Source organism: Ranitomeya variabilis, chromosome 1, assembly GCF_051348905.1.
Source record: "Ranitomeya variabilis isolate aRanVar5 chromosome 1, aRanVar5.hap1, whole genome shotgun sequence".
Taxonomy (NCBI): Eukaryota; Metazoa; Chordata; class Amphibia; order Anura; family Dendrobatidae; genus Ranitomeya; species Ranitomeya variabilis.
The window spans coordinates 752,678,959-752,823,137 of record NC_135232.1 but is presented as its reverse complement, the minus strand read 5'-3'; the positions used below and the strand labels follow the sequence as shown (position 1 = coordinate 752,823,137).

The 144,179-nt window shown below is 44.9% G+C and overlaps 1 protein-coding gene across 2 annotated transcripts; it reads left to right on the top strand.

Moving 5' to 3' along the window:
* Window positions 1–32,863: 32,863 nt before the first annotated feature.
* On the top strand, window positions 32,864–139,524 carry GNA15 (G protein subunit alpha 15). 2 transcript variants are annotated; one of them, XM_077270768.1, is made up of 7 exons: window positions 32,869–33,562; window positions 74,307–74,491; window positions 93,585–93,739; window positions 95,067–95,195; window positions 117,985–118,114; window positions 134,916–135,069; window positions 138,230–139,517. In XM_077270768.1, the coding sequence occupies exons 1-7, from the start codon at window positions 33,418–33,420 to the stop codon at window positions 138,451–138,453; spliced, it is 1,122 nt and encodes a 373-aa protein (XP_077126883.1). In that variant the 5' UTR covers window positions 32,869–33,417; the 3' UTR covers window positions 138,454–139,517. The 2 variants fall into 2 exon arrangements, with proteins under 2 accessions (XP_077126891.1, XP_077126883.1); XM_077270776.1 differs by lacking the exon at window positions 134,916–135,069 and having other exon boundaries at window positions 32,864–33,562; window positions 138,230–139,524.
* Window positions 139,525–144,179: the final 4,655 nt, after the last annotated feature.

Below are 144,179 nucleotides of genomic sequence, written 5' to 3'. Positions count from 1 at the left end.
CCGGCCAGATGGCCGGAAGCGCTTGTTAAATGCCGCTGTCAGAGTTTGACAGCGGCATTTAACTAGTTAATAGGTGCGGGCGGATCGCCATTCCACTCGTGCTTACTGCGGGCACGTCAGCTGTTCAAAACAGCTGACATATCCTGGCTTTGATGCGGGATCACCGCCGGAGCTCGCATCAAAGCAGAGGTTCTGACATCGGACGTACTATTCCGTGCGATGGCAGAAAGGGGTTATAATGGTTTTTAGCATCTAGTGTGTTATAGAGGCCTGATCCAGAGGCCACAAAAAATTCTTCTGTTCCTAGTGTCACACAGTAGGAAACCTGACTTTCAAGTGCAGCGCCCCAGAGTCCTGGTCGTTGCAGTACTGATGCTCCGCCGCTAATGGGGGCTATGGTATGTCTGATGGCACTGAAGGAGTTCACCTGACCAGGTATCACAGACACCAATACACTTCACAGTCTGGCCTCCAGGGGGAGCTAAGGGTGCTATGTATTAGGCCACTCCTCACAATCTGGTAAAACTGGGGGTTAGATAGGAAGTGAGAGAGAAGCTGACTGAGTTGGAACCAGGCAACATCCTGTGGCAGAGGGTGTTGCAGGGGAAGATTCAGGGGGGGCCCTGTCAGGGGTGGGATCCTGACAGAGGCCTAGCGAACAGAAAGAACGTTACGGGACTGCGCCTGCACTTCATCGCGGCGGTACCCCAAGAAAGGACAAGAAGCGAGGTTTATTGTGCTGAGTGAGAAACGAGATCAACGCAACAAGGAGAAACACCAGTAGGAGTCGTGCTGTAAGACGAGGCAACATCCTACTGAGGCGCGTAGCCGGTGGCCGGAATCGCCAAGGAAGTATTGAGCTCCAGGCCTTACTTCAAACCTACGGCAGGACAGTCAGTTCTAGGCGGGCTGTCTCACCCAAAATCCCCTAAGCAGACACAGGGGGCAACATTTGGAGAGGGGCGACTCTAGGGTCCCGGAAGACCTCCGAGCCTACCCGTCATACAGGTGCGTCCTAGCCATATCATCTGGGGGGACGAAGAAGAACATCATAATCGAGTTGTGAGGGAACTTCAGAAACAGACACAACAGCTGTGAGGACTATCCCGTAAGCACAGCAGGGAAGGACTACAACACACAAGTGCAGCGCCCCAGAGTCCTGGTCGTTGCAGTACTGTGGCTCCGCCACTAAGGGGAGCTGTGGTACGTCTGATTGCACTAAAGGAGTTTCTCTGATCAGGTAACACCTCACTACACTTCACACTCCGGCCACCAGGGGGGTGGTCCTATCTAGTAGGCCACTCCTCACACTCTGGTAAAACTGGGGGTTGGACAGGAAGACAGAGAGAAGTAGCTGGGAAGAGCTAGTGAGAGGACCTGTCAGGGATGGGATCCTGACAGACTCCTCAGAGCAGAACTAACCAGTGCACAACGGGAATACAGTAAAGAGGAATTGGGACCAGAAGGAGTCGTGCTGTTAGACCGAGGCAACATCCTTCTGAGGCGCAAACAGTCGGTGGCCGGAACGCCGAGCAAGTAAGAGACTTTAAGTACTACTTCAAACCACGGCAGGACAGCCAATTACAGGTTGGCTGTCTCACTTAACACCTAAGCAGACAACGGAGGCAGCTGTGGGAGAGGGGCGACTCTAGGGTCCCGGAAGAACTCCAGGCCTACCCCGTCATACGGGTGCGTCCTACCATATCACCTGGAGGACGGAGAGAATGAACATCAGAGATAGACAGAACCAGTTGTGAGGACTATCCCGGGAGCTCAGCAGGGAAGGACTACAACACCCAGCGCTAGAAGGTAGACACTGATTCCCACCTGTAAAGAGAACTCCTGATGTGTCTTTAGACCGGCCGGTCTCTGACAGCCCTGGTAACAGCGCTCTGGACTGAGGACTTTAAAACCTTCAGTAAAGAGGTAAAGAGACTGCAACTTGGTGTCCTCGTTATTTACTGCACCGCACCACCACCGCTATCCACATCTATTACTGTACGCCCCTCAGCAGGGTCACGGACCGGGTCTAGCCACCGTGACAACCCCAGAGCAGAGACTCACAGGCCCGGTATCGGGTACCCCTCGGCCCTGCGGCAGTGGGGGCGCTACAACTTGGCGTCACGAACAGGATCTACTTAAGCCTGAAGAATCAGGTCATGTGTGCCTTAGAACTGTGATTTATTGTGCTTGGACTGTACTTTATTGCAAAGGCTGTGCTGTGCCATTTATCGCCAAAATTCGCCATTGCCGCGCACGGAGGGAGGAGCCTTAACTTCGTGGGCGGAACCAGCCAAAAGAAGCGCGGAACGGAAAGCGCAGTAAGGCGCCAATCCCGGAAGAGGAACTCCGACCTCCAGCAGGTTAGTGGGAGGAAGGGACAGCCATGTCCGAGTCGGGAGGAGAGGAGGTGGCGGACGCAGCCGCGGACGCAGGGGCAGCTCCGGTCCCCGCAGCGAGTGAAGCCGCGGCCCTAGTACCACCACCGGTTGCCACAGAACCCGCTGTTCCCCTCAGCCAGTCGGACACTGCCGCTAACACAAAAGCCATAATGCCCTTCTCCATGCCGTACCTGCCCGGAGCGGCCTGGCTCCCACGATACTCTGGGGAGTCGCATACATTCACTGACTTTAAAGAAGGGCTCTGCAGCCTGCTCGAGTTCTATCCCCTGACAGAGCCTCAGAAGGTTCATATGATAACCGGCCAACTCTTTGGGGCGGCTCTGAGAGAATTGAAGTCCTGGCCCGCCGAGGATAAGGGAACTGCACAAGAGATTTTTGCAAAGCTTAAAGCCACCTTCGATACTCGCACTGCTACAGAAATTAAACTGACTTTCTATGGATGTAAACAAAGGCCGCAGGATAGCTTACGGGACTATGCCCTTAATCTCCAAGAGGCGATGCGGGCCATTAAGCAGAGTGACCCCGGCAGCATGCAAGATGAGGATAAACTTCTGAAGGAGCGATTCATTGAGGGGCTCCAGTGCAGTCACCAGCGGGGCCAATTGCACTTCCTGGCCATGCAAAATCCAGACTTAACTTTTGCGCAATTCAAAGATAAGGCTATCCAGGCATTGCAGGAGCGACAGCCCAGCCGCGCAATACCACCCAGGCGCCCCGCTCTCACATACCACCAGGAGGTGGCATCGGATACCCCAGTTGCCGCGGAGGCCGACGCCCAGAGCTTCGAGGACGACTCCCCTGCAGGACTTCGCCTCCAGATGCAAGAGCTAACTAAGAGCATCGCTGCCCTAGCCCGGACGGTGCAGTCCCTACAGGAGGCCCCCAAAGAAAAGATCCAGCTAGCCTCCGGACCAGAAGATGTCCCCTGGACGCGACAGAAGAGGACCCCACCGACCAGAGGCCGGGACAGCGATCGCTTCCATCAGGACGGACGACCCATCTGCCGCCGATGTCACCAGGTGGGCCACCTTGCAAGGTACTGTCCTTTAAACGAGCAACCCCTGGGGCAAAGGGCCAACCCCCAGGAGTAGGACGGTCAGGCCCGCAGCATTGGAGAACCAAGTATATTGGAGGACGACCAGTTCTCCCTATAGTGATTGATGGAATCCCCTTGAACGCTTTGCTGGACACCGGTTCTCAGGTGACAACTATACCTTACGTGCTTTATAAACGGTATTGGGAGGACGCTGATATTACTCGTGGCCCTGACGATGATTTCACCATAATAGCCAGTAATGGTCAGCCGTTGCCACAAGTGGGGTATAAGGAGGTCACCATCAAGGTGGGGCGGGTGGAATTGAAAGCCCAAGGGATTGTGATTGTTGATATTGATCGTCGAGAATGTAATCCCATGATGACTCTTGGTACTAATGTTATAGAAAATTGTCTTGCAGAAGTTATTGTTTTGTTGCAACAGGTGGCAGAAACCGCTGGCCACAGTGAGCAACGTGCCCTGCAGAAGGAAATCAGAGCTCTGATGCAGAGACAGCAGGTAGAGCTGACTGGTGGTGAGATTGGTCGTGTCACTGTGAGTGATTCAAACCCCATCGCGATACCCCCCAGGAGTGAGATGTTAATATGGTGTCGGGCAGCCATAGGCCTCAGGGGTAAGGACTACCAGGCCTTGGTAGAACCCGTATATTCAGACAATAGGCCTACTGTTCTGACAGCCCGGGGGGTGGTCGACGTCCGCCAGGGGAGAGTGCCCGTACGTGTCCTCAATTGTGGGGAGGAAGAGGTTCACCTCACCAAGTATACCACGCACGCCAAACTGTTCACTGTCAATAATAGTGTGATACAGACACCTGAACCCTTGGTCCCGTCAAACGTGGCGGAGAACAAAGGTTCTGCGGAGCACTTGAAAGACTGGTGTCGGGAATTGCATGTGGGCACTGACTCTACCCCATCCCATCAAAAACAGGGGGCCTACAGGGTGGTACACGAGTACGAGCAGGTATTCAGCAAACACCCCTTAGATTTTGGGCAGGTGAAAGGGATCCAACATCACATCCCCACGGGAGATCACCGACCCATAAAAGAGAGATATCGCCCTGTACCCCCAGCTCATTACCAGTGTGCCAAGGACATGTTGCGGGAAATGAAGGAGGCTGGGGTGGTGAGAGACAGCTGTAGCCCCTGGGCAGCTCCGTTAGTCCTTGTTAAAAAGAAAGATGGTACAATGAGGATGTGTGTTGATTACAGGCAGTTGAATCGCATTACACATAAGGACGCATACCCACTGCCCAGGATAGAGGAGTCTCTGGCTGCCTTAAAATCTGCTAACTACTTCTCTACCTTAGATCTCACCAGTGGGTACTGGCAGGTTCCTGTGGCGGAGGCGGACAAAGAGAAGACGGCCTTCACGACACCAATGGGTCTCTGCGAGTTCAACTACATGCCCTTCGGATTGTGCAATGCTCCCGGGACATTCCAGAGGATGATGGAGTGCTGCCTAGGACACATGAACTTTGAAACTGTGCTGCTGTATTTGGATGATGTCATTGTCTTCTCTAAGACCTACGAAGGCCATCTGAAGCACCTGGCCGAGGTGTTTGAAGCCCTGTCCAACTTCGGCTTAAAGGTGAAACCGTCCAAGTGTCATCTGCTGAAACCTAAAGTGCAGTACCTGGGCCATGTGGTGAGCGCTGAAGGAGTGGCCCCAGACCCCGACAAGATCACAGTGATCAAGGACTGGCCAAAGCCCAGTGACCTCCACGAAGTCCAGCAGTTCCTCGGGCTGGTAGGCTATTACCGGAGGTTCATTAAGGACTTCACCAAGAAGGCCGCACCCTTGCAAAACCTGTTGGTGGGCCAACCAAAGAAGACCAAGGGGAGGAACACCCCCTTTGATTGGAACGAGGAGCTGGAGGAATCCTTCACCTGTTTGAAGTCGGCACTAACGGGAGAAGAGGTACTGGCTTACCCCGAATACGACCAACTGTTTGTGCTGTACACAGATGCCAGCAATGTGGGATTAGGAGCCGTGCTGTCTCAGGTCCAGAAAGGCAAAGAAAGGGTGATCGCTTACGCCAGCAGGAAACTCCGTCCCACGGAAAGGAACCCTGACAACTACAGTTCCTTTAAGCTGGAATTCCTTGCCATTGTCTGGGCAGTGACAGAGAGGTTCAAACACTACCTGGCCTCCGCGAAATTCACCATCTTCACGGACAACAATCCGCTAACGCATCTGGATATTGCCAAACTCGGGGCCTTGGAACAGCGATGGATGGCCCAGCTGTCCAACTACGATTTCTGTTATGGTTCTCAATGGCAAGAGAACATAGCCCCAGCAAACATAAGAACTAGCTCTTGGAAGGATGGAAACTAAACTGACCATGAACTAAACCTGCCGCACAACTAACAGTAGCCGGGTAGCGTAGCCTGCGTATTATCCCTAGACGCCCAGCGCCGGCCGGAGGACTAACTAATCCTGGCAGAGGAAAATATAGTCCTGGCTCACCTCTAGAGAAATTTCCCCGAAAGGCAGACAGAGGCCCCCACAAATATTGGCGGTGATTTTAGATGAAATGACAAACGTAGTATGAAAATAGGTTTAGCAAAATTGAGGTCCGCTTACTAGATAGCAGGAAGACAGAAAGGGCACTTTCATGGTCAGCTGAAAACCCTATCAAAACACCATCCTGAAATTACTTTAAGACTCTAGTATTAACTCATAACATCAGAGTGGCAATTTCAGATCACAAGAGCTTTCCAGACACAGAAACAAAACTACAGCTGTGAACTGGAACAAAATGCAAAAACAAACAAGGACTAAAGTCCAACTTAGCTGAGAGTTGTCTAGCAGCAGGAACATGCACAGAAAGGCTTCTGATTACAATGTTGACCGGCATGGAAGTGACAGAGGAGCAAGGCTAAATAGCGACTCCCACATCCTGATGGAAACAGGTGAACAGAGAGGATGATGCACACCAGTTCAATTCCACCAGTGGCCACAGGGGGAGCCCAAAATCCAATTTCACAACAGTACCCCCCCCTCAAGGAGGGGTCACCGAACCCTCACCAGAACCACCAGGGCGATCAGGATGAGCCCTATGAAAGGCACGGACCAAATCGGAGGCATGAACATCAGAGGCAGTCACCCAAGAATTATCCTCCTGACCGTATCCCTTCCATTTGACCAGATACTGGAGTTTCCGTCTGGAAACACGGGAGTCCAAGATTTTTTCCACAACGTACTCCAACTCGCCCTCAACCAACACCGGAGCAGGAGGCTCAACGGAAGGCACAACCGGTACCTCATACCTGCGCAATAATGACCGATGAAAAACATTATGAATAGAAAAAGATGCAGGGAGGTCCAAACGGAAGGACACAGGGTTAAGAATCTCCAATATCTTGTACGGGCCGATGAACCGAGGCTTAAACTTGGGAGAAGAAACCCTCATAGGGACAAAACGAGAAGACAACCACACCAAGTCCCCAACACAAAGCCGAGGACCAACCCGACGCCGGCGGTTGGCAAAAAGCTGAGTCTTCTCCTGGGACAACTTCAAATTGTCCACTACCTGCCCCCAAATCTGATGCAACCTCTCCACCACAGCATCCACTCCAGGACAATCCGAAGATTCCACCTGACCAGAAGAAAATCGAGGATGAAACCCCGAATTACAGAAAAAGGGAGACACCAAGGTGGCAGAGCTGGCCCGATTATTGAGGGCAAACTCCGCTAAAGGCAAAAAAGCAACCCAATCATCCTGATCTGCAGACACAAAACACCTCAAATATGTCTCCAAGGTCTGATTCGTCCGCTCGGTCTGGCCATTAGTCTGAGGATGGAAAGCAGACGAGAAAGACAAATCTATGCCCATCCTAGCACAGAATGCTCGCCAAAATCTAGACACGAATTGGGTACCTCTGTCAGAAACGATATTCTCCGGAATACCATGCAAACGGACCACATTTTGAAAAAACAGAGGAACCAACTCGGAAGAAGAAGGCAACTTAGGCAGGGGAACCAAATGGACCATCTTAGAGAAACGATCACACACCACCCAGATGACAGACATCTTCTGAGAAACAGGAAGATCCGAAATAAAATCCATCGAGATGTGCGTCCAGGGCCTCTTCAGGATAGGCAAGGGCAACAACAATCCACTAGCCCGAGAACAACAAGGCTTGGCCCGAGCGCAAACGTCACAAGACTGCACGAAGCCTCGCACATCTCGAGACAGGGAAGGCCACCAGAAGGACCTTGCCACCAAATCCCTGGTACCAAAGATTCCAGGATGACCTGCCAATGCAGAAGAATGAACCTCAGAAATGACTTTACTGGTCCAATCATCAGGAACAAACAGTCTACCAGGTGGGCAACGATCAGGTCTATCCGCCTGAAACTCCTGCAAGGCCCGCCGCAGGTCTGGAGAAACGGCAGACAATATCACTCCATCCTTAAGGATACCTGTAGGTTCAGAATTACCAGGGGAGTCAGGCTCAAAACTCCTAGAAAGGGCATCCGCCTTAACATTCTTAGAACCCGGCAGGTAGGACACCACAAAATTAAACCGAGAGAAAAACAACGACCAGCGCGCCTGTCTAGGATTCAGGCGTCTGGCGGACTCAAGATAAATTAGATTTTTGTGGTCAGTCAATACCACCACCTGATGTCTAGCCCCCTCAAGCCAATGACGCCACTCCTCAAAAGCCCACTTCATGGCCAAAAGCTCCCGATTCCCAACATCATAATTCCGCTCGGCGGGCGAAAATTTACGTGAGAAAAAAGCACAAGGTCTCATCACGGAGCAATCGGAACTTCTCTGCGACAAAACCGCCCCAGCTCCGATTTCAGAAGCGTCGACCTCAACCTGAAAAGGAAGAGCAACATCAGGCTGACGCAACACAGGGGCGGAAGAAAAGCGGCGCTTAAGCTCCCGAAAGGCCTCCACAGCAGCAGGGGACCAATCAGCAACATCAGCACCCTTCTTAGTCAAATCAGTCAATGGCTTAACAACATCAGAAAAACCAGCAATAAATCGACGATAAAAGTTAGCAAAGCCCAAAAATTTCTGAAGACTCTTAAGAGAAGAGGGTTGCGTCCAATCACAAATAGCCTGAACCTTGACAGGATCCATCTCGATGGAAGAGGGGGAAAAAATATATCCCAAAAAGGAAATCTTTTGAACCCCAAAAACACACTTAGAACCCTTCACACACAAGGAATTAGACCGCAAAACCTGAAAAACCCTCCTGACCTGCTGGACATGAGAGTCCCAGTCATCCGAAAAAATCAAAATATCATCCAGATACACAATCATAAATTTATCCAAATAATCACGGAAAATGTCATGCATAAAGGACTGAAAGACTGAAGGGGCATTTGAAAGACCAAAAGGCATCACCAAATACTCAAAGTGGCCCTCGGGCGTATTAAATGCGGTTTTCCACTCATCCCCCTGCTTAATTCGCACCAAATTATACGCCCCACGGAGATCTATCTTAGAGAACCACTTGGCCCCCTTTATGCGAGCAAACAAATCAGTCAGCAGTGGCAACGGATATTGATATTTAACCGTTATTTTATTCAAAAGCCGATAATCAATGCACGGCCTCAAAGAGCCATCTTTCTTAGCCACAAAGAAAAAACCGGCTCCTAAGGGAGATGACGAAGGACGAATATGTCCCTTTTCCAAGGACTCCTTTATATATTCTCGCATAGCAGCATGCTCAGGCACAGACAGATTAAATAAACGACCCTTAGGGTATTTACTACCCGGAATCAAATCTATGGCACAATCGCACTCCCGGTGCGGAGGTAATGAACCAAGCTTAGGTTCTTCAAAAACGTCACGATATTCAGTCAAGAATTCAGGAATCTCAGAGGGAATAGATGATGAAATGGAAACCACAGGTACGTCCCCATGCGTCCCCTTACATCCCCAGCTTAACACAGACATAGCTTTCCAGTCAAGGACTGGGTTATGAGATTGCAGCCATGGCAATCCAAGCACCAACACATCATGTAGGTTATACAGCACAAGAAAGCGAATAATCTCCTGGTGATCCGGATTAATCCGCATAGTTACTTGTGTCCAGTATTGTGGTTTATTGCTAGCCAATGGGGTGGAGTCAATCCCCTTCAGGGGTATAGGAGTTTCAAGAGGCTCCAAATCATACCCACAGCGTTTGGCAAAGGACCAATCCATAAGACTCAAAGCGGCGCCAGAGTCGACATAGGCGTCCGCGGTAATAGATGATAAAGAACAAATCAGGGTCACAGAAAGAATAAACTTAGACTGTAAAGTGCCAATTGAAACAGACTTATCAAGCTTCTTAGTACGCTTAGAGCATGCTGATATAACATGAGTTGAATCACCGCAATAGAAGCACAACCCATTTTTTCGTCTAAAATTCTGCCGTTCACTTCTGGACAGAATTCTATCACATTGCATATTCTCTGGCGTCTTCTCAGTAGATACCGCCAAATGGTGCACAGGTTTGCGCTCCCGCAGACGCCTATCGATCTGGATAGCCATTGTCATGGACTCATTCAGACCCGCAGGCACAGGGAACCCCACCATAACATCCTTAATGGCATCAGAGAGACCCTCTCTGAAATTCGCCGCCAGGGCGCACTCATTCCACTGAGTAAGCACAGCCCATTTACGGAATTTCTGGCAGTATACTTCAGCTTCGTCTTGCCCCTGAGATAGGGACATCAAGGCCTTTTCCGCCTGAAGTTCTAACTGAGGTTCCTCATAAAGCAACCCCAAGGCCAGAAAAAACGCATCCACATTGAGCAACGCAGGATCCCCTGGAGCCAATGCAAAAGCCCAATCCTGAGGGTCGCCCCGGAGCAAGGAAATCACAATCCTGACCTGCTGAGCAGGATCTCCAGCAGAGCGAGATTTCAGGGACAAAAACAACTTGCAATTATTTTTGAAATTTTGAAAGCAAGATCTATTCCCCGAGAAAAATTCAGGCAAAGGAATTCTAGGTTCAGATATAGGAACATGAACAACAAAATCTTGTAAATTTTGAACTTTCGTGGTGAGATTATTCAAACCTGCAGCTAAACTCTGAATATCCATTTTAAACAGGTGAACACAGAGCCATTCCAGGATAAGAAGGAGAGAGAGAGAGAAAGGCTGCAATATAGGCAGACTAGCAAGAGATTCAATTACAAGCACACTCAGAACTGAGGAAAAAAAAAAAAAAAAAAATCTTCAGCAGACTCTCTTTTCTCTCCTTTCTCTGTTAATTAATTTAACCCTTTTCTGGCCGGTCAAACTGTTATGGTTCTCAATGGCAAGAGAACATAGCCCCAGCAAACATAAGAACTAGCTCTTGGAAGGATGGAAACTAAACTGACCATGAACTAAACCTGCCGCACAACTAACAGTAGCCGGGTAGCGTAGCCTGCGTATTATCCCTAGACGCCCAGCGCCGGCCGGAGGACTAACTAATCCTGGCAGAGGAAAATATAGTCCTGGCTCACCTCTAGAGAAATTTCCCCGAAAGGCAGACAGAGGCCCCCACAAATATTGGCGGTGATTTTAGATGAAATGACAAACGTAGTATGAAAATAGGTTTAGCAAAATTGAGGTCCGCTTACTAGATAGCAGGAAGACAGAAAGGGCACTTTCATGGTCAGCTGAAAACCCTATCAAAACACCATCCTGAAATTACTTTAAGACTCTAGTATTAACTCATAACATCAGAGTGGCAATTTCAGATCACAAGAGCTTTCCAGACACAGAAACAAAACTACAGCTGTGAACTGGAACAAAATGCAAAAACAAACAAGGACTAAAGTCCAACTTAGCTGAGAGTTGTCTAGCAGCAGGAACATGCACAGAAAGGCTTCTGATTACAATGTTGACCGGCATGGAAGTGACAGAGGAGCAAGGCTAAATAGCGACTCCCACATCCTGATGGAAACAGGTGAACAGAGAGGATGATGCACACCAGTTCAATTCCACCAGTGGCCACAGGGGGAGCCCAAAATCCAATTTCACAACAGATTTCACCATCAAGTACCGGGCAGGGCACGAGAATGCCAATGCCGATGCCTTGTCCCGAATGCCCAATTTGCCAGAAGCGGGAGAAGACCCGGAGGCACTTGAAGAGGTGGAGCTGCCTGCATTCCATCGCCCCAAAGCCACTCAGAACTCTCATCATGTGAAGAACAGGCACAAGAACCAACCGGATGCCACGCTGAATCCCCTGCCCCATCACAGGTGGGCGGAAACCCAGGATGGTGACCCCGCGGTCCGTCGGGTGAAAGAGCTCTTGACGCAGGCAGGGTTGCACCCTGGCCCAGATGACCCACAAGAAACCCAACAGCTGTGGAAGGGGAGAAGCAAACTGTTTATCCATGATGGCAAGTTGTGCAGGAGGAGCATCGACCCACGTACTCATGAATTGGTGTGGCAGATAGTGGTGCCAAGGCGAGATGCGCCCATGGTTCTGGGAGCCTACCATGATGGAGCCGAACACTTCGGATGGAGGAAGCTAGAAAGGCTACTCCAAGGGAGGTTCTATTGGATTGGCATGAAGAGAACCATTGAGAAGTAGTGTCGGGAGTGTGGTCCATGTAGTCTGCGCAGGAAGGACCGTGACAGTCAACGGGCTCCCCTGCGGCCTATCATCACCAAACGGCCGCTCGAACTGGTCGCGCTGGATCATGTGAAGCTGACACCTAGCCGGTCGGGCTATATCTACGCCCTTACCATCGTGGACCACTACTCCAGGTTTTTGGTGGTTGTACCTGTCAAGGATCTAACGGCCAGGACTGCTGCCAGGGCCTTCCAGCAGCACTTTTGTAGGCCCCATGGCTACCCAGAGAAGGTACTGACTGATCAGGGACCTGCATTCGAAGCGGAAGTGTTCCAAGAATTCTGTCAACTGTACGGGTGTAAGAAGATCAGAACCACACCGTACCATCCTCAAACCAACGGGATGTGTGAGAAGATGAACCAAGTGGTAATCGATTTATTGAAGACCTTGCCTGTGGAGGAACGGAACCTGTGGCCGATAAAGTTGCCTGACTTGGTGGATATGTACAATCACATCCCAGTAAGTTCCACCAACTGTACTCCAGCGTACCTGATGCGAGGAAGATCTAGTCGGTTACCCGTTGATCTGGACATGGGGGTCCTAGTACCCGAAGATACCTCGCCGGATGCCGATTGGGATGCAGAAAGGCAGCGAAGGTACCGCGAGGTACAGGAGTGTGTAGAAAGAAGTCTCGCCCAGGCTAGGCAGAAACAAGGAAGGGACTACAACCAACACGCTCCTGCGATTCCCCTGTCCCCTGGTGAACAAGTACTTAAATGAAAGAGGAGATTACACAAGCTCGATGACCAATGGGAAGCGGAACCGTATACCATCCTGCCATCCGACTTCGATAACACGAAGATCTGTCTCATCAGCAAGGACAGAGGGGAGACTTCGACAGCGGTATCCAGGGATCACCTTAAGGTCTGCCCCGATAAGTTGAGAGAGAGGGACATGGCCCCAGAAATCTCCCCGCCGGTGGAAAAGGAGAAGATGATCCATACCGTCCTTGGTGACTTTCCCCAGTCCTGGACTCAGATAAATCAAGCCATCGTGGTACCTGTTCTAATGTTTCAACAGCCGGACCCACCAGAAACAATGGTGGTACCAGATCATCCGGTCCCGCAACCTCAACAAGCCTTACCTGAAGATGCCATGCCGACCGTTGAACCGGCAAATCCTCCCTCTGCTATCGGTGAACCTGCTGTACCCACTGTTGATAGCAGCAGCTCTGAGAGCCCCAACCTGCCAGTGCTACCCAGACTCACTAGAAGTGTAGCTAGAAGACAGTGCACTACACCAGCGGTAGCAAGCATAGCGGGCCCTGTTAGGCCAATAGCAACCCCTGCGCTGTGAAGGTCCACACGCAGCACTCAAAATCAAACTCCCCTCCGCTACAAAACTTGGAGGTATTAATAAGGGCTGCTATTCAGTTGAAATTGTTTGTGTGCATATCTTTTGTTACAGGTTTTAAAATGGACAATAGAGTAATGGACGGTGAATTGCTCAAAAACTTTCAAAAAGGGGGACCCCTTTGTTTACCCGGGGTCCCCGCTGTTTCAACCACTGAACTGAGAGTCATAAACTGTGCATGACCTAATTTTCGCAACGTTCAAGAGTTCTCACCTCCCATAAAGGGAAGCGCTGTTATGTTTAATTGTTTATGCTATTTCAAAATTTTGTGTGTTCCCTGCTAACATGTATTGTTGTTCTTGTTTTCCCAGTCCCGGAGTACTGGATTTAACCGGGGGGGAGTGCAGCGCCCCAGAGTCCTGGTCATTGCAGTACTGTGGCTCCGCCACTATGGGGAGCTATGGTACGTCTGATTGCACTAAAGGAGTTTCTCTGATCAGGTAACACCTCACTACACTTCACACTCCGGCCACCGGGGGGGTGGTCCTATCTAGTAGGCCACTCCTCACACTCTGGTAAAACTGGGGGTTGGACAGGAAGACAGGGAGAAGTAGCTGGGAAGAGCTAGTGAGAGGACCTGTCAGGGATGGGATCCTGGCAGACTCCTCGGAGCTGAACTAACCAGTGCACAACGGGAATACAGTAAAGAGGAATTGGGACCAGAAGGAGTCATGCTGTTAGACCGAGGCAACATCCTTCTGAGGCGCAAACAGTCGGTGGCCGGAACGCCGAGCAAGTAAGAGACTTTAAGTACTACTGCAAACCACGGCAGGACAGCCAATTATAGGTTGGCTGTCTCACTTAACACCTAAGCAGACAACGGAGGCAGCTGTGGGAGAGGGGCGACTCTAGGGTCCCGGAAGAACTCCAGGCCTACCCCGTCATATGGGTGCGTCCTACCATATCATCTGGAGGACGGAGAGAACAAACATCAGAGACAGACAGAACCAGTTGTGAGGACTATCCCGGGAGCTCAGCAGGGAAGAACTACAACACCCAGCGCTAGAAGGTAGACACTGATTCCCACCTGTAAAGAGAACTCCTGATGTGTCTTTGGACCGGCCGGTCTCTGACAGCCCTGGTAACAGCGCTCTGGACTGAGGACTTTAAAACCTTCAGTAAAGAGGTAAAGAGACTGCAACCTGGTGTCCTCGTTATTTACCACAGCCTGCACCCCACAAGTGCACCATTATCATCACTCATTGCACCGGACGTTCCCCACTGACCGGCAGGGCCACGGACCGGGTCTAGTCACCGTGACAACCCCCCAGAACAGAGACTCTGCGGCCCGGTACCGGGTACCCCTCGGCCCAGCGGCGGTGTGGGGGCGCTCCACAAGCATGGGTGCCAATCAGTGATGTGCCTCTGAGCAGTTCAGTAGCTGTAGGATGCACACACCTATGTGGTCAAAGGGGGAAGGAATTGAGAGAGACAAAAAAGTCCTGGAAAATAGCAAGCACAGGTGACGATAAGTGATTTGTGTCACTGATCAGCACTCAGCTGCTGCAGAACGCACACATAGAGGTGGTGCATGGGGAGATAGACAGGGACAAAAAAGTCCTGGAAAAACAGTGAGGACAAGTGCTGATCAGTGATTTGCATCACTGATCAGCACTCAGTGCACCTGCAGGACGCACAAAGAAAAAAGCTACCAAAATTGAGTGATCAAACACTGATCAACAATTAAGTACTGATTAGCTCTTAAAAGGGGAGGGAAGGGGATTAGGGAGAGGAGGAGAGGAGGAAGAAGGGGGAAAGGGGGTGAGAGGGGGATTGGGGACTATTAAGAAAAATCAGGGATCAGGATAATCTCCTTTCTTCTTTCAGAAATCGAAAAAACATCCTAAGCAGTGATGGCACTGGCTTCAAAAAGTCTGTAGCAACACAAGGGCCAGAACAGCACTATGACCTCTTTGTACACATCCTTAACTAGAATGATGAAGTAAAGAGCAGTCAGTGTGATACTGAGGTCAGATCGCGTTTGTCCACTCTGATTGGTGCGATCGATGTCATAATCCGATCACTCCAATTAGTGCTGGGCCAGGTGACGCTGGCACTGCTAGGCTCCAGCCTATGATCAGTGGTGTAACAGCACTGATCATAGGCTGGACATCAGTGTTTCAATCAACTGACTTGCCTGAAATACTGAAATCACTGTGATTGGCTGTTTAGAGTAGAACAGCCAATCACAGCAATCGTAGATGCGGGGAAGCATGATGATGACTCCTGGTGCCCTGCTGTAAGAATCAGCAGGCACCTTAATGAGATCATCATGGTGCCACATTAAAGATATCACGCATCCATACATCCAAGTACTTACCAAACTGGATATATGGATATTTCCAAGGTCATGAAGCGGTTAACAGCACTATGGATTTTGGCCCCCCCAGCCTAAAAATAGCAGCCTGCAGCCACCCCAGACAAGGTGCATCTATTAGATGCACCAATTCTAGCACTTTGCCCTGGTCTTCCCACTTACCCTGTGGCAGTGGCAAGTGGGGTTCATATTTGTTGGGTTGATGTCACATTTGTATTATCCGGTGACATCAAGCCCACAGGTTAGTAATGGAGAGGTGTCTATAAGCCAGGGCCGCCATCAGGGCAATACTGCCCTTACTACTGTTTTGGACCCGATGAACAGTAGCAAAAAGGGAGGCCCGGATACGCTGGCAGCCCGGACTCTCCTCCCTTGCTATTGCTGGTCGGGCCCCAGGTGCAATAGTTCATGGCCGCTGCAAGCTAGATACATAACAATACTGCGGTATTTAAAGATAAAACTACAGTGTGGTTAGTGCATCAGCGTCCAGAAATCGGTGCTGTACCTATAAACAGCAGCAGCAGGCCCAAGTGCATCATGGTCCTGGTCATGTGACACACTGTGTGCTCTTCATTCCGGAGCAGAGCAGCATGTCATGTTTGTGGGAGACAGGAAACACTGAAGTCAGAGGTGAGCCGGGAGAGGACTCAGAGGAAGCCACAGAGGGGAGTGAGGTGAGTGGAGAGATGAGAGTCTGCTGATGTGAGTGAGGAGAGGGGAGGCTGCTGAAGTGAGGAGATGTGAGGCTGCTGAAGTGAGGAGAGGGGAGGCTGCTGAGGTGAGGAGAGGCTGCTAGTGTTGAGCGATACCTTCCGATATTCAAAAGTATCGGTATCAGATTGGATCGGCCGATATCCAAAAAATAACGGATATCGCCGATACCGATACCCGATACCAATGCAAGTCAATGGGACACAAATATCAGAACGTAAATAAGCCCTTTCTGTCCTTCTATATGCTGTGCCGGAGGGGGGAAGAGTGTGGGCGGTGCATGGGCGGTGCGTGGGCGGACACTGAGTGTCTGTGTGTGCGGGCGGGATCTGTGCGGGCCTGCCAGGGATCTGTACGTGCCTTCCAGGGCTGTATGCGGCGTGCAGTGGATCTATGCGGCGTGCCGGGGCTGCCCGGGCTCTATACGGCGTGGGGGGTCTCTGTGCGGCGTGGGGGGGTCTCTGTGTGGCGTGTGGGGTGTCTCTGTGGCGTGCGGGGTCTCTATGCGGCGTGCGGGGTCTCTGTGCGGCGTGCGGGGTGTCTCTGTGCGGCGTGCGGGGTGTCTGCGGCGTGCGGGGTCTCTGCGGTGTGCGGGGTGTCTGTGCGGCGTGCAGGGTGTCTCTGTGCGGCGTGCGGGGTGTCTCAGTGCATCGGACGATGCCTGCTACACTGACAGTGATTGACACATTAGCCAATGATGGGACAGTAGTAGTCCCATCATTTGGCTAATGTGTTGAATGAAAAAAAAAAATACTCCATACATACATACATGCTACATACATGCTACATACATACATGCTACATACATACATGCTACATACATACTGCATACATACTACATCCATACATACATACTACATACATACATACTACATGCATACATACTACATACATGCTACATACATTCATACTGCATACATAGTACATACATGCTACATACATTCATACTGCATACATGCTACATACTGTACATACATACTACATACATGCTACATACATGCTACATACATGCTACATACATACTACATACATACATACTGCATACATACATACATACATACTACATACATACTGCATACATACATACATACTACATACAGTACATTCATACATTACATACATGACATACATATAGACATACAGTACATTAAACACATTTCTGCGCCAGAGGGGGAAAGCCGACAGCCGGGGGCCAATATTTGTAGCCTGCTATGAATATCCCGCAGCTGTCTGCGTAGCCTTTACTGGCTATTAAAATAGGGGGACCCCCCAAAAAAATGATGTTGGGTCCCCCTATATTTTATAACCAGAAAGGCTACGCAGACAGCTGTGGGCTGATAATCATAGCCTAGAGAGGGGCCATGGATATTGGCCCCCCGGCTACAAATACCAGTCCGCACCCACCCCGGAAATGGCACATCTGTAAGATGCGCCAATTCCGGCACTTAGCCCCTCTCTTCCCACTCCCGTGTAGCGGTGGGATATGGGGTAATAAGGGTTTAATAACGGAGAGGCGTCAATAAGACGCCTATCCGTTATTAATCCAATAGTAAGAAAGGGTTAATAAAACACGCACACATTAGGAAAAAGTATTTTAATATTCTTCATTTCACCATACTTACCATACTTCAGCGCCTGCAAAAAGCGTAAAATAATAAACCGCATACTACCTGTCCGCCGTAGTCCAATTAATAACGAGTGTCCCACGATGATCTCCCTTATAGAACAGTGACATCGGGTGATGTCACTGCTCTATAGGACCCTCAGTGACACACTGACAGGAGACAATGGCTCCTGCAGTGTATTACTGAGGTTACCTGAGTGTATGTATGTAGTGTGTATGTATATAGTGTGTATGTACTGAATGTAGTGTGTATGTATGTATGTAGTATGTATGTATGTATGTAGTATGTATGTAGTGTGTATGTAGTATGTATGTATGGAGTATGTATGTATGGAGTATGTATGCATGGAGTATGTATGGAGTATTTTACGAAGCCTGGTAAGGCGAAACGTACGTCGAGGTTCCTTCCTGCCCACACCACGCTGGTGCCCGGTTACTACCATGTCTCAAGGTAATGTCTCTTACCATCCTTAGCATGCATACATTTTCCCTTAGACGTGGAGGTACCGGTTCCAGTTACACCTTTATGCCCTGCTTTTGACCTGGCGTAGTGATTTTGTCATCTCATACTACATGTGTGATCTCACACTATGGTTAAGGGGTCTACTCCATGGCTTTATGAGTTATTTTAACTTTTACTTTTTCTACTTGGAGGTCCCAGTTATTTAGCTACATCACTGTGTGCCATGGGTCTCAATCTTGGGCACTCCCCAGCGTAGGTGTGGAGCTTGGTTGCCTGTATGTGTTGTGTCTGCCTCCAGCCATTCATCAACACCTGGTTTTTGCTGGTGGCACTAGTTGCACGTCCTCACTTTCACCAATTTTGTCCGTATGTAGTATTACATTATTATGTATAGGTTATCTCAATAAAATTACGTGTTTTGGTTACCTCTTCTGCTTGGTTGTGAACTTTTATCTATACTTGGTTCCTGATCTTGCAACTTAGCAGGTTTTTTGTAGGTTTACATGTCGTGGCTCAGAGGTAGGCCCTCTAGTGGCTAAGAGGGCATTTTTGGTTTAGATGTATGGAGTATGTATGCATGGAGTATGTATGGAGTATTTTTTTTTTCCATCATTCAACACATTAGCCGGATGATGGGACTACTACTGTCCCATCATTGGCTAATGTGTCAATCACTGTCAGTGTAGCAGGCATCGTCCGATGGGACTGCACGCCGCAGAGACCCCGCACGCCGCAGACACCCTGCACGCCGCAGACACCCTGCACGCCACACAGAGACACCCCGCACGCCGCACAGAGACCCCGCATGCCCCACAGAGACCCCGCATGCCGCAAAGAGACCCCGCACGCCGCACAGAGACACCACGTATGCCGCACAGAGACACACCGCACAGAGACCCCGCACGCCGCATAGAGCCCCAGCACACACGCAGAGAGCCCCACGGTCATGCACAGACACCTCCCGCACACGCGCACACGCACACACGCAGTCTCCGCCCACACACCGCCCACACACTGCCCACACTTCATTATATTGCATAATTTCACAATAGGAACTTCCAATTCCGATTTCCGATATAGCAAAAATATCGGAACTCGGTATTGGAATTCCAATACAGCGAATAACGGCCGATACCCGATATTTGCAGTATCGGAATGCTCAACACTAGAGGCTGCTGAAGTGAGGAGATGGGAGGCTGCTGAGGTGAGGGAATGTGAGGCTGCTGAAGTGAGGAGATGGGAGGCTGCTGAAGTGAGGAGATGGGAGGCTGCTGAAGTGATTAGATGGGAGGCTGCTGAAGTGAGGAGAGGGGAGGCTGCTGAGGTGAGGAGAGGCTGCTGAAGTGAGGAGATGGGAGGCTGCTGAGGTGAGGGAATGTGAGGCTGCTGAAGTGAGGAGATGGGAGGCTGCTGAAGCGAGGAGATGGGAGGCTGCTAAAGTGAGGAGATGGGAGGCTGCTGAGGCGTGGACATGGGAGACTGCTGAAGTGAGGAGATGGGAGGCTGCTGAAGGGAGTGAGGAGAGAGGAGGCAGCTGAAGGGAGTGACGAAATGAGAGGCTGCTGAGGTGAGGAGATGGGAGGCTGCTGAGGGGAGGAGATGGGAGACTGCTGAAGTGAGGAGATGGGAGACTGCTGAAGTGAGGAGATGGGAGGCTGCTGAAGTGAGGAGATGGGAGGCTGCTGAGGGGAGGAGATAGGAGACTGCTGAAGTGAGGCGATGGGAGGCTGCTGAAGGGAGTGAGGAGAGGGGAAGCTGCTGAAGGGAGTGAGGAGATGGGAGGCTGCTGAAGGGAGTGAAGAGAGGGAGGCTGCTGAGGTGGCTGCATCCAGCAGGGTGAGGCTGCTAAGGAAATTCTGCATCTGACAGGGGGAGGCTAGTGAGGGGAGGCTGCATCCAGCAGGAGGAGGCTGCTTACGGGAGTGAGGAGAGGCTGCTGAGGGAAGTCTGCGTCCAGCAGGGGTTAGCTGCTGAGGGGAGTCTGCGTACTGCATCCAACAGGGTGAGGCTGAGGAGGCGGCAGCAAGGACGGCCAGGGCTAGTCGACAAGGGGCGGCGGCACCAATTGCATTTTAAAAGGGTGCCAACCTCTGTGGACAGGTAGGAAAAAGAGTAGTTGATAAATAGGGTGATCACCCTTTATGCTTGACTACTTGCTATTTTTTCTATTATCATATCACTTTTTGAGTTCTCATATTTTGGGGTGTATTTACAGTATATTCTAGAATTCGTAGGTTTTTAATGAATGCCAATAAAGAGAATTTTTGGTACTTTTAATGTATATGCAATAATATTCACTGTTTACATTTATTAACCATTTAACACCCAATGACGTGCAGTGTCCATCATTGGATGCCTCCCCCTGTTTGGTGCAGGCTTCGGCGATGAGCCCGCATCTTTTTCGGCACATGACAGCTGATAGGGGCACATGAAAGCTGATCTGATCAGCTCTCATGTGCCCCTAACATATGCGGGTGGAATCACGATCCACCCGTGGCTATTAACATGTTAAATGCCACTGTCAATCTCTAACAGCGGCTTTTAACATGCACACGCCAGAAGCGCATAGCAAACCATAACCATCGGCGCCCGTGTCACATGACTGCGGGTCGCAGATAGGTTGGCACGACAACCCGGGGTCTACAGGAGAACCCTGTGGTTGTTATTACTGGATAGCTATGATCGCCGTCTGACACTGTCTGACAGCTGCACTTAACATGCGCACGTCGCAAACCACACCCATCGACGCACGTGTCACATGACTGTGGGTTGCCAATGAGATGGCATGACAACCCAGGGTCTTCAGCAGACCCATGTGGTTGTCATTGCGCTGCTATGAGCATCACCCAGTGGTCGGCACTCATAGCAAGTGAGCATTTCTGCTACATATATCAAGGCTGCAGCCCTACTATGTGTAGAAGAGGCGATCGGATGATCGCAGCTTCTAGTCTCCCATGGAGACTATTGAAGTTTGTAAAAAGTGAAAAAAAAGTTTTTTTTACAAAAATATAAAAGTTTAAATCGCCCCCCATTCAAAATAAAACAATAAAATAAAAAATACACATATTTGGCATTACCGTGTTCAGAATTGCCCGATCTAACAATACATAAAAAGAATTAATCTGATCGGTAAACGGCGAAACGTGAAAAAAAAAATCAAAAACGGCAGAATTACTTTTTTTGGTCGCTGCAACATTGCATTAAAATGCAATAATGGGCGATAAAAAGATCACATCTACACCAAGATGGTGTATATGTATGTAAAAATGCCAGACCAGCATGCAAAACATAAACCCTCACCCAGGCCCAGATCACAAAAAATGGAAACATTATGGGTCTCAGAAAATGACAACTTTTTTTTTTCTCTTTTGACAAACTTTGGATTTTTTTTTCACCACATAAATAAAAAAGTCCCTATACATGTTAGGTATCTACGAACTCATAATGACCTGGAGAATTATAATGGCAGGTCAGTTTTAGCATTTGGTGAACATGGTAATGAAAACGACCAAAAGCAATTGTAGAATTCCACTTTTTTTGCAATTTCACCGCACTTTGAATTTTTTTCCAATTTTCCAGTACACTATTTGGTAAAACCAGTCTTGTCAATCAAAAGTACAACTTGTCCCGCAAAAAAACAAGCCCTCACATGGCCATATTGATAGAAAAATAAAAAGTGGGTATATATGATTGGGAAACATCTTTATGTTGGGAAATTGGTCTACGCTCGCACTGCAGTGCATGGACTGGAGCCGATCTCCCGGGCCGCATCCTCATACATGCTATGAGGCTGCTGAGTTCTAGTCTGGAGACCCACGGCCCGTCCATGCACCAGGGTCCAAGTGCAGACCGATATCCACCAACAGCTTCCATAAATGTACAGAAAACCGAATACAATAATCTGCAATCAGAAATACAGATTATGAAAAAGTCACAATCTGGTTTCAATTATTTAAAAAAAAAATGTATGTGACTCATTCCCTTAAAGAAAAAGAAAAATATACCTGAAAAGAGTATTGGGTATTTTAACAAATATTTAATAGGCTAGAGTCTACCTTGTCGTGGTGGCAGCTTAACCCCTTTCTGAAATTAGACGTACTATCCTGTCAAGGTGGTATGGGCCTGTATGACCACCGACGGGATAGTACGTCTAACGCGATCAGCCGCACTCACGGAGTGTCAGCTGACTTCCGGCACTATTTGCCAGGAGCGGTCATGGACTGGCACATTAATCCCTGGAACACTGCGATCAAACATGATCGCAGCGTTCCGGCGGCATAGAGAAGCATCGCGCAGGGAGGGGGCTCCCTGCGTGCTTCCCTGAGACCCATCTCAGGGGGCTTTCCTCCGTCTTCCTCCCTGCAGGCCCCGGATCCAAGATGGCCGCGGGGCTCCTTCCAGGTCCTGCTCAGAGCAGGCGCCGGCAAGCCTCCTGCAGTGCCTGTCAGATCGCTGATCTGACACAGTGCATTGCAAAGCAACCTGACACTTTACCATGATGTCCCACACTGGGACAAAGTAAAAAAGTAAAAAAATATATATTTACATGTGTAAAAAAATAAATAAATAAAATCCTAAAAAAACTCCTTCAGTGAACACCGTAAAAAAAAAAACTAGGCAAAAAACAATGCTTTATCATCATAAAGAAAAAGTAAAACAGTGCTCCTTCCCTTCCGAGCTCTGCTGTGCACCCAAACAGTGGTTTGCCCGGGTATCAGCGTACTCAGGACAAATTGGACAACAACTTTTGGGGTCCAATTTCTCCTGTTACCCATGGAAAAATACAAAACTGGGGGCTAAGAATTCATTTTTGTGGAAAAAAAGAGATTTTTTATTTTCACGGCTCTGCGTTATAAACTTTAGTGAAACACTTGGGGGTTCAAAGTGCTCACCACAAATCTAGATTAGTTCCTTGGGGGGTCTAGTTTCCAAAATAGGGTCACTTGTGGGGGTTTCTACTGTTTAGGTACATGAGGGGTTCTGCAAACCCAACGTGACGCCCGCAGACCATTCCATCAAAGTCTGCAATCCAAAACGCCACTTCTTCCCTTCCGAGCTCTGCCATACAGTAGTTTTATCCCACATATGGGGTATCAGCGTACTCAGGACAAAGTGGACAACAACTTTTGGGGTCCAATTTCTCCACACACCCTTGGGAAAATAAAAAATTGGGGGCTAAAAGATCATTTTTGTGGAAAAAAAAGATTTTTTAATTTTCACGGCTCTACATTACAAACTTCTGTGAAGCTCTTGGGGGTTCAAAGTGCTCACCACACATCTAGATAAGTTCCTTAAGGGGTCTACTTTCCCAAATGGGGTTACTTTTGGGGGTTTCCACTGTTTAGGCACATCAGGGGCTCTCCAAACGAGACATGGCGTCCCATCTCAATTCCAGCCAATTTTGCATTGAAAAGTCAAATGGCGCTCCTTCCCTTCTGGTTTACCCCCACATCGGTGTACTCAGGACAAATTGTACAAGAACTTTTGGGGTCCAATTTCTCCTGTTACCCTTGGTAAAATAAAACAAATTGGAGCTGAAGTAAATTTTTTGTGAAAAAAAGTTAAATGTTCATTTTATTTTAAACATTCCAAAAATTCCTGTGAAACACCTGAAGGGTTCATAAACTTCTTGAATGTGGTTTTGAGCACCTTGAGGGGCGCAGTTTTTAGAATGGTGTCACACTTGGGTATTTTCTGTCATATAGACCCCTCAAAGTGACTTCAAATGTGATGTGGTCCCTAAAAAAAAAAAATGGTGTTGTAAAAATGAGAAATTGCTGGTCAACTTTTAACCTTTATAACTCCCTAACAAATTAACAATTATTAAGTATTTTGTGTGACATATCTGTGATTTAAGGGCACTAACATGAAGTACAATATGTCACGAGAAAACAATGTCAGAATCACCGGTATCCGTTGAAGTGTTCCAGAGTTATAACCTCATAAAGGGACAGTGGTCAGAATTGTAAAAATTGGCCCAGTCATTAACATGCAAACCACCCTTGGGGTAAAAGGGTTAAAATTCTTTTGTGATTGGTGAGGACGTGATGCAGAAGTAAAGTTTTCCAAGAATGGGCGGTGGAACTGTGAAAGATTCGAGGGGTGGAGGCGAAGCTGGGTGGAGGCAAAGCTAAGGTGGAGCCTGGGTGGCGTCTTAAGGTGGCCCAAAAATGTTTACAGTATGAGGCCCTGAAATTCCTAGTGGCAGCCCTGTTGTGAATTCCACTCTTGGGCTCCCTCCGGTGGTTGTAAGTGGCACTTTTGTGAGTTCTGCTTTTGGGCTCCCTCCGGTGGATTTAAGTGGAACTGCTGCTCCTTGGATTTAGCAGTCAGCAGCTGCTTCCACTGATCGTTTATTCTGGCTCGGCTATTTATCCTGGCTCTATCCTTCAGCCAGTGCCAGTTGTCAATGGTTCCTGGTTGGATTCACATCTCTGCTTGGATTTCCCTGATATTCTGACCAGTTCAGCAAAGATAAGTCCTTGCTTGTTCTTTTGCAGTCCACTTGTTGTGGATTTAGCTTTCTGCACTTTCTGTTTTTTCTAGTCCAGCTTGTCTCTATGGATTTATTCAGTTAAGCTGGAAGCTCTGGGAAGCAGATTTACCCTCCACACCTTTAGTCAGGTGTGGAGATTTTTGTAAACTCTGTGGTGGATTTTTCTAGTTTTTAATACTGACCGCACAGTATTCTGTCCTGTTCTATCTATCTAGCTAGACTGGCCTCCTTTGCTACACCCTGTTTTCATTCTGCGTATGTCATTTCCCTCTCCACTCACAGTCAATATTTGTGGGGGGCTGTCCTATCCTTTGGGGATTTTCTCTGAGGCAAGATCGCTTTCCTGTTTCTATCTTTAGGGGCAGTTAGTCCTCCGGCTGTGACGAGATGTCTAGGGAGTGACAGGATTCAGAACATCCCACGGCTACTTCTAGTGTTGTGTTAAGCTCAGGAACTGCGGTCAGTACAGGTACCACCTCCTCCAGAGCACGTCCCATGTTGCTCCTAAACCACCAGTTCATAACAGTACAACTGGCCAAAAATGAATTAAACGCATCTCAAAAGAAGGAAAAAAGGAAAATTTAGAGCCATTTTTTTTTCTGCAGTCTGTTTTGTCTTTTTTTTCCTCTTAATCTTTGGGTGGTTCAGGATTTTGGCACTGGCATGGATGTTCAGGGTTTGTTTTCTCGTGTGGATCAACTTGCTGCAAGAGTACAGAGTATCCAAAATTATGTTGTCCAGACTCCGGCTTTAGAGCCTAAAATTCCTACTCCTGATTTGTTTTTTGGGGACAGATCCAAGTTTCTGAACTTTAAAAATAACTGCAAATTGTTTTTTGCTTTGAAACCCCGTTCCTCTGGTGATCCCATTCAGCAGGTTAAAATCGTCATCTTTCTGCTGCGTGGTGACCCTCAGGACTGGGCATTCTCCCTTGAATCAGGGGATCCGGCATTGCTTAATGTAGACGCATTTTTTCAAGCGCTCGGATTATTGTATGACGAACCTAATTCTGTGGATCATGCAGAAAAAACCTTGTTGGCCCTATGTCAGGGTCAGGAAGCGGCAGAATTATACTGCCAGAAATTTAGAAAATGGTCTGTGCTCACTAAATGGAATGAGGATGCTCTGGCCGCAATTTTCAGAAAGGGTCTTTCTGAAGCCCTGAAAGATGTTATGGTGGGGTTCCCCACGCCTGCTGGTTTGAGCGAATCTATGTCTCTAGCCATTCAGATTGATCGGCGCCTGCGCGATCGCAAAGTTGTGCACCATATGTCCTCTGAGCGGAGTCCTGAGCCTATGCAATGTGATAGGATTTTGACTAGAGTAGAACGGCAGGGATTCAGACGTCAGAATGGGCTGTGTTTTTACTGTGGTGATTCTGGTCATGTTATTTCTGATTGCCCTAAGCGTACTAAGAGGGTCGCTAGGTCTGTTACCATCAGTACCGTACAGCCTAAATTTCTCTTATCTGTGACCCTGATTTGCTCATTATCGTCCTTTTCTGTCATGGCATTTGTGGATTCAGGCGCTGCCCTGAACTTAATGGACTTGGAATTCGCCAGGCGCTGTGGTTTTTCCTTGCAGCCTTTGCAGAGCCCTATTCCTTTGAGGGGGATTGATGCTACACCGTTGGCCAAGAATAAACCTCAGTATTGGACTCAGCTGACCATGTGCATGGCTCCAGCACATCAGGAAGATTGCCGTTTTCTGGTGTTGCATAACTTGCATGATGTTATTGTACTGGGTTTTCCATGGTTACAGGAACATAATCCGGTGCTGGATTGGAAATCTATGTCTGTGACTAGTTGGGGTTGTCAAGGGGTACATTGTGACATTGCTTTGATGTCAATTTCCTCTTCCCCCTCTTCTGAATTCCCTGAGTTTTTGTCGGATTTCCAGGATGTATTTGATGAGCCCAAGTCCAGTTCCCTTCCTCCACATAGGGACTGTGATTGTGCTATTAACTTGATTCCTGGCTGTAAGTTCCCTAAGGGCCGACTTTTCAATCTGTCTGTGCCAGAGCATGCCGCCATGCGGAGTTATGTCAAGGAGTCTTTGGAGAAGGGGCATATTCGGCCGTCTTCGTCACCATTGGGAGCGGGATTCTTTTTTGTTGCCAAGAAGGATGGCTCCTTGAGACCCTGTATTGATTATCGCCTTCTTAATAAGATCACGGTCAAATTCCAATACCCTTTACCTTTGCTTTCTGATTTGTTTGCTCGGATTAAGGGGGCTGGTTGGTTTACTAAGATTGACCTTCGAGGGGCATATAATCTTGTTCGTATTAAACAGGGTGACGAATGGAAAACTGCATTTAATACGCCCGAAGGCCATTTTGAATACCTTGTGAAGTTGTGATGCCTTTCGGGCTTTCTAATGCTCCTTCTGTATTTCAGTCCTTCATGCATGATATTTTCCGCAATTATCTTGATAAATTCATGATTGTGTATTTGGATGATATTTTGATTTTTTCCGATGATTGGGAGTCTCATGTGAAGCAGGTCAGGATGGTATTCCAGATCCTTCGTGATAATGCTTTATTTGTGAAGGGGTCTAAGTGCCTATTTGGAGTTCAGAAGGTCTCTTTTTTGGGTTTTATTTTTTCTCCCTCGTCTATAGAAATGGATCCTGTTAAGGTCCAAGCCATTCATGACTGGATTCAACCCACATCGGTGAAGAGCCTTCAGAAATTTTTGGGCTTTGCTAATTTTTATCGCCATTTCATTGCCAACTTTTCCAGTGTGGTTAAGCCCCTGACCGATTTGACGAAGAAAGGCGCTGATGTGACGAATTGGTCCTCTGCGGCTGTTGAGGCCTTTCAGGAGCTTAAACGCCGATTTACTTCTGCCCCTGTGTTGCGTCAGCCGGATGTTTCTCTTCCTTTTCAGGTTGAGGTTGACGCTTCTGAGATTGGGGCAGGGGCTGTTTTGTCTCAGAGGAATTCTGATGGTTCTCTGATGAAACCGTGTGCTTTTTTTCCAGAAAGTTTTCGCCTGCGGAGCGCAATTATGACGTTGGTAATCGGGAGTTGTTGGCTATGAAGTGGGCATTTGAGGAGTGGCGACATTGGCTTGAGGGAGCCAAGCACCGCGTTGTGGTCTTGACCGATCATAAGAATCTGATTTACCTCAAGTCGGCCAAGCGGCTGAACACTAGACAGGCTCGATGGTCCCTGTTTTTCTCCCGTGTTGATTTTGTGGTCTCGTATCTTCCGGGATCTAAGAATGTTAAGGCTGATGCCCTCTCTAGGAGTTTTTTCCCTGATTCTCCTGGAGTCCTTGAGCCGGTTGGCATTCTTAAAGAAGGGGTAATTCTTTCTGCCATCTCCCCTGATTTGCGGCGGGTGCTTCAGGAATTTCAGACTGATAAACCTGACCGCTGTCCTGTGGGGAAGCTGTTTGTTCCTGATAGATGGACTAGTAAGGTAATTTCTGAGGTTCATTGTTCAGTGTTGGCTGGTCATCCTGGGATCTTTGGTACCAGAGATTTGGTTGCCAGGTCCTTTTGGTGGCCTTCTTTGTCACGGGATGTGCGTTCCTTCGTGCAGTCCTGTGGGATCTGTGCCCGGGCTAAGCCCTGCTGTTCTCGTGCTAGTGGGTTGCTTTTGCCTTTGCCTATCCCTGAGAGGCCCTGGACGCATATTTCCATGGATTTTATTTCTGATCTTCCTGTTTCCCAGAAGATGTCTGTTATCTGGGTGGTTTGTGACCGGTTCTCTAAAATGGTCCATTTGGTACCTTTGCCTAAATTGCCTTCCTCCTCTGATTTGGTTCCATTGTTTTTTCAGCATGTGGTTCGTTTGCAAGGCATTCCGGAGAATATTGTGTCTGACAGAGGTTCCCAGTTTGTTTCTAGGTTTTGGCGGGCCTTTTGTGCTAGGATGGGCATTGATTTGTCTTTTTCTTCGGCGTTTCATCCTCAGACAAATGGCCAAACTGAGCGAACTAATCAGACCTTGGAAACCTATTTGAGATGCTTTGTGTCTGCTGATCAGGATGATTGGGTGGCTTTCTTGCCGTTGGCCGAGTTTGCCCTTAATAATCGGGCTAGTTCGGCTACTTTGGTTTCGCCTTTCTTTTGTAATTTTGGTTTTCATCCTCGTTTTTCTTCGGGGCAGGTTGAGCCTTCTGATTGTCCTGGTGTGGATTCTGTGGTGGACAGGTTACAGCAGATTTGGACTCATGTGGTAGACAATTTGACGTTGTCTCAGGAAAAGGCTCAACATTTTGCTAACCGCCGTCGGTGTGTTGGTCCCCGGCTTCGGGTGTGGGATTTAGTCTGGTTATCTTCTCGTCATGTTCCTATGAAGGTTTCTTCCCCTAAGTTCAAACCTCGGTTTATTGGTCCTTATAATATTCCTGAGATTATCAATCCGTTATCTTTTCGTTTGGCCCTTCCAGCCTCTTTTGCCATTCATAATGATTTCCATAGATCTTTGTTGCGGAGATATGTGGTGCCCGTTGTTCCCTCTGTTGATCCTCCTGCCCCGGTGTTGGTTGATGGGGAGTTGGAATATGTGGTGGAGAAAATTTTGGATTCTCGTTTTTCGAGGCGGAGGCTTCAGTATCTCGTCAAGTGGAAGGGTTATGGCCATGAGGATAATTCTTGGGTTGTTGCCTCCGATGTCCATGCCGCCGATTTGGTTCGTGCCTTTCACTTGGCTCGTCCTGATCGGCCTGGGGGCTCTGGTGAGGGTTCAGTGACCCCTCCTCAAGGGGGGGTACTGTTGTGAATTCCGCTCTTGGGCTCCCTCCGGTGGTTGTAAGTGGCACTTTTGTGAGTTCTGCTTTTGGGCTCCCTCCGGTGGATTTAAGTGGAACTGCTGCTCCTTGGATTTAGCAGTCAGCAGCTGCTTCCACTGATCGTTTATTCTGGCTCGGCTATTTATCCTGTCTCTATCCTTCAGCCAGTGCCAGTTGTCAATGGTTCCTGGTTGGATTCACATCTCTGCTTGGATTTCCCTGATATTCTGACCAGTTCAGCAAAGATAAGTCCTTGCTTGTTCTTTTGCAGTCCACTTGTTGTGGATTTAGCTTTCTGCACTTTCTATGTTTTTTCTAGTCCAGCTTGTCTCTATGGATTTATTCAGTTAAGCTGGAAGCTCTGGGAAGCAGATTTACCCTCCACACCTTTAGTCAGGTGTGGAGATTTTTGTAAACTCTGTGGTGAATTTTTCTAGTTTTTAATACTGACCGCACAGTATTCTGTCCTGTTCTATCTATCTAGCTAGACTGGCCTCCTTTGCTACACCCTGTTTTCATTCTGTGTATGTCATTTCCCTCTCCACTCACAGTCAATATTTGTGGGGGGCTGTCCTATCCTTTGGGGGTTTTCTCTGAGGCAAGATAGCTTTCCTGTTTCTATCTTTAGGGGCAGTTAGTCCTCCGGCTGTGACGAGATGTCTAGGGAGTGACAGGAACATCCCACGGCTACTTCTAGTGTTGTGTTAAGCTCAGGAACTGCGGTCAGTACAGGTACCACCTCCTCCAGAGCACGTCCCATGTTGCTCCTAAACCACCAGTTCATAACACAGCCCTGTCACTCCTACACTTGCTGCTGCCTGTGTAAGACTGATCCCTCTGTTCTCTGTGCCTGATCCAGCCTGACTTTATTCCCTTCCCGGTCTTAGACTCTTTGCTTGTGATCTGACTTCTCTTGCGCTTTCTCCCTTGCTCCCTGTAAACTCCCTGGCACATCAGAGGCTCTGCCAATGTGATATGGCACCCTCAAACCATTTCAGCAAAATATGAACTCCAATATGGTGCCACTTCCCTTTTGAGCTTTGCACTGTGCATCAAAAGTAGTATTCACCACATATGGGGTATTGACATACTCAGGAGAAATTGCACAACAAACTGTATGGTGCAATTTCTCTTGTTACCCTTATGAAAATATAATATTTTGTACTAAAAACATATGTGATTTCTTTTATCTTTATGTCTCAACGTTACAAAGTACTGTGAAGCACCTGGGGGTTCAAGGTGCTCACCATGCATCAAAATACATTCCTTGAGGGATCTAGTTTCACAAATGGGGTCACTTATGAGGGGTTTCCTCTGTTTAGGCACATCAGGGGCTCTCCAAATGGGATATGACGTCCGCTAATGATTCCAGGAAATTTTACATTCAAAAAGTCAAATGACACTCCTTCCTTTCCGAGCCCTGCCTTGCACCCAAACAGTAGTTTTCTCCCTCATATTGGGTATCGGCGTACTCAGGAGAAATTGCACCATACAATTTGTTGTACAATTTCTCTTGTTACCCTTATGAAAATGCAATATTTTGTGCTAAAAACATTTTTGTGGGGAATTTTTATTTATTTTTTTTATGTCTCAACGTTATAAACTTCTGTGAAGCACCTGAGGGTTCAATGTGCTCACCACACATCTAGATCAGTTCCCTGAAGGGTCTAGTTTCCAAAATGATGTCACTTTTGGGGGATTTTAATTGTTTTAGGCACATCAGGGGCTCTCAAAATGCGACATGGCATCCACCATTTGTTCCAGCAAATTTTGCATTCAAACAGTCAAATGGCGCTCCTTCCCTTCTGAGCTCTGCCTTGTGCCTAAACAGTGATTTTCTCCCTCATGTGGGGCATTGCCATGCTCAGGAGAAATTACACAACAAATTTTGGGGTCCATTTTTCTTGCTACCATGGTAAAAAAAAAATTGGATCTGAAGTAAATTTTTTGTGAAAAAAAGTTAAATGTTAATTTTTTCCCCAAAATTTTTGTGAAGCATCTAAAGAGTTAATAAACTTCTTGAATGTGGTTTAGAGCACCTTGAGGGGTGCAGTTTTTAGAATGTTGATAGTTTTGGGTATCTTCTATCATATAGACCCCTCAAAGTCACTTCAAGTGTGATGTGGTCCCTAAAAAAAATGGTTTTGTAAAATTTTGTTGGGAAAATGAAAAATCGCTGGTCAAATTTTAACTCTTATAAATTCCTAACAAAAAAAACATGGTTCCAAAATTGTGCTGATGTAAAGTAGACATGTGAGAAATGTTGTTTATTAGCTATTTTGTGTGACATATATCTGTGAGTTAAGGGCATGAAAATTCAAAGTTGGAAAATTGTGAAATTTTCCAAATTTTCACCAAATTTCTGTTTTTTTTTTTCACAAATAAAACCAAGTCGTACCGAAGAAATTTTACCACTATCATGAAGTACAGTATGTCACAAAAAAACAATCTCAGGAAGCATTCCAGAGTTATTACCTCATAAATTGACAGTGGTCAGAATTGTAAAAATTGGCCCGGTCATTAATGTGCAAACCACCTTCGGGGGAAAGGGGTTAAAAAGAAAAAAATATATGGCAATTGTTTTTTTTATAGAACAATCTTTATTAAAAAAAAATCTTGCAGTTTTCAACCTGGCCACTTGTCCTTTTTTAGACTCATACTTCCAATCCTAGTAGGAAGCATTTATTAGATGCTTCAATTCAAAAGATAGGGTCAGATTCTATTCATTAAGGCTAATGTACAAATGGATTTCGTACAAACAGCAGGAAGTTAGGGTCTAAATAAATGGCAGTGACCAGTCTGAAAATTATAAGACTCTTAAATTTTGTTAAATTTGCAATACAGATTGGGAGATGGACTTTTTAATACATATAACACAGTAACCTGCTTAGACAATAAGTCATCTTCTGATGACACATTCCTTTTATGTCAGATGTTTTGTGTTGAATGCAACACCTGCTTAAGCGAAACAAGCCACAGAATTATACTGTGTATTGTCATCAGTTTCACGTGTGTTGGAGGCGTAAACTCCCAAATCTTCTCACTATTCTTCGTTTTCACTCTATTGGTAATTATATCCTCAGCCTACCAGCAAGGAGGGAGGAAGATTTGTGCTCATAACCTGTTTGGCTGTCTTACGTGAAGAGGAGGAATACAGAGCACAGGTGCGGTCGAGAACTGTCAGCTCGAAAAACTTGTTTCCTTATCGAGTCTCCACTTGAGTCTGGCCACAGTCTCTGAAATACTTAGAGTATCTCTCGTGTAGGCGGCCAACGGGCCTGAAGAATGGGTATAAGTGGACTACTGGGTAAACAGTGACTGTACCTTTTCTGAACTATGCAACCATCCTTACTTAAGTCTCTGAACCTTTCTAAGAAAACATCATCTGTGGATTCATCCTTGCAACCTTCTTATATATTGATTATTTGAAACACAGGATTTATTCTCTATCTCATTAACAGAGAGAAGGTAGATCAGGGAATACCGGCTTCCGACTACAAATATGCCAGAAAAGGCTTGTTAATGCAAACCAATCAAAGAAAACTTGACCTCTTGAGGTTCAAATTGAGATATCAGACAATTAACTTTACCCTGATTGCTAAAATTGGACATGATGAGGCTGACTACGTTTTGACGTGGAGCTCTGCTATAGGAGTCTACAAGTGATATTACTGAAATGCCGTGGTGGTGCATCTGGTGCTTCTGTCCTCCTAGGTTAACCGAGGAAGATAAAATGTCATTGGCTATCAACAGAGAGATTAATAGAATGCTTAAAATACACAAAAAAGAGGACAACGGCGTGCTGAAACTCCTGCTTTTGGGTAAGTGTCACTGGTGGTGGTAATTAATAGCCATTAGCACTGTCAAATGAATATATTCTGTACATTGTTTATGTCTTTTTCAGTAAATTTCCACAGTAGCCAAAGAATAAATTAGAATTAGCCCTTTACAAAATCTCTAACATGCAAAGCCACACCAAAATAACATATTGTAGGACTTACACTTGGCACATGTTCAGAGGATATGTCAGGAGATTTACCAGTGTATATCCTGAACATGTATCATAACTGTGTTGTGACTAGAAGCAGAAATAAAAATTATTTACGGATCTTGGTAGATGATTGATTGGCATTGGTAATTCTGTAGGTTATCAGCAAAGTAAAGTTGCTAATATTGTCCTGCCATTTTTTTTTTTGGGGGGGGGGGTTCTCACCACCAATAGCATGTTGGTGACGTTGTGCTTTTGTCTTAAGCACTTAAATTAAAGGGTAAATAATAAATATTTTCTTTTAATTTGTTAGAGCCAAAGTTCAGTAATGTTTATCATTGGGGTCTAGGTCTTGACTCATCCACCAATTGCTTAAACTATGACGCAGAATGGTGCACATACTCAATAGAGGTTAATGGGTTTGCACATCTCTATGAAATGCTGTGAATGTAGAACCCATCAATCTGACCAATCACTGGAAGCTTGTTTTCCACATTGGACAACAATATCTTAAGGCCCATTTAAATGAGCTGATAATGGTAGATTGCGAATTCATAAGAATAAATAACAAATGGAGGCATGCTTACCTCCTGTCACTAGCATTGATTCAGCCAGCGCCAGCTCTGAAAGTGATGTGACTGCATGATTTAGATGTCTCAAGGCTGCTGAAGCCAGTGATTGTCTGCAGTGGTCTGGTCACTGTAAAAGCATGTCATCAAAGAGTCATCCATTGATGTGCTGTTCAAGTCAGCTAACCTTTGCAGGCAATCACAGGCTTCAGCAATTCTGTGACATCAAGATGACACTGTAATCTCTCTAGTGGAAAAAGCTTTTTCGGAGGCGCTTCCCTCTGGTAGCTGGAATCCCAAAAAGACCTTGATTCTGGAACAACCTCCAGGTGGTATTCCAGAGTAACAATATTACACTTGCGTGTTTAAAATTAAATTTATTCTAAAAATATGTATGTGCTCATGCACTAATACCATACATAAAAAAAACTTTTAAAAACTAGCGTTTCTGCTCTGAATGAGCTTTCTTCAGGTAAATATAAAGTGATCTGGCATATGGGGAGTTTTATATATAACCCTGCAGTGGCGTAACTTGAAACTCATGAGCCCCGATGCGAAAGCTCCAACGGGGCCCCCCAAATATTTCAAATCTTTAATAGCAATAGTCTTTTTCTATAGGCCAAAAAGGGACTTTTAGGGCCCCCTAATCTCCAGGGCCCAGGTGCGATTGCAACCCCTGCACCTGTTGTAGTTACATCCCTGTAACCCCGTCAGGTGTGGGTGTGGTTACAATCCTGGAAACTCTTATCTTTCCTGTGCTGTTGAAAACAGGTTGTGGATATACAGTATGTATATATATATATATAGAGAGAGAGAGAGAGAGAGAGCAATATATTTACATTGTAACATTCTAAGAAAATTGTCAAATTGATTTCTGTTCAAATATGCACATTTAACCTACTAGATAAAGAGAGACCTCCTCAAACACGTCATCTCCCTCTCTGTACAAATCCATTACGTCAAATAAATCCCAAATGGTCTCTTATGTAGCGCTCTCTTGTTTTCTCTCTCCCCCTCATCAGCTTCCTGCTATCATACAGTAATCTCTATAATCTCTATGATAGCCAGTGCTGACCACCAGATCAGCCTGCTGTGGATCTGCAGGGGTGTCAGAAAGTGAGTTTACCAACAAATGCTCTAAAACAAACATTTTTAATGATGGAAAACCCCTTCAAATATAATTTTGTCGCCATGACTGCATACACATGTGACAGGAGCCAGGGTAGTAGTCGTGGCTGAGGATGGTAGTACTTGCACACCCTGGCCCTCCATCACATAAATACATTGTCCCTTCTGTTTTGTGGGGGATGGCCTACTTACTTGCACATCCGAGTTCTCTCCAATCTGTTGGGGGTTTCTCAAATATCGTGCAAAGACAGGCAGAGTCCAAATTCATTTTCAAAAGAACAACTTTACTTATTTCTTGTCCCAGCTTGTCCAGGTCAATCACAGGTACAACACAGGATCCTTCAGACATTATAACCTTTCCTTTCCCTGTGCCGTCCCGTACACCCCCAGGAATATCGCAGGGTGGTACCGTCGTCTCCGATACCGCAGCATTCTGTCTGGCCAGCCTAACTACCTTCAGGAGTTCCCTGTCCGTTTCGCACCAGACATTTAGGCATCTTCCCACATAGCTTACTGCAACCATGCTGAAGCTGCCCTGTATTCCTTTGTCTCCCAAATGACCGTTGCTCCTAGGCTCTGGATGAGCTGAGCTCCTTTACTTGAACGTTGCGTGACACAACTGCCCTGTCGAGCTCCCAGGCCTTGCTGCCTCAATACAGGAATCCCTCTCTATCTTATGCAGTTGGCCCCTCCTAACTTAACTAGTTCCTATCTTATTCTGATTACTATCCTATAATGCCCCCCTCTAGTCAGCTAGCACTTGTTTGCTGGCGGAAATCAGTTCAGATAAATGCAGCTGTAATAAGTAGAGCTCAGATACAAATTTCAACATTCAACACTACAAAAGAGTTATAATATAGTGAGCCATGCCACATCTATAGTGTACTTTTTCTAGTCGTTATTTTGGTGGTGTTTAGTGGCATGAAAGTAGCACACATCATCCTGTCACAGTGCCTCCAAAAGGTTCTTTATTGGAATATAGCTTAAAGCTAGTCTTATATTTGTCCGAGGATAAGCATGAGGATAATTACCCAATCTGTTATTATTGTGAGTGGCCAATTCAGATTTAATCCAACCATTCTTATCCTCAGGGTGATTACTAGTTCCACAGTATTGAGCTCATGCTCTTTAAAGATAGCTTTATACTTGTCATACCTCAGTGAAAGAACCAGCCCACATCTGTGTGTAAGGAGGCCTGCTGGCTGCCCCAATGGCAGATGTTAGGGGGGAAGAAAAGTTAAACATGTTCGATTTTTTTTGTTCCTGTGGGAGATAAACCATTACTAGAGGTGTCTACCAGTGGTTTATCACCCTTTTCCCCATTAAAATAAATATTTACTTGCAGCTGAGCCAAGTGTGCATGCTCATTATGGATTCAGCAGAAATAGTTCATGTGTATGGCAAAGGTTTAACCCCAAAAAGTAATTTTTCACTTAAGAGTCCAGTGGTCCCACTTTTTTATAATGAGGAAAAAGCAATAAACCCATTATAACAAACATTTTAGCCAATATCTCCCTGTACATACTGTTTGGTTGCCTGCTCACTGCACAGATACGTTTTAGTACATTTTCAAAATACTGGTTTAAGATTAAATTCACATTTCTACGGTGCTCTATGCTGAGCAATCTGTTGGAATTTAGATGGAATTCTTGACAGGTCCATTTTCTATAAGAGAAATACACAGCTAAGTGAATCACTAAAACCATCACTTAATCTGGATGGGAAGCCTCGCTCTTCCCACTTGCCCTGATTCAGTGGCAAGTGGGGTAATAGTTGGGGGGGTTGATGTTACCTTTGTATTGTCAGGTGACATCAAGCCCAGAGGTTAGTAATGAAGAGGCATCTATAAGACGCCCCCATAACTAAACCAATAGTCATATTGTATAAACACACAAAGAAAAAAGTCCTTCAATTGAAAGATTGATACAGAAGCCTTTAATAAATCTTAATTAAACCATACTTACGACATCGCCCATTCCAGTGACGCCATTGTCACCTGTAAGAGAATTAAAATAATGACAAAATTCCTCACCTGTCCACTGAGAAGATGATAATCCATTTATCCCACGATGGGTTTAGCTCTGCTACATCTAGATGGCAGGCTGCATGGTTGCATGATGTGACTATACAGCCTGCCATCCAGCAGAGACACTGAGCAGCATTTGCTCAGTATCTCCCGGTAAACTCCTATTACCTAACTGACGTCACCACAAGCGTGAGAAAGTTCTTCCGCTCACAGTGCCATCAAAAAAGTCTAAGGAGTTCACAGCCAATGAGCTTGCTTCATCTAACTGACACGAGCGCCGTTAGAAATTGTCCCACAGCACTTGCACTAACATCAGTTAAGTAAACTGAGTTCATTGGCCGTGAAGTCCCATGACTTTTCTGATGGCACCGCGAGTAGGAGAACTTTTTCATGCTTGCGGTGATGTCAGCCAGGTAATAGGAGTTCACTGGGAAACACTGAGCAGTGGTAGGAGACACTGATCAGTGTCACTTTTTGATGGCAGGCTGTATTGTCGCATCATGCAACCATGCAGCCTGCCATCTAGATGTAGCAGAGCTAGACCCGTCATGGGACAAATGGATTATCATCTTTTCAGCGGACAGGTGAGGAATTTTGTTATTATTTTAGTTCTCTTACAGGGGACAATGGCATCACTGAAATGGGCAATGTTGTAAGTAGGGTTTAATTAAGATTGATTAAAGGAGTCAGTGTCATTCTTACAATTAAAGGACTTTATTCTGTGTGTGTGTTTTTATACATTATGACTATGAGGTTCGTAATGGGGGCTTCTTATAAACACCTTTCCATTCCTAATGTCTGGGCTTGATGTCACCTGACAATTTTTTGGAGGAGTCGCCCATTTTATTAGTAAGAAAAGGCAAAGTATACAGCTGTGACCTGATATTAATAGCCTGGGAAGCTCCATGGGTATTACTCCCTTCCCAGGCTATAAACATCTGTCTCCTGTTGTCAGCTTTCCCTTTGCTTGTTAAGAAAATTAAGCTGGAGACCACAAATTTTTTTTTAGATAAATGTTTTAATAATTAAATACATGTGCAGTAAGCTACACACACATTGTACTAATTGTCATTGACATCTATATGTCTATGGACGAGGTGCTACTGCGCAGACGCCAGTGGCGCCATTTTCAATAGAACTTTTTTTTCTTTAGTAATTTTAGGATTACATCAAACAAATGTGATATAATTACATATGCAGTCATCCTGCAGCGCAGGCACCACTGCTGGTACCCGCGTGCAGAAGGTTTTATTTTTTTCTCCTTGATATACAGTACAGACCAAATGTTTGGACACACCTTCTCATTTAAAGATTTTTCTGTATTTTCATGACTATGAAAATTGTACATTCACACTGAAGGCATCAAAACTATGAATTAACACATGTGGAATTATATACTTAACAAAAAAGTGTGAAACAACTGAAATTATGTCTTATATTCTAGGTTCTTCAAAGTAGAAACCTTTTGCTTTGATGACTGCTTTGCACACTCTTGTCATTCTCTTGATGAGCTTCAAGAGGTAGTTAGCGGGAATGGTCTTCCAACAATCTTGAAGGAGTTCTCAGAGATGCTTAGCACTTGTTGGCCCTTTTGCCTTCACTCTGCGGTCCAGCTCACCCCAAACCATCTCGATTGGGTTCATGTCTGGGTTCAGATTGTTAAGTAAATAAGGCAGCACACTGCAGCGCTGAAACATGCAAACATGAAACATGAAAACTGAACTGCATTACTGCACTAGAAATATGAAAAATGAGAGCGTTTAGCGCATAAAAATGGCCAATTTTATGTGTACCTGGTAGCCACTTTAGGGCATCTCTCGTATACCAGGTCCTACGCTTTCCTTTCCTCGCTTAGAATAAACGTCTCCATCTGAATGGGTACCTGTGAAACCTCTTCTTAGACTAACATTCTCTCTCTCTGTGGAGGGGTAATGGACCTGTTGCGAATAAAACATCTGTGGCTAAGAGGGGGAGTGCTCGGTCAGAAGGCTAAAGAATACATTTCAAAAAACTGACCGTCACATCCAAACAGATTCTTGAGCTTCCCTGGAGAGCCCTGAAAATGGCTGTCCACCACTGTTCACCATCCAACCTGACGGAACTGGAGAGCATCTGCAAGGAAGAGTGGCACAGGATCCCCAAATCCGGGTGTGAAAATTTGCTGCATCATTCCCAAGAAGACTCATGGCTGTACTAGCTCAAAAGGGTGCTTCTACTGATTATTGAGCAAAGGGTCTGAATACTTTTGACCATGTGATATTTCAGTTTTTCTTTTTTAATAAATTTGCAAAGATTTCTACATTTCTGTTTTTTTTTCAGTCAAGATGGAGCGCAGAGTGTACATTAATGAGAAAAATGAACTTTTAGAATTTACCAAATGGCTGCAATGGAACAAAGAGTGAAAAATTTAAAGGGGTCTGAATACTTTCCGCACCCATTGTACTGTATATAGAATTGTAAATGTGTGTGTGTTAGGGCTGGCGGAATGCACCGAGTAAATAGAGAGATGTTATTTGGTGCGTTCGCAGCCCGGGGTCCACCGTGCAGGAGAGAACCTGCTGCTGGCAAATGGCGGCCCTATATGGCGGTAGAAGCGAACTCTGTTACTTCACAGAGTCGCCTAAAGAAAGCACTGTATCCTGTTACACTCACAGGAGAACACAGCAACTGCCGAGCAGATAGCAGTTTGTGATTACGCAATCATACAATATCCTCACCGGAGGAGCCGGTATTCTAGGGGCTTATTTCAGCCGGGGCCCTGAATCCATACACTCAATCTCTTTACCGGAGGTGCCGGTATTCTAGGGGCTTATTTCTGCCGGGTCCCTGAACACATACACACGTAACCACACTGGCGCAAAGCACATGCTTGGATTGATGCTAGCGCATGGCCTTGCGGCCATGCAAACCTTTTATAGCTGCAGCAAGTACAGGACCTTCCCAGAAGGACCAATGAGAGGCTGCCACAGAGCCTGAGCACCTTCAGGACCTTCCTGGAGAACCAATGGGCTTTGCTGCAGTATCCAAGCATGTGACCCTCGATCTCCAATGAGAGATCTTACCCTGGGCATGCTCAGAAGGGGAAAAGCAGGACTTAGTGCCAAAAGCGTCTGCTCGCCGTTGCCCAGCACTGGCTTCAATGGCAGAAGCTGGAAAAGCAGCAGTAACCCTTTGCACAGAGTCAGACTGAGCAAGACACTGGGACCGATGTCTCTGCTGAGCAGGCTCCACTGCGGCAGGAGAAGAATGGGAGACCGCAGTGGGGACAGCCCAAGATTCCCCCCGTGCAGAGGCGGGAACTCAACCCCCAACAGTGTGTGATCTCAATATGAAAACATCTACAACCATTGGTTTTTAACCCCTTTCTGTCCTCAGACGGGATAGTACGTCCGAGGTCAGAAGCCCCGCTTTGATGCGGGCTCCGGCGGTGAGCCCGCATCAAAGCCAGGACATGTCAGCTGTTTTGAACAGCTGACATGTGCCCGTAATAGGCGCGGGCAGAATCGCGATCTGCCTGCCCCTATTAACTAGTTAAATGCCGCTGTGAAATACAGACAGCGGCATTTAACTACCGCTTCCGGCCGGAAATGATCGCATCGCCGACCCCCGTCACATGATCAGAGGTCGGCGATGCTTCAGAATAGTAACCATAGAGGTCGAGACCTCTATGGTTACTGATCCCCGGCAGCTGTGAGCGCCACCCTGTGGACAGCGCTCACAGCACACCTGCATTTCTGCTACATAGCAGCGAACATCAGATCGTTGCTATGTAGCAGAGTCGATCGAGTGGTGCCAGCTTCTAGCCTCCCATGGAGGCTATTGAAGCATGGCAAAAGTTAAAAAAAGTAAAAAAAATGTGAAAAAAATAAAAAAATATAAAAGTTTAAATCACCCCCCTTTTGCCCCAATCAAAATAAATCAATAAAAAAAAAATCAAATCTACACATATTTGGTATCGCCGTGTTCAGAATCGCCCGATCTATCAATAAAAAAAAGCATTAACCTGATCGCTAAACGGCGTAGCGAGAAAAAAATTTGAAACGCCAGAATTACGTTTTTTTGGTCGCCGCGACACTACATTAAAATGCAATAACGGGCGATCAAAAGAACGTATCTGCACCAAAATGCTATCATTAAAAACGCCAGCTCAGAACGCAAAAAATAAGCCCTCACCTGACCCCAGATCATGAAAAATGGAGACGCTACGAGTATCGGAAAATGGCACAAACTTTTTTTTTTTTTTTAGCAAAGTTTTGAATTTTTTTTCACCACTTAGATAAAAAATGACCTAGTCATGTTAGGTGTCTATGAACTTGTACTGTAAAGGCACAGATGATTGGCCTCGGGGAGACCAAAACATCCAACACTGCGGAGACACCATCACGTGTTTCTCAACGCAGTGATCCAGAACACTGCCCCCATCCCTTATGGGAAATATGCAAATGCATGTAGAGTAGCTGCGGAGACACCATCACGTGTTTCTCAACGCAAGCAGTGAATAGCCAGGCCTTTCCCCGGGAAGGAACAACCACGGGAAGGGCAGCATCCAATAAAGGATAATATCCAATACAGGAAAACCACCTATGCCAAGCATGGCATTGTAGCGCCCCCACTGCCGCAGGGCCGAGGGGTACCCGGTACCGGGCCTCTGAGTCTCTGCTCTGGGGTTGTCACGGTGGCTAGGCCCGGTCCGTGACCCTGCTGAGGGGCGTACAGTGAATGATAGATGTGGATGGTGGTGCCGCGGTGCAGTGTAGGTTGTAGTAAATAACGAGGACACCAGGTTGCAGTCTCTTTACCTCTTTACTGAAGATCTCTGGGTCCTCAGTCCGGAATCCGGATAACCAGGCTGCGCAAGTCCGGCCGGTCCAATGGCACCTCCAGAGTTCTCCTTGCAGGTGGAAATCTGTGCCTTCCTTCTAGCGCTAGGTGTTGCGGTCCTTCCCTGCTGTGCTTACGGAAAGTCCCCACAACTGTTGTGTCCGTTTCTTAAGTTCCCTCACAACTCGATTAGATGATGTTCTGCTAATCCTCCGTCCCTCCCTGATGTTACGGTTAGGACGGCACCCGTATGACGGGTAGGCTCGGAGCTCTTCCGGGACCCTAGAGTCGCCCCTCTCCACAAGTTGCCCTGTTATGATCCCAATGGCAGAGGATCTCTGATATTCCGGCAAGATAGCAAAAATATGAATACTGCTCTAGGGAGGTGGAAACTGGGCTAACCGCATACCTGATCCTGACACAAACAACTAAAAGTAGCCGGTGAACGTGCCTACGTTGGTTCTAGACGTCTCGAGCCAGCCGGAGAACTGACTACCCCTAGAGGGAAAAAATGAGACCTTGCTTGCCTCCAGAGAAATTGAACCCCAAAGATATAGAAAGCCCCCAACAAATAATAATGGTGAGGCAAGAGGAAAACACAAACGTAGAGATGAACTAGATTCAGCAAAGTGAGGCCCAATAGTCTAGATAGCAGAAAATAGATAGTGGACTATGCGGTTAGCAGAAAACCCTACAAAACATCCACGCTGAACATTCAAGAACCCCCACACCGACTGACGGTGTGGAGGGAGAATATCAGCCCCCTAGAGCTTCCAGCGAGTCAAAAATCAAATGTAAAGCAAGCTGGACAAAAACACTGAATAATGCAAACGATCTAAATTGTACAAAACAGACTTAGCTTTTCTTGCATGAGGCAGACTGAAAGGAATCTGGAGGAGACCAAATAGGTCTGGATACAACGATGCCAGGCAAGAGACTGAGTCCAGAGGAGACTCAAATAGGAAACACCCGCTGCTTAACAACGCAGCTGGAGCTCAGGCCTGCAACAAGACATACCTAACACAATACCGTTAGTGACCACCAGAGGGAGCCCAGAAACACAGTTCACAACAGTACCCCCCCCTTGAGGAGGGGTCACCGAACCCTCACCAAGACCCCCAGGGCGATCAGGATGAGCAGCGTGAAAGGCATGAACCAAATCAGCCGCATGAACATCAGAGGCGACAACCCAGGAATTATCCTCCTGACCATAGCCTTTCCACTTTACTAAATACTGGAGTTTCCGTCTAGAGATACGAGAATCCAGAATCTTCTCCACCACGTACTCCAACTCGCCCTCAACCAAAACCGGGGCAGGAGGCTCAACAGCAGGAACCATAGGCACCACGTACCGCCGCAACAAGGACCTATGGAACACATTATGAATAGCAAAAGACGCTGGAAGGTCCAAGCGAAAAGACACCGGGTTAAGGATTTCCAAAATCTTATAAGGACCGATAAAGCGAGGCTTGAACTTAGGAGAGGAGACCTTCAAAAGAACATGCCGAGAAGACAACCAAACCAAATCCCCAACACGAAGTCGGGGACCCACACCTCGGCGGCGGTTGGCAAACCGCTGGGCCTTGTCCTGTGACAATTTCAAATTGTCCACCACATGGTTCCAAATCCGCTGCAACCTATCCACCACAGAATCAACCCCAGGACAGTCAGAAGGTTCAACCTGACCCGAGGAGAAACGAGGATGAAAACCAGAGTTGCAGAAAAAGGGTGAAACCAAGGTGGCAGAACTAGCCCGATTATTAAGGGCAAACTCGGCCAGTGGCAAAAAGGTAACCCAGTCGTCTTGATCAGCAGAAACAAAACATCTCAAATAAGTCTCTAACGTCTGATTAGTTCGCTCGGTCTGGCCATTAGTCTGAGGATGAAAAGCCGACGAAAAAGACAAATCAATACCCATCTTAGCACAAAAGGATCGCCAGAATCTGGACACAAACTGGGATCCTCTGTCAGATACAATATTCTCAGGGATGCCATGCAAACGAACCACATTCTGAAAGAACAAAGGAACCAAATCAGAGGAGGAAGGCAACTTAGGCAAGGGCACCAAATGGACCATTTTAGAAAAACGATCGCACACCACCCAGATGACAGACATCTTCCGAGACACCGGAAGATCCGAAATGAAATCCATGGAAATGTGCGTCCAAGGCCTCTTTGGGATAGGCAAGGGCAAAAGCAACCCGCTGGCACGAGAACAGCAAGGCTTAGCCCGAGCACAAATCCCACAGGACTCCACAAAAGAACGCACATCCCGCGACAAGGAAGGCCACCAAAAGGACCTGGCCACCAAATCTCTGGTACCGAAAATCCCAGGATGTCCCGCAACACCGAAGAATGAACCTCAGAAATAACTCTGTTGGTCCATCCATCAGGGACAAACAATCTCTCTGGTGGACAACGATCAGGCCTATCAGCCTGAAATTTTTGCAGCCCTCGTCGCAAATCTGGGGAAATGGCAGACAAAATTACTCCCTCTCTGAGAATACCAACCGGCTCAGAGACTCCCTGAGAATCAGGCACAAAACTCCTGGAAAGTGCATCAGCATTCACGTTCTTCGAACCAGGCAGGTACGAGACCACAAAGTCAAAACGGGAGAAAAACAACGACCAACGGGCCTGTCTAGGATTCAGGCGCTTGGCAGACTCGAGGTAAATCAGATTTTTATGATCAGTCAAGACCACCACACGATGTCTAGCTCCCTCGAGCCAATGTCGCCACTCCTCAAATGCCCACTTCATGGCCAACAACTCCCGATTACCAACATCGTAGTTCCGCTCAGCAGGCGAAAATTTCCTTGAAAAGAAGGCGCATGGCTTCATCACGGGGCCATCAGAACTTTTTTGCGACAAAACAGCCCCTGCACCAATTTCAGAAGCATCAACTTCAACCTGGAAGGGAAGAGAGACATCCGGCTGGCACAAGACTGGCGCTGAAGTAAACCGACGCTTCAGCTCCCGAAAGGCCTCCACGGCCGCAGGAGACCAATTCGCAACATCAGAACCCTTCTTGGTCATATCCGTCAAAGGTTTAACCACGCTGGAGAAATTAGCGATAAAACGACGGTAAAAATTAGCAAAGCCCAAGAACTTCTGCAGGCTCTTAACAGACGTGGGCTGAGTCCAGTCATGAATGGCACGGACCTTAACTGCGTCCATCTCCACAGTAGAAGGGGAAAAAATAAAACCCAAAAAAGAAACCTTCTGTACCCCAAAGATACATTTTGAGCCCTTCACAAATAGAGCATTCTCCCGCACAACCTGAAACACCATCCTGACCTGGTTCACATGGGACTCCCAATCATCAGAAAAAAACAAAATATCACCCAGATAAATAATCATAAATTTATCCAGATATTTCCGGAAGATGTCATGCATGAAGGACTGAAACACAGAAGGAGCATTAGATAATCCGAAAGGCATCACCAGGTACTCAAAATGACCCTCAGGCGTATTAAATGCCGTTTTCCATTCATCTCCCTGCTTTATGCGCACAAGGTTATATGCACCACGAAGATCTTTCTTGGTGAACCAACTGGATCCCTTAATCCGAGCAAACAAATCAGACAACAATGGCAAAGGATACTGAAATTTAACAGTGATCTTATTCAGAAGACGATACTCAATACAAGGTCTCAGAGACCCGTCTTTCTTGCCCACAAAAAAGAATCCTGCACCAAGAGGGGACGAGGATGGGCGAATATGTCCCTTCTCCAAAGACTCCTTTATATAACTCCGCATCGCGGCATGCTCTGGCAGAGATAAATTAAAGAGTCGTCCCTTAGGAAACTTACTACCAGGAATCAAATCTATAGCACAATCACAGTCCCTATGAGGAGGAAGGGCACTGGACCTGGCCTCATTAAATACATCCTGAAAGTCTGACAAAAACTCAGGGATCTCAGAAGGAGTAGAAGAAGCAATAGACACCAATGGAGAATCGCCATGAATCCCCTGACACCCCCAACTAGACACAGTCATAGCTTTCCAATCTAAAACTGGATTATGGGCCTGTAACCATGGCAGACCCAAAACGACAACATCATGCATTTTATGCAGTACCAAAAAACGAATCACCTCCTGATGTACAGGAGTCATGCACATGGTCACCTGCGTCCAATACTGAGGTTTATTCTCTGCCAATGGCGTAGAATCAATTCCTCTAAGAGGAATAGGATTTTCCAAAGGCTCCAGGACAAAACCGCAGCGCTTGGCAAACGACAAATCCATCAGACTTAAAGCAGCACCAGAATCCACAAAAGCCATAACTGAGTAAGAAGATAATGAACAAATTAAAGTCACAGACAAAATAAACTTAGGCTGAAAAGTACCAATGGCGACAGGATTAACTTTTTTCTTTAAACGTTTAGAGCATGCTGAGATAATATGTGTTGAATCACCACAGTAGAAACACAACCCATTTTGACGTCTATGATTTTGTCGCTCGGCTCTGGTCAGAATTCTGTCACATTGCATAGAATCAGGTGACCGTTCAGACAGCACCGCCAAAGGATTATCAGATTTGCGCTCCCGCAAACGTTGATCAATTTGAATGGCTAGAGCCATTTAATCATTTAGACCTGTAGGGATAGGAAACCCCACCATCACATCTTTAATGGCTTCAGAAAGACCATTTCTGAAATTTGCGGCCAGTGCACACTCATTCCATTGAGTAAGCATGGACCATTTCCGAAATTTTTGGCAATATACCTCAGCTTCGTCCTGACCCTGAGAGATAGCCAGCAACATTTTTTCAGCCTGATTTTCAAGATTAGGCTCCTCATAAAGCAAACCAAGCGCCAGGAAAAACGCATCAACATTCACCAATGCAGGATCTCCTGGCGCCAGAGAGAAGGCCCAATCCTGAGGGTCGCAGCGCAAGAAGGAAATAACAATCTTAACTTGCTGAGCGGAATCACCAGAGGAACGAGGTTTCAGAGACAGAAACAATTTACAATTATTCCTAAAATTCAGGAATTTAGATCTATCTCCAAAAAACGACTCAGGAATAGGTATTTTTGGTTCAGACATAGGGCTATGGATAACAAAATCCTGAATGCTTTGCACCCTAGCAGCAAGCTGATCCACACTAGAAGTCAAAGTCTGGACATTCATATCTGCAGCAGAGTTTCAGCCACTCAGAGAAAAAGGGGATGGAAGAAGCTAGGCAAACTGCAGCAAAAAAAAACAACAAAACTCAGAACTTCTTTTTAATCCCGCTTCTGCGATGCATTAAACATTTTCTTTGGGCCTGGCATTCTGTTATGATCCCAATGGCAGAGGATCTCTGATATTCCGGCAAGATAGCAAAAATATGAATACTGCTCTAGGGAGGTGGAAACTGGGCTAACCGCATACCTGATCCTGACACAAACAACTAAAAGTAGCCGGTGAACGTGCCTACGTTGGTTCTAGACGTCTCGAGCCAGCCGGAGAACTGACTACCCCTAGAGGGAAAAAATAAGACCTCGCTTGCCTCCAGAGAAATTGAACCCCAAAGATATAGAAAGCCCCCAACAAATAATAACGGTGAGGCAAGAGGAAAACACAAACGTAGAGATGAACTAGATTCAGCAAAGTGAGGCCCAATAGTCTAGATAGCAGAAAATAGATAGTGGACTATGCGGTTAGCAGAAAACCCTACAAAACATCCACGCTGAACATTCAAGAACCCCCACACCGACTGACGGTGTGGAGGGAGAATATCAGCCCCCTAGAGCTTCCAGCAAGTCAAAAATCAAATGTAAAGCAAGCTGGACAAAAACACTGAATAATGCAAACGATCCAAATTGTACAAAACAGACTTAGCTTTTCTTGCATGAGGCAGACTGAAAGGAATCCAGAGGAGACCAAATAGGTCTGGATACAACAATGCCAGGCAAGAGACTGAGTCCAGAGGAGACTCAAATAGGAAACACCCGCTGCTTAACGACGCAGCTGGAGCTCAGGCCTGCAACAAGACATACCTAACACAATACCGTTAGTGACCACCAGAGGGAGCCCAGAAACACAGTTCACAACATTGCCCCTCAAGACTGCATAGGTGATTTAGGTGAGACAGCCCGCCTTAGACTGACTGTCCTGCCGTTGGTTTAGAGTATTGCCTGAAGCTGAATATTGTAATACTCCCTCGGCGTTCCGGCCGCCGGTTGTGCGCCTTAGTAGGATGTTGCCTCGGTCTCACAGCACGACTCCTACTGGTATTCTCCTTCTTGCTTTGATCTCGTTTCTCACTCATCACAATCTATCTCGCTTCCAATCCCTCCTTGGGCACCGCCGCTATGCTGAGCAGGCACGGTCCCGTTACGTTCACTCAAGTTGCCAGGCCTCTGTCAGGATCCCACCCCTGACAGGGACCCTACCGAATCTTCTCCCACAACACCCTCTGCCACAAGGTGTTGCCTGGTTCCAACCCAGTCAGCTTTCTGATCTAACTTCCTGCCTGACCCCCAGTTTACCCACAATGGTGAGGAGTGGGCTAATAAATAGCACCCTTAGCTCCCCCTGGAGGCCCGACTGTGAAATGTATTGGTGTCTGTGATACCTGGTCAGATGAACTCCTTCAGTGCCATCAGACGTACCATAGGTCCCCTTAGTGGCGGAGCCACAGTACTGCAACGACCAGGACTCTGGGGCGCTGCAGTATCATCCACAGACAGCTGTTTCGGGGTTTTTGCCCCTCATCAGTGTGGAGTAGGAATCTGGCTATTAGGAGCAGTGCCTAGTGAAAAGGCTGTAAAGGCACAGATGATTGGCCTCGGGGAGACCAAAACATCCAACACCGCGGAGACACCATCACGTGTTTCTCAACGCAGTGATCCAGAACACTGCCCCCATCCCTTATGGGAAATATGCAAATGCATGGAGAGTAGCTGCGGAGACACCATCACGTGTTTCTCAACGCAAGCAGTGAATAGCCAGGTCTTTCCCCGGGAAAGCTGTCTGTGGATGGATACCATGCTTGGCATAGGTGGTTTTCCTGTATTGGATATTATCCTTTATTGGATGCTGCCCTTCCCGTGGTTGTTCCTTCCTGGGGAAAGGCCTGGCTATTCACTGCTTGCGTTGAGAAACACGTGATGGTGTCTCCACAGCTACTCTACTTGCATTTGTATATTTCCCATAAGGGATGGGGGCAGTGTTCTGGATCACTGCGTTGAGAAACACGTGATGGTGTCTCCGCGGTGTTGGATGTTTTGGTCTCCCCGAGGCCAATCATCTGTGCCTTTACAGCCTTTTCACTAGGCACTGCTCCTAATAGCCAGATTCCTACTCCACACTGATGAGGGGCAAAAACCCCGAAACAGCTGTCTGTGGATGGATACCATGCTTGGCATAGGTGGTTTTCCTGTATTGGATATTATCCTTTATTGGATGCTGCCCTTCCCGTGGTTGTTCCTTCCCGGGGAAAGGCCTGGCTATTCACTGCTTGCGTTGAGAAACACGTGATGGTGTCTCCGCAGCTACTCTACATGCATATGAACTCGTACTGACCTGGAGAATCATAATGGCAGGTCAGTTTTAGCATTTAGTGAACCTAGCAAAAAAGCCAAACAAAAAACAAGTGTGGGACTGCACTTTTTTTGCAATTTCACTGCACTTGGAATTTTTTTCCTGTTTTCTAGTACACGACATGGTAAAACCAATGATGTCGTTCAAAAGTACAACTCGTCCCACAAAAAATAAGCCCTCACATGGCCAAATTGACGGAAAAATAAAAAAGTTATGGCTCTGGGAAGGAGGGGAGCGAAAAACGAACACGGAAAAACGGAAAATCACAAGGTCATAAAGGGGTTAAAGTGTTGCTAACCCTTCTGTTTTATACAGCAGTCAAAAAACACAGTAATGACACCCAGATAATATATATCACGGAATTGCTCAATATTATAACCCAAAATATTATTAATAATCCACGGGTCACCACATGTGTCAAGAATATAGTGAAGCCACTAAAGAGAGGAAAAGAATGCTCCGAACATAAACCGAACCAATGAGAAAGTGACAGGGAATAATTTTAACAAAATTAATTTTATTTAGTAGCAATAGAGACAAACCATTTAAAATATAAAATAAAAAATATATATGTATATATAATCCATATGTGCAGAAATCAAGCTACATATAATATAATATCTATAAGGCAAGCCAGATTCCAATTATATACCCCAATACAAGCAAAAATTATATATAACAAGGGGGCCATTTTATTGCATATGCTATCCAGGAGTTAAACGTGTATAAAATATTATAAAAACATATGTACTAATATCTCAAAAATTCATAGTGGAAAAGCAAGTTGCCAAAAAAGTGCCATGTGCAATGAACTAATTACTAATTGCCACTGAAGATGCATGTAGTGCAAAGAACGCATGCAAAGGAAACTAAGGTGCTGTATGCAAATGCAATCAATGTGCCACTTACTTATAAATGATGGGGGGAATATTCCCAGGCTGCCAGCGGCTTGATGAGGTGCACCCCGACGCGCGTTTCGGAAGCACAGTTCCTTCGTCAGGGAACTACCTTCTCATCCCGCCCTCTCTCTGTTGGAGTCCCTCAAGGCTCTGTCCTAGGGCCCCTACTTTTTTCCATCTATACCCTTGGCCTAGGACAATTCCCATGGCTTCCAGTACCACCTGTATGCAGACAACACTCAGATCTACCTCTCTGGCCCAGATGTCACCTCCCTGCTGTCCAGAATCCCGAAGTGTCTGTCAGCCATATCCTCCTTCTTCACCTCTTGTTTCCTAAAACTCAATGTAGACAAAACCGAATTCATCATCTTTCCCCCACCTCACGTATCTCCCCTACCCGATCTATCTATTATAGTAAACGGCATCACGCTCTCTCCCGCACCTGAAATCCGCTGCCTCGGGGTAACTCTCGACTCTGCCCTGTCCTTCAAACCTCACGTCCAAGCTCTTGTACCTCCTGTCACCTCCAACTCAAAAATATTGCCAGAATCCGTTCCTTCCTCAGCCCACAATCTACCAAAACTCTTGTGCATGCTCTCATCATCTCCCGCATCGATTACTGCAACACCCTCCTCTGTGGCCTCCCAGCTAACTCTCTTCCACCACTCCAGTCTGTCCTCAACTCTGCTACCCGGCTAATCCACCTCTCTCCTCGCTACTCCCCTGCTTCTCCCCTCTGCAAATCCCTCCACTGGCTCCCAATTCTCCAACGAATCCAATTCAAACTACTAACACTGATCTACAAAGCCATCCACAACCTGTCTCCTCCCTATATCTCTGAACTAATCTCCGAATATCTTCCCTCATGTAATCTTCGATCCTCCCAAGACCTCCTACTCTCCTCCACACTTATTCGTTCCTCACACAACCGCCTCCAAGATTTCTCCCGAATATCCCCATCCTCTGGAATTCCATGCCTCAACACGTCCGATTATCCACCACCCTCGGATCCTTCAGACGGAACCTGAAAACCCATCTCTTCAGGAAAGCCTACAGCCTACAATAACCATGCCGCCGCCTCACCACCGCCAGAGCCGCCGCCTCACCACCGCCAGAGCCGCCGCCTCACCACCGCCAGAGCCGCCGCCTCACCCCTACCTTCTGTCTCTTCCTCACTATCCCATAGAATGTAATTCCGCAAGGACAGGGTTCTCTCCCCTCTGTACCAGTCTGTCACTGTAAACCTGTTTACTGTAAATGATATCTATAACCCTGTATGTAACCCCTTTCTCATGTACAGCACCATGGAATTAATGGTGCTATATAAATAAATAATAATAATAATGTCATGCCGCATTGATGTAGTAATTGATGCAAAAGGAGCCCCGACCAACTATTGAGTGCATTTACAGTACATAGTAATCTTAGTGTATGTAAACTTTTGACTTCGCAGTAAGTAAAAAAAATGCCTTAAAACATTCTCTATCTCTCATTATTCTGGCATTTGGCAAATATTAATAATTATGGTAATCCTAATTGACCTAAACCGGGAAAGGTTTATTCTGATTTCTTGTCAGGTATTGAGAAAAACATGCATATGTGTCTTTTTATATACTGTAGTGTATGTAAACTGGTTTCAACTGTATACAAGATATTGAAGCAATCAGTATTATATGTTTATGGTAGACATATCTCATATATAATTGCCAATTGGCTCTGTCACAGCTTCCGGCGATTGTGTCGCTATCCCACAATCCACCGCGGCCAGAAGGCCAAGAACTGCACCTCCACAAGTGACAAAAACGGCACCGCTATTCCGCCGGGAGATCAGCGGCGCCAGCCATTCATCTCCCGGCTGCTCGCATCGGAACTACGCTGACTGCCATATTGGAACACCCAAGTTATGGGTATTCTGATATGGCGGCCGGGATTCATATCCCTCGCCAAGCGGCACGGCATCGCTCATTGGCTGAGCGCCCCTGGCACTCAGCCAATGAGCGGAGCGGGATTCAAATCCCCCGCCCCACCGGCTGAGCCAATAAACGTTTCTGCACGGGATTTGAATCCCCCACCAAGCCACGCGGCACCGTTCATTAGCTGAGCACCCCTTGCCTCAGCCAATGAGTGGCACAGGGTTCAAATCCCCCATCAAAGCCGTGTGGCTCCGCTCGCTGGCTGAGCCGCCCGCCGGCTGAGGTTTGGCAGGATTCAAATCCCTCACAGCACCGCTCATTGGCTTAGCCCATGTTGATAGGTCAAAATCTAGTGATCCCCAACTGATGAATATAATATCTATTTTATGTGTAGGGAAAGAAAACTTGTTAAAGGCTCATGCATACGACCGTTTATATCTGACGAGTGCAAGTCATCCGTTTTGACGAATAGCACTAGTACCCATGTTATTCTATGGGGCTGTGCGCATGTCCGATTTTTTCCTAGAACAGAGTTGTCCGAGGAAATAAAATCATCCACATGTCCAATTTCTGATAGGAGCACCAGATCAAAATCAGTAATGCAATTCTATAGGTCCGTGGAAAACATCAGACCTCACTTGGATGACATCTGAATGTGTGTCCTATTTTCACAGACTGATTGAATGGAAAAGATGGACAACTTTTTTTTTCTCTACCTCTGAAAAAAGCGGAACCTACTGAGATCAAACTCTGAACAAAGTCTGATCAGAGTGTGATTAGCACAAACAAACTGGTTTTCTCGGATGGAGAGAAAACTGTGGTGTGACCATAGCCTTGGTCTGAATTTTTCTCAATTCATAGATGTTCTGCTAGTTGCAATAAATATATTGGTAGTAGACATTTTGTTTCTGACTGTAAATTTTTTTGTGTTGGTGTGACACTTTATCTTACTCCATACAGCTTACACAGCAAAGCTTCCGCACTTTTATTTGTATTTCCTGGATTTTCACTTGATTATTATTACGTAACAAGAAGCACCTGCATGTGGTAACTCACAATGCTGCTTTTATTACTTTTAAGATTACTAATCCTTTCTATCCAACATGCTTCCTATTACATCTACCAACAACAGATTGTATCCTGATGATTGCTGACGCACAGCCCTCCATGAGTGACATTCCCTCTGTTACCACTCACCTGGCAACTGCTTCCTTCTTTGTGCACCTCAAGGCATCTTGTCACCGTTTCCTGGCATACAAATCCCACAGATTTTTTTCGAGCCTCAATTTAGCAGTTTGAAGCTACCTGGACAGATTTGGAAATGATGGGTTCTGGCTGGGTAAAGAACACTCAGATTTCTATTTCTGTGATTGTGGATTTAATTCCAATTGATGAGCACCATAAAGTTATGTTAATATTTAGACCAAATATCATCACTAGTAGGCAGCAATAATTTTGATATTGAAATATGTAAACCGTAGTTTGAGTTCTGATTAAAAGAATAGTGCACAATTACTTTGTTGAGAGAGACCACATTTTTGGGTACCATTACCTAATGCAAGTCTAATGCATAGAACAGGTAATGCCTACCACTTCACACAAAAAATAAATGATGACTAAAAATTAAATGGTCAAAATTACTGTTATTGTAAATAGTTAAGCAAGTTGAATATCAATTGATCTCTAAAGGCCTAAAGTTAAAGATGTCACATTTTGTTTATATTCTAGGCAAAATAAATATATACCGTATATACTCGAGTATAAGCCGAGATTTTCAGCCCATTTTTGGGGGTTGAAAGTCCCCCTCTCGGCTTATACTCGAGTCATACCCAGGGGTCGGCAGGGGAGGGGGAGCGGGGGCTGTCTAATTATACTCACCTACTCCTGGTGCGGTCCCTGCAGGTCCCTGGTTCTCCCGGCGCCTCAACTTCTTCCTGTACTGAGCGGTCACATGGTACCGCTCATTACAGTAATGAATATGTGGCTCCACCTCCCATAGGGGTGGAGCCGCATATTCATTACTGTAATGAGCGGTAACGGTGACTGCTCAATAAAGGAAGAAGCTGCGGTGCCAGGGAAGCAGAGACTGCACCGCGCCAGGAGCAGGTGAGTATAACTGGGAGGGGAACGCAGCGCTGCGCGATATTCACCTGCTCCTCGTTCCGGCGCCACTCCGTCTTCAGCATCTTCTGCAGTGACGCTCAGGTCAGAGGGCACGGTGACGTGGTTAGTGACACCCTCTGCCTGAACATCAGTGCAGAAGACGCTGAAGACGGAGCGGCGCCGGGACGAAGTCAGGTGAATATTTAAAGTGCCGGGGGCCTGAGCGATGGAGTGGTGAGTATGTGATTTATTTATTTTTTTGTCTGTATGCAACATCTTCTGGGGCCATAACGTTTGTGCAGCACTATATGGAGCAAGTGTCTGTATGGGGCCATAATCAAGGTTTGTGCAGCACTATATGGGGCAAGTGTCTGTATGGAGCATCTTATGGAGCCCATCATAAACTTTATGGAGCATCTTATGGGGCCATAATCAACATTTGTGCAGCACTATATGGGGCAAATATCTTTATGGAGCATCTTATGGGGCAATAATAATAATAATAATCTTTATTTTTATATAGCGCTAACATATTCCTCAGCGCTTTACACTTTTGCACACATCATCACTGTCCCCAATGGGGCTCACAATCTAAATTCCCTATCAGTATGTCTTTGGAATGTGGGAGGAAACCGGAGAGCCCGGAGGAAACCCACGCAAACACAGAGAGAACATACAAACTCCTTGCAGATGTTGTCCAAGGTGGGATTAGAACCCAGGACTCCAGCGCTGCAAGGCTGCAGTGCTATCCACTGAGCCACCAAGCTGCCATCATCAACATTTGTACAGCATTATATTGGGCAAATGTGTCTATGGAGCATCTTATGGGGCCATTATTAACCTTTATGCAGGATTATATGGGACATATTTTAATATGGAGCATCTTATGGGGCCATCATAAACTTTATAGAGCATTACATGAGGCTCCTGATTCAATATGGATATTCAAAAACACTTAACCTACAGATGTCTCACTTAATTTTACTTTTATTAGTATCTATTTTTACTTTTGACATTTACCGGTAGCTGCTGCATTTTCAACCCTAGGCTTATACTCGAGTCATTAAGTTTTCCCAGTTTTTTGTGGCAAAATTAGGGGGATCGGCTTATACTCGGGTCGTCTTATACTTGAGTATATGGTAAATAAATATTTTCTCATTAATGTACACTCTGCACCTCATCTTGACTGAAAAAAAACAAATGTAGAAATTTTTGCAAATTTAATAAAAAAGAAAAACTGAAATATCACATGGTCATAAGTATTCAGACTCTTTGCTCAGACACTCATATTTAAGTCACATGCTGTCCATTTCCTTGTGATTCTCCTTGAGATGGTTCTACTCCTTCATTGGAGTCCAGCTGTGTTTAACTAAACTGATAGGACTTGATTTGGAAAGGCACACACCTGTCTATATAATACCTAACAGCTCACAGTGCATGTCAGACCCAATGAGAATCACTGCAGGCCTATGTATATATATATATATATATATATATATATATATATATACATATATATATATATACACCATGCTCCAAATTACTAATCAAATTGGGTTTAAGTGTCATAAAGATTTATTAGTTGTGTTTTTCAAATAAACTCGTGGATGGTATTGTGTCTCAGGTCTCAATGGATCACTGAAGTCAATCTTAACCCCTTCATAACCTTGGGATTTTCCATTTTTCCGTGTTTGTTTTTCGCTCCCCTCCTTCCTAGAGCCATAACTTTTTTATTTTTCCGTCAATTTGGCCATGTGAGAGCTTATTTTTTGCGGGACGAGATGTACTTGTGAACGACATCATTGGTTTTACCATGTCGTGTACTACAAAACGGGAAAAAATTCCAAGTGCGGTGAAATTGCAAAAAAAGTGCAGTCCCACACTTGTTTTTTGCTTGGCTTTTTTGCTAGGTTCACTGAATGCTAAAACTGACCTGATATTATGATTCTCCAGGTCAGTACGAGTTCATAGCCATGTAACATGTCTAGGTTATTTTTTATCTAAGTGGTGAAAAAAAATTCCAAACTTTGCTAAAAAATAAAAAAAAAATAAAAATTGCGCCATTTTCCGATACCCGTAGTGTCTCCATTTTTCATGATCTGGGGTCGGGTGAGGGCTTATTTTTTGCATGCCGAGCTGGCGTTTTTAATTATACCATTTCGGTGCAGATACGTTCTTTTGATCGCCCGTTATTGCATTTTAATGCAATGTCATGGCGACCAAAAAAACGTCATTCTGGCGTTTCGAATTTTTTTCTCGCTACGTCATTTAGCGATCAGGTTAATGCTTTTTTTTATTGATAGATCGGGCGATTCTGAACATGGCGTTACCAAATATGTGTAGGTTTGATTTTTTTTTATTGATTTATTTTGAATGGGGCGAAAGGGGGGTGATTTAAACTTTTATATTTTTTTTATTTTTTTCACTTTTTTTTTACTTTTTTTTACTTTTGCCATGCTTCAATAGCCTCCTGGGAGGCTAGAAGCTGGCACAACACGATCGGCTCTGCTACATAGCAGCGATCTGATGTTCGCTGCTATGTAGCAGAAATGCAGGTGTGCTATGAGCGCCGACCAAAGGGTGGCGCTCACAGCTGCCGGGGATCAGTAACCATAGAGGTCTCAAGGACCTCTATGGTTACTATTCAGAAGCATCGCCGACCTCCGATCATGTGACGGGGGTCGGCGATGCGCTCATTTCCGGCCGCCCGGACGGAAGCGCCGGTTAAATGCCGCTGTCTGCGTTTGACAGCGGCATTTAACTAGTTAATAGCAGTGGGTGAATCGCGAATTCATTGGATTAAGAGAGCAGCTGCCAAAATACCATTACAAACCAGCAAACAGATATTTGAAGCTGCTGGTGCCTCTGGAGTCCCTCAAACCTCAAGGTGTAGGATCCTTCAAAGGCTTGCTGTGGTGCATAAGCCTACTATTCGGCCACCCCTAAACAGTGTTCACAAGCAGAAACGGTTGCAGTGGGCCCAGACATACATGAAGACTAATTTTCAAACAGTCTTGTTTACTGATGAGTGTCGAGCAACCCTGGATGGTCCAGATGGATGGAGTAGTGGATGGTTGGTGGATGGCCACCATGTCCCAACAAGGCTGCGACGTCAGCAAGGAGGTGGAGGAGTCATGTTTTGGGCCAGAATCATGGGGAAACAGCTGGTAGGGCCCTTTAAGGTTCCTGAAGGTGTGAAAATGACCTCTGCAAAGTATATAGATTGTCCGACTGACAACTTTCTTCCATGGTATAAAAAGCAGAAACGTGCCTTCAGGAGCAAAATCATCTTAATGCATGACAACGCACTATCTCATGCTGCAAAGAATACCTCTGAGTCATTGGCTGCTATGGGCATAAAAGGAGATAAACTCATGGTGTGGCCACCATCTTCCCCTGACCTCAACCCTATAGAGAACCTTTAGAGTATCATCAAGCAAAAGATCTATGAGGGTGGGAGGCAGTTCACATCAAAACAGCAGCTCTGGGAGGCTATTCTGACTTCATGCAATGAAATAAAAGCAGAAACTCTCCAAAAACTCACAAGTTCAATGGATGCAAGAATTCTGGAGGTGATATCAAAAAAGGGTTCCTATGTTAACATGTAACTTGGCCTGTTAGGATGTTTTGGAGTTAAATAGCTTTTTTTGTTCAGTGAATGTGACCTCCTAATGCTGCAAATTCCACAAATGAGCATTTTCAGTTCTTTAAAACATATCAAATGTTTAGAAATTCTACTGTGCCTAATAATTTGGAACAGTGCATTTTGAGTTTTTATTCATTTTGGAGATTATACTGTTATCATTGGGAGGTTTCTTCAATAAAATTTGATGTATACTCTAACGGGTGATGACTTTTATTAGACTCACTGTCATTTGCACCGACCATTTAGGAAAATCCAAGAAAAATGTCATTTGCATAATAATTTGAAACATGGTGTGTGTATATATATTATATACTAGCTGAAGAGCCCGGCGTTGCCTGGGCATAGTAAATATCTGTGGTTAGTTATAGCACCTCACTTCTCTTATTTTCCCATCACACCTCTCATTTTCCCCCTCACATCTTTCATTTTCCCCTCACACCTCTCATTTTCTCCCTCACACCTCTTCTTTTCCCCCTCACTCCTCTTATTCCCCCCTCACTCCTCTCATTCCCCACTAACACTTGTCATTTCGACCTCACATCTGTCATTTTCCGATCACTCCACTATTTTCCCTCACTCCTCTCATTTTGCCCTCACACCTTTTCATTTTCACCTCACACCTCTCATTTTCACCTCACACCTCTCATTTTCCCCTCAGTATTTACATGTTTGTCATCTCCCTTATATATAGTATACACCTGTATGTCATCTCCTGTATATAGTATATACCTGTATGTCATCTCCCCTGTATATAGTATATACCTGCATGTCATCTCCTCCTGTATATTGTATATACCTATGTGTCATCTCCTCCTGTATATAGTACATACCTGTATGTCATCTCCTCCTATATATAGTAATACCTGTATGTCATCTCCTGTATATAGTATATACCTATATGTCATCTCCCCTGTATATAGTATATACCTGATGTATGTTATCTCCTCCTCTATATACCTATGAGTCATCTCCTCTTTTATATAGTATATACCTGATGTATGTCATCTCCTCCTGTATATAGTATATACGTGTGTCATCTCCTCCTGTATATAGTATATACCTGTATGTCCTCTCCTCCTATATATATATATACCTGTATGTCATCTCCTCCTGTATATAGTATATACCTGTAAGTCATCTCCTCCTGTATATAGTATATACCTGTGGGTCATCTGCTCCTGTATATAGTATATACCTGTGTGTCATCTCCCCCGTATATAGTATGTACCTGTATGTCATCTTCTCCTGTATTAGACCTCGTTCACACATTATTTGGTCAGTATTTTTACCTCAGTATTTCTAAGCTAAATTGGCAGCCTGATAAATCCCCAGCCTACAGGAAGCCCTCCCCCCTGGCAGTATATATTAGCTCACACATACACATAATAGACAGGTCATGTGACTAACAGCTGCCGTATTTCCAATATGGTACATTTGTTGCTCTTGTAGTTTGTCTGCTTATTAATCAGATTTTTATTTTTGAAGGATAATACCAGACTTGTGTGTGTTTTAGAGCGAGTTTCATGTGTCACGTTGTGTGTGTTGAGTTGCGTGTGGCGACATGCATGTAGAGACTTTTGTGAGATAAGTTTTGTGTGGTGACATGCATGTAGCAACTTTTTGTGTGTCGAGTTGCATGTGACAGGTTAGTGTAGCAAGTTGTGTGCAGCAAGTTTTGCGCATGGCGAGTTTTGCGCGTGGCGAGTTTTATGTGTGGTTCATTTTGAGTATGTGCAAGTTTTGTGTGAGGCAACTTTTGCATGTGTTGCAACTTTTGCGCATGTGGCAATTTTTCCGCGTGTGGCGAGTTTTCCATGAGGTGAGTTTTGCACGTGTGGCGAGTTTTGCACGTGGAGAGTTTTGCATGTGGCGAGTTTTGAGCGGTGACTTTTGTGTTTTGACTTTTATGTGTCGAGGTTGGTGTATGTGTGGTGAAATGTGTGCTGAGGGTGGTATATGTGTTCAAGCACGTGGTAGTGTGTGGCGCATTTTGTGTGTGTGTTCATATCCCCGTGTGTGGTGAGTATGCCATGTCGAGGCCCCACCTTAGCAACTGTACGGTATATACTCTTTGGCGCCATCGCTCTCATTCTTTAAGTCCCCCTTGTTCATATCGGGCAGCTGTCAATTTGCCTCCAAGAGTTTTCCTTTCACTTTTTCCCCATTATGTAGATAGGAGCAAAGTTGTTTGGTGAATTGGAACGCGCGGGGTTAAAATTTCGCCTCACAACATAGCCTATGACGCTTTCGGGGTGCAGACCTGTGACTGTGCAAAATTTTGTGGCTGTAGCTGCGACGGTGCAGATGACAATCCCGGACATACACACACACATACATACACACACACATTCAGCTTTATATATTACATTTTTTTTTTTTTTACATCATGAAAATTGCAAAAAGGAAATTGGGTCAATGCAAACTTTTGGGCATCCTTGAAGATTTGTGTGCTTAGATAACTTTGAACAAGGTTTCAAACCTGAATTAGCCTGGTATGTTAGGGTTATGACTTGCTCAATATCATCATTAGGAAAGGCCAGGTGATGCAAATTTCCCGGCTTTATAAAAACCTTCACATAGCCTCCAGTACAGCGTGAGCATTCAAATAACCATCTGTATACATTATGAGCCTGCCTCCAGTACAGCGTGAGCCCCATATAGCCTCTCATATATATTATGAGCCTGCACATGGCCTTCTGCTCATAGTGTAAGCCCCTGTATTGCCTCCTATACACATTATGAGCCTGTACATAGCCTCCTGTACACAGTGTGAGCCCTCAAATAGCCTATCTACATTATGAGCCTGCACATAGCTTCCTGTATACAGTGAGCCCCCATATAGCCTCCTATATACATTATGTGCCTCCACATTGCCTCCTATATACATTATGAGCCTACACATAGCCTCCTGTACAAAGCATGAGCCCCCATATAGCCTCTTATATAAAATTATGAGCCTGCACATAGCCTCCTATGTATGGTATGAGCCCCTGTATAGCCTCCTATATAAATTTTGAGCCTGTTCATAGCCTCCTATATACATTATGAACAATAAGTCTTTTGCAACACTCTGGAGAAATGTATGCTCACTCATCTTTGCAGAATTGTTGTAATTCTGTCACACTGGAGGTTTTCTGAGCATGAACTGCCTTTATAAGGTCATGCCACAGCATCTCATTCGTCAGAACTTTGACGAGGCCACTTCAAAGTCTTAGTTTTGTTTTTGTTAAGCCATTCAGAGGTGGACATGCTGGCATATTTTGGATCATTGTCCTGCTACATAACCCAAGTGCGCTTAAGCTTGAGGTCACAACCAGGTGGCCAGACAATCTCCTTCAGGATTTTTTGGTATACAGCAGAATTCATGGTTCCATTAAAATACTGCAGTGCGCAGGCACCAGGAAAGGTCAGAGAGGTCCGGCGCCTGCGCACTGCAGTATTGTGCTCTGCCCTCAACAGGGCAGACAAAGTACGCCTGTGCCGGAGCCGCGACAGGAAGCAAAGAAGAGGACGTCATCGTATGAAGATGGGAGGCGCTGGCCCCGGACCATGATGCCCATCGGACTGGACCGCCCCTGGGTGAGTATAATCTAACTTGTTTTTCTTATCTTTCAATTTACATTGGGGGCTTATCTACAGCATTACAGAATGCTGTAGATAAGCCCCTGATGCTGGTGGCCACAGCTTATAGGCGAATTTTGGGGTGAAAGATTCCCTTTAAGTGTGACAAACATGCAAAAGGATAGGAAATCAGAAAGGGGGCAAACACTATTTCACACAACCGTATAGTACCCATACATAAATATTTTTATGAAAAAAAAAAAATAAACAAGAAAACTACTCATACTTAATATTGCCGCTTCCGGAACGACCTGACTTATAAAACTGGCACACTAGTTAACCCCTTAAGTGAACACTGTAAAAAAACAACAATTTTTTATAATCATACCGCCGAACAAAAAGTGGAATAAAAAGCAAACAAAAAGACATATGTAAATAACAATGGTATCGCTGAAAACATCATCTTGGCTCTGAAAAAAACATTCCACCGGACAGACATCAAACAAGAAAAGTATGCTCTCATAATAAAGCAATGCAAAAATAAAGTTTTTTTCTATAAAATAATTTTTGTGTAAAAGCTCCAAAATATAAAAAAACAATATACCAATATAAATGTGGTAATCATACTGACCCAAAGAATAAAACAGCTTTATCAATTTTACCACTCATGGAATGATATAAAAAAAACAAACAAAGAAACAATTCCTGAATTGCTGGTTTTTGTCCGTTCTGCCTCCCAAAATTTGGAATAGAAAGCGACTGAAAAATGCCATGTGACTGAAAAAGGTGTCAATAAAAACTTCAACTTTTCCTGCTAAAAACAAGCCATAACATGACTCTGTCAGCAGAAATATAGAAAAATTATAGCTATCAAAATATGGGGATGCTAAAAACTGTCTTTTAGTGTGACAACAGCCAAATAGAAAAAAATTATATAAATCTGGCATCGCTGTAATCGCACCGACCTGAAGAATAAACTTGTCTAATCACTTATAATACACGATAAATGGCTTAAAAAATAATTTAAACCAATTTTTGACCTACTACTGATTTTTTTCATTGTGGCTCGCAAAGATCGCAGTAAGTCTCAGCTCACATTTATCCGGTGCTCTACACCGGGGTTTCCATGTAAATCTCTGAAATACATGATTCAGAAGCAACCAACGAAGGAAGATTCTCTATAAAGAGGCTGATGGAGGCACTATGGACTCTGTCTGGCCTTTGATCCTGTTGTGTCCGTATTTTTGAGCATGTATAAAAGTGCAGTCAGCCTCAGTTTTGTACACTTTTAAAATGAAGGATAACTCTGAAAAGAGGCCAGATGGAGTCCAGAGTAACTCTGCTGCTTCATAGTGAATGGATCCCTTGGGGGTTTCATCTGTCACATCACTCGGAGATTTAGATAGAAACCCCCAAAGTATGTGCTCAGAATAGAGTGCAGAATACATGTGATCCTAAACGTTATGTAAATTGTAAAATGTTCCCAATAAAAGCTTCAACTCAATCCACAAAAAAAGCAAGTCCTCACTCAGGTCTATTAATGGAAATATAGGGGGCTTTCACCTTACTGGTAGTACAAAGGTTCTAGAAAAGTGAAAAGGCTCATTGACCCCCAAAAGAAATTCAGCAAATAATGCGTTTCCAAATCCACATGCCCCCCATTCCTACTCAGCCCCAATGTGCCTAAACCACAATTAGCATCGACATGTTTGACATTTCTGTACCGATGAGAACCCGCCTAATTTATGGGTGCGTGTCTCTAGAAACATGAGCTGGACACTACGACGTACTGGGCACTACAATGTACTGGTGATTACAACTTACAGGGCACTGCAATGGTAGTTTGCAATTTTCACTCAGCAACATCCACTGCTGCTTGTTTCTGGAAAACATTCATGGAGACAAAATCGTCTCTACACCTGTAGATAAATTCCCAAAGGGGTATAATTTCCAAAATGGGGTCCCTTTAGAGGGTATTCTGCTCTTCTAGCTCTTAGGGAGTCCGCAAACTATTCTAGGAAAATCTGCACTCCAGGAGGCAAACAGGGCTCCATTCCTCCCGAGTCTTGCCATATGGCTAAGTAGTACTGTACAGCCACATATGGGTTATTTCTACGATTACCAGAAATTGTGGGACACATTTTGGTGCCATTTTACCCATTTCCCAATGTGAACAAGGAATATCTGGGGCTAAAACAACATTTTTGTGGTAAAAATTTTATTATTTTTTCTTCACTGCCCAATGGTATAAAATTCTGTGACACTCCTCAATATAATCACTGCACCCCCAGAGTAATTAATTGAGGTGTAGTTTGCAAAATGGGGCCTCTTAAAGGGGGTGCTGCTGTTTTGTCATCCCAGGTGCTCTGCCAATATGACATGACACCTCAAACCAGTCCAGCAAAATCTGAACTCCAATATGGCGCTCATTCTTTTCTGAGCTTTGTACTGTGCCTCAAAAGTAGTTTTTGATCACATATTGGGTATCTGTCTACTCAGGAGAAATTGCACAACAAATTTTGGGGTCCATTATTTTCATGCTATCTTTGTGAAAATGTAAACATTTTGGAACTAAAATAACATTGGAATTTTTTTTTTTCATTTTCACAGATCAATGTTGTAAAATTGTGTGAAGAACCTGTGGGTTCAAAGTGCTCACCACATGTCTAAATAAATTCTTTGAGATGTCTAGTTTGGGGGTCCATTTTCTCCGGTTGCACTTTTGAAAATAAAAAGTTTGGAACTAAAAGAACAGTTTTATGTGAAAAACTTGTTTTTTTTTTATTTACACTGCTCAACGTTATAAGCTGCTATGAAGCACCTGGGAGTTCAAGGTGCTCACCACACATCTAGGCAAGTTCCTTGAGGGGTCTAGTTTTCAAAATGGGGTCATTTGTAGAAGTTTCCACTGTTTAGGCACATCAGTGGCTCTCCAAATGCAGCAAGAGGTCCGCTAATGATTCCAGCAACTATTGCATTGAAAAAGTCCAATGGAGCTCTTTCCCTTCCGAGCTCCCCAACAGATGGGGTATTTGCATGCTCAGGAGAAATTGCACAACAAATTTTGAGGTCAAAACCAAAACAGGTCCTCATAGCGCAATACAATGATCCTCTTCAATTTCAATAGCATATAACCAATAGGGACTCTTGAAGTAGCAACACGATCAAAATAATATAAAAATATATATAACTTTTATTACAAATATTAAAATATATTAAACAAAGTAGCAAAATACATCAGTGATTCAATAAATAACAAAAGGCAGGGATATCGGATTCCCTGATATACATGGAATAATCAATAGTGACACAGAACATAGAGAGCATGAGACTTAAACATCCTGATACGAATAAATACTCAAATAGTAATATGGGCACCCATACCAATTAATAAAAATCTATTGCTTAAATTATGCACTAAATATCAGCATAGGTGTCCATAAATCCATTACTAACAGGCTCACACTATATGCAACAAATGCCCAATTACTTTGAGTCTAATAAATGCATAGCAATAACAGCAAATGTAATCATGTATAATTACAGAAGATGGATAGTGTATTAGGCTACTTTCACACTAGCGTTAACTGCATTCCGTCACAATGCGTCGTTTTGCAGAAAAAACGCATCCTGCAAAAGTGCTTGCAGGATGCGTTTTTTCCCCATAGACTAACATTAGCGACGCATTGCGACGGATTGCCACACGTCGCAACCGTCGTGAGACGGTTGCGCCGTGTTGTGGCGGTCCACCGGGAGCAAAAAACGTTACATGTAACGTTTTTTGCTCGCGACGGTCCGCTTTTTCCGACCGCGCATGCGCGGCCGGAACTCCGCCCCCACCTCCCCGCACTTCCCCGCACCTCACAATGGGGCAGCGGATGCGCTGGAAAAATGCATCCGCTGCCCCTGTTGTGCGGCGGAGACAACGCTAGCGTCGGTGACCTCAGCCCGACGCACTGCGACGGGCCGAGCCCGACGCTAGTGTGAAAGTAGCCTTACCTGTGGCCATGCTTGTTGCAGGATGAGGATCTCTGACCGTACCTCAATTTTGAGGTCAATTTCTCCTGTTACCCTTGTGAAATTAAAGAAATTTGGGTCTAAAAAATTTTTTTAGTGAAAAAAAGTTAAATGTTAACTTTTTCCTTCCACATTGCATCAGTTCCAGTTAGGCACCTGGAGGGTTAATATAAACTTTTTGAACATGGTTTTGAGCACCTTGAGGGGTGCAGTTTTTTTAACCCTGCTGTGGAACCATGGGGTCATATAGACCCCAGCGCTGAATAAATTGAGATATTTCTAAAACTGCTCAATCTCAGACATTGACCTTCTATGTATTTTCAAGTAACATATTTCTCCTTATGTTGATGATATTTTGAATCCGTTTTTCAATTTTGTTTCAAAGTTATTTTCAATTTTCTGTGTTTGGGACTCTCCTGACCCCATAGTACCTTTATTGGCTGACTGATTTTTTTTTTTTTATATTTTCTGTTTATTCACAGGTTTTGTAATATAATTATAAATAAACAATGGCTAGATGAACTGTGATGACTCCTGATGAAATATTGGCAGCTTTGGATGCTTCTAGTGATGTCAATACTGATAATGCAATGACTGCAGGAAGATCATTTGTGAGGAACATGGCACTATGACGTGCAGTGAATGCAAGGGCTAAATTTATTGCCAGATCATTCGTTGTCATTATGTTTTTACTAAAATCCACACAGTTGCAGTTATTGTGCATTTTTTTTACTGAATTTGAATACCTTTAGTTATTAGTAAAGCATTTTGGTATAAATTTCAGTTTGTGTTTGATGATGACAAATAAATCCCTTCAAAGTTACGTTTGATTTCATAACTATGTTCTGAAATAATGACAGAATAAAACTTGATTATTCTGAACAGCCAGCATGTTAATTTTAACCCCTTCATGACCTTGGGATTTTTCGTTTTTCCGTTTTCGTTTTTCGCTCCCCTCCTTCACAGAGCCATAACTTTTTTATTTTTCCGTCAATTTGGCCATGTGAGGGCTTATTTTTTGCGGGACGAGTTGTACTTTTGAACGACATCATTGGTTTTACCATGTCGTGTACTAGAAAACGGGAAAAAAATTCCAAGTGCAGTGAAATTGCAAAAAAAGTGCAATCCCACACTTGTTTTTTGCTTGCCTATTTTGCTAGGTTCACTAAATGCTAAAACTGACCTGCCATTATGATTCTCCAGGTCAGTACGAGTTCATAGACACCTCACATGTCTAGGTTATGTTTTACCTAAGTGGTGAAAAAAAATTCCAAACTTTGCAAAAAAAAAAAAAAAAATTGCGCCATTTTCCGATACTCGTAGCGTCTCCATTTTTCGTGATCTGGGGTCAGGTGAGGGCTTATTTTTTGCGTGCCGAGCTGGCGTTTTTAATTATAGCATTTTGGTGCAGATACGTTCTTTTGATCGCCCGTTATTACATTTTAATGCAATGTCGCGGCGACCAAAAAAACGTATTTCTGGCGTTTCGATTTTTTTTCTCATTACGCCATTTAGCGATCAGGTTAATGCTTTTTTTTTATTGATAGATCGGGCGATTCTGAACGCGGCGATACCAAATATGTGTAGGTTTGATTTTTTTTTTATTGATTTATTTAGGATGGGGCGAAAGGGGGGTGATTTAAACTTTTATGTTTTTTTTTATTTTTTTCACATTTTTAAAAACTTTTTTTTTTCACTTTTGCCATGCTTCTATAGCCTCCATGGGAGGCTAGAAGCAGGCACAGCCCGATCGGCTCTGCTATGCAGCACCGATCATAAGATCGCTGCTACACAGCAGAAATGCCGGTGTGCTGTGAGCGCCGACCACAGGGGGGCGCTCACAGCCACCGGCGATCAGTAACCATAGAGGTCTCAAGGACCTCTATGGTTACCATTCAGAAGCATCGCCGACCCCCGATCATGTAACGGGGGTCGGCGATGACGTCATATCCGGCCGCCCGGCCGGATGCGGTAGTTAAATGCCGCTGTCTGCGATTGACAGCGGCATTTAACTAGTTAATAGGCGCGGGCAGATCGCGATTCTGCCCGCGCCTATTGCGGGCACATGTCAGCTGTTCAAAACAGCTGACATGTCCCGGCTTTGATGCGGGCTCACCGCGGAGCCCTGCATCAAAGCAGGGGAGCTGACCTCGGACGGTATAGTACGTCCGAGGTCAGTAAGGGGTTAATGAAATATGCCGATTTTGAGCCTGGGGTCACATAGACCCCATGGTACCAAAGCAGTGATTTTTTTCATGGTTCCACGGCAGGGTTAATGCTTTCACTTTTGGGTATTTTCTGTCGTATAGGCCCCTCAAAGTCACTGTGCTCCCTAAAAAAATGGATTTGTAAATGCTGTAAAAATGAAAAATTGCTGGTCACCTTTTAACTCTTATAACTTCCTAACAAAAAAAAAATAAGTTTCCAAGATTGTGCTAATGTAAAGTAGACATGTGGTAAATGTTATTTATTAACTATTTTGTGTGACATAACTCTCTGGTTTAAAGCCATCAAAATTAAAAGTTTGAAAATTGAAAAATGTTCTAAATTTTCACCAAATTTCCATTTTTTTCCCAAATAAAAGCAAGTCATATCGAACATATTTTACCACTATCATAAAGTACACTGTGTCACAAAAAAGCAATCTCAGAATCAGTGGGATCCGTTGAAGAGTTCCAGAGTTATTACCGCATAAAGTGACACTGATCAGAATTGGGAAATTTGGCCTGGTAATAAAGGTGAAAACAGGCTTGTGTGTGAAGGGGTTAAGGACCTGCCTTCCAGTTGTGGCTTGTGCAAAGTGCATCAATGCTTGCTCTTTTGCTGGTCCAATGCGCGTTGCTACAGAGTTGTTGTCCATGCACATAACACAAACAAGCTCTGTATAATGTTATTCAGTTAAATAAAGGTTTTAAAAATAGCATTTATAATGTCACCTTTTCCTACGCTAATTAATGCTTTGACTAGTCGATGGGGCATTAGTTTGCCCAGACTAGTCAGCTTTCTTTCCATGTTATCGTGCCCCTGTGAGCATAACATAATTTGCACAAGCCCGCTTCATCGCCAGCTGATGCAAATCTCCCTCACACGCTGCTCATTTCTACAATCTCACTGCGCCTCTGTAGCTGGGTGTGCGCTTCCTGACTTCAGAGGCGCACTGCACATGACGTTCAGAAGATGGCTTCTGGGCATGCGCAGGGCACTCCTGAATCCAGGAAGCGCACACCCAGCTACAGAGGCGCAGTGACACTGTTGAAATGACGAGATTTGCATGCACAAGAATTGCAGGAGCAGGGGATGATGCTGGCTCATGCACATTAAATTATCACTCCCACAGGGGCGTGATAACAGGGAAAGAGGGACGACTAGTCTAGGGAAACAAATGCCCAGTCAACTAGTCGAAACCCTAATTAGCATAGGAATAGGGGACATTCTAAATGCTTTTTTAACCCCTTAATAGCCACCAATACGCATTAAAACAGCAGCCTCTAAGGGGCCTTTTTAAAACGGCGTTAGGGAACAGGGCTGTAGTGCCTCCCAAAGTTGGAAAACCTCTGGGATTTCAGCTACTGGGTGTTAGAATCTGTTTAGTTTGTGACTAACCGCCATTTTCTTGTGGTGTTCTGGCTGCTGGTCTTTTTCCTCTGGTGCTGGGCTTGTCTTGGGTCAGGTGTTTGTATCACTCTTTATTAACCAGCACCTGCCTCCCAGTCCTTGCTGGACAACAGTGTTAATCTGCTTGAGCTCTAGCTTGGTGCTTTGCTTTGTCTTCTGTGTGTGTTATTTGTGCCATGCTGGTACCTCTGGTTCTGCTAGCCTTAGTTTCTGTTTTCTATTGGTTTCTGCAGTCTTCTCTGTGTTTTCTATTAGGAGATGACCTGTTTTTGTACCCAGTCCTTAGTTCTTTTAGGGAACCCCTTCCCCTTATCTATAGGTCTTCGCTTGAGATTAACCTAGGATCGTCGGTGGGTCTATTCGCAAGGAATGGGTCGCCCACTCCATCGTAGGGTTTCAGCCTAGTCATAGTGCAGGGTCAGTTTTCCCCCTTCTACCTTAGTCCTGTGTTGCAGATCCATAACACTGGGGGTAGCTGAGACCCTGGAGAACATGATCAGGGCCAGATTTTCCGGTCCCCGATCACATGATCACCAGTATTCAGTGAATAATAGCTATCAGGAAAAAATACTATGCCCACTGTTATAATCATTTCTTTCTTTTGAGAGAGAAATGCTGTCCACCCAAGACCCCCTGATACCTCCTTCATCCCTGGGCCCTCTTAATCATCCCTCACCCTTCCGCGTCATCTTCCTAAAAAAAAAAATGGTGTGCGCATGCACCCACTGAAATTTGCCGTCCGATACCGGGCAACAATTGTGAATTTTTTCCCTATTGGTTCCTTTTGATCACTGATAGACCCTATCACAGTGATATAAATATAGTAAATCAAATTGCCATTTGTCACCCCCCCCCCCCCCTTAGTTAGATAAAAAAGTTTTATTTTTTCCATTCTTTGCAGTTGGGGTTAGGGTTGGGGTTAGGATTTGGGCTGTGCTAGAGTGAGGGTTAGGGTTGGAGTTAGAGTTGGGGTTTTTTCAAAAGTAAAAAAACCAATGTTGACAATATGATGGCTAGTGTTGTGCGCAAGCACATCGAGTGCTCGGATATGCACCAAATATCGCGGATCTCCACGTGTTTTTTTTTGTTGGGGGTGTCCAACAGCCACGAAATATGTGGGCCAGGGACTCGAGCATACCTGAGCACCCGATGAGAACTAGAGTAGCAAGCACTTGCGCTCAACACTAATGAAGACATATTCAATATGACAACCTAATGTTGTCAACTTCTGTGTCGTACGTGTGGGTTGAAAATGCTCACTGGATAAAATCCTTGAGGGGTGTGGTTTCCCAAATGGGGTAACTTGTGGGATTTTCCACTGTTTAGGTTCATCAGGGGCTCTCCAAACGCGACATGGTGTCCGCTAATGATTTCAGGAAATTTTACATTAAAAAAGTAAAATGGTGCTCCTTCCCTTCTGAGCCCAAACAGTAGATTTTCCCCAAAATTTGTTTTCCATTTTCTCTTTTTATCCTTGAAAAAATAAAAAAGTTTGGATCTAAAGTATTTTTTCCTTACACATTGCTTCAATTCCTGTGAAGCAACTGAAGTGTTAATAAACTTATAGAATGTGGTTTTGAGCACCTTGAGGGGTCACATTTTTAGAATGGTGTCACTTTTGGATATTTTCTGTCCTCTAGGCCCCTCAAAATCACTTCAAATGTGATGTGGCCCCTAAGAAAAGGGTTTGTAAATTTTGTTGGAAAAATGAGAAAATGCTGGTCAACTTTTAATCCTTCTAACTTCCTAACAAAAAAAATGTTTAAAATTGTGCTTATGTAAAGAAGACATATGGGAAATGTTATGTATCACCTATTTTGTGTGACATAACTCTCTGATTTAAGGGAATAAAAATTAAAATTTTAAAAATTGCTAAATTTTCCAAATTTTTGGAAAATTTTATTTTTTTCATACATAAGCGCAAGTCATATTGAATACATTTTACCACTATCATGAAGTACCTTAGGTCACAAAAAAATAATCTCAGAATCAATGGGATACATTGAAGCATTCCAGAGTTATTAGCATATAAAGTGACACTGGCCAAAATTGTAAAATTTGGCTTGGTCATTAAGGTAAAAATTGGCCCAGTCACTAAGGGGTTAAAAGAAAGATATGGGATAAACCAGAAATGCTAGGTAAAGCACTCATGATGGCCAAAAAGGCTAATTTAACATCAGCCTTCTCTATTGGAAAGTCCAGGAAAAGATCAGCACTCGCTTCATCCATAAAAAGGCTTTCGTTCCAATAAAGATAAAGTCAGGAACAGTTTACACTGCAGCATTCCGTGAGGCACAGAAGGAACTTGCGGGCAACAGCCAGTAGGATTGTTAAATTTGACTAGTAAAATGGTTACAAAACTTTAACCTTCTTTTTGTATTTTATTTTTAACTTGGTATCTTTTAATAATGATCTTCCTTGACCAAAAATGCAAAGTACCCTAACTTGCTATGCTGCTTAGTAGCTACACATAAGTTCACATCCGTAAGGGAACATGTGGCAGGAGTATGTTCGTGGGGTGAACGGTTGCTAAATTGGACTACTTCAAAAGAAACTCAAATTATAATGTGTCCTTTTTTAATAAGATTACAAATTAACAAATAACACCACTCCTGGGCTTTTGCCACAAAGGAAGTAACAAGAAAATCCAGATCAGTTCACATTCCAAAAGCAAGCACCTGTATTTTGTTGGTATGTTCGAGCTGCAATATTGGACTGATGCAACAAGGAAGTGTAGAAAAAAAAATAATAACACATACACTTTGTCAGGTATATAGTTAAGGTAAATTTCTGAAATGCGGGCATTTTTTTTTTGTATAGAAAATGCAAAAAAGGTAAAAGTAATGCAAAAATATGTCTTTTCTGTCTTAGTAGACAGAAAGCACACTTTCTCTGACAGAAGCCTTGGTTTCAGAATTTTTCTTAAGTAAGAAAATTAGAACAGAAGGATATTAAGCTGCCCTCCTATATTGCGGTGTCTGAAGAGGAAAAAAAGGGTATTACTAAGGTGCTATATTGTAGTGTATCACAGATTTATCAACTCGGTCACACTGACTGCGCAGGTCCAGGACCTTCCTATCACTCGAATCTTTGCATTATTATTCACAGATTGAGACTACCACTTCCATTTCAACTGTGCTTCAGCATTGCAGCAGTAAACCACAATAAGATTTAGATCCTTTTCTATATCTATGTCTATAGGGCTGTATTCTCTGATCCCCTATCCATAAGGTGTTAAATCCTAATACGGCCATAAGTCATTAATATCAGGTCAGTGGGGGTCTGATGTTTGCCACCCTCCCCAATCAGCTGTTACAAGCTAGGGGGTGGTTGAATGTAAACACATGTGTAGCGCCCCCACTGCCGCAGGGCCGAGGGGTACCCGGTACCGGGCCTCTGAGTCTCTGCTCTGGGGTTGTCACGGTGGCTAGACCCGGTCCGTGACCCTGCTGAGGGGCGCCCAATGAAAGGTGTGGATGGTGGTGGTAGTGCGGTGCGGTGCTGGTCACAGTAAATAACGAGGACACCAGGTTGCAGTCTCTTTACCTCTTTACTGAAGGCTTCAGGATCCTCAGTCCGGAATACGGTTAACCAGGCTGCGCAAGTCCGGCCGGTCCGATGGCACCTCCAGAGTTCCCTTTATAGGTGGAAATCTGTGCCTACCTTCTAGCGCTTGTGTGTTGCGGTCCTCCCCTGCTGTGCTCACAGGATAGTCCCCACAACTGTTGTGTCTGTTTCTTGTGTTCCCTCACAACTCGATTCTGATGTTCTTCTTCGTCCCCCAGATGATATGGCTAGGACGCACCCGTATGACGGGTAGGCTCGGAGCTCTTCCTGGACCCTAGTGTCGCCCTTCTCCTGTTGTTGCCCCCTGTGTCTTCGTAGGTGATTTGTGTGAGACAGCCCGCCTATAGCTGACTGTCCTGCCGTAGGTTTGAAGTATTGCTTGGAGCCTAGTACTTCCTCGGCGTTCCGGCCACCGGCTACGCGCCTCAGTAGAATGTTGCCTCGTCTTACAGCACGACTCCTACTGGTATTTCTCCTTGTTGCGTTGATCTCGTTTCTCACTCAGCACAATATACCTCGCTTCTTGTCCTTTCTTAGGGCACCGCCGCTATCTAGTGCAGGCGCGGTCCCGTAACGTTCTCTCTGTTCGCTAGGCCTCTGTCAGGATCCCACCCCTGACAGGGACCCCCCTGAGTCTCTCCCCGCAACACCCTCTGCCACAGGATGTTGCCTGTTCAATTCCCAGTCAGCTTCTTCCTAACTTCCTATCCAACCCCCAGTTTTACCAGACTGTGAGGAGTGGCCTAATACATAGCACCCTTAGCTCCCCCTGGAGGCCAGACTGTGAAGTGTATTGGTGACTGTGATACCTGGTCAGAAGAACTCCTTCAGTGCCATCAGACGTACCATAGCCCCCTTAGCGGCGGAGCATCAGTACTGCAACGACCAGGACTCTGGGGCGCTGCACATGTATCAGGGCTCAACTCCATTCAGTATGAAGTGGCTGACGACAAAGATGGCAGATCAGCTCCTAGTCTTCTACACATTAGATATAGCTGCATAATTTAGCTCCAAGCTAAGTGTTTATATACTGCTGCCTTCAAAGCTTGTAATAGCTGATGGGTGAGGAATCGGATGTTGGATGTGGGATGCCAGCAATCTGACATTATCTTTCCTACGAATAAGTCATCAATATATTCTGACCGGACTACCAATTTAAAGCATTTGTGTCTTATCTTACAGGAACTGGGGAGAGTGGAAAAAGCACATTTATTAAACAGATGAGAATCCTCCATGGATCTGGTTTCTCAGACCAAGATCGTGAAAACTATTCCAAGCTTATATATCAGAATATCATAACCTGTGCACAGTCCCTGGTGGATGCTATGGAGATCCTCAAGGTGCCATATGTGTGGGAGGAAAATAAGGTAACAGTATCTCAGTAATTAAATACTAATATCTAAAAGCAGATAAATAAGTGTGTACATTATAAGTTGATTTCATGTTTTGAAGTTCTATAGTTATAAGACTTGAAGTGAATGCAAATATTGAAACCATCTGCCAGCCCTGCTCCAGTGCCACTTCTGAGCTGCAGCTGCAGGTGTGATGCCACTTCTGAGCTGCAGCTGTAGGCATGATGCCACTACTGCAGCAAAGAAAGGTGGACAGCAGGAGAGGTGTAACTAGATACAGGTGCTTCTCACAAAATTAGAATATCATCAAAAAGTTAATTTATTTCAGTTCTTCATTCAATACAAAAAGTGAAACTCATATATTAAATAGTAATTACAAACAATGTGATCTATTTCAAGTGTTTATTTGTTAATGATTATTATGGCTTACAGCAAATGAAACCCCAAAAGTCATTATCTCAGTAAATTAGAATACTTTATAATAGCAGCTTGAAAAATGATTTTAAAATCCGCAATGTTGACCTACTGAAATGTATGTTCAGTAAATACACTCAATACTTGGTCGGGGCTCCTTTTTCAATCAATTACTGCATCAATGTGGCGTGGCATGGAGGCGATCAGCCTGTGGCACTGATGAGGGATTATGGAAGCCCAGGTTGCTTTGATAGCAGCCTTCAGCTCGTCTGCATTGTTGGGTCTGGTGTCTCTGCTTCCTCTTGACAATACCCCATAGATTCTCTATGGGGTTAAGGTCAGGCGAGTTTGCTGGCCCATCAAGCACAGTGATACTGTTGTTTGTAAACCAGGTATTTGTACTTTCGACAGTCTGGACAGGTGCAAAGTCCTGCTGGAGAATGAAATTTCCATCTCCAAAAAGCTTATTGGCAGAGGAAATATGAAGTTCTCTAAAATTTCCTGGTAGATGGCTGCGCTGACTTTGACCTTGATAAAACACAGTGGACCTACACCAGCAGATGACATGGCTCCTCAAACCATCACTGATTGTGGAAACTTATTACTAGACCTCAAGCAGCTTGGATTGTGTGCCTCTCCACTCTTTCTCCAGACCTTGATTTCCAAATGAAATGCAAATTGCCTCTTCTGAGAAAAAGAGGACTTAACTCTATAGCGCCACCTGTTGGAAGTAGTGATCCTACAAGTCACAATCAACCCTCTAACGAGTCGTGCAATATGACTTAGGATAAAAGCCAAATCAGTATCTCAATTCGCAGACACGGTGTTTCGGGCTGTTGGCCATCGTCAGTGCGAAGCAAGAGAACTGATTTGGCTAGGTGAGAGGCTCTGGACTGGGTCTGCGAATTGAGAGTTGCCGCCATGTGATTGGCTGATTAGAAATTAAGTGTTAACAAGAAGTTGGACAGGTGTACCTAATAAAGTGGCCAGTGAGTGTATATATATATAGTTCAAAATCGGAACAGCATCTTATATTACCAAATTGTAGTGCAGCGTCTTCCCAACCACTGTTGAAATGGTCTTTGGTAATAGATGAAAAAAAGAAAGACAGCACAAAAAAATATAAAAAAGGGGCTTTAATGCCTGAACGGCGTGGCGACGTTTCAGATATCTTTATCCTTTTTCAAGCAGGTAGCAGGTTTAATAAGATGCAAATAAGTTAGAGCCTTCAAACTTCAAACAAGAGCAGGATTTATTAACAGATGCATAAATCTTACAAACCAAAAAGTTTTGTTGCTCAGTTAAATTTTTATAAATTTTAAACATAAAAGTGTGGGTCAATTATTATTCAACCCCTAGGTTTAATATTTTGTGGAATAACCTTTATTTGCAATTACAGCTAATAATCGTCTTTTATAAGACCTGATCAGGCCGGCACAGGTCTCTGGAGTTATCTTGGCCCACTCCTCCATGCAGATCTTCTTCAAGTTATCTAGGTTCTTTGGGTGTCTCATGTGGACTTTAATCTTGAGCTCCTTCCACAAGTTTTCAATTGGGTTAAGGTCAGGAGACTGACTAGGCCACTGCAACACCTTGATTTTTTGCCTCTTGAACCAGGCCTTGGTTTTCTTGGCTGTGTGCTTTGGGTCGTTGTCTTGTTGGAAGATGAAATGACGACCCATCTTAAGATCCTTGATGGAGGAGCGGAGGTTCTTGGCCAAAATCTCCAGGTAGGCTGTGCTATCCATCTTCCCATGGATGCGGACCAGATGGCCAGGCCCCTTGGCTGAGAAACAGCCCCACAGCATGATGCTGCCACCACCATGCTTGACTGTAGGGATGGTATTCTTGGGGTCGTATGCAGTGCCATCCAGTCTCCAAACGTCACGTGTGTGGTTGGCACCAAAGATCTTGATCTTGGTCTCATCAGACCAGAGAACCTTGAACCAGTCAGTCTCAGAGTCCTCCAAGTGATCATGAGCAAACTGTAGACGAGCCTTGACATGACGCTTTGAAAGTAAAGGTACCTTACTGGCTCGTCTGGAACGGAGACCATTGCGGTGGAGTACGTTACTTATGGTATTGACTGAAACCAATGTCCCCACTGCCATGAGATCTTCCCGGAGCTCCTTCCTTGTTGTCCTTGGGTTAGCCTTGACTCTTCGGACAAGCCTGGCCTCGACACGGGAGGAAACTTTCAAAGGCTGTCCAGGCCATGGAAGTCTAACAGTAGTTCCATAAGCCTTCCACTTCCGGATGATGCTCCCAACAGTGGAGACAGGTAGGCCCAACTCCTTGGAAAGGGTTTTGTACCCCTTGCCAGCCTTGTGACCCTCCACGATCTTGTCTCTGATGGCCTTGGAATGCTCCTTTGTCTTTCCCATGTTGACCATGTATGAGTGCTGATCACAAGTTTGGGGAGGGTCTTAAATAGTCAGAAAAGGCTGGAAAAAGAGATAATTAATCCAAACATGTGAAGCTCATTGTTCTTTGTGCCTGAACTACTTCTTAATACTTTAGGGGAACCAAACAGAATTCTGGTGGGTTGAGGGGTTGAATAATAAATGACTCTCTGAAAAGACTTTTCACAATTTAAAAAAAAAATAAACAAAGAAATAACATTCTTTTTTGCTGCAGTGCATTTCACACTTCCAGGCTGATCTACAGTCCAAATGTCACAATGCCAAGTTAATTCCAAATGTGTAAACCTGCTAAATCTGCAGGGGGTTGAATACTACTTGTAGGCACTGTATATATATATATATATATATATATATATATATATATATATATATATATATATATATATATATAATTTTTTTTATCAGGAATTCAATATATGGTTGCTTAATCACTCATATAATATACCAAAAAACCTTGCACCCTAACAGGATTACAAATATAAAAGACACAGGGGCCTTTCTTAAGTGCTAAGCTGCTATGACAACCTGTTGACATCCCGCTATAGCACTAGGGTGAATAATTGGTAGACAAAGGACGCCTTCCCCTCTGAGTATCTGTTTAGCTACAATGGTCATTTTTCACTACAATATCTACGGTGGAGAATATAAATATTTGATACACTGGCGATTTTGCAAGTCTTCCTACCTGCAAAGAATGGAGAGGTGTGATGCCAGTTACAACCCATGGACAGGCTGTAAGTCAGTGAAGTCAGACGTTCCGTGGTCAATACCAATAGAGCACATAGTAAACCAAAGGAAAATACAAAGTCTTAAGTCAGGTCACATGTCAGGGTCAGAATACCAGAGAAGCGGATTAACAAATGGGCAATAACAAACGGGTAGTCAGAACACAGTCCAAAGGTTAGCAGCAGAAGATCAAAACTTACAGTACAGAGATCAGGCGGAAATACCAGAGAGCACAAGTCTAGAACAAGCTTTTGACTGACAGTGATCTGGGCCAGACAGCTCAGCTAAATAGCAGGGCAATTACCAAGAACAGGGAGTGTCATGATCTCTGCAGGCAGAGATCATAGCAAGCCTATAGAGGGACAAGCTCTCGGAAGATGGAACTATACTGACCATGAACTAAGCCTGCCGCGCAACTAGAAATAGCCAGGTAGCATTTCCTATTTATCGCTAGATGCCCAGCTCTGGCCTAAGACCTAAATAGCTAGCAGAGGGAAATATAAGACCTGGCTCACCTCTAGAGAAATATTCCAAAGAAGACAGTAGCCCCCCACATATAATGACGGTGAGTTCAGATGAAACAACAAACGCAGCAGGAAAATAGTCTTAGCAAATTTGAGGTCCGCTTACTAGATAGCAGAAGACAGATAGTATACTTTCATGGTCAGCAGAAAAACACTAACAAAACACCATCCAGAGATTACCTTAAACTCTGGCATTAACTCATAACGCCAGAGTAGCAATCCCTGATCAACGAGAGCTTTCCAGACACAGTAACAAAACTTCAGCTGTGAACTGGAACAAATAGGCAAAACAAAACATGGACTAAAGTCCAACTTATCTAGTAGTTGTCTAGAAGCAGGAACAAGCACTGAGAGGCATCAGATAACATTGTTGACCGGCAAGAAACCACCAGAGAAATGAGCTTAAATAGCGACACCCACTACTGATGGAACCAGGTGAAACAGGAAAGAGGATGACAAGTCCAATTCCACAAGCGGCCACCGGGGGAGCCCAGAATCAAAATTCACAACAGTACCCCCCCCTCAAGGAGGGGGCACCGAACCCTCACCAGATCCACCAGGGCGACCAGGATGAGCCCTATGGAAGGCACGAACAAGATCAGAAGCATGAACATCAGATGCATTGACCCAAGAATTATCCTCCTGGCCGTAACCCTTCCAGTTGACCAGATACTGGAGTCTCCGTCTGGAAACACGAGAGTCCAAAATTTTCTCCACAACGTACTCCAACTCACCCTCAACCAACACCGGAGCAGGAGGCTCAACTGAAGGTACAACAGGTACCTCATACCTGCGCAATAACGACCGATGAAAAACGTTATGAATGGAAAAGGACGCAGGGAGGTCCAAACGGAAAGAAACAGGATTAAGAATCTCCAATATTCTATAAGGGCCGATGAACCGAGGTTTAAACTTAGGAGAAGAGACCCTCATAGGGACAAAACGAGAAGACAACCACACCAAATCTCCAACACAAAGCCGAGAACCAACACGACGATGACGGTTGGCAAAACGCTGAGTCTTCTCCTGGGACAACTTCAAATTGTCCATAACCTGCCCCCAGATGTGATGCAATCTCTCCACCACCGCATCCACTCCAGGACAATCCGAGGATTCCACCTGACCGGAGGAAAATCGAGGGTGAAACCCCGAATTACAGAAAAACGGGGACACCAAGGTGGAAGAGCTGGCCCGATTATTGAGGGCGAACTCTGCCAATGGCAAAAAAGCAACCCAATCATCCTGGTCAGCAGAGACAAAACACCTCAGATATGTCTCAAGGGTCTGATTAGTCCGCTCGGTCTGGCCATTAGTCTGAGGGTGAAAAGCAGATGAAAAAGACAAATCTATGCCCATCCTAGCACAGAATGCCCGCCAAAATCTAGACACAAATTGAGTACCTCTGTCAGAAACAATATTCTCAGGAATACCGTGCAATCGGACAACATTCTGAAAAAACAGAGGAACCAACTCAGAAGAAGAAGGCAACTTGGGCAGAGGAACCAAATGGACCATTTTAGAGAAACGGTCACAGACCACCCAGATGACAGACATCTTCTGGGAAACAGGCAGATCTGAAATAAAATCCATCGAGATGTGTGTCCAAGGCCTCTTAGGAATAGGCAAGGGCAACAGCAGTCCGCTAGCCCGAGAACTACAAGACTTGGCCCGAGCACAAACGTCACATGACTGCACAAAGACTCGCACATCTCGTGACAGGGAAGGCCACCAGAAGGATCTTGCCACCAAATCCCTGGTACCAAAAATTCCGGGATGACCTGCCAATGCAGAAGAATGTACCTCAGAGATGACTCTGCTGGTCCAATCATCCGGAACAAACAGTCTATCAGGCGGACAACGATCCGGTCTATCCGCCTGAAACTCTTGCAAGGACCGCCGCAGATCAGGAGAAACGGCCGACAAAATTACTCCCTCCCTAAGGATACCTGTGGGTTCAGAATTACCAGGAGAGTCCGGGTCAAAACTCCTAGAAAGGGCATCTGCCTTAACATTCTTAGAACCCGGTAGGTATGACACCACAAAATTAAAGCGAGAAAAAAATAAAGACCAGCGCGCCTGTCTAGGATTCAGGCGTCTGGCAGTCTCAAGATAAATCAAATTTTTGTGGTCAGTCAATACCACCACCTGATGCCTAGCCCCCTCGAGCCAATGGCGCCACTCCTCAAACGCCCACTTCATGGCCAAAAGCTCCCGATTCCCAACATCATAATTCCGCTCTGCGGGCGAAAATTTGCGAGAAAAGAAGGCACAAGGCCTAATGACGGAGCAGTCGGAACCTTTCTGCGACAACACTGCCCCAGCTCCGATCTCCGAAGCGTCAACCTCAACCTGAAAAGGCAGATTCACATCAGGCTGACGCAACACAGGGGCAGAGGCAAAACGGCGCTTAAGCTCCTGAAAGGCCTCTACAGCATGAGGGGACCAATTAGCAACATCAGCGCCTTGTCTGGTCAAATCAGTCAGTGGTTTAACGACATCCGAAAAACCAGCAATAAATCGGCGGTAAAAGTTGGCAAAGCCCAAAAATCTCTGAAGACCCTTAAGAGAGGAGGGCTGAGTCCAGTCACAAATAGCTTGCACCTTGACGGGATCCATCTCAATGGAAGAGGGAGAAAAAATATACCCCAAAAAGGAAATTTTCTGGACCCCAAAAACGCACTTAGACCCCTTCACACATAAAGAATTAGACCGTAGAACCTGAAAAACTCTCCTGACCTGCTGGACATGAGAGTCCCAGTCATCAGAAAAAATCAGAATATCATCCAGATATATTATCATAAATTTATCCAGAAAATCGCGGAAAATATCATGCATAAAAGACTGGAAAACTGAAGGGGCATTAGAAAGACCAAAAGGCATGACCAAATACTCAAAGTGGCCCTCGGGCGTATTAAATGCGGTCTTCCACTCATCCCCCTGCCTGATCCGCACCAAATTATACGCCCCACGAAGATCAATTTTAGAGAACCACTTAGCACCCTCTATACGAGCAAACAAATCAGTAAGCAATGGCAATGGGTATTGATACTTAACAGTGATCTTATTCAGAAGCCGATAATCAATACATGGTCTCAAAGAGCCGTCTTTTTTTGAGACAAAGAAAAACCCAGCTCCCAAGGGAGAAGAAGATGGACGAATATGTCCCTTTTCCAAAGACTCCTTTATATATTCCCGCATAGCAGCATGTTCCGGCACAGACAGATTAAACAAACGACCCTTTGGATATTTACAACCCGGTATCAAATCTATGGCACAATCGCACTCACGGTGCGGAGGTAACGACCCAAGCTTGGGTTCGTCAAAGACGTCTTGATAATCAGAGAGGAACTCAGGGACTTCAGAGGGAATGGACGACGAAATAGAAACCAAAGGTAAGTCCCCATGAATACCCTTACATCCCCAGCTCAACACAGACATTGCTCTCCAGTCCAAGACTGGGTTGTGAGACTGTAACCATGGCAATCCCAGTACCAAATCGTCATGTAGATTATACAGCACCAGGAAACGAATAATCTCCTGGTGATCCGGATTGATACGCATGGTTACTTGTGTCCAGTATTGTGGTTTATTATTAGCCAATGGGGTGGAGTCAATCCCCTTCAGAGGAATAAGAGTCTCCAAAGGCTCTAAATCAAAACCACAACGATTGGCAAAGGACCAATCCATAAGACTCAGAGCGGCGCCAGAGTCAACATAGGCGTCCGTGGCAATGGATGACAAAGAGCAAATCAGGGTTACAGACAAAATAAACTTAGACTGAATGGTGCCAATGGAAACAGACTTATCAAGCTTCTTTGTACGCCTAGAGCATGCTGATATAACATGAGTAGAATCCCCACAATAGAAACACAATCCATTCTTCCGTCTAAAATTCTGTCGCTCGCTCCTGGACAGAATTCTATCACACTGCATACTTTCTGGCGTCTTTTCCATAGACACCGCCAGATGGTGCACCGGTTTGCGCTCCCGCAGACGCCTATCAATCTGAATAGCCATTGTCATGGACTCATTCAGACCTGCAGGCACAGGGAACCCCACCATAACATCCTTAACGGCATCAGAGAGACCTTCTCTGAAAGTTGCCGCCAAGGCGCACTCATTCCACTGAGTAAGCACAGACCATTTACGGAATTTTTGGCAGAAAACTTCAGCTTCGTCTTGCCCCTGAGATAGTGCCATCAAAGTTTTTTCTGCCTGAAGTTCCAAATGAGGTTCCTCATAAAGCAAGCCCAAGGCCAGAAAAAACGCATCCACATCGCGTAACGCAGGATCCCCTGCTGGCAATGAGAAGGCCCAATCTTGAGGGTCACCCCTGAGCAAGGAAATCACAATCCTAACCTGCTGAGCAGGGTCTCCAGCTGAACGAGACTTCAGGGACAAATAAAGCTTACAATTATTTCGGAAATTCTGGAAGCTAGCTCTATTCCCTGTGAAGAACTCCGGCAAAGGAATTCTCGGCTCAGATACCGGAGCATGTACCACAAAATCTTGTAAATTTTGTACTTTCGTGATGAGATTATTCAAACCCGCAGTTACACTCTGGAGATCCATGATTGTCAGGTGCACACAGAGCCATACAGAGATTAGGAGGAGAGAGAGAAAAAAGACTGCAGCAAGGCAGACTGGAGGAAAAAAAAAAAAAAAAAAAATTCCAGCAGACTTCTTATAACTCTCCTTTCTCAACCTGGGTCTTTAACACTTTATAGGCCGGTCAAACTGTCATGATCTCTGCAGGCAGAGATCATAGCAAGCCTATAGAGGGACAAGCTCTCGGAAGATGGAACTATACTGACCATGAACTAAGCCTGCCGCGCAACTAGAAATAGCCAGGTAGCATTTCCTATTTATCGCTAGATGCCCAGCTCTGGCCTAAGACCTAAATAGCTAGCAGAGGGAAATATAAGACCTGGCTCACCTCTAGAGAAATATTCCAAAGAAGACAGTAGCCCCCCACATATAATGACGGTGAGTTCAGATGAAACAACAAACGCAGCAGGAAAATAGTCTTAGCAAATTTGAGGTCCGCTTACTAGATAGCAGAAGACAGATAGTATACTTTCATGGTCAGCAGAAAAACACTAACAAAACACCATCCAGAGATTACCTTAAACTCTGGCATTAACTCATAACGCCAGAGTAGCAATCCCTGATCAACGAGAGCTTTCCAGACACAGTAACAAAACTTCAGCTGTGAACTGGAACAAATAGGCAAAACAAAACATGGACTAAAGTCCAACTTATCTAGTAGTTGTCTAGAAGCAGGAACAAGCACTGAGAGGCATCAGATAACATTGTTGACCGGCAAGAAACCACCAGAGAAATGAGCTTAAATAGCGACACCCACTACTGATGGAACCAGGTGAAACAGGAAAGAGGATGACAAGTCCAATTCCACAAGCGGCCACCGGGGGAGCCCAGAATCAAAATTCACAACAAGGGAGCATCTGTGGAAATCTCTACACCCACCAGACTCAGATAGGTCTACCGAGCTGTCAATCAAAGCACCGACAGCTCAGCACACCCCAGCACAGCACAGGATAGGATGACAAAGCTGTCTATCACTGAGCCCCCCCGACACTCTGAGCAGTGGAATCATGACAAGAGGTCTGTAATTTGTATCGTAGGTACACTTCAACTGTGAGAGACAGAATCTTAAAAAAAACAAGAAAATCACATTGCATAATTCAATTACATAATTGAATTGCATTTTCTTGCATGAAATAAGTATTTGATCACCTACCAACCATCAAGAATTCTGTCTCTCACAGACCTGTTAGTTTTTCTATAAAAAGCCCCCCTACTCTACACTCATTACCTGTATTGCACCTGTTTGAACTCGTTGCCTGTTTAAAATACACCTGTCCACACACTCAAACAATCACACTGCAACATCTCCACCATGGCCAAGACCAAAGAGCTGTCTAAGGACACCATAGACAAAATTGTAGATCTGCACAAGTCTTGGATAGGCTACAGGACAATAGGCAAGCAGCTTGGTTAGAAGGCAACAATTGTTGGCACAATTATTAGAAAATGGAAGAAACACAAGCTGACTGTCTATCTTTCTCGGTCTGGGGCTCCATGCAAGACCTTGCCTCGTGGGGTAAGGATGATTCTGAGAAAGATCAGGAATCAGCACAGAACTACACGAGAGGACCTGGTCAATGACATAAAGATAGCTGTGATCGCAGTCTCAAACATTACAGATAGTAACACACTACACCGTCATCAATTAAAATCCTGTAGGGCACGCAAGGTGCCAACCCCAACCACAAAAGCACTGTCCCAACCGTTAAGCAAGGTGGGTGAAACATCATACTTTGGGGGTGCTTTTCTGCAAAGAGGACAGGACAACTTCACCATACTGAAGGGAGGATGGATGGGTGTCATGTATTGAGAGATTTTGGCCAACAGCCTCCATACCCTCAGTAACTATAATATCACAGGTTATGGCCACTAAATCCTGTGATAGGGTGTTGATCCAGGGAACCAGTCTAATTGTTGTATGTTGAGTGGAGAAGTAATTTTTATCCTAATGTAGGGCAATTAGCATCTGCCTAATGGAGTTTTTGCCATCTTTTGGATCAATATGTTAGGATATAGATTGAAATCAATGTCTACCTTCAACCTTAAAACTATGAGATTAACTAAATGAGAGCACGGAAACTATTTAACTCTAAATATGCCTGACACAGACAGAAAAAAGGGTTTTCTTCTTTTGATAACACCCATTGTTAAAAGGTATCGACAGACAATGTATACTAGTCATGCTATCCAACCAAAAACAGGAATTAGACATAGGAAATAGTGCTTAGTCTTGGAGAGATGCATATAGCGAATACCTGCCTGCAGATTAAAGATGACTTCAATATTGTAAATTTTACTACTTACAGTGGGGAAAATAAGTATTTGATACACTGCCGATTTTTCAAGTTTTCCCACCTACACAGAATGTAGAGGTCTATAATTTTTATCGTAGGTACACTTCAACTGTGAGAGACAGAATCTAAAAACAAAATCGAGGAAATTACATTGCATGATTTTTACATAATTAATTAGCATTTTATTGCACGAAATAAGTATTTGATGCAATAAAAAACAGGACTTAGGCTACTTTCACACTAGCGTCGTGCACTGCACGTCGCTATGCGTCGTTTTGCAGAAAAAACGCATCCTGCAAAAGTGCTTGCAGGATGCGTTTTTTTCTCCATTGACTTGCATTAGCGACGCTGTGCGACGTATTGCCACACGTCGCAACCGTTGTGCGACGGTTGCGTCGTGTTGCGTCAGACCGTCGCCACCAAAAAACGTTGCTTGTAACGTTTTTTGGTGCTTCGTCTGCAGCATTTCCAAGCGCGCATGCGCGGCCGGAACTCCGCCCCCACCTCCCCGCACCTCACAATGGGGCAGCGGATGCGTTGGAATACTGCATCCGCTGCCCCCGTTGTGTGGCGCATTCACAGCTGCACGACGCTAGTGTGAAAGTAGCCTTAATATTTGGCACAGAAACTTTTGTTTGCAATTACAGAGGTCAGACATTTCCTGTAATTCTTAACCAAGTTTGCACACATGCAGAAGAGAATTTGTCCCACTCTTCCATGCAGATCTTCTCCAGATCTTTCAGATTTCAGGGCTGTCGCTGGGCAACATTGAGTTTCATCTCCCTCCAAAGTTTTTCCTTGAAATTCTTCTTACGGAGCCACTCCTTAGTTGCCCTGGCTCTGTGTTTCAGGTCAATGTCTTGCTAGAAGACCCAGTCACGAACCATCTTCAATTCACTTACTGATGGAAGGAGGTTGTTGGCCAAAATTTTGCAATGCATGACCCCATATATCCTCCCTTCAATACGGTGCCGTTGTTCTGTCCCACCATACTTTATGGTTGGGACACTCTTGGGGTTGTACTCATCCTTTTTTCTCCAAACACAACGAGTGGAGTTGATGTCAAAAAGCTCTAATTTGGTCACATGTGACCACATGTCCTTTTCCCATGCTTCTTCTGGATCATCCAGATAAAAAATACAGACCTCTCCATTGAGCAGTGTATCAAATATTTATTTTCCTCTCTGTATAGGGTATTGACATACTCAGGAAAAATTGCATAATTGAAAATGAAAAAATAGGAAAAATATTTTTTTTTAATTTTCACAGTTCAAGGTTGTAAAATTCAGTGAAGCACCTGTGGGTTCAAGGTGCTCACCACACCTCTAGATAAGTTCCTTGAGGAGTATAGTTTTCAAAAAGGGGTCACTTGCATGGGGTTTCCACTGTTTAGGCGCATCTCTGCACATTAGACATGGCGTCCGCTATCGATTCTAGCCAATTTTGCATTCCAAAAGTCAAATGGTATTCCCTCCCTTCTGAGCCCTGGGGCTTAATCAACATTTTTGTGTGAAAAAGTAAAATTTAAATTTTTTTTCTTCTGCGTGACTTTAACTCCTATGAAACATCTGAAAGGTTAATAAACTTACTGAATGTGGTTTTGAGTAGAGTTGAGCGAATTTGCTCGGGTTCCCGGCATCCTGGATCGCGCCAGCTGATCAGCCAGCGCGATCCAGAAAGCCGGGTTTCCTCTGCAGCTTATTCTGTGAGCACTATAGTTTACTGAATAAGAGGGAACCAGAACAAATACACTCAACTCTAGTTTTAAGCACTTTGAGGGGTGCAGTTTTTAAAATGGTGTCACTATTGGGTATTTCCTGGTTATTAGACTCTCAAATTCACTTCAAATGTGATGTTCTCTAATTGGTTTTGTAAATTTTGTTTGAAAATTGAGAACTAGCTGATCAATTTTTAACCCTTCTTACTTTTTTTTTAACTATTTTGTGTGATATAACTATCTGATTTAAAGGCATAACTTTTTAAAGTTTGAAAATTGCAACATTTTCCACATTTTCTCCAAAACTCCGATATTTTCACAAGTAAACGCAAATAATATTGGCCTAAATTTACCAATAAAATGAAATGAAGTACAATGTATCACAAAGAAAAGTCTCAGAATCACCAGGATATGTTGAAGCGTTCCAGAGTTATTGCCTCATAAATTGTTACTAGTCAGAATTGTAAAATTAAGCCTGGTCTGGAAGGTGAAATCAGACTTCGGGTGAAGAGATTATAAACAGGCTGTACAGCAGCAACTAATCAACATGATAAACATTTGAACAATATACAATGCTTGAAAAACACAATAATACTTAGTAAGCCACACATGTTAGATGGAACAGTCTGAAAGTGCGAATTTCTTATTATGACAAGCATTTGTGGCATTTCTTTTCAGAGAATTGCTTATTGGCTTGAAGTCAATGGTCTTCAGGACGTCCTTTTCCATGCACATGATCTCCCGGCACTAGTACGCTACGTTCTGTAGACCGCACGTTGATTTAAGCCTGCAGTGTAAGGCAGCAAGATGCACAGACAAGTAGGGAGGGGGAAGAGAAATGAGACTCTGCGTGCCCCAGTGCGATAACTTCACCTTGTTGGTCCACCCACGCCTTAGTCCTGTCTATCGGCAGGCTCCTTAGGGTCCATGCATAAGATGGCTTTTTTTTATTTTATTCTATTTTAATAGTGTTTCTGGGAGTAACACCGGGGCCACCATATAGTTTTGTGGGGAGGGGGGAAATACATGGGCCATCATACAGTGTGAGAGAGGGAAATACTGGGGGCCACCATATAAAGTGAATGTGTATTTGGGGGGAATATTGAGGGTCACTATGCTGTGTGTGTGCACGCATGTGGGGGGGTAATAATTGTGACCACAATAAAGTGTGTGTAGTGAAATACTGGGGCCACCAAACAGTGTGTGTGTGGTGTGCTAGGGGCCACCATAGGGTATTGGGGGAGGACATACTGGGTCATACACAGGGCCGTATTTAGAGTTTCTGCTGCCCTAGGCACTTTTAGTGCTGCCTCCCCCTTTGGTGAGTATGACACTATCGGCAGTGACTTTGGCAAGAATCGCGGATGTGAAAGTAGCCTTTTGCAGCAGATCGGGCAGTTTTTCCATATCTGCCGCGTAACGGATCACTAACAGCAACACTGCATTCGGCTTCATTCATTCCCCATGGGATTTGTGGCACTTGCCGTGATCTGGCAAATGCGGTATCATACCTCCCAACTTTTGAAGAAGGGAAAGAGGTAGAAAGTTTGCGGCGCACGTAGTGCGCCGCTGCAAATTTTAGGCCACGCCTCTGACCACACCCATTTCACAACTACTCACACCCATTTCCACATCCCAACCACACCCACTTAGCACTGCTAAATGCTGTTTCATATACAATAATTATAAACAAAAATAAATATGGCCACACAGTGCTCCATACTGTATAATGGCCATACATGATGCTCCATACTGTATAATTGCCACACACAGTTCCCCATACTGTATAATGACACCACATGATGCTCAATACTGTATAATGGCCACACATGATGCTCCATACTGTATAATGGCCACACATGATGCTCCATACTGTATAATGGCCACACATGATGCTCAATACTGTATAATGGCCACACATGATGCTCCATACTGTATGATGGCCACACATGATGCTCCATACTGTATAATGGCCACACATGATTCTCAATACTGTATAATGGCCATTGGCCACACATGATGCTCCATACTGTATAATGGCCACACATGATGCTCCAAACTGTATAATGGCCACACATGATGCTCAATACTGTATAATGGCCATTGGCCACACATGATGCTCCATACTGTATAATGGCCACACATGATGCTCCATACTGTATAATGGCCACACATGATGCTCCATACTGTATAATGGCCACACATGATGCTCAATACTGTATAATGGCCATTGGCCACACATGATGCTCCATATTGTATAATGGCCACACATGATGCTCCATACTGTATAATGGCCACACATGAGGCTCCATACTGTATAATGACCCCACATGATGCTCAATACTGTATAATGCCCCCTCCCATCTTGTATGCATGGCTCATCTCCCCCCATCCTGTATGCATGGCTCATATCCCCCTCCTGTATGCATGGCTCATCTCCCTCCCATCCCATAAGCATGGCTCATATTCCCCCCTCCTCCTGTATGCATGGCTCATATTCCCCCTCCTGTTTGCATGGCTCATATTCCCCCCCTCCTGTATGCATGGCTCATATTCCCCCTCCTGTATACATGGCTCATAATCCCCCCCTCCTGTATGCATGTCTCATAATTCCCCCCACCTCCTGTATGCATGACTCATATTCCCCCCCTCCTGTATGCTTGGCTCATATTTCCCCCCTCCTGTATGCATGGCTCATAATCCCCCCTCCTGTATGTATGGCTCATAATTCCCCCCACCTTCTGTATGCATGACTCATATTCCCCCCCCACCTTCTGTATGCATGACTCATATTTCCCCCCTCCTGTATGCATGGCTCATAATCCACCCTCCTGTATGCATGGCTCATAATCCCCCCTGTATGTATGGCTCATAATTCCCAACCCTACCTCCTGTATGCATGGCTCATATTCCCCCCCTCCTGTATGCATGGCTCATATTTTCCCCCTGTATGCATGGCTCATAATCCCCCCTGTATGCATGGCTCATAATTCCCCCCCACCTCTTGTATGCATGGCTCAAATTCCACCCCCCCCTCCTGTATGCATGGCTCATATGCTCATATTCCCCCCTGTACGCATGGCTCATAATCCCCCCCTGTATGCATGGCTCATAATTCCCCCCCACCTCTTGTATGCATGGCTCATATTCCACCCCCCCTCCTGTATGCATGGCTCATATTTCCCCCCTATATGCATGGCTTATCTCTCCACCCCCCGCTCCCGCTCCCGCTCCCATCTTGCATGGCACTGCTTACCATCCTCCTTCACCCCCGCGTCCCCTGTCACCCCGTCCCTCATACTCACCTTTCCCACACCACGTGGCCGCGCCGACATCCCTCTGGCTCTGTCCCAACTCCCGGCGCAGCACCTTCTTCCTGCATGAGCGGTCATGTGGTAACGCTCATTAAGGTCATGAATATGCCCATATTCATGACCTTAATGAGCGGTACCAGGTGACGGCTCATTCAGGATGAGCTGCAGACGCCGAGACCAGGCATCGCTGGAGCAGGGTGAGTATCGCCTTCAAGGAGGGTGGATGGGAGGCGGGCGGGCGGGCGGGCAGGAGGTGACCCAGGACTAAAAAAAAAAAAACAAAAAACCTTGCTCAGGTGCCGCCCCCCGCAGTTGGAGCGCCCCCACTGCCGCAGGGCCGAGGGGTACCCGGTACCGGGCCTCTGTGTCTCAGTCCTGGGGTTGTCACGGTGGCTAGGCCCGGTCCGTGACCCTGCTGAGGGGCGTCCAGTGAAAGTTGAGAATGTGATGATATTATGGTGTGGTGCCGGCCGCAGTAAATAACAAGGACACCAGGTTGCAGTCTCTTTACCTCTTTACTGAAGGCTTCAGGATCCTCAGTCCGGAATACGGTTAACCGGGCTGCGTGAGTCCGGCCGGTCCGATGGCACCTCCAGAGTTCCCTTCGCAGGTGGAAATCTGTGCCTACCTTCTAGCGCTTGTGTGTTGTGGTCCTCCCCTGCTGTGCTTACGGGATAGTCCCCACAACTGTTGTGTCTGTTTCTGAAGTTCCCTCACAACTCGATTATGATGTTCTTCTTCGTCCCCCCAGATGATATGGCTAGGACGCACCCGTATGACGGGTAGGCTCGGAGCTCTTCCGGGACCCTAGAGTCGCCCCTCTCCAGATGTTGCCCCCTGTGTCTGCTTAGGTGATTTTGGGTGAGACAGCCCGCCTATAACTGACTGTCCTGCCGTAGGTTTGAAGTAAGGCCTTGAGCTCAATACTTCCTCGGCGTTTCCGGCCACCGGCTACGCGCCTCAGTAGGATGTTGCCTCGTCTTACAGCACGACTCCTACTGGTGTTTCTCCTTGTTGCGTTGATCTCGTTTCTTACTCAGCACAATAAACCTCGCTTCTTGTCCTTTCTTGGGGTACCGCCGCGATGAAGTGCAGGTGCGGTCCTGTAACGTTCTTTCTGTTCACTAGGCCTCTGTCAGGATCCCACCCCTGACAGGGACCCCCCTGAATCTTCCCCTGCAACACCCTCTGCCACAGGATGTTGCCTGGTTCCAACCCAGTCAGCTTCTTGTCCAACTTCCTATCTAACCCCCAGTTTTACCAGATTGTGAGGAGTGGCCTAATACATAGCACCCTTAGCTCCCCCTGGAGGCCAGACCGTGAAGTGCATTGGTGTCTGTGATACCTGGTCAGGTGAACTCCTTCAGTGCCATCAGACGTACCATAGCCCCCCTTAGCGGCGGAGCATCAGTACTGCAACGACCAGGACTCTGGGGTGCTGCACATCATCCCGCCCTAGGCACGTGCCCTCAATATATTGTGGAAGCCAGGCTGCTCCTGGTATATAGGGCATGGATAGCGGCATTATGGGAGCAGTTACTGCGGTGGGGTCCAGTGGCATCATGGGGCCTGCGGCTGTGACCGCCGCCAATTCTCCTCCCGGGTCAGACATGGCTCTTCCCCCTTGCTAACCTGGTAACAGCCAGGGTCTCCTCTCCAGAGTCTGCAGCAGTTCCTCCTGTGCTCGGTCCAGCACTTTGTGGTGCCCTCACTTCTGGCTTCGCTGTACGGCGTCTACACTTCCGGCTCCGCCCACAATGGCACACCCCTCTTTTCCTGCGCTCCTCACGGTGCTCCTTCTGGTAGCTGTTGGCAGTTATTTTTAAAACAAAGTACGCACACTGTGTGACGCAGTGATGACGGCAGTTATGGTGTGACGCAGTTGTGGTGATGTTTTGATGGCGATGTTTTAGAAACCCATTAAAATCTCTGGTACACAATTCAATAAAGTCTCTCTAGTTTCTCAATAAAGCACAGTCTCTTAGGTGCACAAGACCCGTTTGCTGGATCGGTCCATCCTGTTCGTGATGCCAAAATGAAACGCCCGCCAGGGCTGTGGGATACTCGGTACCGGGTCACCGCCGCTGTGACACGTCCCTTTAAGTACCGAACCTGGTACCGAGTATCCCACGTCCCTGGCGGGCGTTTCATTACACACACACTGCAGGTTACATGCATACTGCATATTATTCACAGAACATGTCACACACTGCAGGTTACAAATACTGTACATACAATGAATGTTATAAAATACAAGCCATTCTAGAAACACAGACACACACACAAACTGCATGTTACACACGGCCATTACACTCACAAACACACAATACATGTTACACATATGCACTACATATTATACACACTGATTGTTGTGCACACACACATTTCATGTTACAAATATACAAACACTTTATAATAGAAAAGATACTCCATGCTAGATGCACAGACATTAAATGTTACACACGCGCACACACACACACACACACACACACACACACACACACACACACACACACACACACACACACACACACACACACACACACACTACATTGTCAGTGCAGTTTTTGACTTGCAAAGGCTGGGGGCCTATTTGAAGATGAGGGCCTAGGCAGTTGCCCAGTTTTTATCCCTCTAATCCTGGGGTGAGAAATCTTTTTCTTCCAAGGGCCATTTGAATATTTATACATCCTTCAGGGGCTGGAAAAATTGAGCACTAACTCCGCCATACAAAGTACGTCCTGACACTGGAACTGGTGTCAGGATATAATTTTTCATTGCACGCGTCTCAGTATTCAGCAGTGAACACTGTGTGCATGTGTGAAATTAATGGGCCAGCAGCCGTCAAAATACAGCCCGGGGCTTGGATAAAAGGGCCTGAGGTTCCCCACCCCTGCTTTAATCCCAGCCTGTATTTAGTTGCACTGCAGCCTGCAGCTCACTGCACTGTTTAAAAAAGCTTTAACGCTGCACCCCAAATGTCTTCTATAAAAGGACTTGTGTATGATGAACCAATCTAAACATGTATTGATTGGGATAACGAACATCTTAAAATTATTCACAATCTTACCATGTGCCCTTCTTTTAGGTGAATGGAAAAATGATCAGAGCCCTGGATGTATACAGTATACAGCAATTAGAAAAGCATCATGGTTTAGCCATCAAGAAATTATGGAGTGATCCTGGAATTCGTAAATGTTATGAAAAGAGAAGAGAATTCCAGCTCCTTGATTCGGCCTATTAGTAAGTTTGGGAGAATTTTTTTGCATCTCCCATGCTTATTGAACTCTTCCACAATGTACACTGCACATTTTCCATTTCAGTTTGTGTATATGTATCATAATACTTTACCAGTGTGAATTGGAGTTGTGTGCTTAATCTTTCACTGACGTGCTGGGGAAAACACATCATGAAAAGCAGACTCACCAAATCCTTGTCAAATGACAAATGCACTAGCAGGGTGCAGCAGGCCCCCACTGATAAAGGCTGGAGCAGCCCAGGTGCAAGCTACTGATGAGAACAACCACCCACTCACCTCAATAGAAGGGTTGGCTGCCTAGTCAAGGGTTTGCACACAGGGAAGGCTTGCATGAGACACTATTCACACAGATAGGTGTGATGCACAGTGTCTGGACAACCTATTGATCATGCCCATAGTATTAGCAGGCGGGCCGTCCAGCACTATATATATACATGCAACACACAATATCCAAGCCAACATAAAGGGGCCCTGCCGCACCCTGCAAAAAAATGATAAAAAGTGCAATAAAAAGATGATGTGCTGGGGAAAAAGATTTTGTGGTACTAACTAATATAAAAGATTCAGCACGGATTCCGTAACCCACTTGTTAGGGCAGCCTACTTCCAAGTTGCATGGCCCTTCAATTGCATGACCACTGATGGAGGAACATGTGACCATACTTGTCCGTCAGCCTCCTTAAATTGATAAGCACTGTTTATGGCCTTTCCTAGTGTTATACAATTAGAGGAAGCTAATGGACTGCAGATACAAATATGCTGTGCTTCACAAAGATGGAAATTAGTGTTGGACCTACAATGCTTTGACATTGGGAAGTGCCATAAAAACATGTCCTCAATACATTTGTTAAAATAAAGTGAACAACCTCTTTAAAGGAATGCTACACTATGTAACACGGAGAGCAGGGCATGACATTTGGATTCTCTCTGTGATGGCAAGCTACATTACCACAGTCCTGGCACTATTCATCACAGCATAGAAATGTTATTTTGACCACATTTCAGTGGTGGATGAAAAGTAGACATTTTTATAACCTTGTTTAAAAGGCACCTGTCCAGTGATGGCTGCCCAAACCATGGGCAGCATGAATAAGATCCTGGCTGCCTGATTACAGACAGGTATATAATTCTATGAAAAGTTCTGGTGTTTCAGAAAAAATGTGCTTTGAAGATCCAGTTTGGGCAGCATGAATCACGTGACAGGTTCCCTTTAACTCAGCATTATGGTTGTTGCACAGTGAAGCTCTACTGTATGATGCTAGATTAATCATGGCTTTCACTTTTCTGCTGACATTGGTTTCTTTTCTTGCAGTTTTTTATCCAATCTGGATAGGATCACTCAAGATGGTTATCAGCCCACAAACGAGGACATTGTTAGGATTCGAATGCCAACTACAGGAATTAATGAATATTCTTTCCAAGTAGAGAAAGTTAATCTAAGGTGAACTATGAATTGGCATTTCTTGTCAACCTATCACACAGTGTATGTACAGTGGGGAAAATAAGTATTTGATACACTGCCAATTTTGCAAGTTTTCCCACCTACAAAGAATGGAGAGGTCTGGAATTTTTATCATGCATACACTTCACCTGTGAGAGACAGAAACTTAATTAATGTGCATTTTATTGCATGAAATAAGTATTTGATACAATTGAAAAATAGAACTTAATATTCTAGCCTTTGTTTGTAATTATAGAGGTCATACATTTCATGTAATTCGTGACCAAGCTTGCACACACTGCAGCAGGGATTTTGGCCCACTATTCCAAACAGATGTTCTCCAGATATTTCAGCTTTCGGAGCTGTCGCTGGGCAACATTGAGTTTCAGCTCCCTCCAAAAAATTTCTATTGGGTTCAGATCTGGAGACTGGCTAAGCCATTCCAGGACCTTGAAATGCTTCTTACAGAGCCACTCCTTAGTTGTCCTGGCTGTGTGTTTCGGGTCATTATCATGCTGGAAGACCCAGCCACGACCAATCTTCAGTGCTCTTACTGAGGGAAGGAGGTTGTTGGCCAAAATCTCGCAATACATGACCCCATCCATTCTCCCTTCAATGCAGTGCAGTCATCCTGCCCCCTTTGCAGGAAAGCACCCCAAAAGTTTTTGGGGTTCTATTTATCTTTCTTCTTTCTATAAACTTGGTGAGTGGAGTTGATACCATAAAATTCTATTTTGGTCTCATCTGACCACATGACCTTCTCCCATGCCTCCTGTGGATCATCCGGATGGTTATTAGCGAGTTTCAAACTGACCTGGACACGTGCTGGCGTGAACAGGGGGACCTTGTGTGTCCTGCAGTATTTTAATCCATGATGGCGTAGTGTGTTACTAATGATCTCAGCGCTGAGATCTCATCTCCCAAGATCTTGGTACCGAGATCTCCATCTGCGCATGCGCCGCCCCAGCAGCCATTTTTTTCCGAGTCCACCGCATAGGAGCCATGTAACTGTGGGGGCTCTGGGCTTTTACAAAATGTCGGCAGAGCCCCCTCAGCCCCGAACACCCGCAGCGGCGCGCCGCACATCCGAACATCCTCTCATGCCAGCCTGCAGCAACGCTCCACTCTTGCCTCCTCCAGCAGCGACCCTGCACCCCCGCGGCCGGTAAGGTATATCCTCATTATAAGATGCACCCCCATTTTCTCCCCAAACTTGGGGGAAAAAAAGTGCGTCTTATTATCCTAAAAATACGGTATCTTGAATAATCATCGATAAATGTGAGAAAATATCTCTTCTTTCCAGGAGTTTAAGTATTCATTGGACCACAAATATCTGTGTGTATTAAGTACAGAAGCTGTTCTGATGTTGGAGTACTATTCTTAGGAAAGGATTTTCTTGATATAATCTTTTTAAGACAGCTAGTACATTTCATTGTCTGATTACACAGATCGTCTGTAATACAAACAGCAAGTTGTTTCGGAACTATCTTTCTTATTGTGCCATACATGGATGTAATTCCTGTGCTGTTCATGTTTAGCAGTGTATACATTTTCCTTGCATTTTAGCTGGTACAATCCTTGATTTTTCCTTCTGCTAATGTGTAACCTTCTTTTGAGATGATACAGCTGTCTTCTTTAAATGTAACTTCATTTCCTTGTCTTGTCTCTATGTGACTGCAGACTTCTAAATCCTCACAGCATCACGTTCTGTGAGGATCTTTGTTGTTGACGGTTAGAGGTGTTTTAACAATGTACCATCATAAGGGTGTGTTATTGTAAGCTCCCATCGACTGCCCTGCCATATGCTCTAATGGGTTGCTATGACAGCTGGGGGTCTGTTGAAGACCCCCATGTCTGCCATCACTGAGCTCTGTTGAAACTCAGCCGTGTCTGGGTTTCAAGGAAGACGTTTGCTCTATCCAGCAATACTGAATAATTACAGTATATAGCACAAGCAATCAGACAATCGACGGTTCAAGTCCCTTAAGGTGACTAATGAATAGAGGGAAAATTAAAAAAACAAGAAAAAAATGAAAATCACTCCCCACTTCCCTTTTAAAAAAATAGATATGAATGAAATACACATATGTGGTATCACTCATAAAAGTCAGATCTATCAGTATATAAACTTAATGCACCACTCCATTGTTTTTTTTTTTATTTCACCGCTGGAATGGTACTCACCAACCACCAACTTCAACGGTTATCGGCAGTTCTCTGCTCATCTTTTGCAAGTTGTGACATGCCAAATTGCTCCGGTGTTTGCTGTGTAAGCTGGAAGTCACTACCCAATGGAAGTCTATGAGAGGGAGAACGAGGCCAGAACAAGGCTGTCAAAGGCTTACACATTCAGAGCTTGTGAACGTTACCTCTGACTTCAGGTCAGTCAGAAGTCACAGTCACAAGATGGCGAAACGGGACCGGAGCGTCGCTGGGAAAAGCTGAAGACAGCGGCTGGTATCAGACTACTGTAGGATGAGTTAACTTAGATTAGTAGCACCACTCCAGCGCTGCAATTAAAAAAAAATGCTAGAGTGGTGCTTCTAATGTAAATTTTGTGCCCCTGGTATTGTACTCACCAGCTGCCGACTTCATCTGTTATCAGCACCGCAACGCTCTTCTTCTGCAAGTTGTAACCTGCTGAACCGCTCCAGTGTTTTGCTAGGTGATCTGGCAGTCACTTCTCAATGTACAGTAAGTCTATGAGAGCCAGAACAAGGACAGAATGAGGATCTCATAGACTTACAATGACTCACAAGATGATGGTGCGGGACATTATGCATCGGGCCCTGAACTCCAGGCACCTTTAATCTTCCTCTGAGACACTGTTACTTGAGGAAAAATCCACACTGCCGAACCAGTTTGTTCTGATGAAGGTCCAGTTGTGGGCCGAAAACGTTCAACAATTTATTGTCTGGATGCATAATAAATGAACACGGTATTTTTCAAAATTTTGAGTGCCAAGTTTTTTCTGAACATTTGATACAACGGGCTGGACACCCTACTTGAGCACCTACAGCTGACTAATACAGAGTGCCATGTTTTTTCATATGATACAATTTTGGTATTGGTCACACTGTACTCATACTGCCAGGTCATACTGCCATAAAATCAATTACCAAAAACAGTGTGATAATTGTGATTTTTTATTTGCAATTTCACCGCACTTGGATTTTTTTTCCCATTTTCCAGTGCACTATGTGGTAAAATCAATGGGGTCATATAAAAGTACAACCTATCCTGCAAAAACCTAACCCCCATATGGCTATGAGGACGGAAAAATAAAAAGTTATGGCTCTTGGAAGGAGAGGAAAAAATGAAAACGCAAAAAACAAAATTGGCTATTTTGGGAAGGGGTTAACGGGAATCTGCCATGAGATATTTATACCTCAAACTAATGACCTGTAGGTACAGAGGCTTTCATGCTTAGTAAATCCTTAACTTTGTTGTAGAATCCATTTTGCAGCTTGAGAAGTTCAGCACTGAAATTATATGCAAATGAGCTGCAAGTGCTGAGGTGTGAGATATTGCACTTGTAGTTCTCCTGCCCTCCCTGTTCTCTGCCCGCCTCCTGTGTCTAACAGGTCACTCTTATTTCAATGACCTGCTTTCCTACTGGGATCTCTCACCAGCGCTGCCAGTGCCTGGTGCGGTGCTGCCGTGGTAAGGTCTTCATGAAACTAGACCCAGTGTAACAATGTGCACAACCTATGGTGAAGGGACTGTACGTTTTAACACTAAAGGCCCCCCATACACGTTAGACTAAAGTCAGCTGGACCCGCAGATATTGGCAGGATTGTCCAATAATCTAATATGCATAGGGGTCGATCCATTCATTGTGTGGTGAAAATGACCTGACAACATGATTCTTCAGGTCAGTACGATTATGGTGATACCACACATAAGGTTTTTTTTTATGTTTTAGTTGTTAAAAAAAATCTGAACTTTGTAAAAAAAACAAAATAAATAAGCTTTGTGTCTGTCGCCATTTTCTTAGATCTGTAAAAGTTTAATTACACATTAGATCAGCCAACAGCAACATGTGTATTGGAACCTCCCAGAGAAGGATCAGGCAAGTCAGATTTCAAATGGCTGATCCTTTTATTCTCCAGGCAATGAGCCACTGCCAGAAGTATCTGGAGGGGACAGAGGAGTCTCACAGCAGATGTCTCATAGAGAACATAGTAATGCTTGGCCAAACAATCTTATCTGTCAGGTGTCCAATGTCTATGGGAAGAATTAAAGGGAGTTTTACCAAGCTTGAAAGAAATCCCCAGCGAATATGGAATAACTTGCCGACTGTTAGGTGTCCAATTATTGGGTCACCCAGTGATCCTGAGAGTGGGGCTCTGAAAAGACCTGTGTGAATAGAGATGAGGTTAAGCATGAGCACCTGCATTCCATCCATTTCCAATAGGAGTGCAGGACATAGGAGTGCTACGGACGCCTCTTTTTAGCACGTCCATTAAGAATAAATGGAGTGGAGGTGCGCATGCTCGACTTCTGCTCCCTTCAGCCCTACAAAACCCTCCTCTCAGATTTGATGGAGTTCACAGTGGTTGCCCCCCCCCCCCAGCAATCAGAACGCAATCCTCTTTTCTGTGGATAGGTAAACTTGATGCAACACTTTTAATGTTAGCCCCCCCGCGTAAACCTGAAAGAAATATAGCGGGGGTCTCATGGCCTCATGGACCCTGTCATTTAATATGGCTTTCTGTCAGAAGAAAGGTCAAATAAAGGTCAGGTCAGTCATCTCTGAAAGTGTGAAACTGGTTTTATCCAGTTTTTTCTGGTATGTTTGGTGCCTATTGTAACGGTTTTCTATTGGCTGTAAGCAGCTTTGCCGCTCTTTTTTGAATATATAAACACCTGTTTTGTGGTATCTGGTCATTCTGTCAGCGGAAGAAGATAAAGAAGACACATACCCCAGGATGGAGAATCTCCTGCAACAGCTCCTGACTAGAGCCGACGGCGAGGATGGAGCGGACTGGCTGAGGCAGTGCCTGGCTATGAAACCTATCTTAGCGCCTGCCGATGCTGTCCCTCATCATCCAGAAGATACCCTTCGGTCGCCGTGTCAAGCCTCTCCGGTCCTGCCAACACCCACCGCTTCAGGGAGGCGCAGGAGGCAAAGGACCCCATACTCTCCGAAGTCGCTGCCTGCTTCCAGCCGCAGTGTCCAAGAAGGAAAAAGAAAGTCACGGCGCCGCCCTCCTCAGAAGTCTCGCAGCCCAGCGCGAGACTTCCACCGCCAGCGTCATGACAGAGCGCCGACCGCCTCATCTGAAGTGGCCGGGATGTCTTCAACACACCGCAGCCGTAAAAGCGCTGCGGTGTCATTGGATTATACAACAGCGGTGGCTTCTGCAGCTGCAGTCCAGACCACCGGGAGGACCCCCTGTCGTCACACTCAGAAGAGGATGAAGAAACGCCGCTTACAGCAGCTTCCCATATGAGCTTGCCCAACATGGAGGGCTTGAGCTCCAGCTGCTGTATGGAGCAGAGAAACGACCAGCATTCATCGAGGGGTGAGACTTTCAATGTTCCTTTGTCTGTCCAACACTCACATTTAAAAGACATCATAAAGAAAGTGTTAGCTGAAACGTTAAAAGAAGCTATTCCCCCCCCTTGCTGTCACATCAGCTGTACACATCAGCTGTACACATCAGCTGTACACAGTGCTGCAATTTCTGACATTTCATCAGCTAGCACTGCCCCTGTTAACCCTTTTAAAGAAGCTCTGACATGCGAGCTGTCTCCCTTAGCATTCCATTTAAGCCCTTCTGTTAAAGAGCTTATTTGGAATAATCATTATGTTGATATTTTTTCTTTACTGCCTAGAAAGGACCAGCTTTCAAAATTCGAAAAGAAGGATGAGAAGGCTGATTCGGATGAATTTAAATGCACCAACTTTAAATCTTTCAACAACTGGGTGCAAGCTTTTTCTATTTTTGCTGCAGTTTTGGGTGAAAAATCTCCCCATCTCTGCAACAAGTTATTTCAGCCCCCTTCTAGTTCAAGTAAACGCGGTGTTTGTTTCGCTTTCAACGATTCCTTTTGTAAGTGGAACAACAACTGTAGATTCCGCCATGAATGCTCGTTCTGTGGTAACTCACACCCTATGTCTAAATGTTTTAAGTAACAAGCAGGTCAACAGTCCTCAGGTAAGGAGCCTAATTCAAAAAGCACAGACGCCAGTGATTCTGGCAAACATGTCAGTGTGCCTAAGCAAATATCCCGACCAGGGGACCAGTGAGCTGCTTTTTAATGGTTTTTCTGAATGATTTTTTATCCCACAATTTAAAGGGGCGGGTTGTTCTGTTGTTCCTAATTTACCCTCTTTAAAGGCTCACCCTGAGGCAGCTAGGGATAAAATTATTAATGAAATTCAATTAGGCAGAGTTTCAGGCCCTTTTTTAACCCCGCCGTTTGTTAATTTCCGTGTATCACCATTGGGTATTGTGCCAAAAAAAAAAAAAAAAAAAGATGAGGCCTCTTTCCGGCTAATTCACCACTTATCATATCCTCTGGGTTCATCCATGAACGATGAAGTGGACAAGGCTTTATGCTCCGTGTCCTATTCATCTTTTGATTCTGCATTAGAAATCCTCAAGAAATTTGGTTTTAATGCTTTATTGTCCAAGTCAGATATTAAGTCTGCTTTTAGACTCCTTCCTGTTCACCCGTGCGGTTTTAATTCTTTAGGTTTTTATTTTGATGACTGCTTCTTTTTTTTTTTTTTTTTTTTTTTTTTTTTGATAAGTGCCTGCCAATGGGCTTTTCTTTGTCATGTTCGTATTTTGAAAGTTTTTCTTCCTTTCTTCATTGGGTTTTATAAACTTATTGTAAGGATGCAGGTATCCTCCATTACTTAGATGATTTTTTGTTTATCGGTCCTTATGGTTCCTCAATATGCGAAGATCCCCTCAATAAATTTATCCAAATGTGTGAGCACTTCGGTGTTCCTATTGCTCATAGAAAAACAGTTGGTCCGTCTAGATCCCTCGAGTTTCTGGGAATCACTCTTGATTATCAAAAAATGGAATCTGACTTCCTGATGAGGAACTTTTTAAACTGCGCATTGCGTTATCAAATTTTTTAGCCAAGAACAAGGTCACTCTTAAGGAAATTCAATCATTGTTAGGTCTATTGAATTTTGCGGTTTGTGTCATTCCTATAGGTCGGGCTTTTTGCACAAGTTTATAGGATGCCACTTAAGGTGTATCTTCACCTCATTCGCATGTTAGTATCCGTTCTGATCTAAAGGAAGACGCTAGAATTTGGCTCTCCTTTTTGTCAGAGCATAACGGCAGATCTTTGTGGCAGTCATTTTTTGTCTCTGGCGATTCTTTTCCCTTTCTTTTCGCAGCGGATACCCAGTGTGGCTAAAGTATTTTATTTGACTCCCATTGGATGTCCATCCTGTGGCCAAAAAGTTGGGTGTCTAAGAAAGTAACTTCAAACGTAATGATGTTGGAACTTTTTTTCTATTTTTGCAGGAATATTAATTTGGGGATCACTAATGCAGAATTCCAGGATTTTACTCCTTTCCACTAACCAGGCAGTAGTTGTTTTTTTTTTTTTTTTCTATCAACACGTTATCTTCTAAAAATACTTTTGCTGACAGAATTTTGAGACAATTGGTCTTACAATGCCTGAAAGCAAAGTTGGGAAAGAGCAAATTTTTTTTCCATAACTGACTCTTTACAAAATCGTCAGTGGTCGAATTTTTTCCTGCAGGTTCCCAACGTGGGTTCGGAAGGACCCTCTTTCAATTTGGGACATGATTGCACTCTGATACAGTATTTTATAAAAAAAATGGTTATCTAATAGATCATGGGCTGACTATTCCGCTGCATTGCTGAATTGGAACAATTTTTGCAACCTACATTATTTTGACCCAACAGTTTCTAATCCGGTAGCAGCACTAAAGTTTGCTGAATCTATAGTACAAAACGGTTTGTCTTACTATGCAATAGCGAAATGCCAAGCAGGAGTTTAATTTTTCCTTAAACTTTCTGGCAGTATTGCTTTAACTAATCTTTTTCCAGTAAAGCAGTTTTTAAAAAGCTTTAGGAAAACCAATTTTATACCTGACTCGAGACGACCTATTTCCCTGTCTTTATTGAAAGAATTGTGCTCCTGTCTCATCCACGTTTGTGTAAATTTTAAGGAAGCTTTATTATTTAGCTCTATTTTTTCCCTGTCCTTTTTTGGAGCACTTCGCGTTTGTGAGGTGGTTTCTGTTAAGAAATCGGAGCCTTCGGGACTCATGATTTCGGATGTCCAGATTCATGAGTAGTTTTTTTTTTTAAATTTTATTTATAAGAAAATGAAAGACAGATTAATTAGGCAGGGGATCTAGGTTGAAAATTAACGCGATCCATGTCTCTATCATTTGCCCTGTTGATAACATGGCAAATTGGATTAAGGTCAGACCTATGGGACAGGGCCCATTATTCATTCATAGGGATTTTTCTCCGGTTACTGTCTTCCAATTTAATTTTGTCCTAAAGAAATGTTTAAGCTTTTTGGGTAAAAAACACCTTAAAATCACATCTCATTCGTTTAGAATCGGAGCAGCTACGGAGGCCTCTAGGGCCGGGCTTTACAATTCAGGGATAAAGGACATGATCTGTATGACTATTAATTATTGGTTTTCTTTCAGGTCCGCTAGTCATTTGGATAGTCGGACATTCTTTTATCTTCTGGGCCAGGAAGAGGGCCAGCCAACGATCTTATACTGAAAATTTATCCTTTAATCCTTCTGATATTCAGGTCTGGTGGCATAGAGTTCGCGGCTTGAAATGGCATTGCCTGGTTGCTGAAGTGAAGAAATGGCTAATTAAATTTCCTTCCCCTGATTTAATTATATTTCATGTAGCTGGGAATGATCTGGGAATGATCTCGGGAAAATCAGGACTCTTGACTTATTATCGGCCATTCGATCCGATATTATTTATCTTAAGCAAATTCTGCCTGATTCAAACTTCGTTTTTTCAAGATTATTCCCAGACTTTTGTGGCACGACAATCAATTTTCTTTTTTAGATAATATCCGGAGAAGGGTCAATAAATCCATGGAAAAAATTTTTTTTCTTTTAATTTCAGGGTTTTCATTCCGGCATTTGGATTTGGAGGGTTTTTTACCGGGCCTTTATAGGCTTGATTTGGATCATTTATCTGATATTGGCCTTGATATTTTTAATTTGGACTTACAAACTATCATTAAAAAAATGGCTGTGTGGTTTGGGGGGGGCCATGTCTCGCTGAGTCATGGCCTTGTGGGAAAATCACCCATGTCTGGGTGGATTGGTTTATTGGAAAAGTTTGGTACTTTGGTTTTATAATTTATGGAGTTTATTTATTGGTGATTAATTAATTTATGTAACCCTAAATAAACTACACGGCCATTTTTATCCACAATTAAAGCGTTTTGTGTTTTTATTGTATGAATGGGTTCTATGAGGCCATGTTAGCCCCCCCGCGTAAACCTGAAAGAAATATAGCGGGGGTCTCATGGCCTCATGGACCCTGTCATTTAATATGGCTTTCTGTCAGAAGAAAGGTCAAATAAAGGTCAGGTCAGTCATCTCTGAAAGTGTGAAACTGGTTTTATCCAGTTTTTTCTGGTATGTTTGGTGCCTATTGTAACGGTTTTCTATTGGCTGTAAGCAGCTTTGCCGCTCTTTTTTTGAATATATAAACACCTGTTTTGTGGTATCTGGTCATTCTGTCAGCGGAAGAAGATAAAGAAGACCCCACCCTCCCTCCCCTGAATTCTTGTAATTTTACTGTCGTGTAGTTTACTTGTGGGAAAATCACCCATGTCTGGGTGGATTGGTTTATTGGAAAAGTTTGGTACTTTGGTTTTATAATTTATGGAGTTTATTTATTGGTGATTAATTAATTTATGTAACCCTAAATAAACTACACGGCCATTTTTATCCACAATTAAAGCGTTTTGTGTTTTTATTGTATGAATGGGTTCTATGAGGCCATGCTTCCTGAATTACAATAGACACCATCACTCCATCTGCACATTAAAGACCTCCATATACGTTAGATGGAGTTGGTCTCAGCTGACACTCCCATACACAGGAGCACTCGCTCAGACGGTCACTCGTATATTTTCCATCATAAGCCGCCATCTGACATGTTTGACGTCAGCTGATCTCTGGGAGAACGTTTCAATAAGGAGGGCTTTTTGAAGCAGTTTCATCTAAAAAAGTTGGCATAAAAAACTCTGTGTACACAAAGCCTTATATGCAAAGTTTCTGCAAACAGTATGCACTTGAAATTTTGCTTGACACCAAGGTGCTACTCGTATGTAACAGGCAATTTTATATACACTCACCCACAGATGTATGTTGTACGTACTAATCAAAGGTTTTTTTTCCAGAACTTAGATATTGATGGTGTATCCTTATCCTGGTGTTATTCATATCAGATGGTTTGGGGTCTGACACCCAGGGCTGGACTGGGACTAAAATTCAGCCCTGGCATTTGAAGTTACACAGGCCCACTTGTCACATGGTGACTGTATAATATCTTTGTACACTTGTAGACAGGGCCGGTTTTAGGCAAAGTGGGGCCCTAGGCAAAGTTTATAATGGGGCCCCAAATGCTAACATTCTGCACATCACACAAAAGCATTTCGGTTGTATTTACAGTACATGCGCTGAGTTCAGGCCGCTAAATGAGTTTGATCAACAATATTGAAGTTGTTCAACGCTTGTTTCCCGGCCTCTTTCCACCAGCTGAGGAATAATGATGGGACAGAACGATCACTAATAGATCACTAACAGATCACCATACAGTATCATTTTATCAGCAGCACATCTACAGTTTACGCCGGCGATGTGCTGCTGAGAACAATGATTTTTGTTCCAGCAAAAACAACCTGAATAAGCAGCATTTTACTTGTTTAGTAAAATACCCCATAGTCCTCCATATATTATAATGTGCACCACAGTCCTCCATATAATATAATACACTCCCTATAGTCCTCCATATATTAAAATACACTGCTCAGTCCTCCACATAGTATAATACACTCCTCATAGTCATCCATATAGCATAATACACTCCTCATAGTGCTCCATATAGTATAATGCACCGCCATAGTCATCCATGTAGTACAATTCACTTCCCATAGTATAATGCACCCTATTGTTCTTCATATAGTATAACGTATTCCCCATAGTCTTCGATACAGTATAATGCAGCCCACCTATAGTATAATGCAGCCACCACCCCACAGAGTATAATGCAGCCACCCCACAGAGTATAATGTAAACCCCCATAGAAAATAATGCAGTCCCCCTCATAGTTTAATGCAGCCCTCAGAGCATGATACAATCACCCCTTATAGAATATAAATATAATACAGCACCCCATAGAATATAATGTAGCCCCAAATAGAATATAATACAGCCCACCTCCCCATAGAATATAATGCAGCCCCATCAAAGAGTATGATGCAATCATCCCTCATAAAATCTAATACAGCCCCCATAGAATATAATGCAGCCCACCTCCCCATAATATACAATGTAGCCCACCATAGTATATAACACAGCCTCCCCCATAGAATATAATATACCCCCACAATAGTATATAACACAGCCACATAGTATATAACACGGCCTCCCCCATAGACTATAATATTCCCCCTATAGTATATAGCAAAGCCCGCATAGTATATAGCACAACCCGCATAGTATATAGCACAACCCGCATAGTAAATAGCACAACCCACATAGTATATAGCACAGCCTGCATAATATAGCACAGCCCACATAGTATACAGCACAGCACACGTAGTAGTATACAGCACAGCCCACAGAGTAGTATACAGCACACACAGCCCACACAGTAATATACAGCACACACAGCCCACACAGTAGTATACAGCACACACAGCCCACATAGTAGTATACAGCCCACACAGTAGTATACAGCACACACAGCCCACGTAGTATTATACAGCCCACACAGTAGTATACAGTGCACACAGCCCACGCAGTAGTATACAGCCCACACAGTAGTATACAGCACACACAGCCCATGTAGTAGTATACAGCCCACACAGTAGTATACAGCACACACAGCCCACATAGTAGTATACAGCCCACACAGTAATATACAGCACACACAGCCCACGTAGTAGTATACAGCACAGCCCCCCCCAAGAATGGCCCCACAGTCCAGTTAAAAAAAACACACACACTCATCACCTCTCCTCATGCCCGCGCTGCTCCCTGCTCCGGTCTCGGCGGCTGTCGCTTCACTGCCCAGCCACACAGCAGCTGTGCGATGATATGACGTCATCGCGCACCCACAGTGTCAGCGCAAGACAGAGCAGAGAATGATGGGAGAGGGAGCGTCGTCAGATGCTCTCTCCTCCATCACTGCATTCATATAGTTGAATGCGGCGCTGCTGGCGGGGGGGCGAGTCGGCGCTGGCGCTGCTGACAACAGCACAGTGTGCAGCAGCCCACTACTGGCAACGGCACTTCTGGCATTTGCCAGAACTGCCCGATGGCCAGTCCAGCCCTGCTGACACCCCATGTTTAGCTGTATGCAGGTCTCTCTGCAGCCAGAAGTGAAGCAGATCACAGCTACATGCGCTGTGTAGGCTTCCTTCTTTCATATACAAAAATGCACACTCATGTATTCTAAGTAATCAAACAATGAGGTGGGAGCACCAAAAAGCATTTTTACACTGGGCACCATTCAACCTAAGGCTGGTCCTGCTCTCATGTGTTTCCTTCAAATCACTTTTATTTTTGGGCAGATCTTGGGTTTTAAAGCAAATCTGCTTTGGATGCCCCACTGCTGCTTATACTTTCGCTTATACTCATCTACAAGCTTTCCCCTGACATACTCCAATGTAAGCTCAAAATCTGGGTGCACATCTAGTGCAGTTACAAGTGTGTCAAAGCTTTCTGGTAGACCGCTTAGTAGTAGCGCAGCAACATAGAAATCCTTTAGATCTTCCCCAATGCCCCACAGGCGCTCCACAATCTCTAAGGTATGTCTTATGTAATCCTGCATATCTTGGCCCTTATTTAGCTTAGACTTCTACAGCTTTCTCATTAAATAGAGCTGTAGATAAATTTACATACATGCACAATCTGACCATCATCTATCCTGAGGGATATAGGGATTTGTGTTTTTTGGTCCTTCTCTACCCAGTTTTCTGGTAGTGGGTCAGGTCTAGATGCCTATGTGCATTTCCATGTATTTTCTCTTGTCAGCAGCATCTTTGCTTTAAATTTTCAGGATTATTAGATCAGATTTTGCACTGTGAACTTCAGAGTTGATGATGGTGGCCATCTTTGTTTCTTCTTCTTCTACACTGTTGTTCTCTCTCCTCTGGGCTGTTCTCTAGATCTTTGGGTTTCTGGGCCCATAACCTGTTCACAGCGGATTAATCTCTGTACTGTCCAGCCATACAACAGTGAATATATATTTATTCAGGAACAAAGATAACACAGCTTACAACTGGTATTTCTTACAGCTTAGAATCTTAGCGTCTTGTTTGTCATCTTGCAAAGTGAAAATAAAGTGTACTCCAGCCACACACGCCCACACACACTGAGTGAACAGGAAGTTCCTGATTTTTTTTTCTTTTTAACTGTGAATTATTGGCAATATAACACTTTTGCTGGAGACAGATACTCATCCACTATTAAACAGAAGTAAATAGTAGTTGTAGTAATAAGCATTATCCCACATACCTGTTTTAGTAGTATTTCAATAAAAGAGTTTAGAGTTTATGGAGTGCTGGATTTGTGAAGAATTTACCTAATATATCTTTGAGCCAGTAAGAGATTCAGTGCACTGGCTTTTCTAAGGAATACAGATTTACCTCCTCAAAGTATATGAAATGTGGTGCGGGGAGGCAGCTGTGGGCGAGGTACTCATCTCCTTCACTCCATCACATTACATGAAAGTGGGAGTCCTGGCTGGGTGTGTGGACTTGTGCTGTAGGGTCGTGAATGATGCTCTTGCAGGTCGCATGCAATCAATGACATTGGTTGGCCAGGACCAGATATTTGACAGTTCAACGAGGATTACGACCATTTAAAAACAAACTCTTTACTCAACAATAACTTGGGGGGAATTATGTAGTTAAGATAGCAGGCACACAACTTGATGAACGTTTCCTTTACAATACAGATTATTTTTCGCACACATTTTCAATGCCTTCCTCTTCACTCTCTTGTTTTCTATCTTTACTGTTCCTTTCCACTTCACCACAGTTAGCAAGAATCATTTTCTCAACCAGCAGTTCTGCATCTTTTTCCCCTCTAGGGAACTATATTGCCAATATGGCCGCTACTTATCTTTTCTGTCTCTGACTCCCGCCCGGGACACCCTCATTGTCTTAAGTACTCTGTTCAGTCTACCTCTGTGAGTTATAAATTCTGGGCCATACAGCTAGGCATCCTGACCCAGGCCTACTCTTCAATCAATTGCTCTGTTCTTTTGATCACTTCTCTATTTTTCTCTCCACTAGGGTTTCTCTATTTTCTGTTTGTGTCTCTTCTCTCGTTAGAGACACCCAAATCATGTGGCACTGCTCATGTTAGACCTTAGGTCTTATTTCTATGCACTCTGGGCCCTTTTTAACAGAAAACTACTTCTTTCCCTTCAGATTAGCCCCTCCCACAATGAGCTAGTGCAGCGCCCCCACTGCCGCAGGGCCGAGGGGGGGGACCCGGTACCGGGCCTCTGAGTCTCTGCTCTGGGACTGTCACGGTGGCTGGACCCGGTCCGTGACCCTGCTGAGGGGCGCCCAATAATAGGTGTGGGTATGGTGATGATGTTATGGTGCGGTGAAGTGCCGGTTGCAGTAAATAACGAGGACACCAGGTTGCAGTCTCTTTACCTCTTTACTGAAGGCTTCAGGGTCCTCAATCCGGAATACGGTTAACCGGGCTGCGCAAGCCTGGCCGGTCCGATGGCACCTCCAGAGTTCCCTTTGCAGGTGGAAATCTGTGCCTACCGTCTAGTGTGTTGTGGTCCTTCCCTGCTGTGCTTACGGGATAGTACCCCACAACTGTTGTGTCTGTTTCTCGTGTTCCCTCACAACTCGATTCTGATGTTCTTCCACGTCCCCCAGATCTTATGGTTAGGACGCACCCGTATGATGGGGAGTCTCGGAGCTCTTCCGGGACTCTAGCGTCGCCCCACTCCTGTTGTTACCCCCCTGTGTCTTCCTAGGTCAATTGGGTGAGACAGCCCACCTCTAACTGACTGTCCTGCCGTAGGTTTGAAGTTTGGCTTGGAGCTCTATACTTCCTTGGCGTTCCGGCCACCGGTTATGCGCCTCAGTAGGATGTTGCCTCGTCTTACAGCACGACTCCTACTGGTATTCTCCTTATTGTGTTGATCTCGTTTCTCACTCAGCACAATAAACCTCGCTTCTTGTCCTTTCTTGGGGTACCGCCGCTATATCATGCAGGCGCGGTCCCATAACGTTCTTTCTGGTTGCTAGGCCTCTGTCAGGATCCAACCCCTGACAGGGACCCCTCTGAATCTTCCCCTACAACACCCTCTGCCACAAGGTGTTGCCTGGTTCCAACCCAGTCAGCTTTCTGATCTAACTTCCTATCTAACCCCCAGTTTTACCAGACTGTGAGGAGTGGCCTAATACATAGTGCCCTTAGCTCCCCCTGGAGGCCAGACTGTGAAATGTATTGGTGTCTGTGATACCTGGTCAGATGAACTCCTTCAGTGCCATCAGACGTACCATAGCCCCCCTTAGCGGCGGAGCATCAGTACTGCAACGACCAGGACTCTGGGGCGCTGCACTCCCCCCCGGTTAAATCCAGTACTCCTGGACTGGGAAGAAAACGACAATACATGTCAGCAAAAAGACATACAATTTTTGAAAATGCAAGTACAAGTAAACTTTTTAACAGAGCTTCCCTTTATGGGAGGTGAGGACACTTGAACGTTACAAACATAGTTAAATACTTTAAATAACCTTGCTAGGAATAACTTTTCTTACCCAACCGGGTATTCTACTAAGTGCAAATTCCTTGAACAATAATTTAACTTTGCCTTTAAGGACGTACTCGCTAAATCCACTAAAGACCTTCTTATAACACATTATAAGGCTAATCAACTTTTATGCATTCTCCTTCTTTACATCTGCAGGACCGCCTGTCCTATCTGCTGCAGGCCTACTGCCTCTCCTTTCTGTTACAGGACCGCCCCTTTCTGCCCGGGCCTACTGCTTTTCTGCTACTATACACGGTATAGAACTTATCATCCATCTTTCAGTTCAGGATCTCTGAGCCATCTCTGTATGGCTCCTAGGAAGACTCACTAACTAACCCCATCTGGGTTCACTTTCTGTCCTCATTCTTTTATCAACATCATTAAACATTTCTTACAATTTAACTAGCTTTCTACATATAACTTTTACATATCAGCATTATCAGTACTTTCTTTCAAAACATCATCATTCTTTAAGTGCTTTTGATGAACATCCCCTTTAAGAAGGGACTAAGTCTCTATGAGGTAGTGCAACTTCTCAAGCTGCAAGTCTGTTCGCAGTAAGGACTCCTGTACTGTTTCCAGGTACAGTTTCTTCGCAAAGATTCCTTTCTTTTATAAAACCAGTAGAGGGCACCTTTAAGAAGGTGCAAACTATTTACAAGGAGTTTGCAATCATGCAGTGTTCATGATCCAGCAGTTCTTTCAACAATGATAAAACAGGAAACAAAAACAAAAAGCAGAAGAAGGGATCCCGGGTAAACAAAGGGATCCCTTTAAGAGTTACCCTAATCGGGTTGCAGCAGCAATAAAGCAGGAAGACAAACAGTTAAATAACTATATACAGTTTCAGGTTTCCGAGGTTTACTCCTGCTCTGGCGGCCGTAGCTCCGCATAGACTTCGCCCGGCAGGGTGATCGGCGAGATCAGGGCCTTTAAGAAGTGCTCCATACCCGGGGCCTGATCCCCGGGTGTAAGGCGCTGGAGTCTATAGGTCCCAGGGAGAGGGAGTGCCGCAACGGGGCCTATCAGCAGGTCCTCTGCTGGCGGGGCAGGGTCATTCTTCATACCTGCTTCAGATGCGGTCCCTCCGGTGCCGATCTGCTCTGTCTCCGCTGGGATCTGGAGCGCTGGTTGCAGGGCCTTGCGCTGCAGCGTTGTCATCTCCGTTTGCAGCATTTCGCTTTCCGGCAGGGCCTTGCTTTCTGGCTTCGGAGCGCTGGAACTTCTTTCTTGCTCCGGACCAGACGAGGCTGCCGACAGACGTCCGATGAGGCTCCCGATGAAGGTCTTCTTCCACCCGGCCTCAGTGCTCAGCTGCGTCTGCAGGAGTTGGTGGATCAGCTCGTCCGCTCCGGTCTGCAGGAGGTCAGCGTCAACTGTGGAGGTCTGGCTGCGGTGCCCCTCCGGGTAGCTGGGGGAGTCCTCGGCTCTGACCCCACGCTCCGGCTCCGGGCGGCTGGCCATGGCGTCCTCCATGTCACTGACTTCTTCTTCCTGGTCCTTTTCCCGCTCTCTCCTCCGTGGGCGGTTTCGTTTTCTTTGTCTCTGCCCACCATTGAGGATCAGGAGGCGGATCTCGGCTGCTGACGGACACGTCCTCAAGGGGCCGAAATATTTAGACTGGGCGGCCATTGTCTTTCGCGCTCTTCAGCTTGTTCACGCCCACTTCCACGCCCTTCTTCTTCTCCTGCGCTCTCCTTAGCGCTGTAATGGCGGCGGTTTTGGCGGGAACTTTTGGCGGCAAGTGGCAATCCACAGTCTTTGCAATAAGTCACAGTCCAAGCACAATAAATCACAGTTCCAAGGCACACATGACCTAATTCTTCAGGTTTAAGTAGATCCTGTTCGTGACGCCAAGTTGCAGCGCCCCCACTGCCGCAGGGCCGAGGGGGGGGACCCGGTACCGGGCCTCTGAGTCTCTGCTCTGGGATTGTCACGGTGGCTGGACCCGGTCCGTGACCCTGCTGAGGGGCGCCCAATAATAGGTGTGGGTATGGTGATGATGTTATGGTGCGGTGAAGTGCCGGTCGCAGTAAATAACGAGGACACCAGGTTGCAGTCTCTTTACCTCTTTACTGAAGGCTTCAGGGTCCTCAATCCGGAATACGGTTAACTGGGCTGCGCAAGCCTGGCCGGTCCGATGGCACCTCCAGAGTTCCCTTTGCAGGTGGAAATCTGTGCCTACCGTCTAGTGCTTGTGTGTTGTGGTCCTTCCCTGCTGTGCTTACGGGATAGTACCCCACAACTATTGTGTCTGTTTCTCGTGTTCCCTCACAACTCGATTCTGATGTTCTTCCACGTCCCCCAGATCTTATGGTTAGGACGCACCCGTATGACGGGGAGGCTCGGAGCTCTTCCGGGACTCTAGCGTCGCCCCACTCCTGTTGTTACCCCCCTGTGTCTTCCTAGGTCAATTGGGTGAGACAGCCCGCCTCTAACTGACTGTCCTGCCGTAGGTTTGAAGTTTGGCTTGGAGCTCTATACTTCCTCGGTGTTCCGGCCACCGGTTATGCGCCTCAGTAGGATGTTGCCTCGTCTTACAGCACGACTCCTACTGGTATTCTCCTTATTGCGTTGATCTCGTTTCTCACTCAGCACAATAAACCTCGCTTCTTGTCCTTTCTTGGGGTACCGCCGCTATATCGTGCAGGCGCGGTCCCGTAACGTTCTTTCTGGTTGCTAGGCCTCTGTCAGGATCCCACCCCTGACAGGGACCCCTCTGAATCTTCCCCTACAACACCCTCTGCCACAAGGTGTTGCCTGGTTCCAACCCAGTCAGCTTTCTGATCTAACTTCCTATCTAACCCCCAGTTTTACCAGACTGTGAGGAGTGGCCTAATGTATAGTACCCTTAGCTCCCCCTGAACGCCAGACTGTGAAATGTATTGGTGTCTGTGATACCTGGTCAGATGAACTCCTTCAGTGCCATCAGACGTACCATAGCCCCCCTTAGCGGCGGAGCATCAGTACTGCAACGACCAGGACTCTGGGGCGCTGCACTAGTCACAACCATTAACTCTTGCTTTCCATACTGTGAAACAAAACACGTCATTAATGCATATCACTATTCACATTACTCAATATAGTATTAGACTTATTCTTCAAAGGGGAACGTTGGCAATATGTCCATCTCCTTACATATACATTGAAGTGTCTTGTTTCTTTTTATATGTACAGGAGAAAGTACCTTGGTGCCCAATTCATGAGATTCATAAAATACCCCAAAGCCATTAATATGTCTTTTCTATCATGTTGTTCCCACTACAGAAATGAGCCAACTGTCACAGTGGTTGCCTCTCCCACAGAAATAGTCCTAGAATCAACAATTTTTTATGATCCACAATTATGTCCTCTTCTCCTACATGTCTCACGAAGTACCTGACTCTAATTACTGCAAGGCCGATCCTGTTATGATTTGCACATTGATATCAGGACACAATGTTAAAATGGCTGAATTAATGTCTGAGGGCTTAATTTTTAGCATTTCTACATTTCTACCATTTTTATGAATGGGGGTTTTATAGAGTGTTATAGTTACATAGTGCAACACTTGTGGGTGTGGACCCTCTCTGACAGTAGATGGCGATGTTGTTACTGTTATATGCTTAGTTGAATGTAATGCATATACTTGCTGTACTTTGGTTTCACTTTCTCTCTGGTAAAAGGTCTTTAAGACTTCCTGTTATGCTGTATTAAGAAGCTGATGCATGTACCTCATGTTCTGTGAAGATAAAAGTTGAATTACCCCATATAATCTACTCTCACAAGTTTCTACTGCGACCAAACTATGCAACAGGTTTTGGGTCCAGCACAGAAGACAAAAAGGACTTGGTGAATGCAAAAGAATACTTCAGAGCAATTCTCTCCAAACAAGTAAGACAAATAAGTTAAAGATGAGCAGCAGTTCAGAGCTGAGACTCACAGTTGCTAAGCTGAACAATGAGAACTATCAGTTATAGAAGTTCAAAGTGGAGATGTTATTGTCTAAAGATGATTTATGGGAGGTAATAACTACAGACAGGTCCCAATGATAATAATCAGACATGGGATAAGAAAAACAGACAAGCAAAGCTAATATCAGCTTATTAGTGGAGGCTCAATAAAAGAAAACAAGAGAAGACCACCTCAACGTCTTTCATACAAGGCAAGTACAAATAAAATGTATGAACCTACATCTTGGGAGGACATATCTCAACTTTCAGAAGAAGAGGCTAACAAATGGATAAAGGCTGAAGAAACAGAAATAAAATCCATGCATGATTCAAAGACATGGACACTGACAGAACTACCAAAAGAAAAAAAAGGATATAGGATGTAAATGGGTTCTTAAAGTAAAATACCAAACAGGCGGCACAGCTGATCGATACCGAGCAAGACTCATAGCTAAAGGCTATTCTCAGAAATATGGAGAAAACTATGATGAGACATTTGCTCCAGTTGTCATACACAACACAATCAAAATTTGTTTGCAGTTGCAGCAATGAAACAAATGCAGTTGAAACATTTGGATGTAAAGGCAGCGATTTCTGAATGGAGATTTAACAGAAGACATTTACATGGAGCAACCCCCAGGATTCAAGGATGAAGGAAACCAAACATGGTTTACAAGTTAAGGAAAAGTATATATTGTTTAAAACAAGCCGCTAAAGCTTGGTGTGATAAAATCACAGAAGTACTCATAAATGAACATTTTCAAAGAAGGAAAGTGGATCCTTGTCTATATACAAAAAGACTGACAGACAGATGGATCTATGTGCTGGTATATGTGGACGATATTTTACTTTGTTTTAAAAAAAGAAAGGGATGAAGCGGAGACAGTGAAAACTTTTATATCAACACTTCGAGATCAAAAATCTGGGAAATGTGAAACAGCACCTAGGAATACAGATAGAAAGAGAAGACAGGAGTTTCCCTCTTAATGAAAATCACGATTCAAGACATAATCGAAACATTTGGATTGAAAGATGCAAAACCAGTAAAGTCTCCAATGGAAACCAACTATCTGAAGGAAATAAATAGTGAACAGAATCTGTTACCGAATAATGAACAATACAGAAAGGCAATGGGAAAACTATTATATCTTCCGACTGTTACAAGGCCAGACATTGCAGCAGCAGTAGGAATTTTGAGCAGGAAGGTGTCAAAGCCAACAAAATGGATTGGAATGCAGTGAAGAGAGTAATCCATTATTTTGAAAGAGACTAGCAGTGTTAAACTGAAACTACCTGCAAGTGAGAAATGCATTTTAACTGGATACATTGATGCAGATTAGGATGGAGATCCAATTGACAGGAAATCTACCAGTGGCTATCTTTTCTTGCTCTCAGGTGGACCAATTAGTTGGACTAGTAAGAAACAATCTATAGTAACACTGTCGCCGACAGAAGCAGAATATGTCACCGCAGCACATGACAGTCAAGAAGTTCTATGGCTAAGAGAACTGCTAACAGACTTAGGACACCAACAATTGGGACCAACAAAGATGTATGAGGACAATCAAGGATGTCTAGTTCTTACTCAGATGGAAAGAGTTAATCCAAGAACTAAACACATTGATGTGAAGTTTCACTTCTTGAGAGATCACCAGGGACAAGGAATCCTAAATTTGGAGTGCTGCTCAACTGAAGATATGACAGCAGATATTTTCACAAAGGCATTGAATGCTGAAAGACATCAGAGACTGATGAAGAAATTAGGCTTAACTGAATAAGTCCTTATTATTGAGAAAAGGTGTTGGCAGATATGCAACAGATACAGACTTATTTGTGTGCAGAAGGAGTTTACACTTTTCTGACAGTAGATGCGATGGTGTTACTGTTATATGCTTAGTTGAATGTCATGTATATACTTAATGTACTTTGGTTTTATTTTCTCTGGTAAAAGCTCTTTTAGACTTCTTGTTATGCTGTATTAAGAAGCTGATGCGTGTACCTCATGTTCTGTGAAGATAAACGTTGAATTACCCTATATAATCTACTCTCACAAGTTTCTTCTGTGACCAAACTATGCAACACCTCTGTGCCACAGGCCGGGCTTACCCTGGAGGGACGTAACTAAGTGAAAACCAGGTATTCACTAAAGCCTCTGATAGTGAAGATAGGCTGGGCTACCACTAATCACCAGGTACCACTCCATGGCAGACCTTGGGTCTGCAGCAGCTGTCCGGAGGGTTAGAGGAGCAGGTACATAATACAGGAGGATGAGAAAAAGCATAGTCAAACAGTCTGAGGTTGGGGCAGGCAGCATGGATTCACTATTCATGGCCACAATCTGGAATGGAGAGGCCAAACAGAGGGGCTAAACAGGACAGGTCAATAACGGGAGACAGGGTGCAGAGATATGCATAAATCAGGTACTAGCAGACTTATTGACTAGGAACCAACATTCAGACAAGGAGTGGTGGGAGGAGCTGCCTAACATATATATTCTGCTGGCAAGGGATAGGCCAGGGAACCTAATCCCTACAGAACATAGCAGAGTTAAATTCCTGTAGAGACTGTCCACTCCTCCTTGAAGCCAAATGGAAACAGCATACAGATGCAGAAGTACTGAGGAGTGCTGCAAGAGACAAACTCAGTGAGGCAGCCTGATACAAGGAGTAGCAGCGCAGTGACCATGGTGAGTAGTTTGGCGCTGAGGAAGCATACAAGTTACCGCCGTGACATATAGGATAAATAAGATGGTGTCATCATTTAAAATGACTAGGATGCCATGCAAGCATTGTCATATATTGTGGCTCTATGATTACTGATAATCATATAACATTTGTCTAGGTTGGTGGATGTCGGGGGTCAAAAATCTGAGAGAAAGAAGTGGATTCATTGCTTTGAAAAAGTGAATTGTCTTATCTATTTGGCTTCACTAAGTGAATACGATCAGCAGCTAGAGGAGAGCAGTCAAGAGGTAAGAAATGAATATATTATAGGTTCTAAAAGAGGAGTGATTCAGAAGTTATGCGATATCATGTCTGGTATCATATGTACTTAGATTTCTGATATGTCAAATATCTAATTACTGACAGGAGCTTTAATACTCTGTCTCTCTTTTCCTTAAAACTTTACTTTTATTTAAGCAATAGAGACCTTGTCCCCTGAAGTCACATATTAAATCTTAGTAGTTAAATCAAGTTAGGCCAAATATACACATCCATGTTTCAAAGAGATGCATGCAGATGCAATGCAGATGCAATGCAGATGGCATCTGTGTGCTGTCTGTGTTCATTCACATCTTGGACATGGACTTATTCATTGAGATGTATGAGTTTAGGCCATAAACTGGACCATTATTGCACACGTGTCTCTTTTTTTTGCAGACTATTGACTTACAACAAACGTATTGACTTACAACAAAAGATATTTGAAAAGAGCCATATGTTAGAATGTGTCCTAATGCTAGTGCAGTGCCCAAGAGTGCTGGTCGTTGCAGTACTGATGCTCCGCCGCTAAGGGGAGTGATGGTACGTCTGATGGCACTTAAGGAGTTCACCTGACCAGGTATCACAGACACCAATACACTTCATAGTCTGGCCTCCAGGGGGAGCAAAGGGCACTATGTATTAGGCCACTCCTCACAATCTGGTAAAACTGGGGGTTGGATAGAAAGTTAGACAGAAGCTGACTGGGTTGGAACCAGGCAACATCCTGTGGCAGGGGGTGTTGCAGGGGAAGATTCAGGGGGGTCCCTGTCAGGGGTGGGATCCTGACAGAGGCCTAGCGAACAAGAAAGAACGTTAAGGAACCGCGCCTGCACTACATCGCGGCGGTATCTCAAGAAAGGACAAGAAGCGAGGTTTATTGTGAAGAGTGAGAAACGAGATCATAGCAAAAAGGAGATAACACCAGTAGGAGTCGTGCTGTAAGATCGAGGCAACATCCTACTGAGGCGCGTAGCCGGTGGCCGGAACGCCGAGGAAGTATTGGGCTCCAAGCATTACTTCAAACCAACGGCAGGACAGTTAATTATAGGTTGGCTGTCTCACCTAAATCACCTAAGCAGACATAGGGGGCAACTGTGGGAGAGGGGCGTCACTAGGGTCCCGGAAGAACTCCAGGCCTACCCGTCATACGGGTGCAACCTAGCCATATCATCTGGGGGACGGAGAAGAACATCAGAACAGATATAAGTTGTGGGAAAGAACATCAGAAACAGACACAACAGTTGTGAGGACTATCCCGTGGTGCTCAGCAGGGAAGTAACTACAACACACAGGCGCTAGAAGGTAGATTACGTGTGACCCTCGCGTTCTGAAAATTTTGGGTGACAGTCATTACTGGTTGGTGATACTGCAGCGCCCCAGAGTCCTGGTCGTTGCAGTACTGTTGCTCCGCCGCTAAGGGGGGCTATGGTACGTCTGATGGCACTGAAGGAGTTCATCTGACCAGGTATCACAGACACCAATACATTTCACAGTCTGGCCTCCAGGGGGAGCTAAGGGTTCTATTTATTAGGCCACTCCTCACAATCTGGTAAAACTGGGGGTTAGGCAGGAAGTTAGATGAGAAAGCTGACTGGGTTGGAACCAGGCAACACCTTGTGGCAGAGGGTGTTGTAGGGGAAGATTCGGAGGGGTCCCTGTCAGGGGTGGGATCCTGACAGAGGCCTAGCAACCAGAGAGAACGTTACGGGACCGCGCCTGCACGATATAGCGGCGGTACCCCAAGAAAGGATAAGAAGCGAGGTTTATTGTGCTGAGTGAGAAACGAGATCAACGCAACAAGGAGAATACCAGTAGGAGTCGTGCTGTAAGACGAGGCAACATCCTATTGAGGCGCATAACCGGTGGCCGGAACGCCGAGGAAGTATAGAGCTCCAAGCCAAACTTCGAACCTACGGCAGGACAGTCAGTTACAGGCGGGCTGTCTCACCCAGACCCAGGAAGACACAGGGTGGTAACAACAGGAGTGGGGCGACGCAAGAGTCCCGGAAGAGCTCCGAGCCTCCCGTCATACGGGTGCGTCCTAACCGTAAGATCAGGGGGACGTAGAGGGAGAACATCAGATCGAGTTGTGAGGGAACACGAGAAACAGACACAACAGTTGTGGGGTACTATCCCGTAAGCACAGCAGGGGAGGACCACAACACAAGCGCAGGAAGGTAGGCACAGATTTCCACCTGCAAGGGGAACTCTGGAAGTGCCATCGGACCGTCCGGTCTCAGACAGCCCTGTTAACAGTACTCTGGATTGAGGATCTTGAAGCCTTCACTAAAGAGGTAAAGAGACTGCAACCCTGTGTCCTCGTTATTCACCGCGACGTGCACCACGCACCACCACCTACACCTTTCATTGGACGCCCCTTATCAGGGTCACGGACCGGGTCTAGCCACCGTGACAACCCCAGAACTGAGACAGAGAGGCCCGGTACCGAGTACCCCGCGGCCCTGCGTCTGGGGGCGCTCCACCACCTGGCAAAAAAATCTGTGGCAAACGTAAAAAAATAAATGGTGTATGAGTGCGGCCTAGTAAAGTGCATTTTCTTAATCCAGATTCTGATCATTTTTTTAAAATTGTCTTTTAGTGCAGTTTCACATGGTCATAATATACTGTATATCTACATTTGATCATCTGTGCTATCTCTGTAACACCTCTTTCTACTGAAAGAGCAACACCTTGGTCTTCTGAGCAGCACTCTGATCATTCATCACTTGGCATTAAAGTGGAGTACTATAAGCAAGGCAAACAGATGCTATTGTCCATGTGTTGAGGCAATAACGAAAAGACCTCCTTAAACACTAGATCAATGTAGCCTGAACGCAACAATATTGACATTTTTATCTGTCAGTTTAATGTGTATAGGGACCCCAATTCTTCCTGAACAGATAATGTTGGGGAAGATAAGGACTTGTCATGTCTGATTTTGGTCTGCCTATCCTTTATTCTCAGTAAGATAAACCACCAACAGAGGAGTCTAAGGGTACTGTCACACTCTGCAACTTTCCAACGATCACGACCAGCGATACGACCTGGCCATGATCGTTGGAAAGTCGTTGTGTGGTCGCTGGAGAGCTGTCACACAGACCGCTCTCCAGCGACCAACGATGCCAAAGGCCCCGGGTAACCAGGGTAAACATCGGGTTACTAAGCGCAGGGCCGCGCTTAGTAACCCGATGTTTACCCTGGTTACCATCGTAAAAGTAAAAAAAACAAACCGTACATACTCACATTCCGGTGTCCGTCAGGTCCCTTGCAGTCTGCTTCCCGCTCTGACTGAGTGCCGCCGTAAAGTGAAAGCAGATCACAGCGGTGACGTCACCGCTGTGCTCTGCTCTTACATTCCGGCCAGCAGTCAGTCAGAGCAGGAAGCAGACTGCAAGGGACCTGACGGACACCGGAATGTGAGTATGTACTGTTTTTTTTTTTTTACTTTTACGATGGTAACCAGGGTAAAAATCGGGTTACTAAGCGCGGCCCTGCGCTTAGTAACCCGATGTTTACCCTGGTTACAAGCGAACGCATCGTTGGATCGGTGTCACACACACCGATCCAAGGATGACAGCGGGAGATCCAGCGACGAAAGAAAGTTCCAAACGATCTGCTACGACGTACGATTCTCAGCAGGGTCCCTGATCGCTGCTGCGTGTCAGACACAGCGATATCGTATGGATATCGCTGGAACGTCACGGATCGTACCGTAGTAGCGACAAAAGTGCCACTGTGTGACAGTACCCTAACAGAGTCTCTGTCATAAAGAACAAAGGAACGCTCATCACAAACTATCCTGTGTATGCAGAAGTCATCAGATATACTGTATTTTGTGGATTATAAAACACACCAGATTATAAAATGCACCCCAAATTTTTAGGAGAAAAATAAGAAAAAAATTTTTTTTATAAAATGATGGTGCTTCTTATAATCTATGCATCTTATTGCTTACCAGGGGTGGTGGCTGCAGTGAATCGGGGTCCAGGGTCACTGCTGGAGGAGGTAAGAATGGAGCATTGCTACATGCCGCAGGCTAGGATGAGGGGGTGTTCGGATGTGAGCCGCTGCAGGTGTTCGGTGGTGTGGGGGCTCTGCCAACATTTTGTAAAAACCCGGAGCCACACACTTACATGGTATACTATGCAGTGGACTCTAGGAAAATGGCTGCTGGGGGCAGCGCATGCGCAGATGGAGATCTCTGCACCAAGATCTCGGGAGAAGAGGCCAGGTCCAGGGTTGCTGAGTGGAGATGAAAAAGATCCCACTCCAATGAGCACTTCATCACATTGAAACAGTCCCTCACTACTTTCAAGTCAATGCTCACTGCAGCAAAACAAACTTACTTTTCAGCTCTTATATCCTCCCTGTCTCACAATCTCACAACCCTACACAGCTATTCAATGCTTTCAATTTTCTCTCTTGTCCCCCAGCACCTCCTCCCTCTACTTTCATCTCAGCTGAAGACTTTGTCTCATTCTTCAAGCATAAGATCGATAACATCAGAGAAAGCTTTGGCCTACAGCCCCCACAACTGCTTCTCATAACTACTCCTTCTCCAAAACCAGCTTCTACACCATTGCAGAAGATCAACTTTCTTCTTTACTCTCCAAATCACACATCACCACCTGTGAACTTGACCCAATCCAATTCCATCTAATCCCAACCTCACCACAGTCTTCATCTTAACCCTTACCCACCTCTTCAACCTATCACTAACAAATGGTGTCCTCTTCTCATGTTTTAAACATGCATTAATCACACCCATCCTCAAAATCCCTCCCTTGACCCATCCTCTCTGTCTAGCGATGGCCCCATATCACTTCTCCCCTATGCCTCAAAGCTACAAGAACAACACGTCCATTTTGAACTCTCCTCCCACCTCTCCTCCCGCTCCTTCTTCAACCACTTACAATCTTGATTACGACTGCACCATTCCACTGAAACTGCCCTGAGTAAAGTCACCAATGACCTACTAACTGACAGATCCAAGCGACACTACACTGTCCTCCTCCTGGACCTGTCATCAGCCTTCAACACAGTGGACCATTCCCTTTTACTGCAGATTCTCTCACACTTGGCCCTTTCTTGGATCTCCTCATAACTAACAGATCGGACATTCAGCGTCTCTCATTCATACACCACCTTACCTTGCCCCGTATCTGGCAGTGTCCCCCATGGTTCAGTCCTAAATCTCCTACTCTTCTAAATCTACACATTCAGCCTGGGACACGTCATAGAGTCGCACAGCTTTCGTTATCAACTCTATGCTGAAGACATACAGATCTGCCCCTCTGGATTCGATATCACCTCCTTACTAAACAGAATCCCACAATGTCCTTCTGCTATGTCATCTTTCTTCTCTGCTAGATTTCTAAAACCTAACATGGCTAAAACAGAATTCATCTTTCCACCGTCTCACTCACCCCACCAACAGACCTATCCATCAAAGTCAATGATTTCCAACACTCTCAAGTCCAGCAAGTTCACTGCCTTGGGGTAATCCTTGACTCTGGTTTTGTCCTGCAAACCACACAGCCAAGCACTTTTCACTTCCTGCCAACTCCAGCTCAAAAATATCTCCCGGATCTGCACATTCCTCAACCAAGACTCTGCAAAGACACTAGTGCATGCCCTCATCATCTCGACTACTGCAACCTCCTGCTTTGTGGCTTTCCCTCTAACACTCTCACATCCATCCAATCTATCCTAAACTCGCTGCCCGACTAATCCACCTATCCCTACGCTATTCCCCAGCCTCTTCTCTCTGTCAATCCCTTCACTGGCTCCCCATTGCCCAGAAACTCTAGTTCAAAACCCTAACCTTGGCATAAAAGCCATCCACAACCTGTCTCCTCCATAGATCTGTGACCTAGTGTCCCGGCACTTAAGGCCCCATCTCACATAGCGAGATCGCTAGCGAGATCGCTGCTGAGTCACAAGTTTTGTGACGCAACAGCGACCTCAGTAGCGATCTCGCTATGTGTGACACGTACCAGCGACCAGGCCCCTGCTGCGAGATCGCTGGTCGTGTCGGAATGGCCTGGACCTTTTTTTGGTCGTTGAGGTCCCGCTGACATCGCTGAATCGGTGTGTGTGACACGGATTCAGCGATGTCTTCACTGGTAACCAGGGTAAACATCGGGTTACTAAGCGCAGGGCCGCGCTTAGTAACCCGATGTTTACCCTGGTTACCAGCGTAAATGTAAAAAAAAAACAAACAGTACATACCATCTGATGTCCGTCAGGTCCCTTGCCGTCTGCTTCCTGCTCTGACTGAGTGCCGCCGTACAGTGAGAGCACAGCACAGCAGTGACGTCACCGCTGCGCTCTGCTCTCACTGTACGGCGGCACTCAGTCAGAGCAGGAAGCAGACGGCAAGGGACCTGACGGACATCAGATGGTGGTGAGTAGGTACTGTTTGTTTTTTTTTTGGTAACCAGGGTAAACATCGGGTTACTAAGCGCGACCCTGCGCTTAGTAACCCGATGTTTACCCTGGTTACCCGGGTGCTGCAGGGGGACTTCGGCATCGTTGAAGACAGTTTCAACGATGCCGAAGTCGTTCCCCTGATCGTTGGTCGCTGGAGAGAGCTGTCTGTGTGACAGCTCCCCAGCGACCACACAACGACTTACCAACGATCACGGCCAGGTCGTATCGCTGGTCGTGATCGTTGGTAAATCGCTATGTGAGACGGGGCCTTTACCTGCAAGTAATCTCCAATCTTCACAAGATCTCCTTCTCTACTCCTATTTTATCTCCTCTTCCCACAATCGCAAAAAAGATTTTACCCATGCACTTTGGAACTCTCTACCCCAACATACAGTGAAGGAAATAAGTATTTGACCCATGCTGATTTTGTAAGTTTGCCCACTGACAAAGACATGAACAGTCTATAATTTTAAGGGTAGGTTAAGTTTAAGATTGAGAGATGCAATATCAAAAATAAAATCCAGAAAATTACATTGCATAAATTATATAAATTTATTTGCATTTTGCAATGAGAAATAAGTATTTGATCCCCTACCAACCATTAAGAGTTCTGGCTGCTGCAGACCAGTTAGATGCTCCTAATCAACTTGATACCGGCATTAAAGACAGCTGTCCTTCATAGTCACCTTTTATGAAAGACTCCTGTCCACAGACTCAATTAATCAGTCAGACTCTAAACTCTACTACATGGGCAAGACGAAATAGCTTTATAAGGATTTCGAGGACAAGATCATAGACCTGCACAAACTTGGAATGGGCTACAAAACCATAAGTAAGATGCTGGGTGAGATGAAAACCCCTGTTGGTGCAATAGTAAGAAAATGGAAGAAATCCTACTATATAATTGTCTAAGGGTCACTTTCATCTGTCTATCTGTCTGTCTGTCTCAGATATTAATTGGTCGCGGCCTCTGTCTGTCATGGAATCCAAGTCGCTGATTGGTCGTGGCAAAACGCCCACAACCATTGCCACGACCAATCAGCAACGGCCACAGTCCGGCGGCAATATGGCCGCTCTTTCCTCCCCTCAGTCAGTGCCTGCTCCATACTCCCCTCCAGTCATCCAATCAGCCCTAACACAGGGTTAATGCCAGCACTACCGGACCGCGGTGTAACTCACTCCGGTTATGCAGCTATTAACCCTGTGTGAACAAGTTTTTACTATTGATGCTGTGTATGCTGCATCAATAGTAAAATGATCTAATGTTACAAATAATAATAATAATAAAAACCCTTATTCTCACCCTCTGACGTCGCGTCCTGTACGCCAGCAGGTTCTGGTGCTAAGGGAGAAGGACCTGCCATGACGTCACGGTCATGTGACCGCGATGTCATCACAGGTACTGCGCGCCTGCGCGAGAAGGACCTGCCATGACGTCACAGTCATGTGACCGCGACGCGACGTCATCACAGGTCCTGCGCTCATAGTCATACCAACCCTGGGACCGGACCTGGGACCGCGTGCACCGTACACAGGAGCCAGGACTAAGGTGAGTATATGTTTATTTTTTATTTTATGTCACTGGCCAATATACTACATTACTGGGCAATATACTACGTGGCTGACCAATATACTACATACTACATGGCTGTGCAATATACTATGTGGCTGGGCAATATACTACATTGCTGGGCAATAAACTACGTGGCTGGGCAATATACTACGTGGCTGGGCAATATACTACGTAACTGGGCAATATACTATGTGGCTGACCAATATACTACATACTACGTGGCTGTGCAATATACTACGTGGCTGGGCAATATACTACGTTGCTGGGCAATATACTACGTGGCTGGGCAATATACTACGTAACTGGGCAATATACTACGTAACTGGGCAATATACTACGTAGCTGACCAATATACTGCATACTACGTGGCTGTGCAATATACTACGTGGCTGGGCAATATACTACGTTGCTAGGCAACATATTATGTGGCTGGGCAATATACTACGTAACTGGGCAATATACTATGGCTGACCAATATACTACATACTACGTGGCTGTGCAATATACTACGTGGCTGGGCAATATACTACGTTGCTGGGCAATATACTACGTGGCTGGGCAATATACTACGTAACTGGGCAATATACTACGTAACTGGGCAATATACTACATACTACGTGGCTATGCAATATACTATGTCGATGGGCAATATACTACGTCACTGGGCAATATACTACGTGGCTGGGCAATATACTACGTAGCTGGGCAATATACTACGTAACTGGGCAATATACTTGCAAGGGCTCACAGTCTGCAGGGGATGGGTGAGGATACACAGGAGTGGGTAGAGCTGGTTGTGTGGTGGTTCAGTAGGTTGAGGATCACTGCAGGCTGTAGGCTTGTCGGAAGAGGTGAGTCTTCAGGTTCTATTTGAAGGTTTGTATGGTAGGCGAGAGTCTGATGTCTTGGGGTAGAGAGTTCCAGAGTATGGGGGAAGCACAGGAGAAGTCTTGGATGCGGTTGTGGGAAGAAGAGATAAGAGGGGAGTAGAGAAGGAGATCTTGTGAGGATCGAAGGTTGCGTGTAGGTAAGTACTGGGAGACCATGTCACAGATGTATGAAGGAGACTGGTTGTGGATGGCTTGTATGTCATAGTAAGGGTTTTGAACTGGAGTCTCTGGATGATAGGAAGCCAGTGAAGGGCTTGGCATAGGGGAGAGGCTCGGGAATAGCGAGGAGACAGGTAGATTAGTCGGGCAGCAGAGTGTTGGATGGATTGTAGCGGTGCCAGAGTAAGAGAGGGGAAGCCAGAGATTAGGAGGTTGCATAACACATGCACTAGTGTTTTTGTGGTCAAGGAATGTGCGGATCTGGGAAATATCTTTGAGTTCGAGATGGCAGGAGGCAAGGGCTTGGATATGTGGCTTGAAAGAGAGGGCAGAGTCAAGAATCACCCCGAGGCACCGAGCATGCGGGACTGGGGAAAGTGAGCAGCCATTGACATTGAGTGAGATGGGGGAAAGAGGATGAATTCTGTTTTGTCCATGTTCAGTTCTAGAAAGCGAGCAGAAAAGAAGGCCGAGATAGCAGACAGACAGTGTAGGATTTTGGCGAGTAAGGAGGTGAGGTCAGGTTCGGATAGGTAGATCTGCGTGTCATCGGCGTAGAAATGATACTGCAAACCGTGAGGTTCTATGAGCTGTCCCAGGCCAAAGGTGTAGATGAAGAAGAGTAGCGGTCCAAGAACTAAGCCTTGATGAACACCGACAGACAAGGGGCAAGGTGAGGAGGTGGTGTGGGAAAGGGAGACACTGAATGTTCGGTCTGTTAGATATGTTGAGATCCAGGATAGGGCCAATTCTGTGATACCAAGAGATGAGAGAATCTGTAGCAGGAGGGAGTGGTCGACAGTGTCAAAGACAGAAGACAGGTCCGGGAGAAGAAGGACAGAGTAGTGTCACTTGCACTTGGCGGTTAGTAGGTCATTGGCGACTTTAGTTAGAGCAGTTTCAGTTGAGTGATGGGGTTGGATTGTAACCGGTCAAAGAGGGAGCAGGAGGAGAGGTGGGAGGACAGTTCAAGATGGACATGCTGTTCCAGTAGTTTTGAGGCATAAGGGAGAAGAGATATTGGGCAATAGCTAGACACATAGGATGGGTCAAGAGAGGGCTTTTTGAGGATTGGTGTGATCTTGGCATGTTTGAAGGATGAGGAGAAGACACCAATTGTGAGTGAGAGGTTCAAGAGGTGTATTAGGGTTGGGATGAAGGCTGTTGCGAGGTTAGGGATGAGGTAGGATGGGAGCGGATCAAGCATGCAAGTGGTGGAGTGTGATTTTGACAGGAGGGTGGAGAGCGGATCTTCTGTCATGGTGGAGAAGATGATTTTTGGAGGAACAGGGTTGAGCAGCTAAGAGAGGCATTGGGCACTGTTTACAGAAAGAAGCAAAGTCTTCAGCAGAAATGAAAGGGGAGCGAGGAGGTGCTGGGGGATGGAGTAGTGAATTGAAAGTGTTGAAAAGCTGTTTAGGGTTGTGAGACAGGGAGGATATTAGAGATGAGAAGTAAGTTTGTTTTGCGGCAGTGAGCGTGGACTTGGAGCTGGCGAGGGATTGCTTGTATGTGATGAAGTGCTCGGCAGAATGGGATCTCTTCCATCTCTGCTCAGCGACCCTGGAAGCCTGTCTCAGTTCTTTGGTCAGGCTGGTCAGCCAGGGCTGCCTGTTGATTGTACAAGTTTTGCTATGCATGAGTAGGGGGGCCGAATCGAGTGTCGCTGTTACTGTGGTGTTATAAAAAGTGGCAGCAGCATCTGTGTCATGAAGGGAAGCTATGTCTGTAAGAGGGAGAAGGGACTGAGAGAGTGATTGTAAATTGAGGTGTTTGAGATTTCTGCAAGGGTGAGTGAGTTGTGGAGTGGGGGTTGCTCACTAGGAGAAGAGAGGGAAGAGAATGTCAATAGGTTGTGGTCAGACATGGGGAGGGGGTGAGTTAGTGAGATTAGTAAGGGAACAGAAGCAGGTAAAGATAAGGTCTAGTGTGTGACCATCTTTGTGAGTGGCCGCAGAAGACCATTGAGTGAGGCCGAAGGAGGCAGTGAGCGATAAAAGTTTAGATGCAATTGAGGTGGAAGTGTCAATGGGGATATTGAGGTCACCCATGATGATAGTGGGGATGTCAGCAGAGAGGAAATGAAGTAGCCAGGTGGTGAAGTGGTCAAGAAAGGTGGAGATGGCTAGTTCTGGGGGTGGTAGATGACAGCCAGCTGGAGGTTGGATGGGGAATAGATGCGGACAGAGTGCAACTCAAATGAGTGAAGAGTAGCGGAGGGTGGTAGCGGGATTGGAGTAAAGGAGCAGGTGTTGGACAAGAGCAAGCCAACTCCTCCACCACATTTGGTGCAGGGGCAAGGGGTGTGAGAGAGGTGGAATCCACCATAGGAAAGTGCAGCTGGAGAGGCTGAGTCAGAGGGGGTGTGCCAGGTTTCAGTGATGCCGAGGAAGGAGAGTTTGTTGGTGAAGAGGTCATGGATAAATGGCAGTTTGTTGCAGACGGAGCGTGCGTTCCATAGTGCTCCAGGTAGAGGGACCAGGGGAGTGAGGGCTGGATGAATGGGTATGAGGTTATCATGGTTGGGAAAACATGTAGAGGATCGTGGCAGGGGGTTAGAAATGAGTGTGGGGATGTGTTGAAGAGGGCCAAGATTTGGGGATACATCACCAGCGATGAGGAGTAGCAGAGAGAGCTTTTAGAAGGTGGGAGCAGGATAGGACATGATGCGGCAGTGTGTGTCTGGAGAAAAAGGATTGTATGTGGAGGAACAGCTGTGAGGAGGAGGTGAGATGGCTGGGGAGGATGGAGGGTGAAATTACTAGTTCCTTACTAGGTGGGGGAATTACAGGAGGTAGGGAAAACTAGAATAGTATAGGTGTGAAAGTGAAAAACAGAAACATTGTAGTGGTTTTCTATTCCATTACCTTACAGTCAATTCCAGTCCAATTAAAGTCTAATTCAAAGTATTGTAATTAGAAATCTGTAATTTGAAAGATAGAATTTGAAAGATACATGGATCAGACTAAAGTCTGGGTCCGACTCCTGGGTCAGAATATATCTGGGATTAACACTGCTCAGCTGTGAGAGAATGTGGGTGTGTGGGGCCAGAACACATGTTCACATTTAAACAAAGGCCATAAAAAGGGGGGAGGGGTTACACTGACCACTCAGATATGCCTGCAAGCACCAGAGCAGTGAAATACATAGTGGATACAGAGTGATGGGTAAGCACAGCATACCATAGAAAAGCAATGCAATATACAGAGACACTCAGGAACCAGGGAGAGCTGGGAAAAGTCAGTGCATACCATAGAAAATCAATGCAATATACAGAAACATTCAGGAATCAGGGAGAGCTGGGGAAAGTCAGTGCATACCATAGAAAATCAATGCAGTATACAGAGACATTCAGGAACCAGGGAGAGCTGGGGAAAGTCAGTGCATACCTGTGTGAAGAACAGAACAGCTCGATTAGATGGTACAGATGACTATGATGATAATATTGTAGCAGTGATGAGTGGCCGAATGCATTCTAGAATTCAAGTCTAATTCAAAGTATTGCAATTAGAAATTTGTAATTTGAAAGATGGAAATTGAAAGATACATGGATCAGACTAAAGTCTGGTGTCAGTGTGCAGGCAATACAGTGACTCACCAGTGACATTACAGACAGCAACTCTATATACTATATAGTGTATAGTGTACAGGCAACACACTGACTCACTAATGATGTCTCTAGTTGAAGTCCTTTATCTTTTCTTCATTCAGTGCAGACTCCCATCACTACTTCCAGCCAGGACTCATCTCTACAGAATATAACCATTATCTAGAGCACCGTTTCCAAAGCACATTCCTCAATTTTTCCCCAACTTCTACACACCAGATGAAGAAAAAAAAGTGACAGTGCCACCCTGCACAATAACAGTATCCCCCAATGAAAACAGTATTCTGAAAAATAGAATACATCACAACCGTAATAATATCCCTTAATTAGCCCCTATAGTAATAATATTCTCCATCTTGGCCCCTTATGTCTCATTCCTGGCTATATATGTTCTCCCATCCTGCTCCATATTATCTCCCATCCGGCCTCATATGTCTCCATCCTGACCCCATGTGTTTCAAACCTGACTAATATAATCCATGTAGTAAATGAGAGAAGAAAAAAAAAGCTAACCTCTGAACGTCCTGATCTACAAAGGATCGAGTATACCTATATATCTCTATGTGAAGTACAGCATACAGTGCCGTTCACACCCATCTTTCTCTTGAAGTGCTTGACTAATATAATCTCTCTTCCTGTCCAATGCCTCTCCATCCTGCCCCATATGTTCTCCCATCCTGCCCCATATGGTGTCTCCATCCTGTCCCATGTGTCTCCATCCTGTCCCCATATTGCGGCTTTAAAAAAAAAGGAAAAAAACATTTTCTACTTAGCTGGTCGTGGTCTAGTGGTGTCCTCTTCCTCATCCATTTGAGGTATGGACTTGTGATTGGCTAGCGGCTGTTAATTATTCTCCTCGGACGCATGTTCTGTTGTTAAACCGGCAGGATCCTGCCTCTGCCCCTGAAGCACAGCTTTAGTGACGAGTGGTAACAGGATAGACATTACCACCGGTCACTGAAGCTGCGGTTCCACGGGCAGCTCATTGTGAGCAGCCCAATAAACTGCAATGACCTCGATGATTCTCACAGTGCTAGTGGCTGCAGATCATCTGGCCTCTCACTGTAAACTGTCCATGGGAACCGCAGCTTCCGTGACCGGCGGTAACCTCTTTGAAGCTTCAGCTCGTCACTGAAGCTGCACTCTGAGGAACTCAGTATCTCCTGGATTTCAGTCTGAAGAGTCGTCGCATGATGACACCATTAAGTTTGAAAACCAAATGTTGTAGAGATGGATTACAGTCTTGAAAAGTATGGATTATCTTCTCTTCGGACAGATGTTACAAGAAAAAAGCAAGAAAAAATGCTGAAAAAATGCACTTCTGAGGAGGAAAGAGGGAAAGAAAAACCAACAAACCACTTAAGGTACCGTCACATTAAGCGACGCTGCAGCGATCTAGACAACGATGCCGATCGCTGCAGCGTCGCTGTTTGGTCGCTGGAGAGCTGTCACACAGACAGCTCTCCAGCGACCAACGATCCCGAAGTCCCCGGGTAACCAGGGTAAACATCGGGTTACTAAGCGCAGGGCCGCGCTTTGTAACCCGATGTTTACCCTGGTTACCATTGTAAAAGTAAGAAAAAAACACGACATACTTACATTCCTGTCGCGTCCCTCGCCTTCAGCTTCCCTGCACTGTGTAAGCGCTGGCCGGAAAGCAGAGCGGTGACGTCACCGCTGTGCTCTGCTTTACGGCCGGCCGGCGCTGACACTGGGGGACGCAGGGAAGCTGACGGCGAGGGACGTGACAGGAATGTAAGTATGTAGTGTTTTTTTTTTACTTAACAATGGTAACCAGGGTAAACATCGGGTTACTAAGCACGGCCCTGCCACACACACCGATCCAGCGATGTCAGCGGGTGATCCAGCGACGAAATAAGGTGCTGGCCTTCTAGCTCCGACCAACAATGTCACAGCAGGATCCTGATCGCTGCTGCGTGTCAAACACAATGATATCGCTATCCAGGATGCTGCAACGTCACAGATCGCTATCGTTATCGTTGTTAAATTGTTCAGTGTGAAGGTGCCTTTACACTAAATGCGGTAGATATCTTGAATGTGTACAACTTTGTTACAACTCAATTAGTGTGCTGGTACCACGTCCAGACATCCTAATCAGGTGCCGTATTTTGAGACAGCTGATAAAACAAACGGACAGGTGAGGAATATGGTTGTTTAATTTTTTTGGTCTTTTACAGGGGACATTGGCTTCAATGGAGTTTAGGCATAAAGGTGAGTTTAACTTTGCTTTTTATTTTTTTATAAATGTGTAAAACAGGGTGTTGAGTTTCATTTCAAATAACGGATTTTATTGTTGTTATGTCTTTTTTACAATATGACTATGGGGTTAGTAATGGGGGTGTCTAATAGATGCCTCTCCATTACTATATTAATATAAACCCACAGCTATCTGTTTAGCCTTTGTGGTTTGAATTTATCTCCCTTAAATTAACCAGTAAAGGCTTAGCAAACAGCTGTGAGATGTTAATAGCCTGGGAACCTTTTGGGATATTGTTCCTTTTCTCAGATAATTAACATCAGCCCCCCAGCCGTGGGCTTTTCCGCTGCGGTTTATGAAAACTATGTAAGAGCCCACGCCATTTTTTTAAATTTAATTGTTAATTTTTCACAGGATGTACACAGTGGGTGCTGAATACAACTCCCTTCATTGTCGCCTGGTCACGCTAATCTCAAGGAGACCAGGTGACAATGATAAGAGCTGTCTCCTGGCAACATTGCGAACTATACTGCTTTTCCCTGGTGCCGGTACGTGTTTCACGGGCACACAGACGGCACACAGATGTGATACATGGACACACAGACAGTAAGCAGATACATGGATGTCACATATGTACATACTGATGGCACACGGACCATGGCTCTCACCAATACTGTTTTTTATTATACAGGAATCACCAGAATGTTTGAAGGAGGCCTTAGACACACTAATGCCACAAATGATTGTTCCATTTAGGTACCTGTTAACAAATCTTGAGGGGCAGTCTTAAATTGTATTGGTGCTTCCAACAGAAATGTAAAGATTCCACCTATTTACATCAAAATAACATTAAATATTTGTTGCATAAGATGGCTTAGAAGTAGTTGTAGGGGTGCTTCGGTTTATACCAAACCTTCTATGGCTTTGGTGGTTTAAGGTGATTAATGACTTAATACTGATATCCATTACATATAGTGGGTATTTTGAGGTTTCTTTGGTGCCTGAATATTAAATAACGTTGCAATAATGTTTAAATTGGTGAACGGGTTAATATAGGCGGAATAGGAAAGTGAAAGGGCCTAATTCATCATTTTCCACTTGTTGATGTCACTTTTCTTTTATCTTGTGGAATTTGCTGATATTTTGGCACCAAATATTTCAAAATGGTGAACGTAGTGCAAGAATTTGGCCCAATATCAATAATGGTCTTTATTTTTGTCTATAAATGATTTTTGTGAGTTTTTAGCACCAAAAGTCACAAATCCTTTAAAATGTTGCAAAAATGCGCCAAAATGAAAACACCTCTAGAAACCTTAATCCAGGAGGGGGCTTGAGTAAGATGCGCCAAAAAACTGCAATATTTGGTAAAAGTTGTATTTCATGAATCATAATTAAAAAAAGACAACAGACAACTTACAAAGTGGTGTAAAATGTATAGAGAAAAAGGCGCAAATACTAAAGCCACTAACAAGGTGCAAATTACTCTAGAAAAGTGGAGAAATAGCAATGATAAATTGGGGTCCTGACATTTGGATTCAGAACAAACAATCATTGTGTTTTGGCACAAAAAACGCAGCAAAACCTGATACCAGCATTTTTGCTTAAGATTTTCCATGGTATTTCACCACCCATTCATGTCAATGGGTGAAAAACGCTGAAAAAACGCTGTAAAAAAACATGAAAGAAGTGACATGCTTCATTGTGCAAAAAACCATGCAAAGCACAAAATATTGATGACAAAAAAACCAAGGTGTGTGCATGAGATTTCTGAAGTCTCATAGACTTGCTGGTACTGTAAAGCGTAGCTGAAAATTTTCATTAAAAACAAATTAAAAAACACTGAAAAAAAGACCTATTGTGGACAAACCCTTACTATGTATCTCACATTAATTATTTTTTTTTTACATAGAATCGCATGCGGGAAAGTCTGGCTCTTTTCAGGAGTATAATGGAGCTGCCCTGGTTTAGAAACACCCCCATCATTCTGTTCCTTAATAAGACTGATTTACTTGCTGAAAAAATCTGCTTCTCTGACTTGGGTTTATACTTCCCCAAGTTTAAAGGTTAGTAAGGTTACTTTAAAAACCAATATACATATGTCTTCCAAAATCCATTCAAATGTGTGAAAAAAATTGCAAATATTTCTGCAACACATCTGCCACATATGAGTAAACTTGTAATACTTGTAGGGTCCAATTGGCTTATATCTTATAGAACTGCTTAGGAGTATATAGGGGTTATCTCAGTATAATAAATAGTTAAAATTGCAAAGTGCTTGTAAAAACAAGCAATTTAGCAATTATTTACTTGTTATGGAACATCCGCTCCGTTCTCAAGAAAGGAGAGATTTTTAATTCAACAGTTTACTATTAATGCTTATTGCCTAGGTTACCAGCCACTTCTGCAGTCTATCATAGGTGGCCCAAACTCCTCGGCAAGAAGCACAATGCTTGCAGTCACTTTGCTTTAGAACAAGAGTGCACAACCTTTTTTGGTCCAAAGGTCACATTGTCATACTGAACAAATACTTGGGCCACACTAAAACATCATGCATACACATGGCTCTCTACAATAGATCATGCTTTTTTTTACATACCGCCTAGCATCTCAGAAGGCCTATAAAATAAAGTAGAGCGAGCCACAGACTCGGAAGGTCACCTGTCTAATTTACATGCTGCATTCAAACGGATTAAGAGACCGCATTCTCTTTAGGCCTCTTTCAGACATAAATGTGTCCAGTACGTATGGTGACAGTTTTCACAAGTACCGGAGACACTTACACATGTAGACCCATTTAAGTGAATGGGTCGGTGCATATGTCAGTGTGTTCCATGGAACTTGTGTCCATGGGCAAAACACGCTGACACATCCTTTTTTACCCACAGGACGGTCCGCAAAACGTCCTGCACACGTGCACACGAATGACACACAGGGATGTCATCGGTGTGACATGTCCCAGCACCTGAGAAGCAGCGGTACAGTAAGCACTGTTCCCCAGCACTGGGTGCTGAAGATGCCTCTCATCATTCTCCGCTGATATGCCAATGATTAGCGCAAGCAGGGGAGAATGATGAGAATTGTATTCAACTGATAACACTATTACTCCCATCAGCCTACACCTGCTGCCGCTAATACAAGTGACACCAGGCGGCGGCTGATAGGAGTATTCATCACCCACTGCCTGTGCTATAAATAAATAAAACATCCGGCATGGATTCCCCAGTATTTTCTATAACCAGCCAGGCAAAACTGACAGCTGGGGCTGCAACCCTCAGCTGCCAGCATTAGCAAGGCTGGTTATCAAGAATAGAGGGTTCCCCACGGTGGTTTTTAAAATTGTTTAAATAAATAATTAAAAAAATAGCATTGGGTCCCCCCCATTTTTGACAACCAGCCAAGGTAAAGCAGGCATATAAGTGCTGGTATTCTCAGGCTGGTAAAGTGCCATTGATATTGACCCCCACTGAGTCAAAAAATAGCAGTCCTCAGTCACCCCAGAAAAGGTACATCTATTAGGTGCACCAATTCTGATGCTTGGCCTGGCTCTTCCCACTTGCCCTCTAGCGGTGGCAAGTGGGGTAATATTTGTGGGGTTGATGTCACCTTTGTATTGTCTGGTGACATCAAGCCTACAGCTGAGTAATGGAAAGGTTCTATAAGAAGCCTATCCATTAGTAAGCCTATAGTTATATGGTAAATAAAGACAGCAAGTATAAAGTCCTTTATTAGAAATAAAAAAACACACTAACTAACTATCGCCTAATTCCACTGAATCCCACGTCTCCTGTAATAAAACAAAAATAAAAAACAACAATGTCCCTCACCTCTCTGACATTCTGTCCCATGCCTTAATCGATGTCTGGGAGATGAATAGTTTTCAACCTGGACATGCCAAGATGCGACCGTCCAGGCTGAGAACCACTGGTGAATGAGCTGCTGTGAGCGCAGCATCAGTGACTAGAGGTGAGTCACTGAGGCTGCATTCCCAGCCGGGCTCAACAGCAGTGATCTCAACACCATGGGAAAAAGTCACTGAGTTCATCGCAGTTCAGCTCAGTGAGTTCAAATCAGATCACCGTGAGAATTTCTCATGGTGATCTGTGGTGAAGTCACTAAGCTTGAACTGCAGTGACCTCATCACTGACTTTTTCCCACAATGCTGCGGTCACCACAGTTTTTTATTTATTTATTTATTTATAGCGCAGGAGATGGTGATGAATACTCCCATCAGATGCCGCCTGCTGTCACTGTTATCATTTGAATATAACTCTCATCATTCTCTCCTGCTCATACTGATCGCTGGCAGAGCAGGGGACAATAATGAGAGCCATCTTCAGCACCCGGCACTGGGGAACAGTGCTAACTGTACCGCTGCTTCCCTGGCGCCAGTACGTGTGGTACTAATGCGGCACATGTTTGCCACACTTGTGCCTCAAGTATTACACACACGGACACCAATATCTCCGGTACTGAAAACATCAGGACATGTGAAACCGGCCTTAGGAATGAGTCTTCCAGAGGTACACAGGGCCTCTTTAGCAGTTGCCAGTACCTGCTCCTCAGCTGCTTGCCAATGCTGTTCTGTGTGTAGCTGCCCACATATTGGCAGCCTGTTAGTCAAGCATTTTCTACCCATATGGTTGGGGGCCACGTGGAAAAGCATCACAGGCCGCATGTGCCCCCCTGCAGGTTGCGCACTTCTGCTTTAGACTTTGCAAGTACTGCTTTGAAGCTGGCTAGATCATTCGTTCCAGACAGTTTCAATGACCTTGCACTCCTCCCATGCGGCGTGGCAAGGCTTCCTCTGCAGTACTGGAAAGCACACACATCAAACCAATGGCTCAATCATGTCGCTGGCCTAGACTGTTAATGTTCAGCTATGCCAGATTGCAATAGAGTTTTGTATTAGTCTTCTCTATACATTGCATCTGAGACTGGATTTTACTACTCTCATGTCCTCCTCCCTATTTGATTAGTTTACTATGGAAATATGATGTCAGTTTTTGAAGGTATGCTCATATGGAGCTTAGCCATTGATTTTATCTGTTCAATTGGAAACTTTAGATTGGTTAATGGTATTTATTTAACAATCTACGTGGATTTAGTGTTGTTTTTCTGCTGATCTTATTGGATCATTTAGGGACATTTACCTTTAGAACTTTGGGAGTCACATATATCATTCAATTATTTGTAAAGTGTTCATAACTTCTTTTTCTTACCCAGGTCCTCGACAGGATGCCAAAGCTGCTAAAGAGTTCATTGGATCAGTGTATAAGGAAATCTTTGAGCGGACAGAAATCAAAGATAAATTGGAGAAACAGGAACGTGATAGAATCCTATATCCCCATGAAACTTGTGCCACAGACACTGAAAACATCCGTAATGTATTTAATGACATAAAGGATCATGTACTCCAGAAGTTCCTAAAAGACTTTGGCGTTGTATGACGAACACACTTGATTATCTACCCTTCTGAATGATCTGACTGATGCCACCAGACAATGACTGTTATCTACCAACCAAAACCAAAGTGGATGTGTTATTATGTCTAACTATGCATGTAATTTTATTACCAATATTTTGGCCCTTGATTTGCAAGGAGCGTATGAACTGTTTAGTGACATACGTGGAGTTGGTATAAATGTGCATTCTCCATGAAATGGCCCACATATGAACTTTCTTTTTAAATAAGGAAGCATGTTGCTAGCTAAGCAAACATTTAGTCATTTATTGCTTTCACAGTAGCACTTTCCTTGTCCAAGATAAGAGAAAAAAACCTACTGAACAACTACTTTACGTTTAAAATTTAGTCTTATGACACACATGCAATATTTATACCCAGGCAATGAAATGCCTCTGTTACAAGATAAACGCTTGCCAAGCCCATAAGGGAGTCCTGTAATTCTTTGGTTTCTGATGGATGTGTCTGCCAGCGGCACAGCCTTAGCAGACTGTGATTGCCCATCGCTTTTTCCTTGTTCTCTTCTCACCTTCCTGCATTCTCTGCAGCACATTTTTCCATGTTAGATCTCTTCTTCCGGTCAACCTTTGTGTGGGACAGAGAATACAACCCTGGGCATGTGCAGATGTCGACAAAAGTTAAATTCCCACAATGAGTTTTGGGTGAGCTCTTGACGCTTCATATTTTCGATGCACAAAAAATGCAGCGTCTTTATACAAAGTGGATGAGGTTTAAAAAATACGATGCCCCCTGTGCTTTTTTAATGTTGCGTAAACTGAACTGTAGTGAGTATTTGAAATCATCAACATGTCAATTGCTCTTGAGTGTATGCTGAGTTTTATGTGCAGATATTCCCCATATAATTGTACTAGATGTGGAAGCAAGCTCATAGCCCGGGTGAGACTTGTTTGCTCAATTAACTGTAGGCTGATAGCGTAAAAGAGGTATGTACAGTAAAATATGACCCATCAGATGGAGGTCACCTTGCCGAGGTTGATGGGCATACATGAATGCCACTTTATGCACTAAGAACCTTCATTTTTGTAAGTACATCTTACTGAGTAATAACACAGTTTAGATTCAATGTCTTCAGTGTTTGCATATATCTTGGCGTATATAGAGTGGTGCTGTGTTTTCTTTTTCTATATAATGCAGCTATCGCAGCTCAAACCTGTTCACAGTTCGGAGTGCTGGTCAGGTTTTTTCTCTATAGATAGAAAGATAGATAAATAGATAGAGACATACAGTACAGACCAAAAGTTTGGACACACCTTCTCATTTAAAGATTTTTCTGCATTTTCATGACTATGAAAATTGTAAATTAACACTGAAGGCATCAAAACTATGAATTAACACATGTGGAATTATATGCTTAACAAAAAAGTGTGAAACAACTGAAAATATGTGCTATATTCTAGGTTCTACAAAGAAGCCACCTTTTGCTTTGTCAAATAAAATTATTTTTGGCAAATTATCCTTGGGGCCTCGGATTAATCTACATTTTTACAATTTTCATAGTCATGAAAATACAGAAAAATCTTTAAATGAGAAGGTGCGTCCAAACTTTTGGTCTGTACTGTAGATAACAGACAGTTAGATATCTTGTAGTGCTTTCTATTAAGCCACATAAGTAAGTAATTACATGAAAAAAATGACGTGGGGTTTCCCATATTTTTTTAAACCAGCAAAAACAGCTGTGGTTTTGTGCAATTCACAGCTGACATCATCCCCAAGCCCCATTACCCCGATTGCCAACACCCAGAGACTGTAGGCTTGTATTTTTAGGCTCAGACAGGTCCAATAACCATGGACCTTGCCAGCCTGATAATATCAGCTCTCAGTTGTCTGCTTTACCTTTGCTGGTTAACAAAAAGGCGAGGGACTCCATGTGTTTTTTTTTTCAATTAAATATTTATTTATGTGGCTTAATAGAAATATCTACAATCTATCTATCTATCTACAGTTGAAAATAGAAGTTTACATACACTATATAAAAAGACACATGTAAGTTTTTCTCAATATCTGAAATCAGAATAAATCTTTCCAGTTTTAGGTAAATTAGGATTACTATAATTATTAATATTTGCCAAATGCCAGAATAATGAGAGAGAGAAAATGTTTTAAGGTATTTTAATTACATACTGCAGAGTCAAAAGTTTACATACAATTCATTAGTATTTAGTACTGTTGCTCTTAAACTGAATGACTTCGGTCAAACTTTTGGGATATCCTTCCATAAGCTTCTCACAATAGTTGGTCGGAGTTTCGGCCCATTCCTTCTGACAAAACTGGTGTAACTGTTCGAGGCTTGTAGGCTTGTAGGTCACCTTGCTCGCACCTGCCTTTTCAGCTTTGCCCATACATTTTTAATAGGATGTAGATCAGGGCTTTGTGTGTTGTGAATTTACTTTTTGCTCCCTCTAGTGGTTACTAGTTTTTTGACTCTGGTTTTTCTGTCATTCCTTTTATCCGCACCTGGGTCGTTAGTTAAGGGTGTTGCTATTTAAGCTCCCTGGACCTTCAGTTCAATGCCTGGCAACGTAGTTATCAGAGCTAGTCTGCTGTGCTCTTGTCTACTGATCCTGGTTCCAGTTATATCAGCTAAGTCCGCTTTTTGCTTTTTGCTATTTTGTTTTGGTTTTGTATTTTTGTCCAGCTTGTTCCAAATATATATCCTGACCTTTGCTGGAAGCTCTAGGGGGCTGGTGTTCTCCCCCCGGACCGTTAGACGGTTCGGGGGTTCTTGAATTTCCAGTGTGGATTTTGATAGGGTTTTTGTTGACCATATAAGTTACCTTTCTTTATTCTGCTATCAGTTAGCGGGCCTCTCTGTGCTAAACCTGGTTCATTTCTGTGTTTGTCATTTCCTCTTACCTCACCGTTATTATTTGTGGGGGGCTTCTATCCAGCTTTGGGGTCCCCTTCTCTGGAGGCAAGAAAGGTCTTTTGTTTTCCTCTACTAGGGGTAGCTAGATTCTCCGGCTGGAGCGTGTCATCTAGAATCAACGTAGGAATGATCCCCGGCTACTTCTAGTGTTGGCGTTAGGAGTAGATATATGGTCAACCCAGCTACCACTGCCCTATGAGCTGGATTTTTGTATTCTGCAGACTTCCACGTTCCTCTGAGACCCTCGCCATTGGGGTCACAAAACAGTTTGCCAGGCCAGTATTAAATGTTTAATGCATTGCAGAAGAGGGATTATAAGAAAGAAGATTCTGAGTTTTTTTTTTTTTCTTCTTCCCCTTTACCTCAGAGTGGCTATGCTTGCTGCAGACATGAATGTCCAGACCTTGATTACAAGTGTGGACCAGCTGGCTACTCGTGTGCAGGGCATACAAGACTATGTTATCAATAATCCTAGGTCAGAACCTAAAATACCGATTCCTGAACTGTTTTCCGGAGACAGGTTTAAGTTTAGGAATTTTGTGAATAATTGTAAATTGTTTTTGTCCCTGAGACCCTGTTCATCTGGAGACTCTGCTCAGCAAGTAAAAATTGTTATTTCGTTCTTACGGGGCGACCCTCAGGATTGGGCTTTTTCGCTGGCACCAGGAGATCCGGCATTGGCTGATATTAATGCGTTTTTTCTGGCGCTCGGTTTACTTTATGAGGAACCCAATCTTGAGATTCAGGCAGAAAAGGCCTTGCTGGCTATGTCTCAGGGGCAGGACGAGGCTGAAGTGTACTGCCAAAAATTTCGGAAATGGTCCGCGCTGACACATTGGAACGAGTGTGCACTGGCCGCTAATTTTAGAAATGGCCTTTCTGAAGCCATTAAGAATGTTATGGTGGGTTTTCCCATTCCCACAGGTCTGAATGATACTATGGCACTGGCTATTCAAATTGACCGGCGGTTGCGGGAGCGCAAAACCGCAAATTCCCTCATGGTGTTGTCTGAACAGACACCTAATTCGGTGCAATGTGATAGAAAAATCGCAAATTCCCTCATGGTGTTGTCTGAACAGACACCTGATTTAATGCAATGTGATAGAATCCTGACTAGAAATGAGCGGAAAATTCATAGACGCCGGAATGGCTTGTGCTACTACTGTGGTGATTCTACACATATTATCTCAGCATGCTCTAAACGTATAGCTAAGGTTGTTAGTCCTGTCACCGTTGGTAATTTGCAACCTAAATTTATTCTGTCTGTAACTTTGATTTGCTCACTGTCGTCTTTTCCTGTCATGGCGTTTGTAGATTCAGGTGCTGCCCTGAGTCTTATGGATCTGTCATTTGCTAAGCACTGTGGTTTTACTCTTGAACCATTAGAAAATCCTATTCCTCTTAGGGGTATTGATGCTACGCCATTGGCAGCAAATAAACCGCAGTATTGGACACAGGTTACCATGTGCATGACTCCTGAACACCGCGAGGTGATACGTTTCCTGGTTTTACATAAAATGCATGATTTGGTTGTTTTAGGGCTGCCATGGTTACAGACCCATAATCCAGTCCTGGACTGGAAGGCTATGTCAGTCTCAAGTTGGGGCTGTCGTGGTATTCATGGGGATTCCCTGCCTGTGTCTATTGCTTCTTCTACGCCTTCGGAAGTTCCGGAGTATTTGTCTGATTATCAGGATGTCTTCAGTGAGTCTGAGTCCAGTGCACTGCCTCCTCATAGGGACTGTGACTGTGCTATAGATTTGATCCCAGGCAGTAAATTTCCTAAGGGAAGACTGTTTAATCTGTCGGTACCTGAACATACCGCTATGCGTTCATATATCAAGGAGTCTCTAGAGAAAGGACATATTCGTCCGTCTTCTTCCCCTCTTGGTGCGGGATTCTTTTTTGTGGCAAAAAAGGACGGATCTTTGAGACCTTGTATTGATTATCGGCTTTTAAATAAGATCACTGTCAAATTTCAGTATCCTTTACCGCTGTTGTCTGACTTGTTTGCCCGGATTAAAGGTGCCAAGTGGTTCACCAAGATAGATCTTCGTGGTGCGTACAACCTTGTGCGCATTAAGCAAGGTGATGAATGGAAAACCGCATTCAATACGCCCGAAGGTCATTTTGAGTACTTGGTGATGCCTTTTGGGCTCTCCAATGCGCCTTCAGTTTTTCAGTCCTTTATGCATGACATTTTCCGGAAGTATCTGGATAAATTTTTGATTGTTTATCTGGATGATATTTTGGTTTTTTCTGATAATTGGGATTCGCATGTGGAGCAGGTCAGGTTGGTCTTTAAAATTTTGCGTGAAAATTCTTTGTTTGTCAAGGGCTCAAAGTGTCTCTTTGGTGTACAGAAGGTTCCCTTTTTGGGGTTCATTTTTTCCCCTTCTGCTGTGGAGATGGACCCAGTCAAGGTCCGAGCTATTCTTGATTGGACTCAGCCCTCGTCAGTTAAGAGTCTACAGAAGTTCTTGGGTTTCGCTAACTTCTACCGTCGTTTTATCGCTAATTTTTCTAGCATTGTGAAACCTTTGACGGATATGACCAAGAAGGGCTCCGATGTAGCTAACTGGGCTCCTGCTGCCGTGGAGGCTTTCCAGGAGTTGAAACGCCGGTTTACTTCGGCGCCTGTTTTGTGCCAGCCCGATGTCTCACTTCCCTTTCAGGTTGAGGTGGATGCTTCAGAGATTGGAGCAGGGGCCGTTTTGTCGCAGAGAGGCCCTGGTTGCTCTGTTATGAAACCTTGTGCCTTTTTCTCTAGGAAGTTTTCGCCTGCCGAGCGAAATTATGATGTGGGCAATCGGGAGTTGTTGGCC

Coding starts and splice junctions, on each gene's coding strand:
- GNA15 (XM_077270768.1), top strand. CDS start 33,418: ATGCCGTGGTGGTGCATCTGGTGCTTCTGTCCTCCTAGGTTAACCGAG. Junction 93,740..95,066: donor CTCCTTGATTCGGCCTATTA/GTAAGTTTGGGA, acceptor CTTTTCTTGCAG/TTTTTTATCCAATCTGGATA. Junction 135,070..138,229: donor ATACTTCCCCAAGTTTAAAG/GTTAGTAAGGTT, acceptor TTTCTTACCCAG/GTCCTCGACAGGATGCCAAA.